Here is a 144,179-nt window from a genome sequence, read left to right as displayed (position 1 = left end):
GCGATCACTTCCACCATAATGAACTTTTTGAAGAGTTTCAGTCTGGCTTTAGAGCTCATCATAGCACTGAAACAGCTCTGGTGAAAGTCACTAATGATGTTCTCATGGCCTCAGATAATGGACTTGTATCTGTGCTCGTCCTAGTGGATCTCAGTGCTGCATTTGATCCAGTTGATCATAATATTCTTTTAGAAAGACTTGAATATTTTGTTGGAATTAAAGGAACAGCTCTAGACTGGTTTAAATCTTATCCATCTGATCGATTTCAGTTTGTTCACGTTAATGACAAAGTTTCCTCATGCTCAAAGGTTACCCGTGGAGTGCGATAGGGATCAGTGCTAGGACCAATTCTCTTTACTATATATATGCTCCCAATCAGTAGAGTTATTAGACAGCATGAGATTAATCTTCAGTTATGTTGATGATACCCAGCTATATATCTCTATAAATCCAGATGAAAACATATACATACATCTATGCACACACACACACACATCTAAGGAAATTGTATAGGTGCCAATTAATGTAACCGTCATGTTTTAGGATTATGAGAGGAAGCCGGAGTACCAGGAAACGATCCCAGAACCTTTTTGCAAAAAAGCAACAGTGCTACAAAATGTGTCACTGTGCAGCTCTAACACAAGAAGGATCATGATTTAAGAAAATAAAAAAATAAATAAAATGCATACCACTCTATTTAATAGTCTGAGTACCTTGAAGAGCCAAAATGTTGTTGTTCTGGGAGCATACTGAAACATCAACATTGAAGTCCACTCTGGATTTCTTTTAAAATAATTATTCACAGAGAGAATCCCCTCAGATTCATGGTAGCACTGGCTGAGAAAAGAGTTTAGGCTGCTATATTCCCCGAGCTGTTTCTGAACCAATGCCATCTGTTAATGTGTCATCTCTGGTCTCATGGTAATTACTGCTCCTACATCACATTAACACTGTTGGTATTTATTTATTTATCCTGACAGCTTTGGCAGCAGCCCTTAGAAAAAGAAAAGAAAAAAAAAATCACAAATCCTTCCCGATGGTCATATAGTGTAATCTTTGTTCTTTCCCAGCCGATTATCTAGGATAATAAAACAAAGCATTCTGTCTAGAAAATGAAGCTCATACGAAGCTCGTTATTTATACTCTTGGCACCTTTCCTTACCTTTATATCTGATAAGTGAAATTCATCTGGGCAGAAATTTGATACAGTTAGTAACATGCTAGTTTCTAGATGTTTCAGAGGTATTTCAGTACAGGCACCAAATTGTGGACAACATTGTTTGGTTGATTCATTTTGGTTGGATTGTAAGGTTGTTTTTCCTAAAAGAGAAACTGTAAATATCAGTTCAGAGGTCATTCAATTACCAATTTGACATCAAGGACATACTGGAAAATCTGTAAAGTAACTTCCTGAAAAAACAGTTATAAATGACATACACTATATTGCCAAAAGTATTTGCTCACCTGCCTTGACTCACATATGAGCTTAAGTGACATCCCGTTCCTAATCCATAGGGTTCAATATGACATCGGTCCACCCTTTGCAGCTAGAACAGCTTCAACTCTTCTGGGAAGGCTGTCCACAAGGTTTAGGAGTGTGTTTATGGGAATTTTTGACCATTCTTCCAGAAGCGCATTTGTGAGGTTGCACACTGATGTTGGACGAGAAGGCCTGGCTCTCAGTCTCCGCTCTAATTCATCCCAAAGGTGTTCTATCGGGTTGAGGTCAGGACTCTGTGCAGGCCAGTCAAGTTCATCCACACCAGACTCTGTCATCCATGTCTTTATGGACCTTGCTTTGTGCACTGGTGCACAGTCATGTTGGAAGAGGAAGGGGCCAGCTCCAAACTGTTCCCACAAAGTTGGGAGCATGGAATTGTCCAAAATGTCTTGGTATGCTGAAGCATTCAGAGTTCGTTTCACTGGAACTAAGGGGCCAAGCCCAGCTCCTGAAAAACAACCCCACACCATAATCCCCCCTCCACCAAACTTTACACTTGGCACAATGCAGTCAGACAAGTACCGTTCTCCTGGCAACCGCCAAACCCAGACCCGTCCATCAGATTGCCAGTTGGAGAAGCGCGATTCGTCACTCCAGAGAACGCGTCTCCACTGCTCTAGAGTCCAGTGGCGGCGTGCTTTACACCACCGCATCCGACGCTTTGCATTGCACTTGGTGATGTATGGCTTGGATGCAGCTGCTCGACCATGGAAACCCATTCCATGAAGCTCTCTGCGCACTGTTCTTGAGCTAATCTGAAGGCCACATGAAGTTTGGAGGTCTGTAGTGATTGACTCTGCAGAAAGTTGGCGACCTCTTCGCACTATGCGCGTCAGCATCCGCTGACCCCTGCTCCGTCAGTTTACGTGGCCTACCACTTCGTGGCTGAGTTGCTGTCGTTCCCAAACACTTCCATTTTCTTATAATACAGCTGACAGTTGACTGTGGAATATTTAGGAGCGAGGAAATTTCACGACTGGATTTGTTGCACAGGTGGCATCCTATCACAGTTCCACGCTGGAATTCACTGAGCTCCTGAGAGCGACCCATTCTTTCACAAATGTTTGTAAAAACAGTCTGCATGCCTAGGTGCTTGAATTTATACACCTGTGGCCATGGAAGTGATTGGAACACCTGATTCCAATAATTTGGATGGGTGAGCAAATACTTTTGGCAATATAGTGTATATAAAGAAATGCAAATGGGGCGTTTAAACCCCTCACCTTTATCCCTTTATTGACCACATATGTCAAATCTTGCAAATCATTGTCATCACATACTGTGAAAACACTTTTGAATTGAAATTTGGAAGATGTTGGTGGTTAAGGTAGTTTTTGACTCGGCAAATGTCCAAAGGTAACTCCTTGTTCCGACTCAGAGATAAATATTTGGTCTTATTACTTCTGGCCCTTTAAATGACCGTTTTTGGGTTGGTTCTTAATTTTATTCTAAAGAGAACTTAGTAATAAAAGAGGAAACACCATGAGAAGCTAAAGCTTATTGAGTACATTGCTTCAAGAAAGGTGCAAAAAAGCACAAAACTATTTTAAAAGTGAGATATTTTCTTCATCATCGTTATGCTCTCCCTGCTTTTCTCATAGTAGTTTCATCTGGTCTGTTCATGTTTGGCTTTGACTCCATCCTGGAGAGAAATTATATATATATATATATATATATATATAATAGGGGTGGAACGATTCACAAAATCCACAGTTCGGTTCGATTCACGGTTTCTGGTCACGGTTTTCGGTTCGATTCGATACATGTTGATTGTTACACCGAAATTCCATAAAAAATTATGAAATTAATGAAAAAATCCCCCCAAAAATAATGGATTGTAATTATTTTAAATGATCCGCGGAAACCCTGGATCATTTCTGTATGTTTTGCTGCTTTGAATTTAATCATCTGGCACATGCTCTCTAACCTGACAACAGCCAGATGCATGTCTCGCTCCGCCACATGCATCTGGCTGTTGTCAGGTTACATGCTCTCTACCATCTCCAAGGAACTCAGAGGGGAGTGGACGAAGCCACAGCGGGGGCTGTAGGCTTTGCTTTGAGCAGCCGGTCTGGAGCGCAGCGGGGCGGAGCGGGGGTTGCTGACGGAGTATGAGGGAATTCAGGGTTAGCATGACATGTTGCTTTTAGCATAAACAAAACGTGTTGCACAATGCTTGCACACTGTTGCACTTTTATCCACAACTTTCTTTGTGCTGTCATCGTAGGTCACTCTAAATGCAAAGCGCTCCCATACAGCAGACCTATAAAGTGCTGCTGGCGCGTCTTCCAACTCCAGTTCTTTCCCACTCGCCAGTCCGACACAATTCTCCACAACAACTGATTTTTTTCCCTGCTACACCCGGCTAAGCTGCTTCGCTTCTTCTTCTTCTTCTTTACTACTGGCGGTTGGCTTTGGTCGCAGTACCGCCACCTTCTGCTCTGGAGTGTAATCGCTTCCTCTATGAGAAAAAGGAGCAGTGCATGAACCGAACGAAACACACGCGAACCGAACCGAGACAGTCGAACCGAACGATTCTGACGGTTTTCATAAATCGTCCCATCCCTAATATATATATATATAATATGTTGGATATTGGCCTATTTTTCCAGTGTAGTCCTGTTTCTCTGACTGTGACTAACTGAATGTGCTCTCTTCATCCTCTGACATGGGAGCTGGCTCGGAGCTCGTCTGCCTGGCTGTGTGTTTCCTGGACGGGGCCGCCTGTGGAGCTGGTTGACAGTTGCCTTTTGTATCTATGCTTCTTTTTTTACGTTTGCTTCCGTCTCCTTAAACCCCATTCAGCCTCGGCAGATGGCCGCTCATACTGAGCCTGGTTCTGCTGGAGGTTTCTGTTAAAAGGGAGTTTTTTCTCTTCACTGTGGCTACAAGCATTCTTAGTATGACCCCTAGATTCCACATACTTGTCAGTCATGTTAATCAATGAGAGCCGTTCCACATCCACCACTACTCCTCCGCACGTCTTCGGCCATGTACATCATCTCCGTCCTTCACCGTCAAAATACGGAGCCGAGCTATTTTTTGCTCCGTTCCAGCCAGGTCAAGATCCGCTATTGCAATCACACCAAACAGAAAAAAGAAAATTGAGAAGATCGGGTTTGTCAAATTAAAATATAGTAACAACTGATTGGTATCTAGAAATTAGAGCAAAATTCTTATGTATTCCAAAAAAACTAAGAGCGGTTAATTAAATGATTAGATGCAAACTATTGGTACTTCAAGATACCAGGAAGCAGATTTCTCATCTCCATCAAAATATTTATTTTCTACTGAGGGGCTTAAAAGTTTAATCAAATCCAGTCAAAAGAAACTTCTTATGCAGGAATGGATGAAGAGATGCAGAGTTTGAAAGCAGAGAACAAACATAGTTCATACAAAACATGTATGATCCTGGTTATCCCTGTCACAAAAATCCATAACAAAAGAAAATATTTGGGCAGAAACTGAACATATGCTGATGGGGATTTTTTTAAATTAAATTAAGCGTTCACAGGGTTTATACAGGAATGAGTAACTCTAAATTATTGCTTTTTAATGCTCTTTTAATGCTATTAGAAATAATTTTAATGGCATCAACAAGCACCATATACACAAATTGTTAGTGTAAATGAAATACAGTGGGGGAAATAAGTATTTCACCCCTTGCTGAATTTGCAGGTTTGCCCACTTACAAAGAATGCAACAATCTATAATTTTAATCATATGTACATTCTAACAGTGAGAGACAGAATCCCAAAGAGAATTCCAGAAATTCACATCATATGAATTTATAAAAATTTATAACCATCTGATGAGGAAAAACAAGTATTTGACCCTCTACCAAACAGCAAGTATTCTGGCTCCTACAAGCCAGTTAGTCTTTCTTTAAGACACAGCCCCAATCCCAACCAATTATCTACATCAAATACACCTGCCTCACCTCGTTACCTGTATAAAAGACACCTGTCAACACCCAAACAACCAGTATCCAAGATCACCACCATGGGCAAGACCAAAGAGCTTTCTACGGACATCAGGGACAAGATTGTTGATCTGCACAAGGCTGGGATGGGCTACAAGAGAATTGGAAAGCAACTTGGAGAGAAAAGATCAACTGTCAGTGCAGTTATCAGGAAATGGAAGAAGCACCACACCACCGCCAACCTCCCTCGGTCTGGGCCTCCACACAAGATCTGGCCTGGTGGGGTGTCCCTGATCATGCGAACGGTGAGGAATCATCCCAAAACCACAAGGGTGGAACTGATGAATCAACTGAAGGCAGCTGGGACCACAGTTACAAAAGAAACGGTTGGTAACACACTACGCCGTCAGGGATTGAAATCCTGCAGCGCACGCAAGGTCCCCCTGCTCAAGAAGAAACATGTACAGGCCTGCATGAAGTTCGCCATTCACCACCTGGAAGACTCAGAAGAGGCCTGGAAGAAGGTGATCCATCCTCGATACTCATGCTCCTGTAATAACCCGGACTGTCACATTCACACGTTCCGCTCCTTGGTTCACCAAAGAGCTAAGGCAAAGGAACATTGCAGAAATTATGCAACAGCCCTCTCCAAGGCCAGGTCCAATTACTACTCCTCGCTCATCAACAATAACCCAGGTAATTCCAGAAAACTCTTTTCCACAATCAGCCATATTCTCAAACCACAGGTCTCCTCCTTCTACAACCACACAGATATCAACTGCAACCGGTTTCTGGATTTCTTCATATCAAAAATAGACAGCATCCGCTCTTCACTTTCACCTTCAAACAGCACCACTATTGATACCCCTGAGACATCTCCCACACAACTCCTATCACACTTCTTTCTGCCAACGCAGCAGGAGGTCGAGAACATCATCTGCAAATCTAAACCATCCACCTGCTCTTTAGATCCCCTCCCATCCCCTCTGCTCAAAACTCACCATCAATCCATTAGTCATCTCATAACCAAAATAATAACCAGTTCCCTGGAAACGGGTACCGTCCCATCTACCCTTAAAACTGCCCTCATTAAACCCCTCCTAAAAAAAAACACCTTGGACCCTGAAACTCTGTCAAACTACAGACCCATTTCAAACCTCCCATTCATCTCCAAACTCCTAGAAAAAGTTGTTTCCACCCAGTATGAAAAATTCCAATCTGGTTTTCGCCCCTTCCACAGCACAGAAACAGCTCTCATCAGAGTCACCAGCGATCTGCTGATGGCCTCTGATTCCGGTTTCACGTCCCTCCTCATTCTTCTCGACCTCTCTGCTGCGTTTGACACAGTAGATCACCACATCCTCCTCCACCGCCTCCAGCATTTTATTGGTCTCTCTGGCACTGCCCTCCACTGGTTTCACTCCTACCTCACTGACAGGACCGAGTACGTGGCCCTGGGGGAGGCAAAATCCAGACCTCACACTGTCACCTGTGGGGTCCCCCAGGGCTCCGTGCTTGGCCCTACCCTGTTCACCATCTACATGCCCCCCCTTAGTTGTGTCGTCTGCAGGCATGGGATCAACTTCCATTGCTATGCTGACGACACACAACTTTACATTAAAATGACTCCTCCCAGCTCCCCCGCCAACTCTGTCACCCGCCTTAGCTCCTGCCTGGAGGATATAGAGGCGTGGATGAGTCAAAACTTCCTGCAGCTTAATGCCTCAAAAACAGAGGCCATCCAAACTGGTACTCCTCATCAACTTCGTTCCTTTCCTCTCACCTCTGTTTTATTCTGTGGTCATACCATTCCCCTCTCTCCCTCTGTTACAAGCCTTGGGGTCAAGCTTGACCCCCACCTCTCCTTTGACAATCATGTCACCTCCATCTGCAAAACGTCTTTCTTTCACCTCCGTAATATTTCTAAACTCCGCCCCTCCCTATCCCTCCCTGCTGCAGAGAAGCTCGTCCACGCCTTCGTCTCCTCCAGGCTGGATTACTGCGACGCTCTCCTCGTCGGGATCTCTGGCAGGAGCCTTCAGAAGCTCCAGTATGTACAGAACAGCGCTGCCAGGGTCCTGATGAGGGTGAGTAAACACCAGCACATCACTCCCATCCTTCACACTTTACACTGGCTGCCCATTCACGCCCGTATAGAGTACAAGATTCTTCTGCACACCCATCACTGTGTGAACGGTGCGGCCCCCACGTATCTCACTGAGCTGCTCACACCACACACCTCTTCCCGGACCCGGTCAGGCCAACAGCACCGTCTGGCCCCACCCAGGACACGGCTAAAAACAATGGGCGATAGGGCCTTCGAAGCCGCAGCTCCCCGTCTGTGGAATGCCCTCCCAGACCACCTTAGGGCCCCACAGACAGTGGATTGTTTTAAGAAAGGACTAAAAACTTTCCTTTTTAGAAATGCCTACAATTGTTGATTTTGGATTTTTTTAATAGACTACGTATGCCCTTTAATGTATTGACTTTAATGACTGTCTTTTTACTCTGTTTTAATGTTATGGTCTTTTAAACTAGTTTTAATTTTCCCTTTTTTAATGTAGCACTTTGAGATTTGAAGTCAAATATAAAGTGCATTACAAATAAAATTCATTATTATTATTATTATTATGTGGTCAGATGAGACAAAAATAGAACTTTTTGGCCTCAACACAACTCGTCGTGTTTGGAGGGCAAAGAACACCGAGAACAACCCAAAGAACACCATCCCCACGTGCTTTTCAGCCAAGGGGACGGGACAACTTCATGGTATTGAGGGGAGGATGGACAGGGCCATGTATGGTGGAATTCTGGACCAACATCTCCTTCCCTCAGTGAAAGAGCTGAAGATGGGTGGAGGATGGGTGCTTCAGCACGGCAACGACCCTAAGCACACTGCCAAAGCACAAAAGAGTGGCTGAAGAAGAAGCACATCAAGGTTCTGGAGTGGCCTAGCCAGTCTCCAGACCTGAATCCAGTGGAAAATCTTTGGAGTGAGCTTAAAATTCCAGTTGCCAGGCGACAACCTGGGAACCTGATGATTTGGAGGCTGTTTGCAGGGAGGAGTGGGCCAACATCCCTGCTGAAATGTGCACAAACCTTGTCACAAACTATAAAAACCGTTTGACATCTGTGCTGGCCAATAATGGCTTTTCTACAAAATATTAACATGCTGTTTGGTAGGGGGTCAAATACTTGTTTTCCCTCATCAGATGGTTATCAATTTTTATACATTTATATGATGTAAATTTCTGAAATTTTCTTTGGGATTCTGTCTCTGTTAGAATGCACATATGATTAAAATTATAGATTGTTGCATTCTTTGTAAGTGGGCAAACCTGCAAAATCAGCAAGGGGTCAAATACTTATTTCTGTTGGGATCCTGAGGCTTGCCCACCAGAGGGCGCCGAGGATCCCTTCCTGGGGATTTTCTGTTACTGTTGGGATCTGGGGTTTTCTGTCTACCTTTCTCCACCAGAGGGCTACTGGATCTCCTGAGGCTGGAGCTGACTTCACCAGCTGTTCTTCATCTGCTCATCAGGAGACCAGTATTTAAGTGGGCTGAGGACCACACTCCGGCGCCAGAGTGTTAGTCAATCATGGTACACCAAACCCTGAGCCAGTCCTGTCTTCTGACCACAAGACCTGAACCTGATCCCTATGTTTTCTCTGCTTCTCAGGTTGAACCTGTCTGCAACCCAAAGCCCCAAAAGAGTTTTGCTGTTGAAGATCGATCTGTTTGATCTCAGCAGAACCCTGGAGAACCAAGCCGCAACCCTCAGCCTGCCGTCTGCCTCTGAACCCTCCTGGTTCCCTCCTTCAGCCTGCTCAGCTCAAACCTCAGCCCTTAGTGTGCCGTCTGCCTCTGAACCCTAGACCCGAAGATCACAAGCCCCAGCCAAGCCAAGACTCCTCCAAGTCCTCAGTCTGCTGCCAGCCTCAGAACCTTCCTTGGATTAATCCCCTCTGCTGCTCTGCTCAGTTCCAGGTCAGCAACCCAGCCGTGACCAGCCCTGAACCTGATGACATCCTGACCTGCTTGTTCTGTAATCAATAAACCTTTGAACTTTTTCCCTGCCTCCCGAGTGTATTCTGCATATGGGCTAGAATCCAATACCCATCATGACAATTTCCCCCACTGTATGAAGGAGCTGTAAGCACAGTTCCATGACTCTTGTATGTATGTATGTATGTATATAGATATATATATAGATATATATAGATATATATATATATAGATATATATATATATAAATATTTTCCTCGTTTTCCATCCACTTTTGTTGAAATTTGTACTTTCCCCATTCTCTTGCTTTTTCTCCACCTATGATCTACTGCAAGCAGTTCCGCGCAAATTAATCGCGATATAATATTTCTGACTAAATTGTTTTTATGAACATTTTTTTAAATAAAGCATTTAACATACTGTGCTAATCTCATTTAATTAGTGCCAATCAAGGCCTTAATTTAAAAATAATAATTTAATGATTTGTAATGATCCGCGGAAACCCTGGTTCATTTCTGCACGTTTTGCTCCTTTGAATTTAATAAAATCACGCAGGCTCTCAAACTCTGAGGAAGTCGGAGCAGATCAACACATGAGGAACAGCGGAGGATGTAGGCTTGCTTTGCTCAGGCGGTCTGGAGCGGGAGAGGGGGCAGTGACGGAGGATGTGGGATTTCGGGGTCAGGAATTGCATTCGAGTCAATGAGTCGATGCAATCAGCTGGTTTTCCTTAGATAGAAAACTTTGAATCAATCTGACTGGATGATCTGGTTGAACTGGAAAGTGACCTGAGATGACATGATGTGAATTGGAGCTATAGAAATACACTAAATTTAATTGAATTAGATTGATGTATAGCTAGATAGATTTCCAAAAGGTTCTCCACAAATAAATTTTCCTTACACTCCCTTCTTGTTTTTTCTGCTTAATATTTTTAGAACATTATAAAAACTTTGTGTTTTTTAAACTTATTTAAAATTAGACAAGGGAGAAAAAAGTTCTGTTCAGAGGATGTTTAATTATCCCTCCTTTCTTTCTGTGAGTCTTTAAAGTGGCCTGGATTAATTGCACTTCAGGTTTAGGTTCTTTCAAACTTCTCTTTAATTCAAGGCAATAAACTTTTTTTTAGAAAGAGCTTCAGTAATAAAAAGTTTACATAACGATTGGACAAGAAGAACTCATGATCCTGCTGAGCTGTTGTGATGTTTTATGCTTTTTTAAGCTCTGAAGAATTTTTGCCTCAATGTGTTTCTCATTTGGTGTTGTGTCAGGCAATTAAAGAAATCAACAACATATATTATTTAGCTAAATCAATAGAAAATACAAAATATTAAAACAGTTTGATAGACTAATTGGAGTTAATCACTGACAAAATGGTCGGTAAAGATATATATATATATATATATATATATATATATATATATATATATATATATATATATATATATATATATATATATAAAGGACTGAGAGATTGGAGGTGGACCAAAATGCTGACAGGAACTCAAGAATGACAGGGTGAGTTTATTAATGCAATAAGAGAAGTTGCAAAGGAACACTTGGAGAACATAATTTGGAGGAGAGAACCTGAGGCAAAGGGAACTGGAACCATTGAGCAGAATAATGGCAGAGGAAATAAAGGCAGGTTAAAAACAGCAGAGAATGAGGAGAAAAGATCTGGAGACACAGGTGGGAGAAATCAGAGTGATTTGTAGGCACAGGTGAGTAGAATAAGCTTGAGTGATATTCTTAGGTTGCAGTGCAGGCTGAAGCCAATCAGCGGCAGGTGGTCAGAGCGCGTCCCGCACTTCTATCCCAATTTCTAACACGGATTACTGGTTTTGTTGGGAGGAAGGACGTGGGAGGAACGTTGGTCGTTTGGTGCATGGCGCGTGTTTTGAAGCTGCTCTGCTTGTGGAGAAATGTCCTGGGCCGTGAGTAGTGAGGAAACAGGAAGCGATTCTTGTGGGATGGAAGAGGGAAATAGTGACAATGAAGGTTGGAAGATAGCAGCATCAAAAAATGAGAAAAAGCGGAAAAAACAGAGATCAGTTAAAGGGGAATCTAGTTCAGAACAATCCAGTGATGATCAATCCATACATTCCACAGCACAACAAAATGAATTCAAAGTCATATTCAAAGTCGTTAATCAGGCAGACTCTTTTACAAACTGGAATCCGGTTCACTTAACAAAAACCATCAATAAACTTGTTGGAGAAGTCAGAGGTGCCAGAATTCTGTACAGTGGAGACCTGCTAATTAACTGCAGAGACAGCGCCCAGCAAGGCAAAGCAATACGTATTAACAAAATTGACGGGATAAGAGTTCAGTGCAGCCTAATGGAGAACAAAAAGATCAGCAGGGGAGTCATTGGAGGAGTTCCTCTGAAAATTTCTGAAAAAGAGATTCTGGAAAACATAAGCGGTGCAAAAGTAAAAGAAGTAAAACGGTTAAAAACAACAAGAAACGGAGAAAGATCTGACAGTTTATCTGTACTAATTAAATTCGAGGAAGAGCAATTACCAAGCAAAGTATTCATCGGTTACATCAGTTACAATGTCAAAATCTACAATCCACCACCATTGAGATGTTTCAAATGTCAAAAATTCGGACACATTGCAGCAGTTTGTAAAGGGAAACAGAGGTGTGGAAGGTGTGCAGGAGAACATGAATATGGTAAATGTGGAAAAGAAGCTAAAATAAAATGCTGTAATTGTGGTGGAGAACATACTGCTGCTTATCGCGGCTGTGAAGCAAGCAAAAGGTCTGAAGAAATAAAAAAAATGAAATTTGAGCTTGGAATAACTTATGCTGAAGCTGCAAAAAGGATCCCATCTCAGTCAGAAAAACCCAAACCTTCAGTTCAACACACGGCAAATTTCAAACCTCTAGAGAAATCTCCAAAAATTGATGAAGACTCACTAATTGTTAAAAAGACAAATTTTGTTCTTTTCATGGTGGAAGTGATTAATTGTACTGCTCAGACGACAAAAAAAACAGAAAAAATCAAAATAATAGTGAAGGCTGCAGAAAAATATCTGGATGTTAAAGATATGAACTGGGAGATGGTTGGAAGCATGATGGAAAGACCAATGGGACCATCAGAAACTGGCAGAGGTACGATGACCTAGAGTAAATTAAAATTATACGGGCAAATGTAATTTAGTATAATTTAGTATTATGTGGGTTTAAGTTACACAGGTTATTTTATTGTATTTTTTTTTTTTTTTTTTTTTTTGGGGGGGGTGAATCGTTTCCTGTTTCCTTGCTTTACTCCATATCAGTTGGTGGCGGTAATGTACATTTCACAAGTTTGCCAACCGCCATAAAATCTCATAAGAAGAAGAAGAAGAAGGTTGCAGTGCAAAGAGAAAGCTGGGCAGCTGATGGAGAGATTGACCCTATGAGCACAATAGATTGTGGTCTCTAACTTCTGTTCCTAGTGGAACTACAACCCTCGAAAAAAGAACTACAACAAAAGAAATGCAACTTACACAAATGTAGTGAAGCCCTATATTATAAAACCCCAAACATGTGAAAGTGTGTACATTTGCCTGTCCCACAGAGTGCATTTGAAGAAGCAATGTATTTTTGTTGAACTCAGTTAGGTGGGTTGATCCTTTATGTTTGGTTACTTAAAGGACTGAGGGAATCTAAATAACCTTTAAGCACCGGACAGGAACGTTGGGAGGTCACTATGCAAAATGAACTATGATAGGAAGCATTCACCTTCCTTTTCTTACTTCCATCACTGGAGGTGAAATAAACTGACAAGGCAAAAAGCAAATGACAAAAATAGAACCTGCATTTTTGCATTTTTGCATTTTGTCTGTTTTGTTTAACGCAATAGCTTTCAAATCCTGTCTATCTGCTGCAGATGGTTTTCTTTGCTTCTTTCTGCAACTTATCCACCTCAATTTTAGACACACACTGCATAAATGGTCCTAAAATTAATTGAAAGAGTAGCCAAAAAACCCAATAGACTTTAGGCGAGTCCAGGAAACTACTAATGAAAACGACTAACGCTGCTTTATACTTGGGAAGCCAGATCATTATGACCAGCAGGACACAGGGTTTATCAAGCGTATGAGGACTGCAGGAGGATTGAAAAGATTGAAAGAAATTCTGTCTGCTTGCAAAGGAAATATGTAAAAAAAATAAGTCTGTGTAAAAACTTTGCACTGTGCTATAGTTTTACACTAAGAAGTTTATTTAAAGCATGTGGAAGTTTTTCTTGCTCCCTTTTTAAAATGAAAATCCCTCTTGAACTCTCCTGAGTCTAGCCCTATGATTGATTGCTGCACTCTACGGATAGCCAGAAAAGCTGAACATTTATATGGGAAGCATCTTATGAGAACAGTAAAGTGGAACCATAAAACAATTGTGCCTCTGTTCCATTCCTCCGCCCAGGGTCCCAGTCATGCCTTATATTATTCTCCTCAGTCTTGCGATGTGCAGCTGTAATTTCTCTGGTGAATTACCACCTCTTGACCTTTCATGGCATTAAGAAAGGGCACTTTCACACATAAACTGTGTGTGGAGACTTCATTCAGTCTCTTTATCAGAAGCAAAAGAAAGCAACTGCTGAAAGAATGATTTATTAATGTAGTTTGTACATGAAATATGAGCAGTTAACTACTGTTTTTGTCACAGGTATTCTTTGGGGGCACTGTCACAAACAGCAATTAAAAATACTTAAAGATTTCTATAAATTTTCAGAAAAGACATGAATACAAAGATGCTGAAGTTATGTTATAGAATTTATTTTTTTGTTCAAGTCAGCCTTTTATCATTTTCATACTCATTCCTGAGGATCAAGTAGCCGTCTGAAAAGTAACCCCAAATAATAATAATAGAATGAAAGAGACCACCAACCGAAGTAATTGTTTAAAAACCTTGTTAAAGCTACAGGGTGTAATTTTCAGTGGCCTCTAATGGCCAGACTGCAGCCCAATCATACGGAGGCTTCTGCAATGTCCACTTTACCTTTCCTGTCAAGTGATGACAAGGTTTGTTTACACTGTTATCTCAAGTACATTCACAGGTATAAAAATTAGGAGATGAGAAAAAATCATGAATTGACCAGTTTTAGTGAAGAAGGCAGAAAAAAACGTAACTTTTTAAAAATCAAAATGGATGCTGTTAAAATGCTGTTAAAGAAGTAACTTTTAAAAAAGTAGTTTTAATTTAGTCCTAGTCACCGTTCTCCCTCCAGCAAAGACACTGACCAGCTGCTACTCCTTCTGTTGCTCAGTCCATCTGCAGGCTTCTCTGATTTTTGTTGATGGAAAAAAATTGTCTTCTTTAACAAGAATTTGAGATCCGGTGTTTCTCCATTGAAGCCGGCATTTATTATACCTTCCAGTTGAAAACAGATACAGTCATTTCTATTGTTTCTGCCTGTTCTGGTCACACACGTTGGTCTACTTAAAAAGCACAGGGAGAGATTTTCACAGACAAAACAGACAGTTTCTCATAAACTGAAGCATTTGTTCAAATAACCTTGAGTCTAAAGGAATCTAGCCTCAGTTAAAAGTAAGGTAATAAATTCAGCACACAAAATTAACAGAAGGGATGTGATAGTAAATTGATTTTTCTGACGATATCCTCAGCCGTCCTTCCTCTTCCAGCGGTTAGCCTCTAGCCCCGACCTGCCTTCATCTGCTACTGCTTTGTCTCCCTGGGGGGCTTCTCCAATCACAGTAAGCTGTCTGCCACTCTCCGTCTGTCTGCCTGGTGGACCTATCAGATCTCCCACCTTTCTGCTTTGATCTTCCACTATTAGCCTTTATAGCCAGCCCCAGCCCGCTGTAGCCTCTCTCGGACCTTCAGAACTCTTTTCTCAACAGGCTTCTCCAACCTACCTCGGTGCTCCTCAGCTGTCCTCCTGAGCTAGCAGGCGTTAGCTTCCTCTTCTCCTGCAGTTGTTCCATTGCTCTATAGGGGGGCCATAGCTGGCTGCCTCGTACTGGTTTTGGAACTGTGTCAGTCGCTATTCTAACACAGGTGCTGCGTTCAAACCAAAAGCATATTGAGCATAAAAAAGGCTTAAACCGCATTTGGACGCTGCGTCAAATGCTGGTCAATCTGCTTTGAAGCTTCAACGCTCTGGTTGCTCGGCGCCAGGGCCGGCGATTGCTATAGGCGAGCTAGGCAATTGCCTAGGGCGACAAATGTGTTGGGGGCGCCCTCTAGCGTCGCCCTTAGGCTTATGTAACCTGCGCAAGAAACCCGTATTTCCACCCGTATTTTATTTTGGCGGGTCAAACTGACAGCACCCTTTAAGTTCTGGGTCACAGGTGACTTGGATATGAATCGCTGTTGCTGCTGTCTCTGTGGCTAGCTGCTCGTCTCGGCGTCTTCTAAACTTATAGAAGAATACGGCTGGATCGAGGCTTACTAAAACGGCCGAAGGATTAAATTGGGTGTTTTCTGCCGACCGCTCGACGGTGAGTCGTTTAATTTATGTATTTTGTTTTTCTTTAGAAATAGAAGTGCGGTGGCGACACGCCCACTTAGTCTGTGCATTAATGACTGAAAAGTTTATTTATTGATTTAAAAGGTCATTTTCTTTTGTTAATTTTGTGGCCGAATAGATTATATATTGTTAAAATATTAAATAGGCCTTTTGATTTTTGTAGATTCGTCCTTTTAGGACAGTTTTAGTTACTTTTTATTAATTTTTGCTAACGGCCTATGGAACTCTGGGCTTGGTCATTTTTTTGTGGAGTTGCGCAACGAAATAAGAGAAAAAAAAACAATTGTTTATTGAAATGATATGGAAGTCAATTAAGTTTAATTGACTGCGTCAATTAAACTTAGATATAATTTGAAAGTGCACTTTAATTTGATCTGTACTGGTAACTTTAATTTGGTCTGTACCGGTAACTTTAATAAGGTTAGTTAACTTAATTAGTTAGTTAACTTTAATAAGGCTAACCCTTTGATTTGAATCTGAATGTAACTTCAAATTTGATCGCGATCTTTAATTTGAAATTCATTTGAAAAATTCATGAGAAACACTTTATGGAATGTAGTTATTTATTTATTTTTTTGTAATTGTTGAATGTTTATTTATTTTGGATAACAGTTTAACAATGTTTAAACATGACAGCTAATTTGTTTTATTTTTATTTATGACCTTGTTTAGGTCAGGTTTTTTCTCCACCCCCTGTGTCACGTCAGGATGGCGAGCTACCGGATCACCGCAGCTTCGCGGTAGGATTTAAATGAACCAAGCTATTTTTTCATTCTGGACCTATTTGCCCTGGGTCATGGACAAACAAAACCCAAAACAATCAATCAGATATTGATTGATGGACTGTTGATCACCCTGGATTCATGAATGGACCAAAATAGAAACTCTTGGGTGACATCAGGGTTTATTGTTTTTGTTGCTGAGCTTTTTTTTTTTTTTTCCTTGTTGTGTTTTTGGTTATATTATAGAAAATCACTGTTATTATAAATATTATTAATATTGCATATCTTCCTATATATATATATATATATATATATATATATATATATATATATATATATATATATATATATACACTATATTGCCAAAAGTATTTGCTCACCTGCCTTGACTCACATATGAGCTTAAGTGACATCCCGTTCCTAATCCATAGGGTTCAATATGACGTCGGTCCACCCTTTGCAGCTAGAACAGCTTCAACTCTTCTGGGAAGGCTGTCCACAAGGTTTAGGAGTGTGTTTATGGGAATTTTTGACCATTCTTCCAGAAGCGCATTTGTGAGGTCGCACACTGATGTTGGACGAGAAGGCCTGGCTCTCAGTCTCCGCTCTAATTCATCCCAAAGGTGTTCTATCGGGTTGAGGTCAGGACTCTGTGCAGGCCAGTCAAGTTCATCCACACCAGACTCTGTCATCCATGTCTTTATGGACCTTGCTTTGTGCACTGGTGCACAGTCATGTTGGAAGAGGAAGGGGCCAGCTCCAAACTGTTCCCACAAAGTTGGGAGCATGGAATTGTCCAAAATGTCTTGGTATGCTGAAGCATTCAGAGTTCCTTTCACTGGAACTAAGGGGCCAAGCCCAGCTCCTGAAAAACAACCCCACACCATAATCCCCCCTCCACCAAACTTTACACTTGGCACAATGCAGTCAGACAAGTACCGTTCTCCTGGCAACCGCCAAACCCAGACCCGTCCATCAGATTGCCAGATGGAGAAGCGCGATTCGTCACTCCAGAGAACGCGTCTCCACTGCTCTAGAGTCCAGTGGCGGCGTGCTTTACACCACCGCATCCGACGCTTTGCATTGCACTTGGTGATGTATGGCTTGGATGCAGCTGCTCGACCATGGAAACCCATTCCATGAAGCTCTCTGCGCACTGTTCTTGAGCTAATCTGAAGGCCACATGAAGTTTGGAGGTCTGTAGTGATTGACTCTGCAGAAAGTTGGCGACCTCTTCGCACTATGCGCGTCAGCATCCGCTGACCCCGCTCCGTCAGTTTACGTGGCCTACCACTTCGTGGCTGAGTTGCTGTCGTTCCCAAACACTTCCATTTTCTTATAATACAGCTGACAGTTGACTGTGGAATATTTAGGAGCGAGGAAATTTCACGACTGGATTTGTTGCACAGGTGGCATCCTATCACAGTTCCACGCTGGAATTCACTGAGCTCCTGAGAGCGACCCATTCTTTCACAAATGTTTGTAAAAACAGTCTGCATGCCTAGGTGCTTGAATTTATACACCTGTGGCCATGGAAGTGATTGGAACACCTGATTCCAATAATTTGGATGGGTGAGCAAATACTTTTGGCAATATAGTGTATATAAAACTCAAACTTGAATACAATAATTTAAACATACTTTTGTCTAACGGTATTTTGTTCACACCCACGGGCTCCATAGACGAACCTATCTGAGTGCCTATTATATTTGGCTGTAGTCAGGCGCCTAGCCTTAATTAGCGTTACACTTACTTCCCATTAATCATAGAATTAGAAAAAAAGCGAATTAAACCGGTTATGAAGCGTCCGTCAGTTTCCTTACAGATGGTTAAAAGTGTTTTTGCACAGTCCTAACTTTGAGTGTGTAATAAATTATTTAAAATAATAAAAAAGAAAAGGTACTGAAACCTATTCTGGTATTTGTCTATGCATCACTCCAGAACAAACACTGCTTTGCACTCAATTGCAATTTTCTAACACACTTTGCACAACTGTAGGCACAATTCACCGCACAGCACTCTTTGTGGAACTTTAAACACAACTCAATGAAGCACTAAACGGATGCTGAAAACAGTACTGGTATTTCGCACGGCAAAAGTGGGGGGGGGGCGCAAAACTCAATCTCGCCTAGGGCAACCAAAGGGCTAGAACCGGCCCTGCTCGGCGCACTGGTTGTTTATCGGCTCTGTTCTGTAGTTCCAGCTGAGCTTGAGCAGCTTGGTTTTATTTACTTTATGAGTTGGAAAAATAGTTTCCGACACATTTTTAAGTAAGAAAGTCCACTTCCAAACATCTGTGCAGTCAGTTGGACCTCTCAACGCCGACCCCCATACACTTTTTATGTAAATTAGGCTCTTTGATGCTGAACTCGTGCCTAGTCTGTTCCTGCCTGAGCTCAGGGAGGTTATTTGACATAATCCCTGTTGTCCAGGTGATTCATCCCCATCTTGGGCTCTCTTACCAAAACAAACATGGACCGAGTGCAGGAGAAAAATGTCCACTTAAAAAAATTCATCAAAAACTTAACAATCTACACTTGAAATTGGTCATGTTCATAATGACCAGCCAGTTGCCTGTAGTGGCCATTCAGACTCTAGTTTACGTAGATATGTTTATAAATAGTAGTTTATTAGTCTATGTAGATTGTATATAGGCTGTGGGCACATTTTAATAGCAATCTCTATAGCTATTCTGAAAAGTGAACCCACTCCTATGTAATTGTTGGGAACTGGGTTTTGGTTTCTCCTTGTGGATTTTTTCCTGTTTGCCTGTTGCTTTAACCTTCAGCTACAAGATGGCGACTAGAGGCTGAATCTGGAGGGGCCCACCCGTTGGCTCTGTCTCTGCACCTGTTACTCATCACCAAACCATCCTGGAGCTTAAGAGGAAGCAGACTGCCAGCACCTTGTTGCCTGAGTGTTTGCCAGTTGTGGTAATCAGAGATACTCTCTGTGTTCTTATCCTGTTGACAAACTTTTAGTAATCGACTCTTATTGTCTGCCTTCTCTCAGGTGTTTCCTCATGACGCCGTGAACTGTCCTTGTGAGAACCTTTCTCTGGTATTCTGGATTTTCTCTCCTTGTGGATTGTTACCCACTGGTTGACGTGTCCCTCCATCATGTCCGCAGTTTGATCAAAAGCAGTTCCTGCATTCTCCAGCTGGCAGTCGGATTGCTCCTCTTTCCTCCTCCAAGCCTGAGTAAACCTGCCCCCCCTCCATCGCAGTCTCCACATTATTAACCTGAACTCTGTCACCTCTCTGCAACCTGGACGCCCACAAAGGAACCAATATCAAAACCCACTTCCCCCTCCCTTCTGGGTGAAGGAAGAATTCAAGCCAAGGAAGATCAGTTTGTTAAACTTCTCTCTAAGATCCTCCTGCTGTCCACCTTAAAACTCATCCTCTCCTTTCCTCTGCTCAGCCGTGTGCAGACAACTCTGTGAGCCCTCCCTCCAGGGACCCATACCACTCCCTGAACTATTTCTACTGTTAAAATAAACTTCATTTATCTGATGACCTGATCTCCTGTTGTTCTGCATGTTGGTTAAGAAACTGGAAACCAACATGACAGTAATAATAAATAGCAATTTCTAAGGCTGGTGAAGATTCTTAGGACCTCAGTCTTTCATTTCACATTTGATAATAAATAACATGCATATGGATGATATTTAATTTCTCAGTCTTTGATGCCTAAATACCTTTTGCTCATTTCCCCTCAACCTTCTGTTGTTTAGTAATATCTCATCAGGAGGTTCATATTGGTCCAGCTGCAGGAAAGCAAACTCTCTCTCCAGGAATTATCATTATTATTTATAACAAAGTACTTTTTAAACATTAGTTACATATTGTTATTGTAACTTCCCGGGGTAAAAAGTTTTTAAAAACAGACTGTTGTTATAATAGACTGTGGTTTAGGAGCATCTTTCTGAAGGACACCGCACTATCTGAAGAAAACAAAAAAAAACAGACTTTGATTTTATACATTTATTCAGAGATGGTCAAATGTAAATCAAATAAATACTTTGAACCACATTACAAGTTGGATCAAGAAATTATTGATTTGGTACATGTCAACATTAATTGTATGATCATTATTAAGTTCCTTTATTATTGTATTTGAACATGATTTCTATTTTTAACACTAATTTGACTAAAGTAGGACAACAGTTCAATTTAATAATACTTAAATTACTTTATTTAAATAGCTCCAATTCATAACAAGTCATCTCAAGGCACTTCTAAATGCACCTTTTTCCTCTTTGTTTGCACCTTCTTTAATTACTATGCCAATATGTGTGAATTCCTCCGCTGTGAGATCAATAAAGCTCATCTAATCTAATCTTACAGTTCGACCAGATCATACAGTCATAAGTGTCTTTCAGTTTAAGAGTCAGAGAGCTACAAGCTTATTATTGTTGTAAAATAGCTCCAGCCCCCTTAAAAGGGGACCATTGGGCTTAAGAGGTTAACCAATGAGCGCTTGATGTTCATATTTTGATGCTGTTACCCTGCAGGCACCAAATCAAACATTTCACAGTCAATGGATCCATGCTTTGTGTCACTCATTTACATTCATTCTGCTGCTCAGCAGACACATGTTCAATTTCCCGTATGTAATTTTCTCTCGTTTAACCAACTGGTGCTTCTTTATTGTTCCCTGTTTCAGCTGATCTGACGTCTTTAACCTCTGACACAACCTCTGACACAACAAACTGTAATTTCTGAACCAGTGGAGTGTCACACTAATCTATTCTAAACCCTTGACCCTGGTTGTCTTGCATGTTAAACTTAAGGGAAGAATGGGGAAGAGAATTTTCTGACCATTTAAAGATTAAAGTTGATCCAGCAATGTGTTTGTGTCTTTCATCCAGAGTTAGAACTATGTAACATCCAATTTATCTCTCTTTTCTTCAGGTGGCACCACATCTTAGAAAGACTATTTCTGTATTATTAATGGAAGAATTTGTTTTGGGAATTGAGGCTTCAAAATCCGTCCTCTTATGTCAAAGCATCAATCTGAGAGATGCTTACAAGGGGAGGAAAAAAAACAGCGAGGTAATTTGGAGAGCATCAAAGCTGAAGGAAATGCTAGTATCATTATCCTCCGATAGCAGAGCACTGATTGACTCCTCCTCGCTGAAAGCCATTAGCAGGGCTGATTCAGAGAGGAATGGGCCATGAATTTACTGATAAGCAATTACCGAGGTGTCATTCTGTCCCAATGAAGTAAGCCATGAAATCTGCTCCTGAAAGTTTTAATCAATGCTAAAAGGAAAGGAAACACAAATATAGCAAGCTGTACGAAAAAAGAATCGTAAAAGAAATGTTCACATAAGACAGATTTTTAGACTGAAACAGTCTCCAGATGTTCTTCTGTTCCAGCCATCCATTATCTGACACGCTTATCCCGAGTGGGGTGTCAAGGCGTGCTCATGTCTATCTCCAGTTGTCTACAGGTGAGAGGCGGGGTCCACCCTAGACAGGTCACAAGTCCATCACAGAGACAAACAACTGTTAATGCACAAACTCAGACCTAAGGACAATTTACAGAAGCCAATTAACCTAACAGTCCTGTTTTTGGACTGTGGGAGGAAACCGGAGTACCCAAAGGGAACCCACGCATGCTCAGGGAGAACATGGTAACTCCATGCAGAAAGACCCCAGGAAAGCCAGGAATCAAACCCAGAACCTTCTTACTGCAAAGCAGCAGTGCTACCCACTGCGCCACTTCGGTTCCAAATCCTAAAAATGCAGTAACAGTGCCGTGGACGTTCCTTTACACAATTTCATCTTACATCCAAAATCTTTCTGGTTCTCAGGGCATAATTTTGAAACTGAGAGAAAAGGGACAATGGGTTCTAATTAAACCACTTCATGAACCTCAGGCAGCTGGTTTGTTTCCTGTGTTACTCTACTGGATGAAGTAATTGAACCAGGTGTGCCTGAAGTCAGTGACAATGATGACAATGGCCAGTCACAGCTGGATTAATTAGTTCATCCAGTAGAGAAGCGGGAAACAAATAGGCTGCCTTTAGTTCAGGAAGTAATAATATTGTGCATAGAGCCCATTACTGTAGTTTAAAGATCTTTTTAAATAAAGATCTGAATGAAGTATCATGCAAATATTTCAAACTCCATTCCTTTGATAGCTGTGATGTAAGTCAAGTCAAACCAATTAGCTTTAGAAGTGACAATAGTATATTTGTAATTTTTTCTATATTAGTATAAATCCAGCTGAACAAACCATGAAGACAAAGGAAAACATCAGACACAGGATGAAGCTCTAAGGATGTTTAAATTCCATGCTTAGGAGAACTGAATCAATCATCTGGACATAGACTGAGAATGGCAGAACTATGTATCTATCAAGACATTGCCTTTCACCTAACATGGCTCACTGGGTCAAGGGGTTGATAAAAGATGGAGCCAAAAGGCCCCTGGTAATCTGGAAAGATAATCTGTTTAGGTTCGGGAATTTCTCCACAGTATTTGTCCACTCAGCATTAATGACAGAGTGAAAGAAGGCATTTTAGTTGAAAGGCACATGTCCTATGTTTCATGCTCTGGTCAGATGAGAGCAAAAACAAACTTCAAAAACGTCTATGTAAAATACTTTTGTGATGTGAAAAGTGAGCATCTCCTTTAATAAATCATATCCATGGGGAAATATAGCAAGTTCTATACCTGCTATATCTCCCCATGGATATGGTCATGCTCCAGAGCTGTTTTGTTTTATTTAATTTTTTTGCAGGGAGAGGGGAGCAGGACTGAGCTGATAGGAATATGGATTTAGCTTAATTTAAGGACAGGACAATGACAATAATCACAAAGCCAGAGCTGAGATCACAGGTAAGAATAGTCCAGTCAATGTTAGAGTTTTAATCCAGTTTAAAGACTGGGTTGAAAGTCTCGCTGTACTCTTCATGATGCTTTAGCTATATAAAAAAAATGCTAAATAAAAATGATGCTAACCAGATGTACAGCTATAATTGGACTAAATGTTTTTTCTATGACACAGCAGAAGGTTACTGAGAAGCTCCAAAGACTATAAACTGTGCCTCTACATCAGAGGTGACTAAAGCAAATATTGAAATGACTTTTAATCAAGGTATTTTGCACACATCAGATAAGAAAAGAAAAGTTTGAATGAAAAACTCTTTTTATTAAAAGAAATCTCTTCTATAAGGAAACCTTTCATTGGCCACTGGCTTCTAGCCAACTTTGCTAGGTTGACATTGATTTAACCCATGGCTAAAAGAGGAATAAAACATATCAAATACTTTACACTACTACCCGTTACCCTCAAACAGTCCTGAGTTTAAACAGCATCAGGCAACTGAAACCTCACAAGAAGGTTCTTCAAATGACGACGTCCTAAAAACTGTACTAGAACTATCTGGTCGCTTGCTTTAGAGCAAAAAAATATCTATGAACACAGCAGCCATCCCTACTGTCTGATCAGCTGAGCAGAGTGGAAATGGTTCTGCAAAAGACTGATGCAAAAAAGTATTGGTGCAGGTGATAAAAATCCAGCAAAGGAGTAACTGAGCCTGAAAAATACAGCAGATGCTGGAACCTAAGGCTGTATGGCAAAAACGGAGAAAACATCAGAGCAGAGATAACAAAGCTATTTGCTGGACATGCACCTAAGGATAAAGAACTGATGGGCCTGTTCATTGGGGTTGGTGTACCTGTCATCATCTGATTTACCATGCAATCCTTCAGAAACAAGATCTAGAAGATCTCCTGGGCCAACGAAATTCTCAAAGATCAGCAGCGGTTAAAAGTAGATCTGACACAGGCTGACCAAATGGAAAATAATCGGCTATGGCTGCTTTTGGGGGCTGAAAGGAAAGAAGGAAATGAGCTGGTTTGAAGCAAAAACAGATAAATCATTAGGATGTTAACATTGAGGGTTATAAATGGTTCCAGGTGATGCTGTTTCAGCCAGCTGGTTTTCCTTTGATGGAAAACTTTGAATTAATTTGCCTGGATGATCTATTTGAATTGTCTCTGTAAAGCAGGCATCCCCAAACTCGGTCCTCGAGGGCCGCTGTCCTGCAGGTTTTCAGGGTTTGCCTGCTTTAGCACAGCTGATTATCATGAATGCAGTAGAGCAGAAGCCTGTTAATCAGCTTTCAATTAAAATCAGCTGTGCTGAAGCAAGGAAATCTCTAAAACCTGAAGGACAGCGGGCCTCGAGGACCGAGTTTGGGGATGCCTGCTGTAAAGTGACCTGAGATGACGTGTTGTGAATCGGTGTTATATAAATAAACTGAGTTGCTCTTTTATTTTTAAAGCACTAAATGTATATTGTCTTAATGTCAAAGGGCATAAGAGAAAACAGAAGAAGAAAAGCAGAATTGTTATTACTAGAAGTTGTAATAAAGACATTTTTTGTCTACAAGAAATGTATTTTTGCAAAGGCGATTAAAGGTTTAGGAAATCCCAACCTGTGTCTCAATGTTTCTCTTCCAAACCATTCTGCTGCTGTAGCAATAATGCTAAATTAGTTTGATGGTGATATTTTGGAGTCTGTATAATCAAATAAGTGGTGTTGGATTGTGCTTGCTGTGAAACAAGAATATTTATATTTGATCATTGTTTATGGGTCAATTAATATAGATAAAGAAAAGATAATATTTGTACAATTTCTCTAATTCCTTGATGCTGAAATGCAGTGACTCTGTAATCATAATAGGTGGAGACTTTAAAAATGTGCTGAATTTTTTATTTAAAAGTACATTCTCACACAAATGGGTGGAGATATATGAGTCCAAATGTTTCACATTAAACATGGATTAATTGGAGCAGGAGCTTCCAGTCTTGATTAGACCTGTGGTTAATGTTACCACAGACATTCTAATATTTCATGGATGGTGCTCATTCTCATCAACAGATCATAAACTAATGAGGATTTAAGGAGCAACCAAGACTTAGAGGTTATTGGAAACTTAATAACAGAGTTTTGGAAGATTACAAATTTAAATAAAATGTTTCTCTACTGACATTGTTAACAAAAAGGAAAGTAATTAATAACAAAAGTAGAACAATGGGCTAAGATCCAGTTAATAATACTGATTACATTACCTCATTTAATACTTATATATATTCCCCAAACATTAGTTAAACAATCATTGACTTTTAGTTGGATCATATCAAAACTTATGCAGCAATAGTTTTAAAAATCGTTAAAATTTCACCTGTGATATGAACTTAATGAGGTGGTGCATTCACTGAGCTTAGTAAAGTCACCTGATAGCGACGGACTTATTATTGAATTATACTTTTTAGGAACTGATTAGAGATCATCTCCTGTTAATGATTAAGGAATTTATTAAAAAGTAGGAAATGAAAACATTTATAATTAAATACCTGAAGCAGACAAAGACGCTTTAAATTGGAAAATATCTTATTTCTAAGTATTGATTCTAAAATGATGGCTCTTGTTTATGCCAAATTATTGTAGAAAGATTTAGAAGAGTTCACGAGTGATTGGTAATTGCTTTTGAATCATATTGCAGTTGAATTATTTTATATCTCTTTATGTCTGCATGGTTTCCTGTTTTGAGACGTGTGCAAAGGTTGGCCTATTTCTCGGTTTCTATTTTTGATTAACAATGAACTTTTACTTCTAAATATGTTGCAAAACCCAAATATCCATGGTTTAACTATTGACATAAATGACAAACTTTCCCTACTTTGAAAACAACTCAGGAATTTTCAGATGGCCCAGGTCTTAGAATAAATTTTGTCAAAAGTGAAATCTTTAAAATGAATTGTATATACAGAGGTATACTGTAGATATGTTTGATCACTTTTTGATGAAAAGAGAATATGTATAACTATGCAGTCCTTTCCAGTAAAGTATAAAGACTTTTGTCAATATTGTAAAATTCCTCTTTGTATGGTTGAGTTTATGAAAACACATCTTTAGTATATTAGTATCAGTTTGTAGAAGCCCTTTTTAGAGAATTGGGGAATTGTCATAATGCGTAATAAATGCACAAATCAGCACATAAGAAAGCTAGAAGCCACCTCAAATTCTATATTATTGAAATTATATTTTTGGGGGAATTCACGGTTTATCAATACACATAAGAAAGAGGCATGGATGATTCATTTAATTATTGCAAACAGAGTAAGAGAGCTCAGAGTGAAGATTTTGCCCAATATTTATCACTGTACAAAAAAACTTTCTGTTTTTAAAGACTTGGATGTAAACTACACTTTTTGTCCAGCTGAGCCAGAGAGTGTAATAATTTAATTAATTTATTTTTTTGACTGTCTTCCTTCTTCTGTGTTTCCAGCAACATGGAGGAATTCCTCAAGGTCAACTATAAACTAACTTTTAAATTTAAACCCACGATGTATGAACTAAGCCATAAGTTTGAGTCTAAAGATCAGACCTATGGGTCTATGATAAAAGTATTGCTCATGTTAGGCAGATTTCTCATACATAAGGCAACATTTTCTGGGTCCCTCCAAAACTTTGAGATGCTGTTATTGGACTTTTAACCAAACAGTCAAATAACAGCATATCATAAAAAGGCTGCCTTATTTCTGTAGATTTTGTATTTGTTTGTAACAGATGTGAAGTCTTTGAAAAAAATCTCTCTCTCTCTCTCTCTCTCTCTCTCTCTCTCTCTCTCTCCATCTCTCTCTCTCTCTCTCTCTCTCTCCATCTCTCTCTCTCTCTCTATATATATATATATATATATATATATATATATATATATATATATATGCATGCTATATTTTGCAAATCACTGTAAAAATACAACAAAATATTCAAGAAGACACCCTCTTAATTTAAATACTCAATTTCTTATAGTTTCTCTTCTGGAAACGTGTAATTACGTAGGTGGTAATTCTAATATAAAACTATTTGAATATTGATCTACTTGATCTGAATGGTTATAATGCAGGTTTATATGTGGTCCATGAAATCATCCTGCTTGGTCTACTTTATTAAAAACAAAAAATTGTTGGAATAACACTTTCAAAATAAAGTAACAATCTAATAAGCAAAGCAAAGTAAATATTTACAGTAATGTCGAGCCAGGAAATAATGTAATGTTTTAAGAATTTCTTTTTCTAATCAATGGATAATATATGTAACAAAGAAATGTAATTAAATAAATCTCACATTACAGAATTCTTTTTTGATATTGTGCCGAGCAGAATGAAAAAGGTTTTTAACAATTCAAATAATTGTAGGGATTACATCAAATTTATCTAAAGGTCTGAATATAACAATCTCCTACCCTGAATGTTGTGGTCCAGAAGAAATGTGGCTGACACAATCCTAAAACCTTTATCTGCAAAGCAATGATTGCATATTTCTTTCACAGTACCCCCTGCTAACATGAGAGGAAAATTTAGATCCACCTTTTTATAAGTTAAAAGTCCTCTACTTTAACCAAGGGATTTTATTTTGTGCCTTTAACAGCCTCAACCATGCTACTGAAATTATGTTAGCTGGTAATATTGCACATAAATGCAGTTAAAAAAAATTTTGTAAGTAAACTTTTAAATGTAATAAAGGTCTTTTATGTTTATTGATCTACATCCACAGTAATCACTTTCAATGAGAATCATAATTCAGGTGAACCAACATCTCATCAACTGTAGTCAAATATTTGTGTAACAGTAAAGTGCCCCACCATTATAGCACAGGGTTGATGTAAGCGGAATAAAAGCTGTAGGGAAGGATGGAAGCAGATGATCCAGGGAACACAACTGAAAGGATGCATCTTTGTTTACCTACATATTTATTTTCTCTACACTGTATTTCTTAATGGTTCACAACTACCAAAAAGGGCCAGTCAACTCAATTTGTTTAGACAGGAGTAAGCCAGAGAGCTTCAGTATGCCCAGGGACAGGGGCGTACACAGATAGACACTAGGGGGTGCTAGAGCACCTGCCCTTTTCCCCTCTGGACAGAAACGTGCCCTTCTTAAATCAATTTTGTTTTTTCAGTCTTTGGTTCTAACTACCATTTGTGAATTTAAAAGCCTATCAAACCAAGGCTCTAGAATTTTGTATTTTTTCTCCACAAGACATCTAGCACTACCTCAATAGAGCCTTGCCCTGATGAAGGGCCAGCAAACAGTCCAGGCAGCTAAACAAGTGTATTTACCTCCTTCACCAACCAAAGCTAAAAAGTTACCTTTTGTCCATTAAACATTTCATTTCATTTAAAAGCAAACATAAGGTCAAACATAAGGTCAAATGATCACAATTCGTAAAAATAACTTCAATAAAGTTCTATTCAGTTAACATGGGACATGTAGATTAAGTTACATTTTGAATTCTTCTGTTTATTGACAGAAACATTGGATTGCAAAGAGAATGACAAAATATGTAGAATTTTCTGAAAAATAACTGCATTCACCCCTAAGCTGAGAAGAAAATATGATGATCTGACATTGGAATAAGATTTTCTTTTGGTTTTTACCTTAAACTAGGATTATTTCTTATTCTGCATTTGAAATAAGATAGAGTTGTTGTTTTTTTTCATAATTTTTCAAATCTTAGTTCTTCTGCATATTGGTATATATACACACTGAAATCATGAGAAAATAGACTTAAAGGATATTCTGGAATCCCGGGCTTTGCATTAAACTTCTCCTCTACTACTATGTACGATGGAAAACTGCATGAGGTACTTTAAACAAATGACATATTTATGGAAGGCATTTATGAGTGCAAGTAATTGTTGATCATATAAACTCAACCCAGAGACGGAGACATTGTCAGACATTTTATTACGTCTCCAGAAGAAGAAAAACTTGAAGAAATAGGATCATCACACATTTAAAGACTTATGATAGTAGTTACTTATAAACTAGAGGCAATTGTGTTTTACAGCGTAACCTGATAACTCAGAGCTGTAAGTTCATGTCAATCATGTTTCTTTCTATCTTTTTTGTGCTCTAGCTTTAAATTGTATTTTTTTACATAAATAAATAAAAAAAAAGCTTCATGTACTGTTTTGTTTTTTTAGATGTGTCTATGTATTAGTGGATTTTAAATAGTTATTTATTTAATTGACACCAATGAGGCATTTCTACCTATTTTTAGTTTATCTTCTACCAGAAGATCACTAAACATCAGCATCAGACAGTGTTTGCTGTTGGCGGCTCCATACGATGTATTAAATTGGCCTTTTTCCAACCTGAGCATCTCCCCCCAAAAATGTCTCTGCATGCCACTGCCCGGGGAGAACATGCAAACTCTAGTAGTAGTCCCAATCGTCATTGTTTACAGAACCTTATAAATCTTTTGGACATCTTTTCAGAGCAATTTGGGCTTAAACTTGACTATGATAAATGTAAAATATTAGGGATTGGAAGTTGAAAGAAAACATCCTTTCAAATGAAATGTAAAGTGCCTGTTGTGTGGACAGATGGACCAGTTAACATATTTGGCTTGGTGATCCCAGAGAATCTGGAAGACCTACGTTCAGTAAATCATGATAATCGACAAAGAGAGCTGGATAAAATTCTGTAATTATGGAAAGGGAAATATTTAACCTTGTATCGTAAAATATCTATTGTTAATTCTTAAATCACTTCTCAATTTGCTCATTTATTTCTGTCTTTACCATATCCATCACATTTTTTCTTTAAGTTTCATGAACAGAAAACCTTAGATTTTATCTGGGATGGCAAGCCAGAAAAGACAAAAAGAAAAGTTTTGTACAATGACTATAAACATAGGGGTTTGAAACTCCTCAATCTAGAGATATGTGTTTGTCTTTGAAATAAATTGTTCCAAACATGCACACAAACGCTATGTTTGAAAGAGGAGTTATCTTTGTTAATGACATTATTAATGAGAACAGTAAAATTATGGAGCATGAGGATTTTAGAAATATATATTGTGATGCTTGTTCAAACTTTTCTTTTAACCAACTCAAAAAATAGGAAGAAAATAATTACCAATGGAACTACTAAACTATATGTTTGTAAGCCTCCAATAAGAAAATCTAATTGGCAAAAGGGAATTAAAATAAATGGAAAATGGAAGGACTATGTCTGCCTGCTGCCATGGGATAAAATATTCAAATGAATCTATAAAACTACTGTTGATGTGCAAAATCGTTATTTTCAAAAATAAAATCCTACACAATTTCTTACTCACTGGAAAAATGTTAAACCTATGGAATATGACAGTCAGATGATTTAATCCACCCTGCATTAGTTTTGGTTTTGTCATATTGTGTCTCTATTTTGGGTGGAATTTGAAAAAATGTGTTTAAGGATTGGTCTGTCTAAGAATTCTGATGTGGTTCCTGTTTTACTGGGAGAGTTTATAAACAGTCACTTAGTTAATGTAATCATTGTACTCCGTAAAAGGTTTATCTTTAAAGCCAAAAATAGATTTTTACTTAATATTAATTTCTTTAAAACATTTATTTAGCATTATTTACCTTTAGAAAGTTATATGGTTGAAACTGATGATGAAGCCAGAAAATATAAAAACCTCTGAGAAGTTCTTAAATGGACGAATGAATGTGTGAATATATGTGAATGAGTGTGAGGGGGTGAGGGTGAGGGGAGGGAGGCTTTGGGGTTAGTATATTATCTCTGTAAATGTATCCTGCATTGTCATTTATGTTGATTTAATAAAAAAAGGAAAAGAAACTCTAGTAGTAAACTACATCGAAAAAGCAATAATCATAACATTATTATGAGTTTCTTTGCTTCAATTATAAACAATATACTCTGGGCGGGTGTATAAACAGCAACAACATTAAAAGGCAAATACTTTGTCTGGAATAAAATAAATTGTCCTTCATGGAATTCTAAAGTATTTATTTACCACATTTTTGTGTCAAACCCCATTTTTATCATTGTATTAAAATATGACGATACGTCGTTTATGGACTCTCCTGACATATTCTTGTCTTGAACACGTTTAGTATTTTATTTTGAAAGTCTTATTCGGATGTGACATCCAAACCAAAATGAACAGAGCTTTTAGAGCTCTGCTGTTGCTCAGTCAGTTGGAAGAAACTTGGTGGAAACGGAGCTCCGTCTGGACCCGGCGGCTTGTTCAGCTCCTCTTCCCTGACAAAGAGAGCGAGATGCGGCGGAAAGAGAAGAGGCTGCTGCAGGTCACCGGCCTGCTGATCGCCGCGGCTCTTTTCTTTCCAAACGTCGGCTTGTGGTCTTTATACCGGGACAGACTGCTGGACAGCGGCTCGGCGGGCTCCGCAGACGGACCGAGTCGGATCTCAGAGCTGCTTCCGGTAGGCAGTGATTTTCTGTTCAAATAATCAGGATGATATTCGGACCTGCAGCATCTCCATGTGTGCGACTATCAGCAAAGAGAAATCAGACCTGAAATCTTTGTTTCATCAGATTTTCACTTGGAAATTCCGCTAAAAAAATGGCGTTGGAAAGTTCTCAGCGCAGCTTCAGCACCAAGGACAGCGCAACGACTGAACCAAGCTTCAGGGAGGATTTGATTATAAATGTTAATATTTGACTATAAATGCTAATGCTTCAGATTAATCTGTTTACCTCTTTCCTTACATTTCAAAACAAACTGCTTTTATAAGAGTTAAAACAAAAAGATAGTGACGTTAAAAAATAAGGAATTACAGAAAATAGATAAGAACAATAAACTATACAAATAATATTGATCAAATGAGCAAGCAATGTAAAACGACATGAATAGAAAGATTCAAAACCATATAGATAAGTCCAGTTAAAAAAAAAACTCTAAGAATGACCTTTCATGACATTCTTAAACATTGATAAACTTTAAACAAAACCATTAAATACATAAAAATATAAAGTGCAATGAAAGTAAACAAAATATATAGATTATAAAATTAAAGATGACCTAGGCCTAGAGTCAAGTAAAATCTGTTTTTAAAAAATGAGACAGCCACTATATTTCAAGTATCAGTCTAAGAAGATATATTTGCTTTTGAAATCATCCAAACTCTCCAACAGTGAAGGTTGTAAAAAATTAATAATGCTTCTTTTCTCAGAGGAGCTGAGGGTGGAGCACTAGTTAAGTAAAAGCAAATCTATTAAAAAGGGTAGACTAAAACTATTAATATTTCAACATTCAATAAATTAGTTTTTAAATGATTCTAAAACAAATAGTTTGCCAGTGGATGTACAGAATATATTGTCAATGAATGTCAGTAGGTCCAGGAGCATAAATAACATTATAGACCTTACTCAGAAGTTAGATGGATTCTCTTCTTGGGCAAAACTCACTGTTAGAAATGCACTGAAGTACTAAAAAAAACACCAAAAAAAAAACCCCACTCATAGATTACAGCAATTACATCAATTCAGTTTCCATCACTGTACATGCAATAAATACATATACAGGCATTTATTTGATTGAAAATTACTAAACAGGAGCAAATTATTCTTGAGGATTTCAGTCAATATTTTGAGTAAAATGTAATATTCCAAACACGTCTTAATCGCTTTCTTTTCTTTCATTTTATTTAAAGTTAGAGACAAAGACTGATGACGGTGCTTGTGGTTGTGGTAGAGAGATAAAGCAGAAAAATTGCTGTCACTCTGCTTGAATTATGTTAGGGAAATGTGTTTTCAATCAGGGAAAACAAGACTTCCCATATCTGGTTTCAGTTTATCCGATTTTGGTTTCTTTTCACCATAGCAAGAAAATCACAAAGCAAATTAGAAGACAAATGAAAGGACAATAAGTGTATACATGTTAACGCACTCCTCCTGGACTCCCATTGCTTCACTGAAGTAGATAAAAATCAATACCCTAATCCCATTTGGGTTTTCCCACATAGATCTTGTTAAAGACATTCGGAGCTGGCATTCTCTTCCTCCCTTGTTGCCTCTGTAACTGATTTGAATAAAACACAAACAGGATGAGCTCATTTGCACGCTCACTGATGTGTTTGATAAAGCAGAATTAGAATAAGAGTCTCAGATGAATTTACACACAAAAATGCTTGAAAGGGTCAGAAAAGCTAACTACAGTTTGACACAGAAATATTTGATTTGGGTGAAATACAGCTGCACATCTCAACAAAATGCCTTAAAAATGCGTATTCCATTCATAAGATCTCAATTGATCCCACTAACAAACATTAATCCCTTTTCTTGTGTTTTTTACTTCAGTAAAAAAAAACCTCTAGATTTGTTGAGTATTATGGTCTGTAGTCACTGCTGCCACCATCTGGTTTAGTGGGAACTGCTTGTTCAGTCAAATATCCTGATCGCACAGAGTTAGACGATCCTTCTACAAATTCCTGAATCCAGATTATGATCTGGATTATCACCAAAATGTAATGGATTGTTTCTTAGCATGAGGGACACCTCCGATAAAAATGAAATTTGAATCTGTCCATCAACCCCTCAAGTTATCCAGTACACAGACAGACAAACACACAAACTCTCTAAAAACATAACCTCCTTGGCGGAGGTAACTATTAAGTATGGCACATCATCACATAGTGCTGTGGACATGTCTGATAATTAAAGAAATGTTTTGGTCTTGATATGTTTATTGAGAATAGCCAGCAACTCTTTCAGTCCAGTGGTTATAGGTGGCATTAATACGCTTAAAGATGGTTTGCCCCACATAGATGGGAACAGGATGAATGCCGGATAGTCCTACCATAATGGAATCAGGACGAGAGAGGATTTAAGCCTGTGAAAAACTTTAGAGCCAAACATGTATAGGTGTGTAATTAGAACAAAGAACAACAGAAATAAAATCACGTTTTTGTTAAGGAAAAAAATGTCCTGCCTTTGGTGCTGCTAAGAAATGGTGAAATCTTTCCAGCTTTAATTTTCAACAGCTAGGGACTGAATTCAGACTGTTTCAGGCTTGTTTTGGAATCAGTGTTGATCGACGTTAATCTGAATCACGTTCAGTTCAAATATGGTTTATTAATAAGTCATGGAGAGGAAACTTACTGCAGGTCCAGGTCCCCTTTATTTTTACAATCCATGCCAGAAGTGCACTGATCTTTTTTCATTAGATAAAGTTTTCATTCACATTCGACCTTGAGGCTTTATTAAATAAAAGACCCCTGATTGCTGTTTGCAGAGATGTTTGAACATTGTTCTTTGTTTACTTGATCCTCTATATTTTAGCTAACAAAATTCTGTCAAACCAGCATCAAATGGGAAACCAGCATCAGTGGATTCAACATCTAAACCTAACCCCTCTGAGCACTAACCCTAATCCTGACTTTGGTGGATGACAAACATAACCCTAAAGTTACTCGATTTAATATCACTCCTTAGCTTAATTCCGGTGTGTGCTTCCATTATAGAGGACAAAACTTCCGTATTTGTCAAATTGTGGGATAGTTTCCAGTCAGTTAGCATAACTGACATCTGGATTAGTCTATTTTTTTTGTGGCAGGTTTTAGCTGTTCTTTTCTTCCTTGATTTTTATCCCTTTTTGTTTTGTGGATTGAATGATCAATCAAGTTAGCATTCTGTGTGCTAGGGTGGCGCTCATTGAGGAATTCATGCATGGCCAATTGGAACCAGACAGTCATAAACCGGAAAGACCAGACAGCAAAAATAAGGAAAAGCTGATACTGTGTATGTGTCTGAATTCACCAAACTGTATGATTGAAATTTATGATTTGAGTCGCTGTTGAAATAGAGATGTTTCACATGCTGGAACTCCTCAACCTGCTCTCTGGATCCAGGAATTTCTGCATGAAGAGCTTCTTCTTCCTTTCTACACTTTGATGCGAACAACTGACAAAATGACTAGACCTCACAACCCAGCCAGCGCAGAGCTGACCAGCTACAGCTGAGCTGACCAGCTCTATTGGAGCTGACCAGCCAGCACAGAGCTGACCAGGCAGGATGGAGCTGACCAGCGACCTCTTTATTAAAAACTGACCTCTTTTAGCTCTTTGATGTTGCTGCTGTCCACTAGAGGGCAGCACCCTTCATTCTCAGACTGCCTCACTGCTCTCTGCTAGTGAAGTGATGCCAGTGTGGAGGCATGCTAGAGCAGAGGCATGAATCAGTCGAGAGTTGTTTGCGTGATTATTGACACTGCTTAATGGCGAAAATGATGCACAAGGAACTTTATGTGGTTCTGTTTCTGGATATAGATATAAACAATCTGTAAGTTATCAGCTAAATTGTGTTTATTTCGGTATGCTGATAAACCACAGCTGCGTCGCTTCTTTGCTATCCTTATAAGGTGAGGATGTGATGATAGAAAACCGTAGGGCGCTACTTAAAACCTTTTCAACATGATTCAATGCAGTTTATTTATATAAAAGCAATTCAAAACATATCATTCCAGACACACACACACCAGATCATTCAGTCAGATTGATTCAAAGTTTTCTAAGGAAAACCATCTGATTGCATCGACTCATGACCTCATTGGCTGTCCAGCAGTCCTTAACACCAAGCATGATGCACGATAGAAAAAGACATGCTGACAATCAATAGCTGGTTGATCTGCTTGGTGGAAGATTCTGCCCATTAGGCTGAATTTAACTGTAACTCCCCAGACATAACAGACTTAACAAAACATTTAAACAAAAAAGAAGTTATTCAGAAGACCTGCACAACTTTTCAGACAAGTCAGCTTGTCATGTGGGACCCCATCAGTCTTAATTTTCTCCATACCTAATAAAGGTGTAACAAATAAATAATTACTTTAGCCTACATGTACCTTTTGGACAGGTCAAATATAACACAGCCTTGGGAGTGCTTCTGTGATGCCGTGGTTAGCGCGCACCACCCATGTACAGAGGCCTTAGTCCTTGACACGGCCAACCCAGGTTCCAAGCTGACCTGTGGTCCTTGGCCACATGTGTCTCCCCCTCTCCATACCCCTTTCCTGTCAGCCTACTGTTGAAAAAACAAGCCACAAGTGACATGAAAACGCACCAAAAAAAAGAAGAAAATATAAAACAGCCTTAATAACTGGACATTTGCTCAGTGGTCCAAAAACATATCTTGAGATGAAGTTGAAGTTTGAATTTTGTAAATTTTGTTCCCAGAATGTGTAGAATCCAAGTTTCTTAGAATGATTTGGGGAAGCCTGATATTAGTTGGTATTAGTCTACTGTGTTTTCTGAGGTTTAGACTCAAAGCAGCAATCTAACTGGAATGTTTAGAGATAAAACATGCTTTACTTTTGCTGAGGAGACCTTTGAATTTGCAGCAATGTACAATGTGACCTCATTGTAACATTAAAAACATTTTCTTTGAATTTATGAACGAAGGAGTAGTCAATAAATTGTATATGTACCTTTTTATTGGAAATAGAACTGCTCTAAATGACGTTATCTTTAATTAGCAGTAAGCATTGGTATCATTCAGGGAAGCTACTTTCCACTGCCAGAAGAGATCCTACTAGTTTCAGCCTGAAGGATGTTCAAACCAGTGTGCTTTTGTCATCTTTATTGACAGTATGGTAAATAAATAAAATCTAATTCACCAAAATTATCCCAAATTATCATTTTAGGCTTTTAATTTATTTAGGAAGAGGCCCTTACTAGCTTGGCTGTTTCAGATATAAGTCCTCAAAACCTGTGAACATTTCCTGCTTTCAGTATGAAAAGAAAATGATTTTCTTACACATCCCTTTCTGATAGAGACAGAAGTCCAGCTTTCCACACATGGTGGCTCTCTGGCTCTCTGTCCAATCTGCAGCTCTGCAGGATTCTGCATAATGGCTCCACTTTGGAAATAATGGGCTGTAAAGCGGTGGTACTGCGTTGTTTCTTCTGTGGTGTCTTGACTCCTTCTCTGCAGGATCTTCTGCAGCCTGGAGCTAGACAAAGAAGAAAAACTGTAACTTTGCTGGATTTAAACACATGCCGTTACTGGTTTGTGCAGCTGTGAGCAGATTCTGTTCAGAAGCTCTTCAGGAAATGCTGAAGGTGTCATGGTGTTCTTATCATTGCCATAATACTACTTTAGTGAGGACAAGTAAACTTAAACTAGGAATTTATATTTCTACATATTCAGGGTTGGAAATAATGTAAAATCATTCTACAGAAATCTAAAATTGAGTTTGGTCTCAAGGTAAAATATTCAGAGACTTCTAAATGTTTCCTATACTGTAGCTTCTTTAAGGACCAGTGTTCTTTAGCTTAGAGTTTAATGTTTCTATCTTTAATGTTAAAGAAGCTCTATTATAGCTTAATATGATAGGATTTAGCATGCTACTGGTCTAAACAGTGAAACACACTGATTCATTCCAGAATTTCAAACCACACCTTTAGACACTTCTCTTCATGACTGCCCATTTCATCTGATGTCTATTGCTTTGTCTATTTTAGTTGTTCATTGTTAATTATTGTGTTTTATGGCACATTGTCCTTGAGTGCTGATGAAGGCACCTTTATTAATCATGTTAATATTATTGCTGTGATGAGCAGTATTTGATACTGGTTATTATAAATGTATTGATATATTCCCAGTTGTTCACATCTATAAATGCAATAAAAATTGCATTTATAGATGTCTCCCCTCATTTACCTGCTTTTTGGAACCATCAACAAAATTTCATAATGATTTTGGTGGCATACAGTATTAACCACTTGTTTTTACAAAATTGACAGAAATCATTTAAACAGGTTTAAAGCATATGGTGGAGTTTAAGGGTTTATTCACACCTGCAGCCTTTGATCCATGTTAAACTGAGCAGACTTTGTTTAACTTGGTCCAGAGACCAAACCTGTTAATAAAGACCAGCGAACCATGGTTCAGACCAAACAGGCAGACAGACTTTTTCAGGTAGTCTTGGTCCACCTTCCACATGCACTCTGTTGCAGTTTGCTTCAGTATTAGTCAGACCCAAATGCTTCTTTGAACATAGCATCATAGCTGATTGCCATTGCTGTGCACAGATTTTTTGAAGAGCAGGGGCGGAAATAAAAATATGGTAGTATGCCATTGCTACTGTAGAGAGCACTTTAACATTTGGCTCCCACGAGGACACTTTAGCACACATTCAACAACTGGGCCACAAGGGGGAATTAGGGGACGGGGGGGGGGGGGATCCTGCCCATGGCACTGTTTCGCTGTCATGTTGCTAAGCAACACTGCTGCCAGCAAGCGATGGCTCTTCCTCAGCTTGAATTCAAGGATACATTCTTTGAAACCATCACAAATGTAAAAGTCTGGAGATCTATTTTGCAGCAACTTAGACTAATAACAGCATAAATATGCGAAACAGAGGTGCTGTATGAATGAGTCCCATAGTACTTTTCATCCATTTCTACGTTGATGCCAACCGCTGCCTTTTTCACCCCTAAAGAGTACGGTTTGGGTACAAACTAGACTAAATGAAAAATATAAAGTCTAATTTTCTTTCAGAGTTGAAGTAAGGGTTAGTAACTGGGCCCAAATGCAGAGATGGAGGCAGAAAAGAGTTCTTGAAGATTTAATGTGATGATTGCAGCCAAAGTATAAATCCAAAAATAAACAGGCAAGAGGAGGAGCATAATCATGGGAGTCAACCGACAGGAACTAATGAAGACCTTAAATAATGACATAAAGACAAAGCAAACTGCAGAGGAGGGGTGTATATATATCTATAGACTGAGGAGAAAACTAACAGGACAACGGTTGGAGTAAAGATCAAAGTGGGAACAGGTGTGCAGAGAAATATCTAGAAGAAAACCAAGAGAAATGAAGGAGACAGTAGAGGGCAATGGAGAGAAACTGGGAAATACAATAGTGCTTAACGATAACTAGAAAAGAACTTAAATGAAGTTAAAGGGGAATAAAACTAATGACTATAAGATAAAGGATGACCAAAGAAAAAGCTAGAGGATAGGAGAAGGGATGTAGGAAACCTAAGATAATTATGATATAATGTGAAACAAATGCTAAATATAACAATGAATGGCAAAATAAAACTAGACCAAAGACTGAATAATGTTGAATAGCATTTAACTGTTAATATGTTAGTATGTCTGATTCTGATGATTCTGATTAACCACCAAACAGAACTAGTAAAACTAAGTATTAAAAAACCAAACAATTCTTAACAGTAAACTGAATAACATAAATTTAAGCCTAGCTGAAAACCTAAAGGTAAAACCAGAACAGAAGCAAAAACCCAGAGAAGCAGGACAGTTTTATACGCTGTAAAGCAAAAACAGGCTCCACTACCACAGATAAAGAAATAGCTCCTGTTCCACCAACATGTTCCTGTTCCCCAACTAGCAAAATTAAATAACCAGAAGGCAATTGAACTGATTTAGATAGTTAAGAAACATTAGAACCTTCATTATTAGTTAATGGTAACAACTCTGACTTGCAGCTTAAAGGAATAGTACACCCAAAACATGATTAGCCTTCATTTTCTACTCACCTCCATGCTGAACAACACTCTGGAGTACTTTTTTGATATCTCAAATGCATCTGGAGATCTGGGAGGCTTCTTGCTGTCTGCTGACATTCAAATAATGGAGGTCCATGGCGCCCGAGACAGAAAGGTCCATAAAAGTCCACAAAAACGTGTCAATATTCCTCCATACTGCTCGTCCAATGTAATCCAAGTGTCCTGAGTGGGTAGCATCCAGAATTTACTCGAAACGAAGTCATTTAGAATGTTTTTAGAGCATAAACAGTAGTGTATAGGATTTCCTAATAGCGCCCCCATGCGCGCTCACGATTCTACGGAAGCCGGCAGACCAAACCGGAAGGAAGTGCGCATTCAGCGTCTGGTCTGCCGATAATGCAAGCGTAGAAGAAGAAATGTGCTGTTTACCTGTGCAAAGAAAGAAACAACGAAAGAAAAATGTCTGAGGACTTCAGTGTTGAGGAAGAGCATGAGTTCTTTGCCGAGCTGAATGCGCTGGTTTGGTCTGCCGGCTTCCGTAGAATCGTGAGCGCGCATGGGGGCGCTATTAGGAAATCCTATACACTACTGTTTAGGCTCTAAAACGTTCTAAATGACTTCGTTTCGAGTAAATTCTGGATGCTACCCACTCAGGACACTTGGATTACATTGGACGAGCAGTATGGAGGAATATTGACAAGTTTTTGTGGACTTTTGTGGACCTTTCTGTCTCGGGCGCCATAGACCTCCATTATTTGAATGTCAGCAGACAGCAAGAAGTCTCCCAGATCTCCAGATGCATTTGAGATATCAAAAAAGTACTCCAGAGTGTTGTTCAGCATGGAGGTGAGTAGAAAATGAAGGCTAATCATGTTTTGGGTGTACTATTCCTTTAAGTAAGTGACAACATTTCATAATTTTAACAATTTCTTTTGTCGATAAAAAAAACATGTATTATCTTTTCTATTTGGCAGTGAATGTACGTAAACATGGAAACCATTGCTCACTCCTACATATATAGCTGCAACCATCAATTATTTCAGTAGTTGGTTGATTTATAGTTGTGTTTCATGATTGATAATCAATTATCAATAATGCTCAATCAATATCGATAATAATACATCTTTGCTCCATGTTTTTTCTCCCACACAGTTTACATTTGGTTACTGCTGCATTTTATGGAATGGAAATTTTAATTTACTGTCTGAAAGCTGGACTAAACTAAATTTCACTCTGTATATATAAAATGAAAATAAAACTTTTCTAAGTCTAATTCGTCTAAAAAGGGACAATTAATGAATTCACATTACTTAACTTTTTGAAGCTCAATTTTTTCAATTAACAGATTATTGATTATAGATTTCTACTAGTATGAGATGCTTAATAGCAGGTGTTTTTTTACAGACTGAAAGAGGTGAAGCTATAACTATGCTGTTTGAGTTATACATTGAGCATATTTACAAAGAGAGATTATTTATTTTAATCTCAATTAATCAGATTCATTGTTTTAGTCCTACTAAGAAAAGACTTTATGCATTCAATGAATCGATACAGGAATTTTTATGCACAGCAGACTTTTTTCAGAATTCCCCAACAAACCAAAAAGATGCTCTTGGTTTCCAGCACAAATTGACTTTTCTATGAAATGCTTGAAAGGAAGGATAAAAGGAGATGAAGGTGAGAGAAAAACAGGAAAAGCAGGTAATTGTCTCCCTGGGGTTTTGTGATCTAAGAAAAAAACAGGTTCTTCCCTAAGACCAACCTTTTCAGGTTTTTCATTTTAAACAGGAAAAAAAAAAGAAACAGACAAGGGAGGTGCTGATCCAACCTGGTCTGACCTATTGGTCTTTAGAGGACACTTCAATTCAATTTATTCCTCCAGCATCAATCCACAACATGCCATCTCAAAGCCCTTTAAAGTAAAAATCCATAAGCAGTCAATTGAATTCAATCATACAGAGAGATTCAAGTCAAGTATGTTAAATCTAGTTGTCAAACAAAGCTGGTAAATAAGCTTTATCATTCAAATTCATGAAAACCTTCTATTTCTTGGCTTGCAAAGTTTACTAGTGGAGGAACCTGTATTGAAAGTGAACAGTCAATTGCATTGTGTTGTAAACTTTGCAGCAGCCCTCAAATCGCGTATGGTTGGAGTGACGGGGGGAGAGAAACCTCCCTGTTTAACATGAACTAACCTTCACCAGATCAAGGTGTTGTGTGAATGGCCATCTGCAGAGACTAACTGCAATGTTTTGCTAGTTCATAAGAGCGAGTTCAAAGTTAAGTTCACACAGATGAAAATGAACAATTTCACGTTCATAGTTTATCTTTTCAAAATGAACTTAGTTCATAAACCTATAAATGAACTAGTTCATTTGGTAAATAAAGCCACAATCCTCCACAATAGAACCTCATATTTCACCCTTTAATTGTATGATCATAATAGGAAACACTGCATGCAGTCACGGTATACTGTATGTTCAGTGAAACCTTTATTTAGCCAAATTACACAGAACTTGATAAATATTCAGTTACATTCAGGTTTTGCTGAAAAGATTTCTTCCATTCCTTGTTGAGTAGCAGATATTTCCACAGATAGCTCAGATGCTTTAACTCCATGTGGGGCTTTAAATTTGAAGTGGACGTGGCTGAAGTATGGACTTGTTCTGTTAAGTCCCTGAGGGCCCAGTTCAATCTGAAAAACTCACACCAAGAGAAAAGACAATTAGAAGAAATTTATTGATGCAATTACTTTGTCTTTGGCGCTCAAACCTCGGCAGGAAACAGCGCTTAATTTTGATAGTAGGAATGACGCTTTGATGAAGCTTTGATGAAGCTTTAGCTGCGATGGTGGAGGAGGGGCTGGAGGGGGGTTGAAACGGTGTCATCTGAATAAAGTCACAGCGTATCCACCGCCTGCGCACTAGGGGCAGACAAGTTGAGGATCGGAGGCCTTTAAAGATTAACTTTGGATGCCAATTGGCTTTCGTGTGGTTCAAAGTTGATTGGCTATGTTGCAGGTGGATGTAGGAGAGCAATGTTTTCCTTTTTGTAGGTCTGAAAAGTAGGACATGCCCGGGAAAAAGAGGACATCTGGTCCCCCTACCTTATCAACAATTTGATATTTCAGTGAGTGAGTGCTTGTTGCTATGATGCGTCTTTGCTCAGCAGCTTTGCTCGTTGTAAAACAACCAATCAGAGCACAGCTCATCTAAATATTCATGATCATACCATAAAAGAAGAAAAACCTGTGGTTTCATTCTAGGGCTTTTAACCAGGCTGCATTAGTGCTCAGAGAACAGCTAATAGGCCATTTATAGCCCAACCAATGTTACACACCCTATTAGAGACCTGAAGGACCAGATACCCTATAGAATCATTATATCAGCCTATTAGAGACCTGAAGGACCAGATACCCTATAGAATCATTCTATCACCCTATTAGAGACCTGAAGGACCAGATACCCTATAGAATCATTCTATCACACTATTAGAGACCTGAAGGACCAGATACCCTATAGAATCATTCTATCACCCTATTAGAGACCTGAAGGACCAGATACCCTATAGAATCATTCTATCACCCTATTAGAGACCTGAAGGACCAGATACCCTATAGAATCATTCTATCACCCTATTAGAGACCTGAAGGACCAGATACCCTATAGAATCATTCTATCACCCTATTAGAGACCTGAAGGACCAGATACCCTATAGAATCATTCTATCACCCAATTAGAGACCTGAAGGACCAGATACCCTATAGAATCATTCTATCACCCTATTAGAGACCTGAAGGACCAGATACCCTATAGAATCATTCTATCGCCCTATTAGAGACCTGAAGGACCAGATACCCTATAGAATCATTCTATCGCCCTATTAGAGACCTGAAGGACCAGATACCCTATAGAATCATTCTATCGCCCTATTAGAGGCCTGAAGGACCAGATACCCCATAGAATCATTCTATCGCCCTATTAGAGACCTGAAGGACCAGATACCCTATAGAATCATTCTATCACCCTATTAGAGGCCTGAAGGACCAGATACCCTATAGAATCATTCTATCACCCTATTAGAGACCTGAAGGACCAGATACCCCATAGAATCATTCTATCACCCTATTAGAGACCTGAAGGACCAGATACCCTATAGAATCATTCTATCACCCTATTAGAGACCTGAAGGACCAGATACCCTATAGAATCATTCTATCACCCTATTAGAGACCTGAAGGACCAGATACCCTATCGAATCATTCTATCACCCTATTAGAGACCTGAAGGACCAGATACCCTATAGAATCATTCTATCACCCAATTAGAGACCTGAAGGACCAGATACCCTATAGAATCATTCTATCATCCTATTAGAGACCTGAAGGACCAGATACCCTATAGAATCATTCTATCACCCTATTAGAGGCCTGAAGGACCAGATACCCTATAGAATCATTCTATCACCCTATTAGAGACCTGAAGGACCAGATACCCTATAGAATCATTCTATCACCCAATTAGAGACCTGAAGGACCAGATACCCTATAGAATCATTCTATCATCCTATTAGAGACCTGAAGGACCAGATACCCTATAGAATCATTCTATCACCCTATTAGAGGCCTGAAGGACCAGATACCCTATAGAATCATTCTATCACCCTATTAGAGACCTGAAGGACCAGATACCCTATAGAATCATTCTATCACCCAATTAGAGACCTGAAGGACCAGATACCCTATAGAATCATTCTATCACCCAATTAGAGACCTGAAGGACCAGATAACCTATAGAATCATTCTATCATCCTATTAGAGACCTGAAGGACCAGATACCCTATAGAATCATTCTATCACCCTATTAGAGGCCTGAAGGACCAGATACCCTATAGAATCATTCTATCACCCTATTAGAGACCTGAAGGACCAGATACCCTATAGAATCATTCTATCACCCTATTAGAGACCTGAAGGACCAGATACCCTATAGAATCATTCTATCACCCTATTAGAGACCTGAAGGACCAGATACCCTATAGAATCATTCTATCACCCTATTAGAGACCTGAAGGACCAGATACCCTATAGAATCATTCTATCACCCTATTAGAGACCTGAAGGACCAGATACCCTATAGAATCATTCTATCACCCTATTAGAGACCTGAAGGACCAGATACCCTATAGAATCATTCTGTCACCCAATTAGAGACCTGAAGGACCAGATACCCTATAGAATCATTCTATCACCCTATTAGAGACCTGAAGGACCAGATACCCTATAGAATCATTCTATCACCCTATTAGAGACCTGAAGGACCAGATACCCTATAGAATCATTCTATCACCCTATTAGAGACCTGAAGGACCAGATACCCTATAGAATCATTCTATCACCCTATTAGAGACCTGAAGGACCAGATACCCTATAGAATCATTCTATCACCCAATTAGAGACCTGAAGGACCAGATACCCTATAGAATCATTCTATCATCCTATTAGAGACCTGAAGGACCAGATACCCCATAGAATCATTCTATCGCCCTATTAGAGACCCGGAGGACCAGATACCCTATAGAATCATTCTATCACCCTATTAGAGGCCTGAAGGACCAGATACCCTATAGAATCATTCTATCACCCTATTAGAGACCTGAAGGACCAGATACCCCATAGAATCATTCTATCACCCTATTAGAGACCTGAAGGACCACATACCCTATAGAATCATTCTATCACCCTATTAGAGACCTGAAGGACCAGATACCCTATAGAATCATTCTATCACCCTATTAGAGACCTGAAGGACCAGATACCCTATAGAATCATTCTATCACCCTATTAGAGACCTGAAGGACCAGATACCCTATAGAATCATTCTATCACCCAATTAGAGACCTGAAGGACCAGATACCCTATAGAATCATTCTATCATCCTATTAGAGACCTGAAGGACCAGATACCCTATAGAATCATTCTATCACCCTATTAGAGGCCTGAAGGACCAGATACCCTATAGAATCATTCTATCACCCTATTAGAGACCTGAAGGACCAGATACCCTATAGAATCATTCTATCACCCAATTAGAGACCTGAAGGACCAGATACCCTATAGAATCATTCTATCATCCTATTAGAGACCTGAAGGACCAGATACCCCATAGAATCATTCTATCACCCTATTAGAGACCTGAAAGACCAGATACCCTATAGAATCATTCTATCACCCTATTAGAGACCTGAAGGACCAGATACCCTATTGAATCATTCTATCACCCTATTAGAGACCTGAAGGACCAGATACCCTATAGAATCATTCTATCACCCTATTAGAGACCTGAAAGACCAGATACCCTATAGAATCATTCTATCACCCCTTTAAAAATTAAAAGTTTTTTAGTTATTACATCCAAATTCTTAAAAGTCACCATAGTTCAATAAGAGGACTTTTTCTTTTTTTCTTTTTTACCATTGCACTGTGATATTACAAGCTAAAAACGTAGAAGTTTGCTTTTTTGCAGTAGATTTAACCTACTGCAAAAAAAGCAAAAAAAAAAAAAAAATTAAAACAGTTCAGTTTGTAATTTTTTCAGCTGATGCAGCCGAACGTTGAGTAAGTAAATTTCTCACCTCAGAGGGTCACTTCCATTTTCCCCTGATCATGCTGCTTGTCACTGATCCTTGGAGAAAAGTTTCTGCTTTTAGCTGGAACAAGGAAAATTGAATTACAAAAAAAAGGTTAACACCTGAAAGCAAAATGGGGCAAATCTTAGCTGAAAAAGTGCTGTCTTCGATGTTAACGTGGCATTTTGCCTCATTGTACAGGGAGTTCTTATTATTTCTGGGCTCTGAGGACCTTTTCAAATCCGGTTCTGAGTGTCAGGCAGGCCTAGTTAAAGGAATGTGTTTTTTTTTTTCTCCTCTTTGGAAGTCTTAGGGGGCAGTCCCCCTGGATTGGCAGACTGGGGTGGTGGTCCCCCTATTCAAAAAGGGGGACCGGAGGGTGTGCTCCAATTACAGGGGAGTCACACTCTTAAGCCTCCCCGGCAAGGTCTATTCGGGGGTGCTGGAGAGGAGGGTCCGTCGGATAGTCGAACCTCGGATTCAGGAAGAGCAGTGTGGTTTCCGTCCTGGTCGTGGAACGCTGGACCAGCTCTACACCCTCAGCAGGGTCCTGGAGGGTGCATGGGAGTTCGCCCAACCAGTCTACATGTGCTTTGTGGACTTGGAGAAGGCGTTCGACCGTGTCCCTCGGGGGGCCCTGTGGGGGGTTCTCCGGGAGTACGGGGTGCCGGGCCCTTTGATACGGGCTGTCAGGTCCCTGTATGACCGGTGTCAGAGTCTGGTCCGCATTGCCGGCAGTAAGTCGGGCTCGTTTCCAGTGAGAGTTGGACTCTGCCAGGGCTGCCCTTTATCACTGATTCTACCTTCATGGACAGAATTTCTAGGCACAGCCAAGGTGTTGAGGGGATCCGTTTTGGTGGCCTTAGGATTGCGTCTCTGCTTTTTGCGGATGATGTGGTCCTGTTGGCTTCATCAAGTCGTGATCTGCAGCTCTCGCTGGATCGGTTCGAAGCCGAGTGTGAAGCGGCCGGGATGGGGATCAGTGCCTCCAAATCCGAGGCCATGGTCTTGAGCCGGAAAAGGGTAGAGTGCCTTCTCCGGGTCAGGGGGGGTGTCCTGCCCCAAGTGGAGGAGTTTAAGTATCTTGGGATCTTGTTCACGAATGAGGGAAGAAGGGAGCGGGAGATCGACAGGCGGATTGGTGCAGCGTCTGCCGTGAAGCGGGCACTGTACCGGTCCGTCGTGGTGAAGAGAGAGCTGAGTCAAAAAGCGAAGCTCTCGATTTAACGGTCGATCTACGTTCCTACCCTCATCTATGGTCATGAACTCTGGGTCATGACCGAAAGAACGAGATCGCGGATACAAGCGGCCGAAATGGGTTTCCTCCGTAGGGTGGCTGGGCTCTCCCTTAGAGATAGGGTGAGAAGCTCGGTCATCCGGGAGGGACTCGGAGTAGAGCCGCTGCTCCTCCACGTCGAGAGGAGCCAGTTGAGGTGGCTTTGGCATCTGTTTAGGATGCCTCCTGGACGCCTCCCTGGTGAGGTGTTCCGGGCACGTCCCACCGGGGGGAGGCCCCGGGGAAGACCCAGGACACGCTGGAGAGACTATGTTTCTCGGCTGGCCTGGGAACGCCTTGGGGTTCCTCCTGAAGAGCTGGAAGAAGTGGCTGGGGAGAGGGAAGTCTGGGCCTCCCTTCTTAAGCTGCTGCCCCCACGACCCGACCCCGGATAAGCGGAGGAAGATGGATGGATGGATGGATGGAAGTCTTAGATATTGTAAGGATTTAGAATTGCTGTTAAAAAAAATTACTAATTCTGTTCAGGATGAATGGAAGCCTCATTCCTAACTGAAACTCATTCTGTCAGGTATGGGAGAGTGGTGGTCTAGTGGTTAGGGCATAGAGCATGGAATCCTGAGATTCTGAGTTTGAGACCCACTCACACAGATTGCCACTCTGGGTTCCTCAGCAAGACCCTTAACCACACACTGCTCCCCTGGGGCCGCACAATAGCAGCCCACTGCTCCCCAAGAGGAGGGGTTAAATGGAGAGGTGAATTTCCGCAATGTGATATCAATAAAGTTTAATTATTGTTACATAAATTATTATGTGCTCAGTGTCGCAGTGGATAGCACTGCTGCCTTGCAGCAAGAAGGTCCTGGGTTCGATTCCCAGCCCGGGGTTTTTCTGCATGGAGTTTGCATGTTCTCCCTGAGCATGCGCGGGTTCTTTCCAGGTACTCCGGCTTCCTCCCACAGTCCAAAAACATGACTGTCAGATTATTCGGCTTCTCTAAATCCTCCTTAGGTGTGACTGTGTGAGTGAGTGGTTGTTCATCCTGTTTGTCTCTGTGTTGCCCTGCGATGGACTGGAGACCTGTCCAGGGTGGACCCCCGCCTCTCAGCTGGAGATAGGCACCAGCACCCCTCGCAACCCCACTAGGGATTAAGCGTGTTAGAAGATGGATGGAAATTATTATATGCACAGCAGTAAACATGCAGCTCAAGTGTGTGCACAGCCTTCCAGAGGAAACAAGGCTTCATTTCACATATTTAACATTCATATATAAAACTGTATTAAAGCAGAAAGTTTCACGTAGCTATGAACTAATAATAAAGCAGTTCAAAGTTGCCTGTCTAGCAGAACTACAACCAGTTTTTATTCCTAGTTTCTAATCCAAGAGAGCACAGCAATGTTTTTAATTTGGAGTATGATCGTAGAGGTCTCCCTTCATCTCCTGGTTTTTTGACAGTCATGCTGTTCTGTTTAAATGTAGACGGGCTAAAGGAATAGCTGCTCAGCAAAGGCTCTGCCCCTCGTTGGGCTGTTAGCAGATAAGGCCTTCCTGGTTGGCCAGTTCCTTCTTATTCATGCAAGAAAAAAGAATGTAGATTCATTGTGCATGCAATTAGTCACATTGTTATTGTCAAATTACATATTTTAACACATTATAAATTGTGCAAAGATATTTTTTCTTAAATAGACCAAAGTATAAATCAGTAAACGTAACATAAACATAAATCAGTTTCCTTTAAATGTGACGAAGAAAATCTTCTTTTTATTTATTAGATTCATGACAACCTAACCAAAGCTGGTTCACATGGCAAGAGTTTCAAATTGTCAGCTAAATGTTTTTAACAACTAATGATTCCTCAGACACTAAGATTGAAATGTATTGGTTGTAAAATGTTTTATCTCCAGTCACACAATGAGCACAGCAAACCCACACCAGCCGTATTTAATGCCCTCTAAATGCATCGAGCATCAAGGGTGTAAGCTACCGATTTACCGCACACTGGTTGCCTGTCTTTTGCTTTTCCAACCAAACCCCAAGAACCAGTCTTTTTCTCAAAGTTACAGATCTGACTTGCTGACTTAATGTCTGACTTACTATAATTTGGGCTGAATTTAAAGCAAAAAAAAGTTAAGATTACTACTACTAGTGTAGAACAGTTTTCGTTAAATCAACCTTTTTTGATGCTGACATTTTGCTCCATCTTAAATCTAAACTTACCAGAACAAGATTCAGTGGAACTAAAAATAAAATAATTAAAGTGAATGCCTTACAGTCTGTAGTAGGAAGAACTAAATGTTCCAACAGAAAGGTAGGTTAATTCAGTGTCCAGCTGCATTTCTTTCATATTAGTGTTGAGTTAATAAGAGCTGGGACTTAATTCCCCTGGACGGTTGTTCTCTGCAAGGTCCTCCAGATCTGCTGACTACTGGATTATGTAATTTTGTGAGGGAGGTGGGTTTATGTTGGGGCATGTGTAAAAAACAAATAAGTTTCATAAGTTTCAACATCTTCGTCCCCGCTTTCCTCCTCTAAATAAAAAATGGATGACGGAGGAGACTCATCCACGCCCTCTGACACTAAACTCTCCTCCTCTTGCATGTTTCCGCTGTCCATAGCGTTCCTTGACAGCGTCGTTTCTAAGTCACCAATTTAGTGCTACTTGGTCCCAATGGAATTTCCCATTGGGAACCTGCTAGCACTAAGTTGCTAACTGGTTAGCAAGATGCTTCCGACAAACCGGCCACAATCAAATAGCTTTCGAACCTTCTGCCACAACAATCCCGCCCCCTTGATAATCGACCAATGACATTCACTTTATTCACTCGTGTAAAGTCGGGCACCACTCGGGAGAATTCAGAAATGGAACAGCTGTTATCCTACGACTTTAACCCTTCAGAAGAGTCAAAAGTGATTTGACTGTAAAACTATTTTCTTATTAGCAATGTGACTATTGCTAATTATTACCTGCAGTCAGTGAGCTACTGATACAACTTTAGTATACTTCACCATTTAAAAATACTTCTGTCTCAGTGTTTTTGCATTAAATGTTTTTTTTCCAGATGAGTCTGTGGCAGAGCAGTGCTCCCATCATTTCTACAGTTTTCTTTCAAAAAAGAAAGGATCAGTTTTTCCTGCTGCTGCTGCTGCTTGTTCAGAATAACAAACTGCTGCAAAGTAAATGGCTTAGTGACTTTCAGATGGAAATCTGATAATATGATCTTCATTTAGAGTTTTTAAATTAAGCAAAACTATCTTTGAATTTATATTTAAATTAAAATGTCTAAAAAAAAATTAACCAGTTTGTGACAAAATCTGATCTATCAGATCAGACACCTATAGGTGGCGCAATAAACACAATTTCAGTCAAGCTGGTGCTTATCATTAGCAGGGGTTTTATCCTAGAGCATGGAAAGTGTTACTTAATTTAGGTTTGTTAAAAAAAATGAATAAAGTGTCATTTGATAGGAAGAGATCGAAAAAAGTTCTGATCTGCTGATTAATATTTTAGTAATACAAGGACTGCTCAGACGTAGGATCCATCTGCAGTAGAGATGTCGCTTGATGTGAAACATCTTCATGAATTCGGTTTAAAACACAGAATTCTTTACTTTTTCCGGAGAACCATGACATGATTTAAAGGATTCAGGAATGTCCATTAAAATAAGATAAGGATGAAATTGTTATTCTGTTTGTTCTCCAGAGAGATTAATATTGTTGGATTTTTGTTTTAAAACCTTTCCAAGGAATGTTATGAATGAGTCAACACCAGAAGGGGGATTGATTATATCAGCATTAAAGAGTCGAGCATGTTATTTGTATTGACATTTTATTTTCTCATATGTATTTAGGAGCCTTATTAGAGTTGTGTTATTCTATATACTTTTTTCTGCCATGAAAAAAGATCCAGATTTTAAATGTTGTAGTTTGCAGCTACTGAATACACAGTTTCACTGCCCTTCATTGTTTTTTTTTTCCTTTTTGTTACCCTCCTCAAAGGTATTTACTCTGTAGGTACAGATGCAATCACACCCAGCAGCTGCCAGTGTTGTATCTCTGAATTGGTGGAATTATCTAGTGCTCTGCTCAGGCTGAGCTAAATCTGCTGCTTGCTGTGTCCTTCTAAAAGCACCTTCTGAGATTTTCACCCTAAATGATCGAAATGATTCTGCAAACTGACACTTTAGCTGCAATTTTCTAAGCAACACTTCATTGCATGTGAGGCGGTTTAGCTGTAAATCTTTCACAGCTGTGTGTATTTTTATCTAACGGTTGGTAGATCAATAGGAAGTGAATGATTATAAATACTTGTTAACTAGATTGATTGAGGAATTTCAGCTGCACCCTTTCATAGCTAATGTTATGACTGAAGTTTTTTGTATTAATTAAGCATTAAATTAAATGGTACAGACAGTCCACAGCCTTCAGCGCAGGTCAAAGCAGTAGTTTAAAAATTAGATAAATACTGAGAAATATCATTTGCATTCTGGGCTCTCTGCATTCAATAAAAAGTATGCAACATCTACATGGAGTTATTTTTACAAGAATGAGCTTAAAGTCAATAAAAAAAGATGCACTGTATATTTATACAGATTGATTTTTATTCCAGTTGTCTCTGTGAAATAAAATAAGCAGCTTAGCTTGTTTAATTGGAAAAGATAGAAACTATATTTCATTTTATTTATTTTAAGCAATATATTCATACCCATTTTAATTCATCTTACTGTCATCATTGTGTTATTATATAGCATAGAAATGGTAAAACGTGAAAAGCACCAGTGAGTAAATGGTAAATGGCATGTACTTATATAGCGCCTTTATTCAAGTTAGGAGACTTGACCAAAGCGCTTTACACTACATTCATTCACCCATTCACACACACATTCACACACTGATGGTGGCAAGCTACATTGTAGCCACAGCTGCCCTGGGGCTCACTGACAGAAGCGAGGCTGCTGTACACTGGCGCCACCGGGCCCTCTGACCACCATCAGCCATCAGTAGACAATGCAGGTGAAGTGTCTTGCCCAAGGACACAACGACAATGGAAGTCGGAGTCGGGGCTTGAACCGTCAACCCTTCGATTACAGGGCAAACTCCTCCATCCAACGCCACTGTCATTGTTCCTCAGAGTGTCTACCACCTCCACTGATTGGCCTTTCTGCTGAAGTCATTGTGAAGCAGAACAGAAGCAAACAGAGAAAAATGGCAGAACAGCTGCTGCAGACACTTTACAGCGTCCCATGGCTCGTCTCTGCGGTTTGTTTGACTGTGCAGCGCTATCAGCCAGCAGCCCGGTTAACACTATTCCACACAGTCAGACGTGTTTCATGTATTAACAACGTTCCTCTAATTGTGTCCTCCCATGGAGCTAATTAATTTACCATTGTGCTGTGATCCTATAACATCTCCAGTCTCTGGAAGTCATTTTCTAAAGCAGGCGGGAGAGAATTTCATAAACGGCTGGTTGTGCATTTTAATGCACAGTGGAGAGTAATAGCTCATGGTGATGAGTGTATGTTCACCACTGAGATGAGACTGTCATTTTCTTGCATGTCAGACAACTAAAAAGAAGATTTCTTCCCCATGTCTTCGGTAAATTCCCAGCTGTCAGCAACAGAAAAAGAGAGTAGAGCATGGTTCGGGCGTCAGCCAAAACAGAAAGCTTATTTGGAATAAAAGTATTTCTGTGTCTGTAGATGTGCAGACATCTAAAATAATAATTTGGTCATCTTTATCTTGACCTGAAATACCACATAGATTTTAGTCTTTAAGTTAATGTTCAATGTTTTGGTGAATCCTAATGTTTTTATTGTCTCTACTCCCACAGGGGTTTAACTTGAAGGTGGTGCAGGTGGGAGCTGACGGTGTGCGACGAGTTGACTGGCATGACTATGAAGCAATAAGGAGAGATGCTGCTCGCATCGGTACGTTGCCACTTTGCTTCATCTGTTCTGGCCCCACAGAAATTCACTCTTCTATTTTTTTTTTCCTTCTTCGTCTCTTAATTCCCTCCAAGTAGATTTTCTCCCACAGAACCAGCACAAATCAATATGGCTCCTAGCGCCCTGAGTTCAGAATTAAACACACTTAATCATCTACAATAAGCATTGATTCTTCCCCCGGCGTTGAGTTGGAAACAAGTGTAAAGGATTTAATTGGCTTTTGTGTAGTTTTGGGAGAAACTTAGAGTGGAAAATGACCTGGGTTTGTGGAAGTCTGGGACTGAAAGTTTTTGCAGTGTTACTTCCAACAAATCAATACACTGGAATTTTTTATAAACTTTACACAGTGATGGACAGTTCTGGTCCTTGAGGGCAATTATTTTTTTTTTTTTTGAAGTGTGTCATCACCTCCAAAGCTAGGTGGATATCTGAAGAGATAATAAAAAAGCAGGGACACATACTTATAAATCTCAAAATATCCAGACATGTCTAGAAATGCGCTGCTTAAGGTGGCTGCATATTGGTGTATGTCTCCTAGCTTATGTCTAATAATTTGTTTTTTGAATTTGAATTCTTCCATTTTTGGATCAGATTTTCTTTTTCGGGTGTTTTTTGCCTCTGTCGATGAATGCTGAGAAACTGGAGGCATTTTCACTGACATTTTGTCCTATTTGGATACTTGTTATAATGCGTAACCAAGGCAACCGTAGGAAGTTGATTTTTTTTTTTTTTTACACCCGGGAGCAGCTCTTTAACATCTCTAAAGCTGAAATAATACTTCAACTTCTGCAATTACCAGCTGAGTGTAAAAGGAGGTGCCGGGGATGCTGAGTAGGAGCAAGGAGAAGAGCGAGGAAGAAGAAATTTAAACCATCTCTTCCATCATCATCATGGGCAATTTTCTTTAGGAAATTAGTTAGAACTTTAAGGCTGAGCAAGAACCCAGCTAAAATACCGGCAATGCAGCATTATGCGTTTTACAGAAACATGGCTGCAGGATCACATGTCAGACTCCAGCGTCTCTGCCAGGATCTCTGACCAGAAGAGCAGACTGAGATTTTAAAAAGACTGACACTTCAAAGGACTTGAGTTGGCAGTGTTAGCATCAACAGACGGTGTCATCCAGGACATGTTATTGTGGAGAATAATAAATGCAGCGCAGATATTGAACTGTTGTCTTGTTTTTTGTTTTTGTTTTTTTTTTCATATTATGCGCCCAGAGAGTTCAGCAGTCTTCCACCTTCTGCTATTGCTGACACTGCATGTTAGGTAATTAGTTCCGTTCTTTCTCAGCTACAGACAAAACAGCCAAATACAATTGTGGCAACAACTGGTGATTTTTGACGTCTCACTCTCTGCTACTCTGCCAATGTTCCAGCAGTTTTGTCAGCTGCTGCAAAAGCAAAACAAAAACAAAACTTTGGACTTGCTTTATGCAAATGTAAAGGACTCCTACATCTCTGAAGGAAGGTCTCCTCTTGGGAAAACAATTCACAATCTTATTTTTCTCTGCTAACAGTGTAAGCCACTTTATAAGAAACACCCTGCATTAAAAAGAACAGCAATAAGATGGTCACATAAAGCTGAATAAGCCCTGCCAGGTTGTTTTGAGGCCTCAGGCTGGATGCTAATGTCAGCCACATGGAGAGGACATCAGTGCAATGACTGAGTGTGAGACTGACTACTAACTCCTGTGTAGATAACAGCATCCCTACCAGAACAGTGAAAGGATTCCCAAATAATAAACCATGGATCACAGGTGATATAAAGAAAATGTTCAACAAGAAAAACCAACCTCTAAGAAGAGAAACAGGAAATTAGTGAGCAGTATGCAGAAGCAACTTAAGATCAAGATAAGTGAAAGCAAGGATGCCTACAGGAAAAGGCTGGAAAACAAGCTCCAGTAGAACAATATCAGAGATGAAGAAGATCCCAGGCTTGAAGCAGAAGGATGATCAGACAGATGGAAGTCTGGACAGAGCCAAAGAACTGAATCCATTCTTCATCAGGTTCAGCTCAGCATCTTCCTCTCCTGCCCACAGTCACATGGACATCCTGCCTTCCTCTGACATTCACTCTCCTGCTTCTATTATCAGCCAGACCAGCAGGTGATGGTGCTGCTCCCTCCACCTTCCACCTGTCTGTCTCTAGAAGTCAGTAAAGAGGCAACTGGAGAGACTGGATGGTGATCAGTCAGCAGGTCCTGATGGTGTCAGAGTCCTGAAGGTCTGAGCAGAGCAGCTCTGTGGGATTCTACAGCACCTCTTCCCCCTTAGTCTGACCCTGGAGACAGCTCCAGGGATGTTGAAGACCTCCTGCCTTGTTCCAGGACCAAAGGAGACTCAACCAGCAGTCCTCAGTGACTATAGACCTTCTGCCTTGATCCAGGACCAAAGAAGACTCAACCAGCAGTCCTCAGTGACTATAGACCTGTTGCCCTGACATCCCACATCATGAAGGTCCTAGAGATACTTCTGTTGATTCACCTCAGCAAACAAACCAGCGGGCTATCAGGACCCCCTGCAGTTTGCTTATCTCCATGGAGATGGAGTTGATGATGTCATCATCCACCTGCTTCAACAAACCCACTGTCATTTAGCCAAGGCAGGCAGCACTGTGAGGATCATGGTCTTTCTCCAGATTCTTAGAGAGAAACTCCAGCAGACTCAGGTGGAGGCATCAACAACCACCTGGATCAAAGACTACCTGACAGACCACAGGTTGTTAGACTGAAGGCTCAGCTGGCTGATCCAGCAGCACAGGAGCACCACAGAGGGCGGTACTCTCTCCTTTCCTTTTTATGCTGCTCACCTCTGACTTCCAGGACCAGACAGAGTCCTGTCATCTGCAGAAATCCTGGGATGAATCTGCAGACATTGGGAGCATCAAAGATGGAGCAGAAGCTGAGGACAGAGAGCTGGTGAAGCTCTTTGTGGCATGGTGTGGAAACAATCATCTGATCCTGAAGGTCAACAAAACAAGGAGATGATTGGAGATTTCAGAAGAAACAGAAACAAGTTGAATCCTGTTAACATCCTGGGAGAAGAAGAGGAGGAGTAGAAATCCCTTGGTGTTCACCTGGACAACAACCTGGACTGGAGACACAACTGTCTCTAAGAAGGGACAGAGCAAAGTGGAAATCTAGAGGAAGCTTAAGTTCTTCAGTGATAGAAGCAAGATGCTACATATCTTTTATAAATCTGCTGTGGAGATTTATTCTATGCTGGATAACAGTATTAGAGCTAATGACTTAAAAAGCTCAACATGATAATTTAGAAGGCCAGTTCTGTTCTAGGAACTCCTCTAGGACATCTGGAGATTATTTTATAAAGAAAAACAGTGAGCAACCTCTTCGGAAGATTTTTAAACACCAACAGATTGTCTTCAGTCAGAGGTTTCAAGAGATCTAGTGCAAGACAGACCATTACAGGAGATCCTTCTGTTATAGCTATCAGCACCTACAACACCTGTTTAAAAAATAAGATATGAGTTACTGCAAACTTTAATTTCCATTTGGGATTAATAAAGTATTTCTGAATTGAATTTGCATTAAATTAACCAAAGCAATCAATTATGTTTTTTATAATTAAATCACTGCCAAGTGCAAATCCTCTGTGGCAGAGACAACAGGTATCAAGGGGTGATGCTGACTAACCTGTTACTGGGTCTCAGAGTCGGTGGTTAGCTCCGTGATGGGTCTGGGGCGGAGGTCAGTTAGAGGACGGAGCTTGTGGGAGCAGGGGCCGTTGATCGGCAGATGGTTTGCAGAGGACTTAGAACGATGAGCTCCAGAGACAGTCTGGGTAAAGCATCCAGAGATAGGGTCCAAGCGACGGTACAAAGGGGGAATCCGAAAGGGAGGTCCAGGTCCGATACAGGGTCCGATAACTGGCAGGTTCAGAGAAGCAAAGGGGTTAGGCAGACTCGGTTACTCAGTCAGAGTGGGGGTCAGGCTCACGGGCAGGCGATCCTAGGCTGAACTGATGCAGGGGTCCAGAGGCAGATCAGGTCGGGTTTCCAGGCAGGCAGACAGAACCAGATAAGGGATCAGGCAGGATTGGTGAAAGAAGACTGAATCAGGTCAGGTTACAGATCGGCGGGCAAAAGGATTTGAAAGCTTGGAAAGTACTCAGTGTCTGAGACGATCTGGAACTGGGGACTGATCCAAACCAGGTATACATGGAGGTGGACACAGCTGGAAGCACTTAGTGTTAATAGCAGGCAGGGGGGAGTTGAGCAGGTGTGCCGAGTTGTGGATTAGGCCAGCACCAATGCTAAGATTGTCACAATTAATGATCTAAACTTAGGCAGAGAAATATAAAACTTCAGATAAGAATAATCCAAAGGGCAGCTCCAAACTCAGGCTGTGGTCAGAAAAGCCCAAATCCAAAAATAAAATTCCAAATAATATCCTCTGATCCTGAAATACTGAGAGAAGTCCAGATAAACTAGCAAAGAGGAGGGAATCCTGACTGCTTAAATACGGGACAAGATGGAAAGGTGTAAAACTCAGAAGAACAATATGAAAGACTGTAGAGAGGGCAACCAGATCAGTCATGACAGTCATTTGTTAGAACTATGAAATAGAGAATGGGTTTGAACTGAACAGTGAAAACATTCTGAAGTAGGATTGTGGAAAATGACCAGGTTAACAGGTTTAAAATTTATTTTAGTTCAACTCAGGTTCATGTATACCTACCTACATCTTGAAGGTTCATATATTAAAACAGCATAAATTAAATAAGTTAATGAAGACAACTAAAGAATACAAATTTAATCTATCTCCGATTTAGTGAAAATATTTCATTCATTAGGTGCTGTTCATTTGTCTTCTGCATATCTGCTCTCATTCTGATTATTAAATTCTAATTAAGCAAAAGGCATATGCAGAATCTAAAATGTGACGATGAGGAGAGAGTAAAATTAAAGATGCCAGGAAACTGCATCAAATGTTGTTTCTCCTTCAGAACCTGCTGCAGAAATTGATGTAAAAGTCACTGTAATGCGATCAGATTATTTATCACTGAAATATTGGTGACTCCAAAGGATTGTGTCTGTGGGGAGTGATGGGTTCAAGGTTTTCAAAGGAAAATCCAATAAAATATTACATTTTTATACTGATATTAGTCAACCAATATGAAGTCATGGCTAAATATTAAAATGCATCTTTAAATGGTTTTAGTAATTTGACAACTATCAAACAAGAAGCCAAAACTAAGCGGAAATAAATCTGACAATCTGAAAATATAACATGCAGAATCATCCTTGAATTTCTTAGAGTCTTATCTTTTTTCTGGTATAGTTTAGTAATTAATACTCTATATATCAAATTGTAAATCTGTTTATTCTGAACGAAACTGTATCCTTTGATCAGTTTAGTTTACATTTAACATTTTGTTCATTCATTAATGATATATTTATAATTAGTTGCTAAGGTTTCTTTTTAATACGGCATCTTTAAACAGCGCAGAGTTATATAAAGGTGCATGATTGGATATATACAATAAATACAGTGTGTCCACATATGACAGCTTTTTTTTTTTTTTTTTTTTAATAGTAGGATCATTATCCAGCAGGTTACTATATATATATATATATATATATATATATATATATATATATATATATATATATATTGCACTGGGTGAGAAATATAAAGAAACAGGTTATTGTTCAGGATATTAAATAGTAATTATTCTCCGCGGTTGTAGTGTGGTGTTGTAGTCTGGTTGCAGCAGGGATGAAGAATGACCTGCGCTGGCGCTCCTTTTTACAAACGGTGTAAAATGTAGAGTTGTGCTGCTATCTCATTAGGGTATTGTGTTATGAACAATATAGATATTCAATATTAATAAAATGAAGTATTATTATTATTTTTTTGTTTATTTGAAATGGCAAAATGCATTATACTGTAGGCCACCAGGCTATCAAAAAACAGTGATGACTGCGTAATGGCGTTTATAGCTACGGCTGATCAGCAACACCCTGTTTCAACAAGGGGGGTTGCTTAATGGACCCTAAAGCAGAGATGAGTTCCTGTAAATTTAATGCAAACTGAGGAAAACATCGAAAACACAAAAATACTGAGAACGAAAAACCAGAAAAACTCATATGGGGAGCCAGAGACCAGGAAGCAACTAAACAACCAACAAGCACTAATTTATAGTGTTTCTACTGACTTTTTAGGCAGGACAGCTTCACAGAACTTTGAAAGACAAATAGTGAAAAGTTAATATGATTGACTTGTTTTTCAACAATTGAACATCAGGCTGAAAAATATGTGAAGCAGCTCTGCTTCAACTTACTTCTGACAAATGAGAAGCACCAAGTACAGTAGAGATAATAAGTATAGAAGCTGCATTCATTTGCTGTGATGATGTAGAAAACCAGTTTGTTTTAACTGGATCATTTTAAAATGCAACCAAACATTTGAAATAGATCATACGTGCTTCTAATTAAGCAAAGATACCAGAAGAACATCGAACCAGAAGCAGTAGAAACCTTAGAGACCACAGCTCCTCTACTGTAGGGCTTTCAGGTTCTCCAGGTTTGGTGAAAAGTTATTATTTTTTTTTTAGAACTGGCAGCTTTTGCGCTTATTTTTAGATTTTATACCATAACAGCTTATTTTCAAGTGTTTGCTTAAAACTAGAATAAGATATTTAGCAGCTGAACAGAGGAAAACCTAAATCACACTTGAAATATATCATAAGGTTTAAAAGTCTTATTCTGACTAATTGGTTTATTTGCCACAGTCAGTCGGCTTAACTGTGAATTTCTCTCTGACTAATGAGGTACTTCATAAACTGATTAAAATGAAGTCAGAGTTTTAAGAAGAAATTAAAGAATTTGCTACAATATGAGACTGCAAGAGCTTCTAACTGCCTAAAATTAAAATGCAGGGGAAAAAATGGGCATAAAAAAAACATTTTTTGATGGAAAGAACAAGCTTACAACGAAAAAAAGAACTTTGAATATGGGCATAGAAAGTCAGTGGATGATATCTGTGTTTGTTTTCTAGGTCAGGGTGAACAGGGGAAGCCCTTTCCTCTGATAGAAAGTGACCGAGTCGACCAGGCCTACAGGGAAAACGGCTTTAACATTTACGTCAGCAACCGTATCTCCCTGAACCGCTCCCTGCCAGACATCCGCCATGAAAAGTAAGTCCCTCACAAGCACAGCAGGTTGAAAGTGCAAAAGTCAGTCTGCATCTTGCTAATTTGATCCTTTAAAGACCAGAAATGTTTACACTGGTTTTATCTTTTGATCTCATTTGGAATAATGTATAGCATTAAAAATCTTTATTTAAAACAAAGTCATGTTGTGCTTTATACTGAAAGCAGGGCATCTGCTGGATGTTTGGTATTGTGTTTATGTGTGGAAGAATAACTGAAATTGTTTCTCTCAGAAAGCTAGAATAATATTGACCCCGGGGGGGAACTTTTGTTCTTTCAGTAACGCCAATAATCCTTTTTTTTTCTGCCATGCCTTCTCTGTGACACCAAAACCTAAATCATCTTTTATATGAAAACAACTATAAAAGCTTCCATTCCACTGCTTTTCAAAATAAACATTTTATTATTTGTTGTGTTTATGGAAGGTGGGCTTCCTTGACCTTACGTCTCCCACAATAATATGACATTGCTGGAAGAGGAATAAAATAAATCAATGCAACACAACTCTCCAACAGATCCAGCTATGCAGGTGAATGGAAATGTGTTTTGGGGAAGTCTGTAGGCGATTAGAAACGTTGTTTTAAACATTATAAAATGGTTATTTATTGGTTTTGCAGCATCAAAAATAAGGATTGTATATTGCATAAATTACTAACAACACGAACCAGACAAAATGAACCTTTCTATGGCAGGTTGAAGCTGGAGATGCAGCAGGTTGGAAATTGTGCAGCTTACAGTCAGAAAAAATGCGCAGACTGCTTAAATTATTGTTTTTATTGCAATCTGATCAAATGACATTGTCAAGGAGGATCCCAAATCTGCCAAAGTTAGAGCTGTCAGAGAAATAGCTCTACACTTCACTCCTGAATAGAGACTAAAGGACCTAAAGTTATATCCTAGATAAAGCATTATATTTCTTCACGTGGCTGTAAAGGATGATGCTAACTAACTTTGCTGCTCCACATAATCCAGAGCTATAAATAAAGCTGTTTGCACATAAAGCAGCATGTGGCAATGTTTAAAACAAAGCTCTATGAGTGGTGGGTTGTGAGGGCCTTTAAAGGTCTGGTTATCGTCCCCCAGCAGTGTGTCGCAGTGAGTGTGTCGCAGATATTGTTGATTTCTGCCCAATATTGAAGCGTGGTCTGCGCTGTTATTCCACGCCACAACGGGCCAATCAGGAACTAGCTGTGGGTCTAGATATGGCCGAGGCGGTGAGGAAGTGGGGGCAAGTTGTGCGACAACGGAGGGACATGAGGGCCGAAAACAGGGTGCAGCTAGAGGGCCCGACCCTAAGTCAGTGTTTTCTGTCCTCTGATTGGTCAGTTAAAGCAAAATGGTTAAGTTAGGCTAGTAACAATCTGCATTTTAGATTCGCTTTTGTGAAAAGTTTTTCTGGCCTCAATGGTTCAATGGACTTCCTGAAGGGTGGGTTTAGTTTATAAATAATCAGCATCTCTGGTGAGTGGGATATAGTATATTTTCATGCTTTATTTTATCTGGTAATTAGATGCATATCGAATCTACTGATGATGTAAACATGGCGGAGCTGTGGTTTTAGAGCAGAGGATTGCGGTTGTCTTAACTGGACTACTTGCTTCTTTGTTCTCTGTATGAGAATTAACTTTGACTGATAGATTGCTGCAATCTGAATGGACTTTAAATCTGCTTTGAGAATTTTCAGCAGAAGTTTTTCACTTCACAATAAAAAAAGGACAAAAAACGTAATGAAAGTTTTCAGTTGACTTATACTGAATTAAATATTCTTCTCTGATTTTGACCTTTTATAAATAAACATGAAAGTGAATCACATTTAGCCTCATAGGACAATATTTACACATCAGAAAATGATGGAAGCATCCTTGGTTCATCTGTTTAGGTCATGGAAATGTGCATCGACTTTTATTCCTGAAGGAACACTTTCATTCTAACAGAGAAATATCAGCACATTCATTCCAAACAAGTAAGATGTGATGATTTATCAGGTGGACAAAATCTAAAATATAATAACAAATAGCTGGCTAACTGTGTGCATCATTGTGCAAGCCTTTGGGGTGGCTGCAGGGCATCGCCAGGTGAAGAATGTGGAGGGTTGGTGTTCAGACATCCTGCTGACCTGCTGGTAGAAGATGATGGATGGATTATCATCTGGATTAAATTGCCCAGCGTCACAGAGGGGCACTAAGAAACACAAGTCTTCCTTTCAAGATTTAACTATCCCTCGGTGCAGTGGGGTTTTCTTTGAGAAGGCAGTGATTAACAGCCACACTGAGCCGTTCCCATGAAAGCCTCATCCAGATGCTGCTTGGATATAAAATTATCTGAAACTTAAATACATACACATCAAATTACGACTCGAATTGGGAAGCCGATTTCCAAAGGAAATCAGATATAAATGCACTTATTTATGTTTGATCAAGTTCTTTTTGAGTTTATGTTTTTAAACCCTTATGGAGGTCCATGAACTCAGCTCACTTTAGAAACATTTATTCTGTCAACGGTATTAAATACCTAGTAAAGTTCTTAAACATTATTAAACTTAAACATATTCATAAGATCACACTAAACAGGAACCTGTTTGGTTGTTAGAAATGTTGTGCCAATTCACCAGAAGATTATGATTGTATTAAATAACTAGAACTGGAAGTTAGTTAATTAATAGGTCATTGAAATCAAGGGTAAAACTAGTTATGTATCATCAGTTGAATGATTATAACTGTAACTTTCTTACTGACCAGGGTTTTAGCCTCTTTCTCCTAAAAGGGTTAGACTCCTGAATCCAGCTGTTAAAAATCCAGTTGTCTTTCACTAATTTAATGATTTAGGCTGTGGCTCTTAGCAACGTTATTAATCATGAACCAAATAAATGTGTCTCTGTTCATTCAGATGCTACTGCAAGAAGAGTGAATCCAACCTGAGTGATAAATCCTTCACTGTGAAAAATGAACACAAAAGACCACGAGTTCAAATACATTGGTACCTTTATTTGCTGCAATCACACAGTATTATATCTAATAACTAACCCGAACAATAAACACTACTGAAAATACGCAGAATTGAAGAAATAAAAGGGGAGGAGGGGTTTAAGAGTCCGTTCAAAGTCTGTGATGTTCGAAGTTTAAGGCTTAATGTGTTTAAATGTGTCCTTCATAACAGCAGCAGATAAAATGTAAATAAACCCTGACAGATGTTACATGCAGTCAAAACAGGAAAGTTTCATTCAGTTTATGGTGAAAATGAATAATGAATAAGGAATGCATTAAACTAGAGATGAGGCTGAAAGACCCGTCGGTCTGTAGTGAGCATTGGCATTCAGTTAAACCTTAAAACCATCAGCAGCTGAATCAGAAAGCTTATTTCAAATAAAAACACCAACTCAGCTATCTGTCTACCTATAGTTCACCCAAGCAGAGCACTTATTACGCATCAGAAGGGGGGGGTTACTGTTTGGTACGTGGAGGGAAGGCCTTCAGCTCCGTCCAGTCCGTTCGTCAAACAGCTACTCAAAGAGATTTGGATCAATCAGATGCAACAATAAGAGGCGATTTGGAAGGGGCCTAATTTTATAACTCACGGTATCTTTATCGTCAGTTGATTGGTCGGTTGGTAAGGTAGGATAGCAGCTACTCTGCAATTAGCTCATTGTTGGCGATCAGACACCAACCTGCACATCTGCTGATGTTCACTGAAAGCACGTTCACTATCATCCGTCTCCCAGTTGAATGAGATGAGGTGTTTTAAATAAACCACCCAGTCAGATTTCCATCTCTGCAGCTTTTATATGTGAATAAACAACATGCTGGCTGATATTCAACACCTGCTTTCATCCACTGACACAGACCCCTAGTATCCACGAGGGAACATTCCTCACCTCCCATGATGAACATGCCTTCAGGCGATAAGCAACCTGCTGGGCTAATTTATAAGGAGGTTGCTGCAACACATGTTGGCCGCCATGACCTCTGCTAGTAATGAAATTAAAACCTTGTCCTGACATATTTGCAGCACCGCTGAGCTTTATTACTCAGAGAGTTTGTTATTCAGTGTCTTCTCACTGTAATTACTGAGTGCATTTCATTTCATTTTCTATGGATTGTTTACATGTTAGTAATGCTGCTAATAAACCCCTAACAGAAAATTGTTGCTGCCTAAAATTCAGTGTCACAAAAATTGTGTTTCAGTTTTATAAACTGAAACAGTTTTTAATATGTTAATTACAGTCAGTTCACCTTTAATAAGTTTCTCCTATATTACTGTGCTGGGTTAATATTAGTTATATATATATATATATATATATATATATATATATATATATATATATATATATATATATATATATATATATATAAAAACAGTTTTCTCCCCCCTGGTAGGGTGGTATGACTCATCCTGAAGCTGGGGTCCTCTACCAGAGGCCTGGGAGTTTGAGGGTTCTGCGGAGTATCTTAGCTGTTCCTAGGACTGCGCTCTTCTGGACAGAGACCTCTGATGTTTTACCTGGAATCTGCTGTAGCCACTCTCCCAGTTTGGGGGTCACAGCCCCCAGTGCTCCCATTACCACTGGCACCACTGCTGCTCTTACTTTCCACATCTTTTCTAGCTCCTCTTTCAGCCCTTGGTATTTCTCAAGCTTCTCGTGTTCTTTCTTCTTGATGTTGCTGTCGCTTGGGATTGCCACATCTATCACTACTGCCTTCTTCTGCTGTTTGTCCATCAACACGATGTCTGGTTGGTTAGCCATCACCTATATATATATATATATATATATATATATATATATATATATATATATATAGATAGATAGATAGATAGATAGATAGATAGATAGATAGATAGATAGATAGATAGATAGATAGATAGATATCGGTCATGTTCATAATTCCACCGCTAACAATCGAAAGTAATTTCTAAACTCGCATGTCAATTAGTTCTCATTTGTTTTTCATATTTTAGTTGAAATAAAGTTTAAATATTTAATAATGGGACATGAGGTAATTCTTTATGTATATTATATGTTTAATCCCTGAACATGTTAACTGGAACTCATTTGCATATATTTTTGTATCTTCACCTCTTTTGTATGTAAACTGCATAATATCACACCCAGCATTGGCTTTAAACATGTTTAAGCAATGTTATTTAAATATTGCTTTTGTCCTCAAATATTAAAAGAAGTCTAGAATTGTGTCTGAAAGGCGATCCATATAGGGAACATCAGTGAATATAGTGCTTTTAACCCTTTTATTATCATATACAGCATCATTTTATGTTTGTTTCACATCTTAAATTATGTTAACATCACATAAAAATGACTGACAAATAACTGAAAACTGACTTTGTGTTGAAAAAATATTGAATGCAGTGATTTGATAATTTTACTGATAAAGTAATCAGGAAAGTCTGGAAATCTGGAAATAAAGTTCCAACCCCAAAGTTTTTCAAATTTGATTTTTGGGAGATTTTGTGTTAAATTCAAATGCTGTTTTGTTGCTTATGAGAAAATGGCACCTCTGGAAAAAGCCAAGCTTTATATATGATTGCACGTTTTCTATATTACATAAAAAATAAGCTGTACAGAGTTAACATATCGCCTGTTAAATAAATACATTTAACAGAAGCCAGCACCAGATGAACCAAAACCTGAAGCTTGGTTTTTATTATTTAGAGCACAAGGAAAAATAAAACTCAGGTCACTCTATTGGTGCTTGTGCTCATGCTGCACTCACTGATATTCCTAAATGCAGATGATAATCATCATTAGACTTTGTAACCAGTTAGACCTACCTGCAATCTTTATGAAAAGAGAAAAAAAAAGGAAGTGAGAGAACAACAGAGAAGAGAAATTAAAACAAAATGATTAAAAAAGGGACCAAGAAAAAAAAAAAGACTTCATATTAGGGGGCAGGCACCCTGGAAATACCACCCACCTGCCTGTAAAGGCAACCGTTTATAACGTCCATCTCTGTACCGGTGTTAATTTCGTCAGCTTTTTTAAATTTAGTCTTAGTCTTAGTCACAATGACAAAAATCTTTTTTTAGTCTTTGTCATGTTTAGTCATTGCCTTCCCAATTTAATTTTAGTCTTAGTCTAAATTACGAAAATCAATTTTAGTCATATTTTGTCATTTTAGTCATTTTAGTCAACGCTGTAAATAATAGAACTTCTCCACACATTGCTTCTCTTTTTCTCTATTGTATTTATATAACACTGTGCAGAATAGAACTCCACACACTGATTCTCTTTTTAACATATATCCCTCTGCACACATTGAACCTTCTGTCGGCTTGTTTCATCATATCCACTAAGTCTTCATCCTCAATGGTCCCTGCAGTGAGTCCAGAATGCCCAATCCACTTTGCCATTGAGCTCTCCAGGACTTTCTGCTCTTTGGCGTCAGGGGTGGGGGTGCAACTCTGCGACAGACTTCCCTTCCTTCCCAAACCCCTGATCTGGCTGTGGTGTCACTGTGTCTGGAATCTAGTTGGGAGGAAGAAATTTAAACGATTAATATCCAGAGTATCAGTAGAACATCTTTCTTGTATGACAGAGACAGACAGAAAGAGGCACAGGAAGGCACACACACACACACACACACCCCTGTTCCCAGGGGTGTGTGTGTGCCTATGGCAGCGTGTCGGCACCTTAGATGTCGATTGAGATTCGCTGTGTTCATTCCTGCCATTTTCATGCCGCAGACTCTTTGGTGGCGTCCTTCCTCCGGTGTTTTACTTCGTGTTGTAAACAAAATGGCTCCATACATCCAGGCGTTGTTTAACAAACCGCACACCGGTATCTGCAATGACTGTGAAGTTGAGCTATGAGTATAAGCCCTCTGCTACTGACTGAGCGGCGCGAGACACTGTGGGACAGGCGCCGTTTAGGGACAAACAAGCAACAACGCGTAATCTTCTATGAAGCTTAAGAAACACTCATATTAAAAAGTACAAATTCATTATAAACAATTAAATTTTTTAATGTCCCTTCGTCCATGGATCGTAAATTATGTCTGTCTTAGTCTCGTTGACGAAAATCATTTTTTATTTTCGTCATATTGTTATTTTCTGGAAAAATCGTCATGGGAAAAAGGGGTGTTGACAAAATATTTTCGTCATCGTCCTTGTTGACGAAATTAACAATGCTCTGAACTTTCCCTTACCACAGTGATTCCCAACCAAAGGTATGTGTACCCCTAGTGGTCCGCAAGTGCATTGCAAGGGTTGCAGCCTTTAGTGAAAGACTTTTACACCCTGTCTATAAAAAGGAGTGCTACCAAAGGTCATTCATCCCTGCTGCAAGCAGACTCTACAATGCCACACTACAAATGCAATAACTACTGCAATGTATGAAAATTACTATGTAATACCCTGTGCAATAAACTGTTTCTTTATATCTGACACCCTGCGCAATAACTATGTAGATAAATATCCATCTATATAAATACCCATGTAAACATCCTGTGCAATAAACCCTGTATAATGATCCTGCTATACAACAAAGCAAAAGCTGTCATATGTGGACGCACTGTTTATACTATATATATCCCATGCACCTTTTTCTCCTTTGACTATTTCTGCTGACGGAACAAGTTCACTTCTCCACTGTGAGATCAATAAAGTAAAAAAATCAATCGTTCAATGTTTGAGTTCAGCTTTGACCCACATCCAACAGACTGGATGTAGAGAACAGACTGGATGTAGAGAACAGACTGGATGTAGAGAACAGACTGGATGTAGGGAACAGACTGGATGTAGAGAACAGACTAGATGTAGAGAACAATCTGGATGTAGGGAACAGTCTGGATATAGAGAACAGTTTGGATGTAGGGAACAGACTAGATGTAGAGAACAGACTGGATGTAGAGAACAGACTGGATGTAGAGAACAGTCTGGATGTAGAGAACAGACTGGATGTAGGGAACAGACTGGATGTAGAGAACAGACTAGATATAGAGAACAATCTGGATGTAGGGAACAGTCTGGATATAGAGAACAGTTTGGATGTAGGGAACAGACTAGATGTAGAGAACAGACTTGATGTAGAGAACAGTCTAGATATAGAGAACAGACTAGATGTAGAGAACAGTCTGGATGTAGGGAACAGACTGGATATAGAGAACAGTCTGGATGTAGAGAACAGCCTGGATGTAGAGAACAGTCTGGATGTAGAGAACAGTCTGGATGTAGAGAACAGACTGGATGTAGAGAACAGCCTGGATGTAGAGAACAGTCTGGATGTAGAGAACAGACTAGATGTAGAGAACAGCCTGGATGTAGAGAACAGTCTGGATGTAGAGAACAGACTGGATGTAGAGAACAGCCTGGATGTAGAGAACAGTCTGGATGTAGAGAACAGACTAGATGTAGAGAACAGCCTGGATGTAGAGAACAGTCTGGATGTAGAGAACAGACTGGATGTAGAGAACAGCCTGGATGTAGAGAACAGCCTGGATGTAGAGAACAGTCTGGATGTAGAGAACAGTCTGGATGTAGAGAACAGTCTGGATGTAGACAGACTGGATGTAGAGAACAGACTGGATGTAGGGAACAGACTGGATGCAGGGAACAGACTGGATGTAGAGAACAGTCTGGATGTAGGGAACAGACTGGATATAGAGAACAGTCTGGATGTAGAGAACAGCCTGGATGTAGAGAACAGTCTGGATGTAGAGAACAGTCTGGATGTAGAGAACAGACTGGATGTAGAGAACAGCCTGGATGTAGAGAACAGTCTGGATGTAGAGAACAGACTAGATGTAGAGAACAGCCTGGATGTAGAGAACAGTCTGGATGTAGAGAACAGACTGGATGTAGAGAACAGCCTGGATGTAGAGAACAGTCTGGATGTAGAGAACAGACTAGATGTAGAGAACAGCCTGGATGTAGAGAACAGTCTGGATGTAGAGAACAGACTGGATGTAGAGAACAGCCTGGATGTAGAGAACAGCCTGGATGTAGAGAACAGTCTGGATGTAGAGAACAGTCTGGATGTAGAGAACAGTCTGGATGTAGACAGACTGGATGTAGAGAACAGACTGGATGTAGGGAACAGACTGGATGCAGGGAACAGACTGGATGTAGAGAACAGTCTGGATGTAGAGAACAGACTGGATGAAGGGAACAGACTGGATATAGAAAACAGACTGGATGTAGGGAACAGACTGGATGTAGAGAACAGACTAGATGTAGAGAACAGACTAGATGTAGAGAACAGTCTGAATGTAGAGAACAGTCTTGATGTAGAGAACAGACTGGATGTAGAGAACAGACTGGATGTAGAGAACAGACTGGATGTAGAGAACAGTCTGGATGTAGAGAACAGACTGGATGTAGGGAACAGACTGGATGTAGAGAACAGACTGGATGTAGAGAACAGACTAGATGTAGAGAACAATCTGGATGTAGGGAACAGTCTGGATATAGAGAACAGTTTGGATGTAGGGAACAGACTAGATGTAGAGAACAGACTTGATGTAGAGAACAGTCTAGATATAGAGAACAGACTAGATGTAGAGAACAGTCTGGATGTAGGGAACAGACTGGATGTAGAGAACAGTCTGGATGTAGAGAACAGACTGGATGTAGAGAACAGCCTGGATGTAGAGAACAGTCTGGATGTAGAGAACAGTCTGGATGTAGAGAACAGCCTGGATGTAGAGAACAGTCTGGATGTAGAGAACAGTCTGGATGTAGAGAACAGTCTGGATGTAGAGAACAGACTGGATGTAGAGAACAGCCTGGATGTAGAGAACAGTCTGGATGTAGAGAACAGACTAGATGTAGAGAACAGCCTGGATGTAGAGAACAGTCTGGATGTAGAGAACAGACTGGATGTAGAGAACAGCCTGGATGTAGAGAACAGTCTGGATGTAGAGAACAGACTAGATGTAGAGAACAGCCTGGATGTAGAGAACAGTCTGGATGTAGAGAACAGACTGGATGTAGAGAACAGCCTGGATGTAGAGAACAGCCTGGATGTAGAGAACAGTCTGGATGTAGAGAACAGTCTGGATGTAGACAGACTGGATGTAGAGAACAGACTGGATGTAGGGAACAGACTGGATGCAGGGAACAGACTGGATGTAGAGAACAGTCTGGATGTAGAGAACAGACTGGATGTAGGGAACAGACTGGATGTAGAGAACAGACTAGATGTAGAGAACAGACTAGATGTAGAGAACAGTCTGAATGTTGAGAACAGTCTTGATGTAGAGAACAGACTGGATGTAGAGAACAGACTGGATGTAGAGAACAGACTTGATGTAGAGAACAGTCTTGATGTAGAGAACAGACTGGATGTAGAGAACAGACTGGATGTAGAGAACAGTCTGAATGTAGAGAACAGTCTTGATGTAGAGAACAGACTGGATGTAGAGAACAGACTGGATGTAGAGAACAGACTGGATGTAGAGAACAGTCTGAATGTAGAGAACAGTCTTGATGTAGAGAACAGACTGGATGTAGAGAACAGACTGGATGTAGAGAACAGACTGGATGTAGAGAACAGTCTGGATGTAGAGAACAGACTGGATGTAGGGAACAGACTGGATGTAGAGAACAGTCTGGATGTAGAGAACAGACTGGATGTAGGGAACAGACTAGATGTAGAGAACAATCTGGATGTAGGGAACAGTCTGGATATAGAGAACAGTTTGGATGTAGGGAACAGACTAGATGTAGAGAACAGACTTGATGTAGAGAACAGTCTAGATATAGAGAACAGACTAGATGTAGAGAACAGTCTGGATGTAGGGAACAGACTGGATATAGAGAACAGTCTGGATGTAGAGAACAGCCTGGATGTAGAGAACAGTCTGGATGTAGAGAACAGACTAGATGTAGAGAACAGCCTGGATATAGAGAACAGTCTGGATGTAGAGAACAGACTGGATGTAGAGAACAGCCTGGATGTAGAGAACAGCCTGGATGTAGAGAACAGTCTGGATGTAGAGAACAGACTGGATGTAGGGAACAGACTGGATGCAGGGAACAGACTGGATGTAGAGAACAGTCTGGATGTAGAGAACAGACTGGATGAAGGGAACAGACTGGATATAGAAAACAGACTGGATGTAGGGAACAGACTGGATGTAGAGAACAGACTAGATGTAGAGAACAGACTAGATGTAGAGAACAGTCTAAATGTAGAGAACAGTCTTGATGTAGAGAACAGACTGGATGTAGAGAACAGACTGGATGTAGAGAACAGTCTAAATGTAGAGAACAGTCTTGATGTAGAGAACAGACTGGATGTAGAGAACAGACTGGATGTAGAGAACAGACTGGATGTAGAGAACAGTCTTGATGTAGAGAACAGTCTGAATGTAGAGAACAGTCTTGATGTAGAGAACAGTCTGAATGTAGAGAACAGTCTTGATGTAGAGAACAGACTGGATGTAGAGAACAGTCTGGATGTAGAGAACAGACTGGATGTAGAGAACAGCCTGGATGTAGAGAACAGTCTGGATGTAGACTGTTATGTAGTCTGATATCATCAGTTTTTCACACTGAGCTATCAGAGCTCGTCAAAGCAGCTCAAGTAAAACCAATAAAGTCATTCTGATTATAATTTTGATTCTGTGTTTTGTTCCAGTTTAAATGTGATTATAAGGCAGTCACTCAGAGGAGCTGCAGTTTTATAAATAAAGGGTTATAATAGGATTTTATTTTGGATTTATTTCGATTCTTTAGCAACTTCGAGGCAAAAAATGAATGTGGTTTTTTGTTGTTTTTTAGCTGGAAAACATAAAATGCTTAAGAATTAAATGCTCACATTAAAACATTCAGTAAAATAGTTTTTATTTTATACAATGCTTATCACCCTGCGTAAAAATAAAATAAAAAAACATAAAGAAAAGAAAAATGTTATGTGGAATACTCTGTGGAAAACACTATTGTCTCTTATTTCTAAAAACTGGTTGAAAATTATTGTTATACAAAGATTGCTCCTGGAATCAAGCCCAGTTTGCAGAGCTGCTGTGAACAAGGCGAGTAAATGGGTTCAAACTCTGACCCAGGATCTGACAAAGAGCCTGCTAAGCGTCCATCGCTTCACGGCTGTTGCATATGGGAAGGAACTGTTGTGCCCCTTTGCAGAAACCAAAATACTGTAATAATGATGTTTTTTTGTTTGTGTTTGCAGCTGCAAACTGAAGCTGTACTCAGAGAAGCTTCCAAACACCAGCATCATCATCCCGTTTCATAATGAGGGCTGGTCGTCGCTGCTGAGGACGGTTCACAGCGTGATCAACCGCTCTCCTCCAGAGCTCATCGCAGAAATCATCCTGGTCGACGACTTCAGTGATAAAGGTACAATCATCTGCAGTTGTTGAACACAAATACTAAAACCATAACAATATTTTATAAGTTGGAGCAGATTTTTACGTGGTTTAATTAGCTGAACACAAACTAATGAATAATCAATATTTACAGTTTCAATCTGAAACTGTTGTTACTAATTATTGGTGTGTTCACTACAATTAATAAACTAACATCAGAGTCTATAGTGACTGAAGATTTTGGCTGAATGCCATATATGTTCTTCTATATAGAAATAATATATTTCTGGTATAAAATTTATTTTTAACTCTTTAGTGACTTTTAAACATTTTGTTCCATCTTGCTTTGTTCTTGGCCAAAGATTTTTATGTATATTTTTTGCTCCTTTACCATCTCTGGTTTTTCTAGATCATTAAATAATATTGTACTGGTTATATCAACTTTTAATACTTTTTAGGAAAAGCATTGCAAAAGTTTAAAGTCATGGTTGATTCATTTGCCTCAGTAGTTGCGAGTAATTGGAGAGCAATAGCTCCGATGCGGGTGCCCCTACCTCCAGTGCATTGCCGAGATTTCACCACGAGTGTGCAACACTGTTCTATTTGTGCACTGCTTTCTGGCCGCCGCCCTGGCTCATGGACGGCTGCACTGCTGAAGGTGCCTCTGTACTGATTTTTTCTTGACGCAAAGCAAAATGTGTTTTGACCGGTGGAGCGGAGACATACCTCCCCTGTGTGCCTCCTCCTGATTGGCCTGCGCTGACATGATTACAGCGCTACTTCCTGAGGAATATTTTTTGGGGAAGAATTGCTGGGAATTCCTATTAACCAATCTGCCAAATGTTGCCTCCTCCACTGTCCCACTTGCAGCCACCATCTTCACTTATAAGATAAAGCAGCCAGCAAAAGTCTTCCTGACACTACTTCCTGTCTGTCAAGTGGGGGAGGAGGTTTGACAGGACCCAAATGCAGACACAAAAGCTGAAGTGTTTCTGGAAGATTTAATCAACCAAAAGTTCAACAGAAGTTAAAATCCAAAACATAAATCCACAAAATCCACAAAAACTGAGAAACAGGAGTACTCACAAGAAGGAACAAACCAGCAAAGAGTGACTGAACATGGGGAGAATATATGGGAGAGAGATACTAAGACCAGGTGGCTAATTAGCAGATTGGGAGCAGGTGTGAACAGAGGAGGCTATAAGGGAGCTAGGGAAAAGAAGACTGATACAAGATGGCAAACAAGAAATATCTAAGAACTTAAATACAATCAAAATAGCTAGAACACAAGAATGGAAATAAGACCAATGAAAACAAAGAGATAAAACTTGAACAGAACCAAAACCATGACATTGTGTGATTATCTCTGCCCAGGCAAATCAGGAGGAGGCTCACAGAGGAGGGACAGTATATCTTCGCCCTCATCTGTCAAAACATATTTTGCTTCCGCGATTCAGGAGGGCTGCACAGAAACTCGTGCACGAGTACAACGGTGTCACTAGCGCGTGGTGAGATCCCAAAGTAAAAATTCCACCATAATGTTCAGATGACTGAAAAGGCTGAAGCTTGTCAGACCATGAGGACCGTCTGATGTAGACCTGTTTGATGCTGCCCTTCCCTATGTGTCTTGAAGCCTGTGTATAAAGTCACAAATGAACGATTACCTTTCTTACTCCATGTTTTAGCTAATGTGCGTTCAGAATGCTGTGTCTGAAAGGCAGGCTCTGATGACCATTCCCCCAGGTTTGGATACTGACATTAAACCACCTCCTGGCTAGCTGAGCCAGCCGTCTAACAGAATCCCATAGCAGGCCCCATCTTTCTGCTCACCGACATCCAAACAGACATGGCATCTCCAAATGTTCCTGTACAAACGGCAAATACACGCTCTCATTATTCATTTATTTATAATATTGGTCCTTTGAAGTGATTGTTGCAATATGGTTCCTCTTAAAGTTAAATCCTGTGTCAGATAATTGAATCAGAGGCTTTTCTCAGTTATTATTCCTTACACCTCTAAAAGTGTTTTACATCTTGTTAATTGCTGCTTACCGTCGCCGTCCTTTCCTACAGGATATGTTTACGGCCCGTCCTGTCGCCTGTAATGAGATGTTCTGCTGCCTCAGGCTCATTAAGAGGTTAACACACATCAAGAGCTTGAGACTAAACCATCCCCACTCACAAGTGGAGCAGGAACTAAATTAATGGTGAACAGTGTGTGTGCAAATTAGTGGGATGAATAAGGATAAAATTATACTTTTGAAAATAAAAAATAGTTTTACTTTTTAGTTTAGTTTGGTTCAAAATGTCTTTTTATGAACAAGTTTTTCAAATGTATTAGACTTTACTGTAGATATCTGAATTCTTTCTCCTGGACGGCGCTGGCTTCAGCAGATACTAGTCACCTTTTAACTGTCTCCTAATCAAGGTATAGTGGAGTTCTAAATTTTTTTAAATAGCTTAATGGGGCAGCCAAGGGGGGCGACATTCTTTTCATTAATTATTAAGGATGGCTGAGCCTTTAAAAAAGAAAGAAAAGAAGGTAAAAGTGGTTTAAAAAGATCTATCATACCATTGTGAAAAGATTGGGAAAATGATGCCCCTCACAGTTGCAGGCATCCCTGCTTGCTGTAAGCAAAGGCAGACACACTGCACAGCAAGGCTTTGTTTGCACAGACTGTTTTTTTATGTTTGGCTCTATTTCATATAAACGCTAATCTTTGTAGGACAAAATTCATTTTAAATCACTAAGCTGAACAGGTTAAAGTGATTTCAGAATGGAGGAAAAGTGAGAAGAAGCTGAGATTGATTTAGTTTGCAGAAATTAGTTTGTACCGTAGGGTCCTCCAGCTCCTCCATGGTAACCTGACCCTAAACGTGTGTCCAGTTATGCTCTGCAGAGCTCTGACATGCAGTGGACCCCTCCTGTTTTAGTAACCTGACCCTAAACGTGTGTCCAGTTATGCTCTGCAGAGCTCTGACATGCAGTGGACCCCTCCTGTTTTAGTAACCTGACCCTAAACGTGTGTCCAGCTGTGCTCTGCAGAGCTCTGAAATGCAGTGGACCCCTCCTGTTTTAGTAACCTGACCCTAAACGTGTGTCCAGCTGGGCTCTGCAGAGCTCTGAAATGCAGTGGACCCCTCCTGTTTTAGTAACCTGACCCTAAACGTGTGTCCAGCTGGGCTCTGCAGAGCTCTGAAATGCAGTGGACCCCTCCTGTTTTAGTAACCTGACCCTAAACGTGTGTCCAGTTATGCTCTGCAGAGCTCTGAAATGCAGTGGACCCCTCCTGTTTTAGTAACCTGACCCTAAACGTGTGTCCAGCTGTGCTCTGCAGAGCTCTGAAATGCAGTGGACCCCTCCTGTTTTAGTAACCTGACCCTAAACGTGTGTCCAGTTATGCTCTGCAGAGCTCTGAAATGCAGTGGACCCCTCCTGTTTTAGTAACCTGACCCTAAACGTGTGTCCAGCTGTGCTCTGCAGAGCTCTGAAATGCAGTGGACCCCTCCTGTTTTAGTAACCTGACCCTAAACGTGTGTCCAGTTATGCTCTGCAGAGCTCTGAAATGCAGTGGACCCCTCCTGTTTTAGTAACCTGACCCTAAACGTGTGTCCAGCTGGGCTCTGCAGAGCTCTGAAATGCAGTGGACCCCTCCTGTTTTAGTAACCTGACCCTAAACGTGTGTCCAGCTGTGCTCTGCAGAGCTCTGAAATGCGGTGGACCCCTCCTGTTTTAGTAACCTGACCCTAAACGTGTGTCCAGTTATGCTCTGCAGAGCTCTGAAATGCAGTGGACCCCTCCTGTTTTAGTAACCTGACCCTAAACGTGTGTCCAGCTGGGCTCTGCAGAGCTCTGAAATGCAGTGGACCCCTCCTGTTTTAGTAACCTGACCCTAAACGTGTGTCCAGCTGTGCTCTGCAGAGCTCTGAAATGCGGTGGACCCCTCCTGTTTTAGTAACCTGACCCTAAACGTGTGTCCAGCTGGGCTCTGCAGAGCTCTGAAATGCAGTGGACCCCTCCTGTTTTAGTAACCTGACCCTAAACGTGTGTCCAGTTATGCTCTGCAGAGCTCTGAAATGCAGTGGACCCCTCCTGTTTTAGTAACCTGACCCTAAACGTGTGTCCAGTTATGCTCTGCAGAGCTCTGAAATGCAGTGGACCCCTCCTGTTTTAGTAACCTGACCCTAAACGTGTGTCCAGTTATGCTCTGCAGAGCTCTGAAATGCAGTGGACCCCTCCTGTTTTAGTAACCTGACCCTAAACGTGTGTCCAGCTGTGCTCTGCAGAGCTCTGAAATGCAGTGGACCCCTCCTGTTTTAGTAACCTGACCCTAAACTTGTGTCCAGCTGTGCTCTGCAGAGCTCTGACATGCAGTGGACCCCTCCTGTTTTAGTAACCTGACCCTAAACGTGTGTCCAGCTGTGCTCTGCAGAGCTCTGAAATGCAGTGGACCCCTCCTGTTTTAGTAACCTGACCCTAAACGTGTGTCCAGTTATGCTCTGCAGAGCTCTGACATGCAGTGGACCCCTCCTGTTTTAGTAACCTGACCCTAAACTTGTGTCCAGCTGTGCTCTGCAGAGCTCTGACATGCAGTGGACCCCTCCTGTTTTAGTAACCTGACCCTAAACGTGTGTCCAGCTGGGCTCTGCAGAGCTCTGAAATGCAGTGGACCCCTCCTGTTTTAGTAACCTGACCCTAAACGTGTGTCCAGTTATGCTCTGCAGAGCTCTGAAATGCAGTGGACCCCTCCTGTTTTAGTAACCTGACCCTAAACGTGTGTCCAGCTGTGCTCTGCAGAGCTCTGAAATGCAGTGGACCCCTCCTGTTTTAGTAACCTGACCCTAAACGTGTGTCCAGTTATGCTCTGCAGAGCTCTGAAATGCAGTGGACCCCTCCTGTTTTAGTAACCTGACCCTAAACGTGTGTCCAGCTGTGCTCTGCAGAGCTCTGAAATGCAGTGGACCCCTCCTGTTTTAGTAACCTGACCCTAAACGTGTGTCCAGTTATGCTCTGCAGAGCTCTGAAATGCAGTGGACCCCTCCTGTTTTAGTAACCTGACCCTAAACGTGTGTCCAGCTGGGCTCTGCAGAGCTCTGAAATGCAGTGGACCCCTCCTGTTTTAGTAACCTGACCCTAAACGTGTGTCCAGCTGTGCTCTGCAGAGCTCTGAAATGCGGTGGACCCCTCCTGTTTTAGTAACCTGACCCTAAACGTGTGTCCAGTTATGCTCTGCAGAGCTCTGAAATGCAGTGGACCCCTCCTGTTTTAGTAACCTGACCCTAAACGTGTGTCCAGCTGGGCTCTGCAGAGCTCTGAAATGCAGTGGACCCCTCCTGTTTTAGTAACCTGACCCTAAACGTGTGTCCAGCTGTGCTCTGCAGAGCTCTGAAATGCGGTGGACCCCTCCTGTTTTAGTAACCTGACCCTAAACGTGTGTCCAGCTGGGCTCTGCAGAGCTCTGAAATGCAGTGGACCCCTCCTGTTTTAGTAACCTGACCCTAAACGTGTGTCCAGTTATGCTCTGCAGAGCTCTGAAATGCAGTGGACCCCTCCTGTTTTAGTAACCTGACCCTAAACGTGTGTCCAGTTATGCTCTGCAGAGCTCTGAAATGCAGTGGACCCCTCCTGTTTTAGTAACCTGACCCTAAACGTGTGTCCAGTTATGCTCTGCAGAGCTCTGAAATGCAGTGGACCCCTCCTGTTTTAGTAACCTGACCCTAAACGTGTGTCCAGCTGTGCTCTGCAGAGCTCTGAAATGCAGTGGACCCCTCCTGTTTTAGTAACCTGACCCTAAACTTGTGTCCAGCTGTGCTCTGCAGAGCTCTGACATGCAGTGGACCCCTCCTGTTTTAGTAACCTGACCCTAAACGTGTGTCCAGTTATGCTCTGCAGAGCTCTGAAATGCAGTGGACCCCTCCTGTTTTAGTAACCTGACCCTAAACGTGTGTCCAGCTGTGCTCTGCAGAGCTCTGAAATGCAGTGGACCCCTCCTGTTTTAGTAACCTGACCCTAAACTTGTGTCCAGCTGTGCTCTGCAGAGCTCTGACATGCAGTGGACCCCTCCTGTTTTAGTAACCTGACCCTAAACGTGTGTCCAGTTATGCTCTGCAGAGCTCTGAAATGCAGTGGACCCCTCCTGTTTTAGTAACCTGACCCTAAACGTGTGTCCAGCTGGGCTCTGCAGAGCTCTGAAATGCAGTGGACCCCTCCTGTTTTAGTAACCTGACCCTAAACGTGTGTCCAGTTATGCTCTGCAGAGCTCTGAAATGCAGTGGACCCCTCCTGTTTTAGTAACCTGACCCTAAACGTGTGTCCAGTTATGCTCTGCAGAGCTCTGAAATGCAGTGGACCCCTCCTGTTTTATGTTGCCTCTTTTCCACTCTGCTGCTGTCCTGTTGCTGTTTCAGTCCTTCGCCTCCACTATACATGACAGTAGGAGCAGAAAACTAGAGGATGAGGTAACAAGTAACAAGGCGATCATGCCCTTTGAGTAGCTCCGTCTTTTTCTGAAGAACAACTTGCATCAGGCTTGTATCTTTGATTGACCTCACTGGGGCTTGAAGCTGGCCAACCCTCCACTCATAACTGCCCTGTTGTTATGAAAGAAACAATCTCTCTATATGGACACTAAATAAAAGGATCCAATCATGACCTATGTATACATGTACCAAGCTTTCCATCAGCTGAAATCATTTGAGCATGCCCAGAACTGATTAGTTTTTATGAAACGCTTTAGCAATAGAAGAAGCTGCCTGTTCTGCAGTCAAGAACAAATCTGTACCTGTCTGCTCATCTTCAACTTTAGCCCCGCCCTTTTCTGTTTCTCCCGTTCTTCAGTCATGTTTGTTAATGTGGTGTTTTTCCAGATGTGGACCTTTGTCTCAACATACTGTTTTTTAGGCGGTCATTTTAGTTAAAGTTGTAGGGAAAATATATATAAATATCAAATCATTATGGCTTAAACATGTATATAAATGTATTCTACCCAAATTGTAGAAATTTTTGATTTAAGAAAAAAATCCTGTCTTAAAATCTGTGTTTTTTCTGTTATCTTCTGCAGGCCAGTTAGTTCTACGTCAACCTGAACACCTAAATTCGGCCAATCATATATCAACGCTCATCTGTCAATCAAATGTTTTCAGTCATAGCATCTTGATTCATATGTCGCAGCTAATATACGCAACGGTTGAAACCAGAATCCTTTCCTTTCCCATTGAGTTGCGTCCCAGTGTTCACGGGGATGGACGTCTGTGTCTTCGGCAGGCGTAGAGCTAACAGAACTGGCCGCGTTGCGAGGCAAGGGCTCAAACATGTACGGCTGGAAGCCTTCTACACCAAACCAAGCTTCTGCCGCCCTGGCGTCCTCTTCCACAACATCTTCGTCCCCGCTTTCCTCCTCTAAATAAAAAATGGATGACGGAGGAGACTCATCCACGACCTCCGACACTAAACTCTCCTCCTCTTGCATGTTTCCGCTGTCCATAGCGTTCCTTGACAGCGTCGTTTCTAAGTCACCAATTTAGTGCTACTTGGTCCCAATGGAATTTCCCATTGTGCTGATGAAGGTTCTCAGTCATCCAGGTCATAGTCATTCCGTAAAAATTCAAAAAATATCCACTGGACTTGGTTTCCAAGATTTGAAGACGTTTCTCCACCTCTCCAGGAAGCTTTCTCAATTCAAATGGAATTCACATTTGAATTGAGAAAGCTTCCTGGAGAGGTGGAGAAACGTCTTCAAATCTTGGAAACCAAGTCCAGTGGATGTTTTTTTTAATTTTTACGGAATTTCCCATTGGGAACCTACTAGCACTAAGTTGCTAACTGGTTAGCTAGATGCTTCTGACAAACTGGCTACAACCAAACTGCTTGCGAACCTTCCGCACAACAACCCCGCCCCCTTGATAATCGACCAATCACATTCACTTTATTCACTAGTGGAAAGTTGTGGACCACTCGGGAGAATTCTGAAATTTAACGGTTGGAACGGCCGCTTCCCTATGACTTTAAGGGCTGAGCAGTACCTATGCTAATGCTCTATTACCGGGGTAGACCTGCTACCAGGAGGTATCTATTCCTATATCTGACAGGTGGATTTAACATGACTTCTATCAAAAGAAAATGGTAAATTAAGAAATTTATAAGAATTGCTTGGGGAAATTATTTTGCATTTCAAAACACATCCATGTCAAATATTTTATCTTACATATCAGAATGGCTGCCTCCATCTTTTTTAATTTTACTTTAGTGTGCTTCTGTAGTTTAGAATCAGAGAACTTTTAGCTTAAACTGAAAACCGTTTTATCTTTTTCAGCTGTTCACACATTTGAGATGTCTGTTTGGATTTAAGGTTTTTGTCTTGCGGGTTGGCAGCAACCTTCATACATCATGACATGATCTCTGCAAACACAGAATTTCTATGAAATCATGTCCTCCAGTCTGAAAGGGACTTTTAAAAAATGTTCCGACCCTCTGGAAAAGTTTTATCTATAATCCATACGCCTCCCTTCATATCCCATCATTACAAACATTTTATATTTCTTCTTTTTTATATTTACATTTAATATTTTCCTCATTTATGTTGTTTTTTTGTTTTTCAATCAAACAAATTGTTTACAAGAAAATGTTAAAATATAAACTGCAGCATAGCGCTGGGCGACACACATACAGATGATAGAGTCTATTGTGCTAATTCTATTCTATCATTTCTAATAGCATTTTATCTCCTAATTAATCAAATATTTTCTGAAGTAGATTAGTGTAGTTAAACAGCCTACTGTAATGATGAGGTTTTCATTACTGGGGCTATTTTTTTATGTACGTAGATAACTAGCACTTTTAAGGGACCCTTAACCTTTATTAAAAAGCAGCTTGGTTAGCACTAGGGTACTTTATTTAGTGCATCAATTTAAGCATAGATTTGCACTTTAAGAACAATTTGCACACAAGGTTTTGAAAATATGTATGAGTATCTATTGTGTATTTTAATGTTTGGTATGTGGCCTTTTGTTCCAGGCTCTGCTGCTCCCCATTAATATTGGGATGGTTGTCTGTGGAAAATAGAGTTGATGTTTAGAGCAAGCAAAGGTTATTGTTTGGAAATGTTAGTGTAGAATCTGTTGGAAGTGAGTGCAGAAGTGTTGTGGTTCTGGGAAAATGACTTATCCGTTTTTTCTGCGTTCTCTCCAGGGTGTTTGGACAAATGCTTCCCCAGGGGTTCAGACACCATTTATAGCTTCTGGGAGAGTCCATGGGAAATACTGGGGGAGTTGTGCGCGTAGTTTGTGGGATTTCTATGGTGTTTGCGTGTGAGTTTAAAACACAAAATGTACATAAAAAAGTAAAGTGTAAATGGGTGTGTGTATATTTGATTTAAATGTGTGTTGTAGATGGAAGTGAGGAATTGGTCAATTTCAGGTAAATGGTTTAGTTCATCAGCTGTGCCTATTTAAGGCAGAGATTATGGCCCTGTTCGAATTCATGCGTCCTCAGAAGGCCAGATTCGACGGGTCAGATGGATCCTTGCTATCCTTGGTTTACCCAGGATTCATTGCGAGACCAAGCAAGCCAGCTTCCCGTGATTAGAGGAAAGGCTACTTGGCGCCGAACAGTGGTGAATATTGCAAGTGCAGTTTAATATAATACATAATAATAAAATAGTTGTTTTAATGGTTATAGAGTCAGATATGTGGCGGTAATGTTTGGTTTATCTAAAGGTTTTTATCTGTTACTGTATAAATGGGTTTGGCTGGAATTTAAGGACAGATTGTAATATATCTGCTGGGTGGGGACTATAAATCTGATAGTTTTATTTTTTTATTGCTGTTTTTCATAATTTTTTTAACTATGTATTTTTTGTTGTTGAATATTAGAGATTTTGCAGATATATTTTTTATACATACATTGTTTAGATTTACTTATATATTTCTAACCCTTTTATAGAATAGAAAATCCCTCTATTGTCCCACAATGGGCAGATTTACAGCAGCAGAAAGACTTTTGAAAATGGTCACACAGATGAGGACCTTAGAAAAATGTATAAGAATAACATAATAGGGAAGAGTTAAAATATAAACAATACAATCCTGTAAAGTGTTTTAACAATATAAAACTAGAGAATAAATAACCAATATGCAGCTATGGACATTTTTACAGTAATGGATATTTGAAAATAGCAGCAACATCAGAGATGTGAAGAATGACAGCAGCAGGTTATTTAACTGACTAAGGTTTCTATCATTACATTTGAATTTATCTGTTCCTGCTGCCGCTGGTTGGAACCTTTATTCCACTCTGGATTCTCATCAGTCTTTGTTCACTTTACAGTAAAAAATAAATAAATAAAAACAAATAGTTTTGAAAACCTCGGTATTCATTCTTTTCCTGCTTTGTGTGTCAACTGTCACGGTTGCTAAGCAACAGAGCATACGGCGGTAAAACCCACCGAAGGGTAGACCTGGTTTTGGATTCACAGCCAAAACTCTTCCGGTCTCCTTATTTTCAAGGACTTGGAAGGATCCAGTCTAGGTAGACCGCGTCCTTGGAGGATGCAGCCCAGGATTTTGAACACAGCCGATGTGTTTCATGAAGGGCTGTGAAGCTGAATAAATCTGCTGATACTTCCCCTTCATTTTGCCTGACAAGTTCATTTCTCACTTGAAATCCAGCTGAGAGGTCAGCTGGTTAACACCTACACACAGCTTAGATAAATAATAAAAAAGATGTATTTTTTTAATCCAAGGCTAGCATGAGGTGAGGAGGAGCTTTAAAGCCTAACCGCCGCCATCGTGAGGAGCAGACAGTAGCTGAGCTGAAAGCTCTGGTTGTAGAACAGTAGAAGTCCTCCCTGGAAGATTTTAGACTTGGATTTGGACTAAGATATATAAACACGACCCTTAGTTCAGTTAAGATCAAACCATTTACTCTTAATGTTTTTACTGAACACATTAGAGGATCATCACTTGTCTACAGTCAGACTGAATTACACAGAGCATAATTCAGACGGGTAAAGACCGCTGTTAACCAATGCCAACCAATCACAGCACAGGAGGTGGGACTTTACAATGCCTGTCTCTAAGCATCAGAATTACCCATAATGCAGCAGAGCTTGTGTGGGGGCATAACAACAGGTGACCACAGCAGAGCAATGTTACAATGAAAATTAAAAATGTAATTTCCCATTTCTTTAGGCAAAAGCAGCAGATTTGGTTCATTTGAGAGTTTCTTTGAAGATTTGAAAATGTTTCACTGACTGCAAAATTATTATCACTGCTGTCTGCATATTACCCCATAGACTGGGGTTGAACTTCACAGGTTATTAAAAAAGCCATGAGAATGGATTATTTCCTGGATCACACAGTAAATCTATTTTTTATTGAACTGTAGCCAAAACAATAGGTGTACGCGAGTACGTACTTGCGTTCTCGTCAAGTCCGTTCTTGGCGAGAACGCAGGAAGATCGGACTTGACGAGAACGCGAGATGCAAGCATGTATGTGTATTGGAACAGAAGCTTACTCGTGACGTCATCACATGCAACGTTCTTTAGCATTTCTTTAACAGTCAAAACTATTTATTCCTTACATAAAACATTTTGAAAACAATATTTTTAATTTCTAAAGCTTAAAAAAACATTAAAAAAAATTACCGAACCGCAAAAAACCGCCATCAGAACGAGCGGTAGTTCACACATAACTAGACCGAGAGAAGTGCACTACAGACGGGGTAAATTTAGCCCTGGCTGCGGTAACCCTCGGAGGTCTGCTGGTCACTCTGGTCCGCTCAACGTCGGACTTTTTTTTTAAATTTCGCACTAACTCTGTAAACAGGCCACACAGGGAGGCTTCAATGTATAATGTTATCGCCTCAAACGATTTCAAAACGTACTTTTGAAGAACAACAGCAGCAGAAAAGGGAATGTTTAACTTAACACTGTGAGCGCTGTCTGGAATCAAGCTGCGGCCGCGGGGCATTCTGGGGAAGCGGTCAGTCTGAAGAACGCACAAGTCTGCTCTGATGCATGCTCGATAAAGAGGGTGGGGTGAGAACAACATCCGGGGATTTGATGCGTTCTCGATCTGGCGTTCTCGAGAATTGGAACGGTACCCGGGCTGAGGCTGATGACGTGTCACGAGTACACGAGCACACGAGAACGCTCAAGAACGCATATTGAGAAACGCCCGTTGATACCTAAATGAACTAAAAATGTTAAAACCTGCTTGTGAATAATATTCTCGTGCCACTAAGAACTTTATATTTTAGTGGGACTCACAGCAAAGATAATGTTTTGAGGATGACTTTCTTTCTTAAAAATGTGTTTAAACTATTTTTCCAACTCATTAAAGTAAATAAAGCCAAAGTTGCTCTCCAGCTTGAAGCTACAGAACAGAACAGATCAACAACCAGAGAGCCGAGCATCCAGGCTGTTGATGCATCAAAACACCTTGACCATTGTTTCACCCAACATAGAAATCTCAGCCCAAAAGGAAACCTTGATATGCCGCGTATAAGCTTGTGTACACAGCGTATACGCCAGGGGTCACCAACATGGTGCCCGCGGGCACCAAGGGGCCCTCAAGTCTGAAAATAGTCTTCTGAAAATAGAACGACTCAACAGTGAGCTACGTTTGAAATTTCATTGTATTCTGTTGCTCTTCTTTTTTAATCAGTTATAGAACATTTCATCATTTAATTATATATGGCATTTAAGCATTTATAGAGATTTCAAAATGAAAATGTCTAAATTAAAAGAAACCATAAAGATATGTTTATAATGTATAAAGTTTAGGTGAACGTTGACCCTTGCAATTCATAGGTCTGTATTGGTAGCCCTTCCTGTGACTCAGTACCCCTGAATTAGCCCTCAACTGTAAAAAGGTTGGTGACCGCTGGTATACGCTATGTATACGCTGTGTATACGCTTGTGTACACAGCGTATATGCTATGTATACGCTGTGTATACGCTGTGTATACGCTTGTGTACGCAGCGTATATGCTATGTATACGCTGTGTATACGCTGTGTATACGCTTGTGTACACAGCGTATACGCTATGTAGACGCTGTGTACACACTGTATACATCTGGCTAGCCAGGCTAGTGCATGCCCATTGAATGACGGTTCCCTCCAGACCAACATTTGCTATTGATCACTTTGGGATTGTAGCTGTGAGGCCTGGAGAGGGAGTACAGGAAAAGGTCTCTGGTTCCCAGTATGGCAGTACGAACACTGTGGCAGCTCTACAGAATCTATAGTTAGTAATCTACAGTTACACTCAGGGCTGACCGGGGGCATGAAGTTAACTTGTAGGCGGGCCCCCTGACTAAAGCTCCTCTGGGGCCCCAAAACGGCCACTAGTGGTCAGAAAGTTTGGGGCTCCTAGTTTAGCATGATTTAAATTTTTTGCTTACATTGTTGCTAATGTTTTCTTTTTAGATTATGAACTTTTACTTGGAAAACACTTTAAAAGACAAGGTAATGTAGTTTTTAACCGTAATTCTAATAGAAAATTATTAGTGAGGTGGAAGAAAACAGTAAATATATTCCTATTCTATCATTTATTGTGTAGAAAGGAAGAAGTAACTTAATCTGTTCGTTATTATCAGCTTTTGAGAATGAGCAACTTATTATCTATGTGGAGCTTAGTCATTTGATGGATTTCTAGCCAGGCTGGATTATTAAAATATGTTATAACTGGCAGAAGGGAAAAAAGACCAGATGATTTAATTTTCTCTGCATTTGCATCTATTGAAGTTAAATATAAGCAGACCACATTGAAAAGAAAAGTGATTTTTGTTATACTAAAAACTTAGCGTGACATCTCTGGAACAATCAATAACTTGCTTGTTTTGACAAGCATTCACATTAATTTCCTGTATAATCATCTGTCAAACCTCTGTCCGTTTATCCATCCTAAATCACAGACATGAGGTTCCAGACTGGTACCCAAAGTCTCTCTCCCCATCAGGCCTTCCCAGGAAGGAAAGAATAATTGGCAGCTATACATTTCTGGTTCTGCAACAGTTAGTCACAGTCAGAGAAACAGGACTACACTGGAAAACAGGCCAAGCTCCAACATCTAGAAACAAAGGTGTTGATGGCAGCAGCACAGCTGATATTTCTCTCCAGGATGGAGTCACAGCCAAACAGGAACAGACCAGATGAAGCTACTATGAGAAAAAGCAGAGAGAGCAGAACGTTAGAGATTGAACTAACAGATTCTGCAGAGTGGGAGAATAGTTCTAAAGTACCTAATGCCCGGACCTTTCCGGGCTTCTGGAGGCCAGAACCAGGTCCAGAACCAGACATGGAGAACAAGCTTTGAGGCAGAACTGCTCTTTCCAAACTGCATTCAGCCACCTTCTCTGTGAGGAATGCTTCTCCTGCTGTGGCCGGAAATATTCAGAAATAATATTCCTCATTCCTTCTCTCGTTGAGGAACTTTATTTTCCTTAGAGAATAAAAATATTACTGTTTTTATTTTTGATTGCCACTTTATAATAGCCAATAATACTGTTAATAAGTGGATAATTATTAATTAATTAAATAGTTGAGGGTATAGTTTTATTTATATATATATATATATATATATATATATATATATATATATATAAATATATATATATATATAATTAATCACTTCCTGAAGGTGTTCACCTAAAGCAGGTATGCAACCACTACAGTGTATTTGTTTAAACAAGTTAAGATTCTGCATAATCTGTCTGTTAAGGAATCTAAAATCTACTCTAACTGACAGATAAAATAGATTTTCTTCATCAGTCTTAGATAACTTTGCCATATATTTAAAAAAAGCTGCTTTGTCCCCTTTGGGACGAGGATGTTTTTGTTTGTCCACAGCTTGACAGCAGAAGTTATTTCCCTGTTAATTATTATTATTTGGCTCATGTAAATACCTCCGTTACATTTATACATCACATGAATATTTATCCAGTGGAAAAAAAAGATGTCATGTAATCAGAGCCAGAAACACAGTCCGTATTTATTTAGCAGGATGGCAATGAACTGCTGTACTATCGGCACCGATGTGATGGGATCCTGCCATCTGCAGATTGATTGTCCAATTACTTTCTCACTTTCTGTTTCCCGGTGGGATCGGTTGAGAAATAGCTGCAATACTTCATTTCAAATAAGTGTAGGACTGATGTATGCAAAGGAACTTCTGATATATTCCCAGTCTGGTTGTAAAGGCAGGTTAGTGGGGACACAGAATGGCTCCCAGCAGAAAGTATTGGCTCCAGTCTTTAAGCGCTGTCCAGAGTAGCGAAGGAGGTCTGCTACTGACTGAGCAGAAATATATCAGGTCCAGAGTTGATGGCACTGTGGAGGAAAATAACTGACTTCTCTCGCTGCAGGTGTATGGTCAATGAATGCAGCAGTGAAGAATTAACCGCTCCCCCTCCATATTTTATTTTCAAGCTTAAATTGAATAAGCAGAATGACCGCTGGTGGAAAGATCAAATCAAGAGGAGAAAAACTTTTCTTCTTATTCCACAATCTGCAACAGAAATGACACTGCTGGAGTCTGACCTCTCACAGGTTTGTGGATAAATCAACATTAAGACTTTTGTACTTTTGCAGATTTATATCCATCCATCCATCTATCCTCTGCTTATCCAGGGTCAGGTCGCGGGGGCAGCAGCTTAAAAGGGGAGGACCAGACGTCCCTCTCCCCAGCCACTTCTTCTAGCCCCTCAGGAGGAACCCCAAGGCGTTCCCAGGCCAGCCGAGAAACATAGTCCCTCCAGCCTGTCCTGGGTCTCCCCCTGGGCCTCCCCCCATAGGGACGTGCCTGGAACACCTCACCAGGGAGGCGTCCAGGAGGCATCCTAACCAGATGCCTGAGCCACCTCAACTGGCTCCTCTGGACGTGGAGGAGCAGCGGCTCTACTCCGAGTCCCTCCCGGATCACCGAGCTTCTCACCCTATCTCTAAGGGAGAGCCCAGCCACCCTACGGAGGAAACCCATTTCGGCCGCTTGTATCCGGATCTCGTTCTTTCAGTCATGATCCAAAGCTCATGACCATAGATGAGGGTAGGAACGTAGATCGACCGGTAAATCGAGAGCTTCGCTTTTTGACTCAGCTCTGCTGCAGATTTATGCTTAAGTGAAAATGCATTTTGCTGGGACATAGTGTTAGTATCCTAAAACTATATGTCAGAGTGAAACATGAATGACTAAAGACAGAAATCAAAGACATATCAAGTCTAAGTTAACATCAGATATAGGAAAACACCTGCCCCTGAGCTTAATACACTGTTTGTTTAATGTTATGTGTTCATATTAGGTGCTAATATTTTTGTCATGGTTTCCTTGAAAACTTTGAGGCCTGTGGAAATTCCAACCTGCTCCAAACTGACCTGTTGAATTTAGAAACTCTTTCTTTGGATGGTCATTGAATGCATTTTTATCTTTGTGCCACTGAAGAGCTAATGTGTTTTTTATTGGTCATCGGCTCAATAACTTATTGGGGGAGAAAAACGTGAACATTTTGTTAAAATTGGCTCTTTTGAAGATCTAAGAAAGTTTTACAAATTCCCATTGTGATGGCAGGAAGATCTGATCAGGTTACCCCCAAGATGGCTGCCGTTTGTGGTGCGTTTGGTGTCTGCAGCATCCAGTAACTTTGAGACGTGGTGCATTAAGCAGCAGAGGTAACTGGCGATAAGTTTAATGTCATCTGGTGAAAAACTTTTTGGTTAGCCAAATTTGTTTGTCCCCCTTAAATGGAGAACATGGAACCATTCCCTTTGATCCTTGGTGTTGAGGTGAATATGACTGATGCCCTTCCAAGCATTGTTGATAAATATACCTTTTAATAAAAACACTGTAATGCCAAAGGAATCCACGAGAATCTGTTACGACACAGAAAAGTGACGCTTTACTGCCGGTGAAGCCGATATTCAGTTAGAGTTACGTTTAAAGGGTTTATTGAAGGGGTGAATAATAATAAGCAGGCAAACAGATACAGTCTTAGCAGAATAATCCTGGTTAAAAGTGCTGGGATGAGCAGAGAACCAGGAGATGTAGGCAGCGATGGAACCAATACGCCACCAGAACGGGCCAGCAAGCAGCTGAGACTCACAGAGGAACTGGTGGCGCTGCAGCACGGAGAGGAACTGGTGGCGCTGCAGCACGGAGAGGAACTGGTGGCGCTGCAGCACGGAGAGGAACTGGTGGCGCTGCAGCACGGAGAGGAACTGGTAGAGCTGCAGCACGGAGAGGAACTAGTAGCGCTGCAGCACGGAGAGGAACTGGTAGCGCTGCAGCATGGAGTGGAACTGGTAGAGCTGCAGCATGGAGAGGAACTGGTAGCGCTGGAACTGGTAGCGCTGCAGCATGGAGAGGAACTGGTAGCGCTGCAGCATGGAGTGGAACTGGTAGAGCTGCAGCACGGAGAGGAACTGGTAGCGCTGCAGCATGGAGAGGAACTGGTAGCGCTGGAACTGGTAGCGCTGCAGCATGGAGAGGAACTGGTAGCGCTGCAGCATGGAGAGGAACTGGTAGCGCTGCAGCATGGAGTGGAACTGGTAGAGCTGCAGCACGGAGTGGAACTGGTAGAGCTGCAGCACGGAGAGGAACTGGTAGCGCTGCAGCATGGAGAGGAACTGGTAGCGCTGGAACTGGTAGCGCTGCAGCATGGAGAGGAACTGGTAGCGCTGGAACTGGTAGCGCTGCAGCACGGAGAGGAACTGGTAGCGCTGCAGCATGGAGAGGAACTGGTAGCGCTGGAACTGGTAGCGCTGCAGCATGGAGAGGAACTGGTAGCGCTGGAACTGGTAGCGCTGCAGCATGGAGAGGAACTGGTAGCGCTGCAGCATGGAGAGGAACTGGTAGCGCTGCAGCATGGAGAGGAACTGGTAGCGCTGCAGCATGGAGAGGAACTGGTAGCGCTGCAGCATGGAGAGGAACTGGTGGTGCTGGAACTGGTAGCGCTGCAGCATGGAGAGGAACTGGTAGCGCTGGAACTGGTAGCGCTGCAGCATGGAGAGGAACTGGTAGCGCTGCAGCATGGAGAGGAACTGGTAGTGCTGCAGCATGGAGAGGAACTGGTGGTGCTGCAGCATGGAGAGGAACTGGTAGCGCTGCAGCATGGAGAGGAACTGGTAGCGCTGCAGCATGGAGAGGAACTGGTAGCGCTGCAGCATGGAGAGGAACTGGTAGCGCTGCAGGATGGAGACTAATGTACCTCAACTAGGAGAGGAATTCAGCTGGCAGGGCAAACAGGATCCAGTAGAGAGAAACAGGCTGAACTGCAGCATGCAGACACAGGAGAAAGGGAGGTATAAGTAGGCTGGTGAACAGGTGAGCTGAGCACTAATTAGTGGGAACAGGTGGAGATAATCTAGAGTGAGCTGCTGGCAGACTGATCTGCTAGGATCACTGCTGGTGGCTGAATAGTGACCCAGTGAACAGAAAAGTCCTCATGAGTCCAAAACAAAACTAAACACAATCAGAACTAAGACAAGAAATAGTTCAAGAAATGTCTGATATTTGATTCAAACCTTCAATCTACTGAAATTGAATATTTGATGAAGCTATACTTTAAGAACCAGATTCCAAAGCACACCTTTAGTTGAGTGTTTTCCATTTCTTGATGGATCTGAGTTGTTTTTGCAGCAAAAGGAAACCAGCAAACTTCAGTCCAGTGGCTCGTTCATTTTTCCCCTAAAAAAAATTATTCTAAAGAGAAAAAAAAATTTTGAATTGATGAATTTTGACCAGATCAGCTCCTATACTTCCATTGAGTGAACACAGTTTATAAGTTTCAAGACTTTTTTCTAAATAATTTAGCTCCTCTGGCTGCCTGAGAGGCTACTGTCAGCTCTGCAGAGCTACTTTGAAGCTTCTTATCAACACATGCAGCCTCACCATCAGAATGATGGAGCTGCGGGGAAAGGAAGCCGTGGCGATGGGGGAGATATGGGATGATTTGTGAGACAGGCGAAGGGAAAGGGAGGGAGCGAGTGAGGCAGCAGTGCAGAAACACTGAACAAAGTTCGACATGTTTATTCATTCTGGTTGGTGTGTGTGTTTCTGCTCCTGACTGGGTTTGAAGGGAGATAATGAGGTAATGGTGCTCGGCGAAGTGTGACAGAGAGATGGCGGATATGAAGCGCGAGACAAACCATGGAGGACAAAAGCAGCTAATTGAGAGTTGCCATTTAGAAATGTGGGAAGGTGAGTGTCTGTGTGTCTATGATGAATTCAGAGCAGAAACAGCTTCTACTTTAGCCCCCTCGATAGATTCACTGACCAAAGTAGATTTAAGTATCATTTAAAGAGTATTTAGTTCATTCATGATGGTTTGTATGATGGTGCTCTCGCCATCAGGACGCCGTCTCCAGAAGGCAATAATAACTTTGATTATTCCAGTTTCTCTTTGGCATCAATAAAGTATTTTTGAGTAGAATTAGATACATTTATTTTAACACTATGATGCTAAATCAAAAACAACCAGTTTTTGATTCAGGTAGATTTTAGCAGCTTAAATAATATATATTATATAATAATTATATAATAATTAAGAAGAAACAAAAAATAGTTAAACCGAAGAAACAAAAAGATTTTTTATGAATTTGAGAAATAACCAAACAGAAGAAAGAAGAAGAAAAATAAATGAAAATAATTAAACAACTACGTGTAAATCCTGGGAAAATGTTTGCTATCAAAATCCTGGTCCTTCCTGAATTAAATGAACGTTTTGGGTAAAACATCCTCCAAGGTGCTCATAAGCTTCGACATTATGGTATCAACATTTTTATGACCATCTTTCCTCCACTTTACAAACCAAAATAACTGCAAAATAGATTTTAACTATTATAAATATTTGAGCATTTATGTCTGAACCTGGAATGAGAACAATCCATCAGTGTAAACTGTCTAGAAATTGAACAACAGGATGGAGGGACGAGCATATCTCTCACATTTTCAATTTATCAGCTCATAAATTAAAGCAGCTGCTTTGAAAATAAACATATCACTGCATCTCTGAAAGTCTGCAGGGAATATCTGAAAATGCAAAGGTTCAGATCTTTCTTCAGGACTTTTATCCAGAATAACCAGGATGATGTGATAAAAAAAGAGAGCTTTACTTTTTCAACTACAGGAAGAGTAAAGAAATAAAACCTTAGGAGTACCTGTTTGATGGAACCTGTTTCCTACAATTAAATGTTTTTAAAAGATTTATGTTATCCAGTCCTCTATGGTGGACGTGGGGGAGCGGTCCTCCACATTGGAGAACGGGTTCCAGCAGATAACTAGAGGAAAATCAGACATGGGTCCAGTTCTAAGGACAGATAAGATACTGCCAACAACCCTCAGGCTCCCAGGGGTCGGGTTGAGAGCCCAACTATGAGACGAACAAACCAGCCACCCGGCCCAGGAGTACAGGGTGTTTGAGAGAACAGTTTTAATGGAGTTAAAGACACGATATAGAAAAAACTAAAAGAAAGAAAAAAGAAATCAACATGAAACTTGTATTATTTACTAGTTTTCTTAAATGTAACCTCTCCAAAGTTCATCTCCCACACTTAAAACTTCCAGAAGTAGATTTCAGACTCTTCCTTCCTTTTTGTAAACTAAACGTTTAATTATCTACCCCAACAGGTCTTACCTACTGAACTAAAATGTGGAAAAATGCTTTTAGACCGAAAACACCAACTTTAAGCTTGTTCATACAAAATCCTTCATAGAGGACTAGGGATGGGAATCCAAAACCGGTTCCTGCTTAGAACCGGTTCTGAGTGTTCCAGTTCCATGGCACCGTTTGGCAGCTCGCTTCACGTTTCTCTTAACGGTTTCATGCAGCACCAGAGCCTAGCGGTGGGCAGCACCACTTACATCACGTTTTTTTACGCAAGTTATGCACAAGGCATTCAGTAAGTACGACGTGACTGTGATTAGTGAAAAGTGAACATGTGAGTGAAAGGTGTACTACTACTGCACAAAAATTGCCCATACTGGGACGAATAAAAGCTACTGAACTAAAGTGAACTGAACCAGGCGTAAGTCTAGGAAAGCAAAACAAAAAAATGGCATCCCATCGGGTAAAGCTGGGCATACACTGTGCGATTATTTCAGTGGTTGCACGCATCTACTGCCTTGCGGTTTAGTCCAGTGTGAGCTCACAGCTCACGATTTATGTTCGGCCCGACGCTCTCATGCGATCTACCTGCTCACACTCTGCGACTAAAAACCACTCAGTTCCTCAGCGAGATGGAGCTGCTCTGACTCGTCTATTCGGAAGACAGACGAATAGACGGGGAATTTAAAGCTCACTAGAGTGAAACGCGCTGCCTTGGATATTTGGGCAATTTAGTGCTGAAAGCCCTAAAAAGAAAAGGAGACGACGTATTTAGACAAAGATATGGCTGAGCTAACGCGGCTACTACGGCCTGTCAGTTTTACAGACAGAACAGCATTTCACTCATTGCCCCCCCGCCATGCTGCTGGGTTTACAGAAGAATCCTTGTTGGTGCATACGCACTTAGTGATTTGACCACATGTTTGATTTTTTCCCGTTCTCCCGATTCCGGATCAGGAGGTGGTCGTTAGAGGCTGATCGCCCCTCGTTACTCCCTGTACACTACAAGACTCAGGATGCACGATCAGGCTGAAAGTCGGGCTGATTGAAAGGTTCTCGCACAACTGGAAAATCGCCCAAAAAATCGCACAGTGTACGTCCGGCTCAAAGCGATTGACAGTTTGGATGTAAAGTTTCAATAACATCCGCGGGAGGAAATACATCCAACATGCAGAAACACCTGCGCACACAACATGGCATGTATTTTAACGAATGCCGTGTTTTTGATGCTTCCGGACAAAAGCTAAAGTTACGACCAGCATGGAAGGAAACTCTGGTGGCTAGTAGCTAGTTTTATATCACTGACTGAGCTTAATTAGCTTCCTAGTAAATCAGATGCCTTTTCTGGAAATTAACCAATTTCCTATCTGGGGTTATTAAACATGCTACCAAGTGGCTCCGCAGTTCAGGGAGCGAGAGAAAGCTGACGCTCATTTATTTAAATCAGGATGAGGTTAGTTTGTTTCCCCAAATTGTACAGTAATGCTTTTTCATTAAACGGATGCCTTCTCCATTAGATTTAGATGACTTTGAGGAGACGGGTAGCCTAAATGGATCAGAGGCTGCAGCTCCCGTTTACTGCCTTCTGTTTTCACAGAGGCAGGCAGAGATAGAATGTCCCAGGAGAAGGTAGACGAACATCACCATAAATTTACCAAGTTCATTGTTTCACAGAATCAATAAGAGAATCGATAAAAGAATCGATAAGGGATCAAAACGTTTTGCAGAATCGATAAGGGAATCAGAATTGTGAAAATCTTATAAATTCCCATCCCATTGCAAAAGACAAAGCATTCTCTGTCATGACAGATATGAAAAAAAAGGCGTTTTGTTTCTTGTTTGGAAGATTTTTTATCAGAAATGACTGAATTGCTACAATGGTAAAATTTGTCATTGTTCATAATAGAGTTCAGAAGAGCTCACTGTGATTCTCAAAGCTTCGGTTAAACTTTGGTCGGTTCAATAGAGACCATGTCTCTGAAGCAGGATGCTGGAGGTGAACAAAATCCAGCAGACGCTCTGCTGCACTTCTTCCAGATGGTAGCTGACCGCAGACAGCGCCGCAGACAGGAGGCCGGCTTGTTTTGTTTGTATGACCGTGATTGCGGAAAACAACTCGTGAAGTTGGACCAGCTAGCAGAGCAAGGTGTGCGAGAACGCTGGGACCCTTTTTCCACCTGGATCCCCGCTCTTTTTGGCCCTCATCTCCCTTCATTGTCAGACAAACTTGCCCCCACTTCCTCACCGCCTCGGCCGTATCTAGACCCACAGCGTGCAGCGCAGATCACGCTCAATTTGGGCATAAACCAAAAATGTCTGCGTCAAGCTCTCTGCGACACACTGCTGCGGGAGGATAACCAGCCCTTAAGGCCTTGGTATACGGGTTGTGCGGCTAACCACTACGCATCAAGGATTTTTTAGTGACATATTGTTAACTACCAGTAAGGGAGGTCCCGTAAGAAACCAAACAAACATGGATGCTAGAAACTGGCTGGATAACAGGGAGTCCAGATCTCTATCAAAATATGATGCCTTTGGAGTGAAAGTCCTTAAAGCTCTATAGTGACCTTAGTATCCTCAGCGCTCTTCCTTTCTCTCCTGCACATTTTAATAAAGACTAATGTGTTTGCCGACATCGGCTCACTCTAATTACTTTGATTAATGGCCTCCTTGCCTTTGGTAAACAGTATGAGCTGTGTTCCAATTTATTCAGGGAAATTAACCAATCAGAATTAAATGCTCTGATCATATTCCCTCACCTCTCAATGAACACAAGGGCCAAATGTGCTCTGATTCATTTTTCCTGGTTTTCTGTCACTGCCGGGATAATAGAAGCCTTTCTTTGTCAGACATAGTGCACATAAAGACACAGCCGTCCATTTAATGGCTCATTTTTAATGAGTGTGGGGGAGAACTCAGAGGACAGGTTCTCTTAGAGAACTTGTCCTTGCTGAAATGTGAAGTAGTGTTTTGCTGGTCAGATGAAGAAAATGGTACTCTCAGTAAACAGAACTGACCTTCAGCAGGTTTAGATGGAATCTACAGAAATGGAGAATAAAAGATGTTTCTAGAAATGATTCAAAGGAGCCTAAAAAGATTGGATTTGTTATCAGCTTTTCATGGGTTTTGACATTTTTTCACACAAAAAGGGAGTTCTGACTTAAAAACTGGGTACGCTCTGATTGTAACGATTAGGTCAAAGAAAGTAGCAAAATTAATCTGACTTCACACTATGAGGTATCCAAGCAGTTTGGTGAGAAGGACTCTGGTGGGACCTGATAGTGATTTGCTTAATCAGCCAATTAAGATTTAGAGATTTGTAAAAATAAGATAAATCAATCTGTACAAAATTAAATCTACGCCATGTAGCGTTGACATGTGTGTTTCCACCATTTCACTATTTTGACCATTTCACTATTGCCATTCAGACTGGAAAAGTTAACAAAGAAGTCCATCCATCCTTCATCCATCCATCCATCCATCCTTCATCCATCCATCCATCCATCCATCCATCCATCCATCCATCCATCCATCCATCCATCCATCCATCCATCCATCCACACCCTTCCTAACAGTCTGTGGTTATTACAGGTTTACTTAAGCTAAACCACTTTAAAAGTAACCTCAGTGTTTGTTACTTTATTTTCACCCACATAAAAACCTAAAATGAAGAAAACAGCTTAAGATTTTCTTTTCTTTTTCTACCGACCAGAGCATGCTTCTGATGCACGTTATGTAGTGCAGAAAAGGCAACCTAGAGAGCTCTGCACTTAGCAGGACAGAAAATCCAAGTTTCTGAAAGATAAATTGAAAAGGTCAACATTTCAGCTTTTCTCAGGCTGTTAGACAGGCAGCATTGTGGCTGTTTGTAAAGAAGCTGTCAAAGTCATATGTCATGTTTTGACTTCTTTGAGAGCTTCCTTTGCCAGCTTTCTTATCATCCCTCAACATTCAGTCCAAGTAAGTCAAATAAAAAAGGAAAATATATAAACTGAAACATCTTTTTTCTTCAGAAATAAACATTAAAATAGACGATTGAGTTAAAATGCATATAATTATAAACACCTAATGTTTTGCCTTATGACTAAATAAAACTAATGATTTTGTCAGAACAATAATATTTAAAGCTCAACTGAATAGGGACAATGGAACTTTTTCTCCTATGAAAGTGAGTTTTTAGGTCCGTCATGAATAAAAACTCCAGCTAGTAACAAATACTTCATGTACAGTATGCATATTGTAAAGCACTGACTTAAAGTAGAAACATAGAGAGAAGTAGTGTGTACCATCAAATCCCTGTCTGTTCTTCTGTTCAGAGCACCTGAAGGTGGCTTTGGAGGAATACATGACTAGAATACCAAAGGTTCGCATCCTGAGGACTAAAAAGAGGGAAGGTCTGATCAGGACTCGGCTGCTAGGAGCAACAGCGGCTAAAGGAGAAGTTATCACCTTCCTGGACTCTCATTGTGAGGCCAACATCAACTGGCTGCCTCCTCTGCTGGGTGAGCAACACAAACAGGCATTCAGTACCAATTGTTTGTGCCCCTTTTTTTAAACAATTATGCGCACTTTGCTTATGAGAGATATCAGAAAACATGTTATTAAACTTCTCATGTGCATCAGCATCCAGTGGAAAATGGGAGATGAATACGTCTTTTAGACCGTGATTTATCACGATCTTCTCTGCATCTGACAGCGGGAGCAGCGGGACATCAGGGCTGAGCGGCACTAGATTAGAGCAAGATGCTATACAGATAGAGCACCTCAGCTAATCAAAGGCGATGAGTGGGTGGGGCCAGCTCTGAAATTATAAGAGGAGGAAGTATGATAAATGATTAAAATGGCTTTTTTACAACAAAGCCACAAACTTCCAAAAAGCATTGCCTTACTCTCGTGAGAATGTTTTTTAGATTTTGAAACTCCAACGACCGTCGCTGCATATCCATGGCAGGTGATGCGTTGCTGTGGCATCATGGAAATTTGCCAGTTTGCATGGCAGCCCTCCTGAACACGCCTCTACATACAGATCACATATAAATGCCTTCTGGTGTGTCATGATTTAATTAAAGATCTGACCCAAAATGCAGAACACCAAACAGAGAGACCAGGGAAAAGTTTAACAGGTTTATTTAGTATGATGAGATGAATCCAGTGCTGCTCTGAACACTGTCAAACCCGAACTGGAAAGAAAAGGGGGAAGACACTGCGGTTAGTTCAGGCTCAGTGGGAAATTAGATTCTTTGACTTGAAGAGTAGGAATAGGTTGCAGACTCACGTTTCCAGAAAAAAGGTGTCTTAATTGAATCCAATCTGTGTGGGATGTTCAGTGATTGTCTTGTTTGATAGTGGGCGGACAAGGTTTACTCAGACTGCGGTTGTTCCTTGGTGAACGGAGAAGCTGACTGCCACTTAGATTTCCTGCGGTACTTGAATGGGTTATTGTGGAGATGAATCCCCTACTCAGAGAGAAGCCCCAGACAATCCTTGGCGAAAAGGTTGATCCAAACTATAAACTTGAATCCTTAGCTCAGTTTGGCTCTCAGAAGATCCTTCCAGAGGAGAGAAGGTCAGAAACATCCAGTTTGCAGGATGACTTCCTGCTGAAAGGCAAAGACAAAAGCGCCAAGATTAAAACTCAGGTAAACAAGAAACTCAGTTTGACTCAGCAAACTCAGCTTGGCTAAAGTACCCAAAAACTGGCAAAACAAAGACTTAGGTTAGACTCTGCTAAACTAAGCATGGCTAGAGTACCCAAAAACTGGCAAAACAAAGACTCAGGTTAGACTCTGCTAAACTAAGCATGGCTAGAGTACCCAAAAACTGGCAAAACAAAGACTTAGGTTAGACTCTGCTAAACTAAGCATGGCTAGAGTACCCAAAAACTGGCAAAACAAAGACTTAGGTTAGACTCTGCTAAACTAAGCATGGCTAGAGTACCCAAAAACTGGCAAAACAAAGACTCAGGTTAGACTCTGCTAAACTAAGCATGGCTAGAGTACTCCAAGCTGTCAAACACTCTGGCGTCGAGGTAGTGGCAGTCAGCAGCTTAAGAACACTCCACAGGTAATGAGGCAATGAGCTGCAGGGTGCAGGGAGGCCCAATGAGGACGGGGGGCCACCAGGTGGAGGAGGAAAGGAAACACAAACTGGATTCCTGACATGGTGTCAATATATCAATAGTATATGACACCATAAGTTTACAATATTTTTTTCCCAGTCTATTCTAACTTTTATGATAGCTTTTTTTTATCCTCCGAAATACCAGAAATACATACTTTATATATTTAACTCTCTATATATTTAATATAGTATATTGTTTTTTCTTTCTAAAATAAGTGACAATTTGAACTTTTCCAAGATATTTTTTTAAGCTGCACCAATTCAATAACTGAATATTAATTGAATTAATGATTTAACCGATTAAATATTGAAGGCTCAAGTGCAACATCTTACCCAGATTGTTTAAGTGTTAGGTGGCTTTTCTTCTTTGCAAGTTAAACTGAATGAGATGTAGAATTATAAAGCAAAATGCAAAGTGCTTTAAATGTTTATTGAGTTATTCCTAATTACACTTTTTAATTCTCTCTTTAATAGTGTTTGTTTCTTTTACTATTGTTCCCAACTCTGTGAGGCCAAAGAAATGCAAGACATAAATATTACCACAGGAAATACACTTGCTGCAAAGAAGATTTCTAGAGTCAGCAGCCCGATTTTACAGGTCGAAAGTTTGATAGGATCATTAAAAACTCCATAGATTTAAAAGATTGTTTGCATTTTGTAAAATCTTTGCCCCCGCTGTCTTAATTATTCCGTAAAACTCCTTTCTTTACTGAACCAAGAGGTTTCTCACTAAATAAAACAGATGCATTTACTGGCACATCGCCCCTACTGAGAAGTTAAGTGCCTCTTCTCCAGCTTTAGATTTGCTAACAAACATGCCCCCACTTTCTCAAACAACCTTTTTGCCATTAAGGTTGATCTCTGCTTCTCAGCATGTTTCTGAGCCACTGAATAAAACTGAACTTTGGTCACTCCCCATTAAACTATCTACAATTCAAGTAATCAGATTAGAGACGTGATGTAGATTGTTATCAGTTTAGATATTCTAGACACTGCAGCTATTTTAATAGCATTTTAGTTATAAAAGTAAAAATTTGCATGGAAACTACTGATTTGCAGTTATAAAGATGCTATTTTATTATTAAATTATTTGGTCATTATTAGTCAGATTTTTTTCTTTTAAACATCTGAATGTAAAGTGAACATTTATTCTAATTTCCCCTGAATTAAATGTTACATAACTAAAATGGCCTATTGGATATAAATAGTTTAAATATGTTCAGTTCATCATGCTATTGGAATGCAGTTCTCGCTAATGTAATCGATCATTAAATGACAAACAGGGAATTATCTAACAAATCCCAGCTGATGGCAGCGAAATCAGTGACTTTGCATCAACGCTGCAATCTTAGCAACTACTTTGCTCTAACAGGAGAACAACAGAATAGAAGCAGGATTTACTTGAGCTCTGATCTGTTGCAGCTAGTTGGAGACAGAGAAGGAAAAAACACAGATTAACACAGAAGCACTTTTCCAAAATAACATTCAATGTTAAAGGAAAATTTAAAATCATAAATATGCTGCTATAACTCAAAGATAAATCATTCATATGAAACAATCATATTCATAAATGGCCCATAAGAGCAAGATCATTAAACATCACTTTATTTTGAGAATAAAGATTAGTTGATTTTATGCTATAGTCTATCATGGGCTTTTCTGCATGGAGTTTGGTCCATATGAGGAGCAGCTACTGAAACTGATTCTGCCTCCAATGATCAGCATCTTGGCCTCATGCTGAGCAATCGCTAACACAGTCTTCTTTTTCTAATCCCACTTCTTAATCATCTACGATGGAAGTAAAGCTACATGGAGCATGCTAATACCATAGCTTTGAAGACATGATTGAATATGTTCCTCTGTGCTTTTTAGACCGGATTGCACAGAACCGGAAGACCATTGTGTGTCCGATGATAGATGTCATCGACCATGACCACTTTGGGTACGACAAGCAGGCAGGAGACGCCATGCGTGGAGCGTTTGATTGGGAGATGTACTACAAACGGATCCCCATTCCTCCAGAGATGAAAAGAAAGGACCCTACTCAGACTTTTGAGTGAGTAAAATCCAAAATTAGTCATGAGAATGGATTTCAACTATCAACATCAAGGTTTCTCCTCCAGCCTTGAATTGAGAAAAACTTTCTGATTAGATTTCACTTCAATTGTTACCGTTTTGCAGTTGATTGTCTTGCTGAGTCTAGAAATGTGCTGCATGTTGGGGAAACTCTGCTGGCTCCATTTCTGCATTGTTCTGACATGAAACAAAACTCAACCCTTCAGTAAATAAACCTGTTGCCCTGACATCCACATAATGCAGGTGCTAGAGAGACCGCCCTGCTGGCCCAGCTGAGCAAGCAAACAAGCAACTATCATGACAGATTAAAGATGGAAAGTTATTTAGACAAGGCAGAGAACACTGTGAGGAGAAACCTGTTTGATTTCTTCAAAATTAGCCTAATTTTCTTCATCAAAAAATCCAGAAGATTCGCATGGTGGCTTCACCAATCGACTGGATCAAGGATTCCCTGACCAACAGATTCATTTGTAAAACTCCAAAGTCACGTGTCTAGACAGGCAGCATAGGAGCACCTCTAGCTCCCAGTACATGACAGACCCCCGTCATCAACAATCTGAAGTTATTGATGTATCGAAGATGGACCAGAAGCTGAGTACAGAGAGCTGGTCAACCGCTTTGTGGTTCACCAGCCTGATCATGTCTGATCCTGAAGGTGAACCACAGAAGGGAGATGATTATAGAAACATGAACCTGTCAAACAAAATGAGGAAGAAACCTCCAGTAGAACCAGGCTCAGTGTGAGCGGCCATCTGCTGAGGCCCACTGGGGTTCAAGGAGACAGAAGCAGACATAGAAAAAGAAGCATAGATACAAAAGGCAACTGTCAACCAGCTCCACAGGCGGCCCCGTCCAGGAAACACACAGCCAGGCAGACGAGCTCCGAGCCAGCTCCCATGTCAGAGGATGAAGAGAGCACATCCAGTTAGTCACAGTGAGAGAAACAGGACTACACTGGAAAACAGGCCAAGCTTCAACATCTAGAAACAAAGGTGTTGATGGCAGCAGCACAGCTGATATTTCTCTCCAGGATGGAGTCACAGCCAAACAGGAACAGACCAGATGAAGCTACTATGAGAAAAAGCAGAGAGAGCAGAACGTTAGAGATTGAACTAACAGATTCTGCAGAATAGGAGAATAGAGAGAAAATGATGCAGAATGATGAAATGGGGGTCCCTATGTCCTCCAGAAGTCTAAGCCTATAGCAGCATAACTATAGAGATAGATCAGGATAACCTGAGCCACTCTAACTAGAAGCTTTATCAAAAAGGAAAGTTTTAAGCCTAGCCTTTAAAGTAGACAGGGTGTCTGCCTCACGGACTAAAACTGGTAGTTGGTTCCACAGGAGAGGAGCCTGAGAACTAAAAGATCTGCCTCCCATTCTACTTTTAGAAATTCTAGGAACCACTAGTAAACCTGCAGATTGAGAGCGAAGTGCTCTGTTAGGAACATAAGGAACAATCAGATCTCTGATATCAGATGGAGCTTGGCCATTTAAGGCTTTATATGTGAGAAGGAGGATTTTAAATTCTATTCTGGATTTAACAGGAAGCCAATGAAGAGAAGCCAGGATAGGAGAGATATGATCTCTCTTTTTCATTTTCATCAGAACTCTGGCTGCAGCATTTTGGATCAGCTGAAGGCTTTTAACTACAGTTTGTGGACTTCCTGATAGTAAAGAATTACAATAGTCCAGCCTTGAAGTAACAAATGCATGGACTAGTTTCTCAGCATCACCCCTGGACAGGAGATTGCTCATTTCTGCAATATTCCTCAGCCTATTAAAAGCCTTTGGTACATATCCCTGTAACAGAGATAGATTAATCACATCTAAAATGGTGGAGGAGATCAAAGGGAATACCTCCTTAAATAACCTGGTTGGAACTGGATCTAACATCCAAGTTGAAGGCTTAGATGAAGACAATAGTTTTGCTAACTCTGAGAGTTCAACTGGATCAAAGCAGTCTAAACCCGGTTCAGATTTGATGGCTACCTCAGATGCTGCCCCACCTTCCAATCGCGGATAGAATTTCTTTAAAATGTATAACTGCACTATCTGATAATGATCTGCTAAAATTGAACCTTCTTTTGGGGGAGGAGAACTCTGTTAAAGTAATCTTGAAGGTTATTAGAAAGTGGTCAGAGAGGACAGGGTTGTGAGGAAATACTGTTTTTTCTTCACATTCTATGCCGTATGTCAGCACAAGATCCAAAGTATGAAGATGAGAATGCGTGGGACTATTCACATTTTGAACAAAGCCAATAGTGTCTAAGATAGCATTAAAGGCTGCTCTTAAGCTATCGCCTTCAATGTCAGCATGGATGTTAAAATCTCCCACTATGATGACCCTGTCAGTATTTAATACCAAATCAGAGAGGAACTCTGAAAACTCATCTAAAAATTCAGAGTAAGGACCTGGTGGACGATACAAAGTTACAAAAAGAAGAGGTTTTCTTGCCTTGAAATTTGGATCAGGGAAATTAAGGGTTAAATGTTCAAAGAGTTGTAGGTATTAACTGTTTTGGGAGTAATCAGTAAGTCAGACTGGAAGATTGTTGCTACTCCTCCTCCTCGCCCAGAACTTCTGGGTATGTGAAAATTTAAATAGCTTGAAGGAGTTGCCTCATTTATGCTCACATAATCCTCTTGCTGCAGCCAGGTTTCTGTAAGGCAAAACAAATCAATGTGATTATCACAAATCAACTCATTAACTAGCAGACTTTTAAAGGAAAGAGATCTTATGTTAAACAGACCACATTTAATCATATAAACTTTTTTCACCAATTGGAGTTATTTTGATTTTAATTAGATTATCATGATTTACTCCTTTGGGAATATTTGCGAATTTATTAGATTTTGGTCGTGGGCAAGACACTGTCTGGACAATATAAATATTGTCAGTGTGGGAATAATTGGGTGTTATATGTACTTCATATATTGTTGGATAAACATCCAAATTCAGGATGTTATGACCAATAAAAAAAATTGTGTCACAAGATTAGAGGGGGTCTTTAAATGTGATAATATATAGATCATTGTGATCAAAAAGGAAAACAAATGCTGTCTGGTCAACATGTGTGAACTTTGCCATCCGACTGAGGACAAAAAGAGCTGATAAGCTGAATAGGAGAGAACATGTTATGATGCCAATGTAACAACATGGTAAATAGCCTGGACTGATGTCTACAAAGCCTTTATTCATTAACTCATTCACACACAGATGGTGGTAAACTACACGGTAGCCATAGCTGCTCTGGGACACACTGAAAGGAGCCATACTGTCAAACACCATTGGATCCTCTGTGGGTCATGTGTTGTGTTCAAGGACACAAAGACTGAGACGGATGGGGCAGGGACTTAAACCAGAAACCCTTTAGTTACAGAATAAACTCCTACGTCACCATAATATTTCTAGCCTTTTTAGGCTGATCAAAGCCTATGACGGTGCTGCAGAAGAGAGTGGGAAAATATTCTCTCTTTTTCAATAAATTCAATTCAATTCAGTTTATTTATATAGCGCCAATTCACAGCACAAGTCATTTAAAGGCACTTTACAGTTCAACCAGATCATGCAAACATAATAGCAATATCTTTGTATAAACACAATAAACAATTATAAATATCTTAATTTTTTAATGGAATACACATACACTGTATTCCAAAACAATTTTAGGACTCAACATATGAAGTGATTTTTAATCTGAAACATCTGAAATTCCACAATCCTACTTTTCTTTTTTGGTTCCTAGTTACCTCTTACCTTCAGGTAAGAGGTAACTGTGTCTTTCTTATATTGTCTTCCAGGTCTCCAGTGATGGCTGGTGGGTTGTTTGCTGTGGACAGAAAATGGTTCTGGGAACTGGGAGGGTACGACACAGGACTGGAAATATGGGGAGGAGAACAGTATGAGATCTCATTCAAGGTAAAAAAAAAAAACAAATAGTTTTCCCCACAAACCTTTCAAAATAGTTTTCCTTCTCAGTTCTGCCTTCACATTTTCTCAGAGGAAGTAGAGATATAAACAGAACATTAACTTTCTTTTCCATAAAAGTTATTGGATCTAATTTCTGGTATGTTTGGGTTCTTTTTCAGTCTGGAAGAACATTCTGAGTCTGAACCTTAACTTAGTGGCTGTAGATTTACAGTATTGCTTCTGTTCGAACAAACTGCTTATATCAATCAGGCCTTTTTTATTTATTGTTGCCTATGGAAGTAAATCTGTGCCGCTGGAATATAAATTAAAAATGTCACTGAAATATAAATGTTGTATGTGTCATGATGGGTATCTGAATTAAGCCCAAAATGCAGAACACACACGGAAACTGGGTAAAAGTTCAACAGAGTTTATTTGCACAAGCACAAGGAATGAAACACTGGAACTGATTCAGGGCTGGTTCACTAAAGTCTTGACTGGGACTGGAGACTGTTGGTTAGCAGAGTTCATGGGAAGCTAAGCAACTAGCTTCAGGCTTAGCATGGCAGACCTTGATCTGAGCTTCCAGCTCACTGCAGAGAACAACAGGGAAAATCCACATAGGATTCTTCAGGGTGATTCCACATAGGAACCTTCAGGTTGGCTCACCAGCGCAGATTAGCTGGTTAAGCTTTCCTTGAGCTTCAGGCTTGAGACTGGTTTCCTGTGATGCAGCTCTCCCAGAGCTTCAGGCCAGAGATAGGGTTCCAGTGAGGCAGCTCTTCCTGAGCTTCAGACCAGAGACAGGTTTCCTGTGAGGCACAGACAAAGGAGAGATTAGAATCTGATCTCACACTAGAGATGACCAAGATTCAATCTGTAACAGAGGCTCAGGAAGCTAACCAACTAAGATCAACACTGCGGCATGGAAGCAAGGTCTGGCAGGAGCTTATAAAGAGGAGGTCTCCTGATGAGAGGATTAACAACAGGTGTGCAGGAAGACTCCAGCCCAAGGAGACCCACGGCGCACTCTGCTGGAGACAGAGGGTAATCTCCAGATCCCAGCAGTAACTCCAGTCCTAATGGAAAGAAACAAAGAACAAAAGAGGATCCTCGGCGCCCTCTGGTGGGCAAGCCTGAGGATCCTAACAGTATGTTTGTCACTATGTTTATACAGTTGAAATTGTATTTGTTATTTTCACTTCAAGCTAAAAATTAACATGACTATTTCACAGTTAATACATTTTCAATGCCTGTTTTTCAGTTTGACCTTTCAAAATTCTGCCTTTCAAAATTCAAACTCAATATTTTCAGCTACTGAGATTCAACTGGCTGAATTTCACTGTTAAATTCAGCGTCTGATCTCTGTTTTCCCGTGATCTCTGAGTGGTTTCTCTGCATGTGGCTCAGATTCGTAAAACCGATCATGACACCACCTGGATTCAACCCTTTTTGGGCTGGTCCCCTTGAATTGGGACATACCCTATTTATTGAATTTCATGCGCAAAGAAAAGCAATTCCACAGAAAAATGAAAGGAATAAACTCACTGATGCGTTAGCTTGCATGACCGCCGCCTCCTTGATGCTGGTTTTCCTTCGGTATGAGAGCCACAAACTTCCCGTCACGTGACTAAGAAACTGTAACGGGATCGGCTGGGTGTTGCTAATGCTAATTGCTAATGTCTGTGACCTGAAGTAACCTTTTTACATTAAATTTAGACGCTGAATTTAACAGTGAAATTCAGCCAGTTGAATCTCAGTAGCTGAAAATATTGATATTTTAACACAGAAAGAGTAAATACAAAATACAACATTTATATTTCAGTGACCAGCGGCGTAGGAAGCGGGGGGGACGGGGGGGACATGTCCCCCCCAATATAAAAGCCAGGTGGATATGTCCCCCCCAAAAATTGTACCGCAAAATATTAGATTTTGACATTTTTTAACTAGCGTGCTTTTATTTTGAAGGCGCAGCATAGCGTTACGTCACTGTACTCCCCCTCCCCTCTCTGAACTGCTGAGTGTTTGAGCACTCAGTCAGCATGGAGGGAAACAGCGACACAGAAATCAGAAACTTGTGAAAGAGGTAAAATAGTCTGTCGGGATGCTGCTATAAATATTGCCCATTTATAACGTTTTGTTTTTAGTTCATTTTCATATATAGAAACTGAATCTTTTTGGTTTAGTCATCTTAGTCTTGTACGGAAGAGGATTAGGGCCACTGGAAAAAAAAGTTAACTGATTTTTACATTTTTTTTTTAGTTTAACATGGGGAAAAAAGTCAGAATTCTGACTTTTCTCAGAATTCTGACTTTTTTCTTCTGACTTTTTTCTCAGAATTCTGACTTTAATCTCAGAATTCTGACTTTTTTCTTCTGACTTTTTTCTCAGAATTCTGACTTTAATCTCAGAATTCTGACTTTTTTCTCAGAAATCTGACAGATGATTAATATTTCTAATCAATTTACAGTGTTTTTTTTTTTTTTTTCGGGGGGTACTTATACAGATACATAAAAACAAGTAGGTCTAACTAAAAAATAACCAGAATATATGTTTAGAGTAAAGATTGACTAGTGTTTACACAAGCACACAATTTCAAATCTGCTGAGCTTGCTGTGCAAGAAAATGTAAAATATACGTATAAAGAAATATAACAGGAAGTACTGCTAAAACATAAACTAAATGTTAAATAATGTAGATATTGGTTTAAAAAATTCTTCAGATTTGGAAATTTGGAAGAATACATAATTTTGAAATTAATCAACAAATCTGGTAAAAAAAACAACAAAAAGAAATAAAAAATAAAAGTTGCACTTTTTTACTTGAGGAATTTGTTGAATAACTTCATAATTATGAGTTTAACTAGTTGGAGGTAATGCTACACTTCTCTGCTTCCTGTCCTGCTCATAAAAGGTAAACATTATAAACCCACCATCCATTTTCTACATTATTTGGAAAACACAACACAAATGTAATATAACAAAAGTATGTTTAAAAACAAACATGTTAGCATCAAGCCATAGCCATGTCTGTTTTAGAGACTAGCTCTCTTCTGCTCCTCCATTAATGAGGGGACCCCACGGACATGTAAAAAGTTGCCTAATTCCGTCATTTTCCACCAATGTGTCACTGGCCCCCTCAAACAACTCACATCTTTGTCAGTGAAGCTGAGTGCTCCACATCTCTTCCTTCATGGTGCCCATCTACATTAAGATCCAAAATTCTGAGATTAAAGTCAGAATTCTGAGAAAAAAAGTCAGAATTCTGACCTTTTTCCCGTATTAAACTGAAATGAAATTTAAAAATCACTTAACTTTTTTTTTTTTTTTATCAGTGGCCCTAATCCTCTTCCGTGGTCTTGGGATGATCACTCATCCAATATTTAACTGCTAACTTTCTGTAGACGTTTGCCACTCTAGCCAAAATGTTTTTTTTTTTATATATCTCGTTTCAGTACAATGCCACCACCAACTAAAAGGCTGAAACAGCAGTAGGACTTACTCAGATTTTTTTAAAAAGAGAAACGTCAGTGTGAGTTACAGTCACCTTACACAACTTGTGTTGAAATTAGCCCGATCTGGGCGTGCGTTTAACGAGGATTTTTTTATTTTTTGCGTGGTTTTGATTCGCCGAAATTGACAGATGTTATACCTGCCGCGCTCCTGATCGTTAGTTAAAACCACAGGGAGAATTAATTTTAATTCTTAGCAGCGGCGGTCGCATTGGTTGTGCAGCAGTCCACTGCACAACCACAAATTAACCAACTAATTAACTTCTGCACCTTTATTTCCTCAAATAAACTGCTGGCTCCTCTTTTTAGACGATAAACAGATTAACACAACATTGACAACTCTGTAGTTTTCTCTGTTCTGTAGTGCAAACTGGAATTAAAGGCGCCATTTCTACCAAAGGTCTGGACAGACTGGCCACCTGTCTAGGGTGTACCCCGCACCAGCACCTCCCGACCCCACTAAGGGACAGGGTGTACAGAAAATGGAAGGATGGATGGATTTCTACCAAAGGTTGATAATGCGTTTTTGAACCAGATGCTTCAAAGCGCCCTGTCCATAATTCTTCAACACACTGTCAGCTCCCTCTGTCAGTCAACCTATATAAATTAATTTTTGACCATTATTGCAAGTTTGAAAAAATAAAACATATCAAACTTTGCACTTCTGTGGCCTACTGAATTGTTTTTAATCAAACTGAAATATTTGATTTTCTAGTGTGATGCAGACACTAAATATGCTAAGGGTTGAAGCCCTTGAAAGACACCTCCCTTTGCTTAATAAAAGACTCCAATCATTTTGTTTGGTGATATGCTCACATCTTATGAACAAATGCATTATGTAAATTTTAAATGCATTATTTTTGCAAGACACATTTATAAAGGAATAAAGTAAAAGATTAAATAGCCTTTTTTTTAAGTAGCGTACTTAAGATATGTTTCTGTTGAATACGAATCTCAGATTTCCGACATGTGTCCCCCCCAATAGTAAACATATTCCTACGCCCTTGTCAGTGACATTTTTAATTTAAATCCCAGTGGCACAGATTTACTTCCATAGTTGCCTTAGATGAACTTATTTGCAGTCTATTAACCTACATCTTTGTCTCTACTTCCTGACATAGTTTAAATGCATGTAAACCTCATAGTCTGAATTAGTACTTTCAGTGAACTTTCATTTTTTTTCTGTTATGCATCCTTTGAAGCATGCACAAAAATAATCTTAGATTTTCGGGTCCAGAGAGCCACGCCCCCTTTTACTCGACCATACAAATAGTTTGGACCTTCCTAATCTAAACCTCTAATACTCTAATAATCTAATAATCCTTAAAGGAGGAAATTAGATTAGATTAATAAACTGAAAGGTTTGGAAATCATTAAATGGACTCAGGTTATAGTGATTGTTGGCTGTTATTTCACCAAGAAATGTGAAATATAGTTTAATAGTCACAAATACAAATTTGTGTTTTGAGTAAATAATTTAAATTTAACAATTAATTAACTTAGTTGAACCTAGTCTTCCTTCTAAGTAACCTGAGTGTAAAACATAAACCTTTTCTCCGCTGTGACAGTGATAAAGCTCAGTGTTGGACGATGTTTTTAACTCTGGTCTGAAGCTTTTCATCTTAGTGAAGTAATTAGTGAGATAATATCCTTCACCAAGGTTATTATTTCAGCCAGGATTACCGTGGTTAGAGATGATGCTATCACCACACGCCTTGCTCTGCCTCCTAGGTCTGCTCTATGGGCTCAGAAATTCAATTTGGTTTCCTCTTTATTAAGATCCCCATTAGCTGATAGAGCGCAGACAGCCAGTCTCCTGAGGTGAGGAGATTAACAAGCTCTCATGCTAATCCCTACAAGCAAACTGCTGCTCCCAAAGACAAACCAGACCCTGGAACACAATCATTTTGTTCACTGCTAGAGCTAATCTGCAGCTTCGCACTGGTGACACTGGTGTGGGAACAACAAATCTTTCCAGCACACACAGGCAGCTGATGTTTGATCACCCAAAGGCACGGCCTCACACGCATAGTGAGGCTAAAACATTTGAGAAATAAACAGATTTACACAGACTACCACTACTCTTCTACAGTTTGCCTCCCTGCAGACTGGCTACCATGTTTAATGATAATATATGCCATAACATCATTGGGGAATTTGTTGTTTTTTATGTTTTTTTCATGAGAACAAACTTTGCATGCCAATGTGACATGATGTTGGTTTCCACAGAAAAATAGCCAAAGATGTTGAAAAGATTTTAAACTCCTGACTGCGTTCTTTAGAAGCACGCCGCTGTCTCTCTCTAATCCTTCACTCTCTCTTTCAGACAAAAGATTCAGATTCACTGATAGATTCAAGTTTTCTCTGCCATCCTTTTTTGCTTTTTAAGGTTTATGTTGATCCTTTAAAAGCTGACTAGAGAGGGAGGGTTCTTCACTATAAAGAAGAATTACAGTTGGAAATTCTAATTTTATATCATATAATGAGAAGCAACATTGAATCAAAACAATTAATAAAATGACAACTTGTTAATTTTTAATGAGAACGTCTACTCCTTTGTAAATGATTAGTTTAGCTTTTCTTTAAGGTATCATTCCACCTTAATTCAAACACTGGGAACATTAGATCCTATTTTGTTGCCTTGCAGTTACGTTTTGTCAGCAGAGAAAATCACGGCTTTTAGATGTAGCTTCTGCATCTTTCCAGCTTTCTGAAGCTGCAGGCCAAACAGTGACATGTGATCTTCTGCAGGTGTGGATGTGTGGTGGTCGGATGGAGGACATTCCTTGCTCCAGGGTGGGGCATATCTACAGAAAATATGTTCCCTACAAGATTCCTGGAGGGATCAGCCTGGCAAAGGTGATGCTGCAATCTACCTGGTTTTATGATTAAATGTTTTTTCTGTTTTCTGAGAATGAAAATGAACATTAAGGAAGTTTAACTGTTGTACTGTGAAGCTTTAACTACATGTTTTAAATATTATGTTTTAAAAAGATCAGCTGACAGCTAATTGTCAGTTTTCTATCAGAGGCTTATGATATAAGCTCCATTCTCATCCACAGCGGTCATCACACCAACGCTCATTATACCCAGATTAGCCCTGATGGTTTATTCTGGATTGTTTGATGGTGAAAAACTCAGTCTTAGTCTAATCTATAAATAACAGTTTATCGATCTTCAGAGATCCGGGGGATAGAGCTGACGTCTCTGTTAGACACTGGCTGTTGAACAATGAAGTGTTTTTAAGACAATAGTGCTGATATATATTCAGGTAAACCTGCGAGTTATTAGTAACATCAGGAGACATGGAGAAAATCACTCAGGTCTTTCATGTTTGCTTCATTTGCATAAATAATAACTATTCAGATAAAACATAATATTCACTAGTTTATCTTTAATAGCCACACCTCAGACTTTTTCCACTCAATTGATAACAGATGAAGTATTCAGCATATTTTATTAATTAACATTAATTAATTTCCTTGACTTCAGCATAATAATAATAATTCTGAAACACATTTCTTTAGTTTTTGTTCCATCAGAAACACAATTTGATGTAAAACTTTTATTTCTGTTTTTCTCTCCTATGAATGTCATTCTCAGATGTAAATCCAAAGGAATCGTGCTAAAGGTGCAACGGTCCTACTGTTGAACACATATGAGTAAATATTGGAGTCACTGAAAAAAAAATGGAGGGGAGATTTAAGTTAACAAAATTTCAGAGGAATTGTGGTAAAACATTATTTAATCTATTTTATTATTGTCTGTGATGTTCAGTAGTCCAGTTTATAACAGCCTCTACTGGACAAAACAAATGATCTGTAATATGAATAAACAGAACAACCAATTAACTAGATCCTTCCAGCTTTTGTACATAAATAATTATTTTATACAAGAAACTGATTTTTGATCATTTATCACAAATATGTAATAGAAACAATGTGAACATCTATTATGCAAAAAGATTCTTTATTTTTGATGAAGGCTTTTTGATGAGAGGTAAAAATACCTTAAAGAAAGGAGAATAAATCCAAAGTCCTTCTATTGGCCACTTCCAGTTACAATAACAATATCATGTAATTGTGTGTGATAGAAGTAAAAGGTCAGCCTGTTGGAAAACTGTTTATACTTTTATTATGGGAAAATATGTAAACCTTTTAATAAACAGCCCTCAGTTAAAATATAGATGCAGAATAGCTCATGGCTTTGAGCTGATCTGAGATGTAGCACCATTGATGAAGCGTTAAGCTTCCCACGGCCATCAGGATGCAGCTCAGGGTTTAACGCTTCTGCTCCGGTCTAACCTCCAGACTTTAACATGTTTTAACTGAACAATGAAGGCTTTGAATTTATTCTGCTGGATCAGAGTTTCACAGAGAAATAACTGTTTGTTCTGCAGAAAACCTCATTTCACAGAGCAGTAAAAAATTTTTATATAAAAGGCAGACTTGGAGATAAATTTTGTAGATTCCACTGATTTCATGAGACTCAGAAGAGTAAAACCTGCCAACTGAATGTTAGTTAATTAATTAACTTTTTTCTTTTTGTAATCTGAAGTCAGATTTTTTTTGTAGTGTTACTGAATATAAATTTTTTGACATAGCTAAAACTTCAGGAGGCTCTTTAATTGTTTACAGAATCTGAAAAGGGTGGCAGAGGTGTGGATGGATGAGTATGCTGAATACGTCTACCAGCATCGGCCTGAGTACCGACACCTTTCAGCAGGAGACATGACGGCGCAGAAGGAGCTGCGAAGTCAACTGGGCTGCAAAAACTTCAGATGGTTCATGAGCGAGGTGGCCTGGGATCTGCCCAGACATTACCCACCAGTGGAGCCCCCTGCTGCTGCCTGGGGGGAGGTAAGAGCTGCACTGGTTCAACTGGGAGAAACTGGTTTTTAAGCTACATCAGAGCAAAACGTCCATAGCCAGTTAGTGCAATGAATTAAAAAGTAATTAAGTTAATGACACAAATCTTAAATGATGGAATATATATAATTTCTGAAATGCTAAAAAAAAACATAAATATATATAAGAATAAAAAAACTGGAGGGAGAGATCTGCTGTATATATAGATATATAGCTTCCAGAGTAGCACCTTCTGTTTCCCCGGCTACACTACTTCAACCCTCAGCAGTTAGCCTATAGCAGACATCCCCAGTTCTAAAAACTGATTTATCCTCCAGATTATCATCCAGCTCTGTCTTCTGGTGATCTTTCACTAGTTTCCACAGCTTCTATGTGAGCTCAGAATGCTGCATCCCCTTCCCTCTGTGGTCTGGATGATCTGTTCACCTATTTTGGACATTTGGACCAAAACACTTATGTACCAAGCGCAGGAGAAAGAAGCTTCACCGTTAGAAGTAAAACTTCAACTCAATGACTGAACAAATCGCTGTGCTTCATAATGAAAGGACATTTGCCGGTTGTGGATGATCACATGAGAATCTCTGATTACAGAGCACTGCTGATTGACCGCTGCAAGTCTAGCTAATAAAATAACAAAACAAGCTTTAAAAAAAGTGAAAATGCAAACAGGACTAAAGGTTTAACAAAGTTACTCAACCATCACAGAGCCTAAAGCCAATACACCTCATTTCACTCCTCTGATTCTCAGCTGTCTGTGAGTGGCACATTAGGTGGGTATTAAAGAGGATTTTTCTCAGAAATTAAGTGTCCAAATTCATCTAAAGTGACTAAATTCATGGATGGCATTCTTGCACCATGCCCCCTCCCCCCAAAAATTATTAAAATCCATGAACTCTGGCTGTATGCTTTGGCTACTGCCGAAAGGGGATTGGCTACTTGTATGTCAATCAAACATTTTGTGTACGTGCCGCCATCGCATTTTTACGTAGGCTCCAAGAGTAACTCACTACTTTTTTCAGTTATTTGTTGACTCTTTTGTTTAACTTGAGCATCAACGGCAGAAAGGAACCCTGGCAAACCAGACATATTTGTGGAAGCTAGTCTAATTTTCTGATTGTAAAGAACAAATTTTACGGATCAATTTTAAGAATATGCTGGATTACTTTTTATCCGTAGACCCTTACGAGCAAATGGATTATAAACACTCTAAGATTGGTGATATGACCTCAAATCAATGTCATAATAAATTTTGCCTTTTTACCTTGAGAAAAAATAAATGCATAATAAATGCTCCGGCTTTTAGCAATAAAGGCATGTGCAGGAAATGCAACTGATCTATTTATAATTTATGTATTCAATAAATCACATTACATATTAATTTCAATTAAATATTAAAGTCTTGCACCCATTCAGGTTTAAACATTCAATAATGGCTCATTGAACAGGAGAAAAACCTTTTTTTCCCAAAGCTAATGGAGCTTTTTGCACATTTTTGACCTCCACAGCGTGGCTGTGCTGCAGGTGGAGGAGGTTGGATGTGTTACTCTGGGTCTTTGGGTGCCTCCTGGCACTTTGAGGCCTCTCTGGGTTAAATACTAAACTACAGGCGAAGCCGTTTCCAGCATACAGAGCTTTTGCGAAGGAGGGGGCCTATGATGCCGCATGCGCACAATTCAAAAATACACAAACATTCGTTAGAAATATCTTCCAGCACAGAATCATCATGGCTTTAATGTTCTTCCATACAAATCATCAACATCTGCCTCCTTTACAGAGGAAGATGTTCAATGGCAGCAGAGTAGATATAAAGTTGGCAAAGCCATGGTACAGGATTGCATCGCTGCTAATGGGTTTAAACGCGTTGCCACAGCACGCCCTGCCAGATAGTTTTCCATAAAAATTGCAATTTGCTTCATTTTGGCCTAAACCCTGGAGAACATCAACAATCTTCCGTCTGCCAAATAAACCACGCCCCTCAGAACTGAACCACCTGTTGCACTAACACCAATAGTGAGCAAAAGTTATGAAAAGCAGATTTTGTGTAATTTTTCCCAGAGTGTCAGAAAGAAGAAAGATATTTTCATACCTGCTCCAGATTAATGATGTACTGGTACCTGGATGGTGTCTTGGTTGAATTCATGGTGACATATCAGAGATGACATTTGTTTAAATAATCTGTAACTGACTTCTAACCCCCAAGCGTTGGTTCCCACCATCGGCATTGAGGGGGACACACGGTATTCAAAGAAACATCTGCCTCCTCATGTGAAATGCGTTAAAAAATCAAAGCTGAACAAGGAGAACTTATACTGTATGATAAAATCACTCAGTGCAAAGAATTGTTGAATTTGTGTATCTATATGTCTTTAGATAAGAAATGTTGGAAGCGGGATGTGCATGGAGATTAAACACTTTGTCTCTGGAAGCCCGATCCGCCTGGAGAACTGTGTGAAAAGTCGAGGAGAAGTCAGCTGGAGCCATGGACAGGTACCTGTCAGTTTTTGTAATCAATTGCATGCGTATGTTTTTACCTCATTCACCTGTGATTGGGCAATAATCTAGCCCCTCCCACTTCTCACTTCCTCTTGGACTCCAAACTGGGCTTGCAGACTTTGAACCTGCTGATTATAACCCTATTTTAGATTTATCTTTAAGTCCTCATGTTTGGGCTAACAGAATCCACTTTTAATCGTCTCCTTCCCAGAGCCACACCCTTTTTTTCAACAAATGTGTCGTAGTTTAACAGACCTCTCTGCAGCTTCTCTACTGTTACCCACTTTACTCCATCCAGACAGTGTCTTGCCCACAACCTAAATCTAATTAATTAGCAAAGATTCCCAAAGGAGTAAACCATGATAATATAATTAAAATTAAAATAGCTGCAATTGGGGAAAAAGTTTAAACAATTAAATGCGGTCTGTTTAACATAAGATCTCTTTCCTCTAAAAGTCTACTAGTTAATGACTTGATTTGTGATAATCACGTTGACTTGTTTTGCCTTACAGAAACCTGGCTGCAGCAAGAGGATTATTTGAACATAAATGAGGCAACTCCTTCAAGCTATTTAAATTTTCACATCCCCAGAAGTTCTGGGCGAGGAGGAGGAGTAGCAACAATCTTCGAGTCTGACTTACTGATTACTCCCAAAACAATTAATACCTACAACTCTTTGAACATTTAACCATTAATTTCCCTGATCCAAATTTCAAAGCAGGAAAACCTCTTCTTTTTGTAACTTTGTATCGTCCACCAGGTCCTTACTCTGAATGTTTAGATGAGTTTTCAGAGTTCCTTTCTGAATTGGTATTAAATACTGACAGGGTCATCATAGTGGGAGATTTTAACATCCATGCTGACATTGAAGGCGATAGCTTAAGAGCAGCCTTTAATGCTATCTTAGACACTATTGGCTTTGTTCAAAATGTGAATAGTCCCACACATTCTCATCTTCATACTTTGGATCTTGTGCTGACATACGGCATAGAATGTGAAGAAATAACAGTATTTCCTCACAACCCTGTCCTCTCTGACCACTTTCTAATAACCTTCAGGATTACTTTAAAAAGAAGGTTCCCCAAAAGACGGTTCTGTTTCTCTCTCCTCTGTGTCGCTGAGCAGTGCTGCAGAGTGCAAAAGCATAGCTTATTCCCCTTCACAGGTTGATGATTTTGTTGATGGGGTTGCTAGTTCTCTGCGTATTGCCTTAGACAATGCAGCTCCTTTGAAAATGAAAACCGTTAAAAATAGAAAGCTTGCTCCTTGGTTTAATGCAGAGCTGCGTACTTTGAAGCAAAATGCTAGGAAACTGAAGAGAAAATATCGCTCCACAGGCCTGCGGGAGTCCTTCCTAGTCTGGAAAAATAGTTTACTGCTGTATAAGAGGACCCTTTGTAAAGCAAGACCAGCATACTTCACCTCATTAATAGAGGAGAATAAGAATAATCCTAGATTTATTTTTAATACAGTTGCCAAAGTCACCCAGAGCCATAGCTCTGTTGAACCGTCCATTCCACCTGCTCTTAGCAGCAATGATTTTATGGGATTCTTTATAAGTAAGATCGATCTTATTAAAAATAAGATAATTAGCACTCCTCTATCCGCGATTGGTTTGTCTGATTCCCTGCAGGATGGTGTTTGTAGACCAGACGTAGCTTCTTCCCATAACAAACCAGATTCTTTCTCAAGGTTTATTCATAACATGTTACTGTTTAACCAAAGTGTCTGTAATTTGTTTTGACTCTGAATACTTTTCCATTGTTGTAACTAAGGAGGAACGAACGCTGCTCATGCAGAACAGGGCAGAATGCTGCCATAAAGGCTGTATGATGACTGTTCTCTCTTTGCAAAGATATTAATAAATGTGCCGACTGAGTGAAATCCATCGATCTCTGTTTATTTAACTAGGATGAATAGTTGAGTACTTTTTTCCCACTACAACCTGCATTAAACAGGTACAGTTAATAAGAAGAGACTAGGTTCCTTTGTAAATGAAGTAAAACAAATTCACTTATGATCCCAAACAGAAAAACAAAAAAATCCAATTTGATCTGATCATATGTGGTTATGTCCCTTACAGCTCATTGAATAATTATTCAGTTCCATTCAGTTTATTTCTATAGAGCCAATTCACAGCACATCTCATCTAAAAGCACTTTACAGAGACAAAAAGAATGGGGAGGGTCAGACCCCTGGTTCATTTTGGTGGGACCTGCATAGCGATTTAGACGTTGTGGCAAAGTAAAACACATTGACTTTGGGGAAAGTATAAAGTAAAATCTTTGAGTAAACCAGCCAGGTTTGGAAACACAGTGGATATAGCAAAATGGGAAACAATCAGTAAAACACTTTAATTAACAGTGTTTTAGACCCATGGTAAGCGCTCACGATTACAGAAAGATAAAGTGAAATAACCATCGACATCGAGCTTCAAAATAAAATACGGAAAAACAAGGATGCTAAGGCTATATGATGGACAATATGAAAAATGCAGTGCTTAGCTCCCCTCTTTATGAAATAAAAAAAACACTTTGGCAAACTTTACAAAAAGCCGTGTGAAAATCCATTTTACTGACCTAACCCAGTTCAAAATACGAAAGTCTTTGTTTTAGATGCCTTTTATTTTCTTCAACTGTAGTTTCCATCACATATTTGTACATTTTGAAACATTTTACTTACTAGGTGCTTAGTTATTTTGACTGACGGCCCCCGTAAAGGATTGGAACATTTGCTCACCTTATGCATAGTAGGGAGCCTCTCTACATGAAATACATCTCATTTTATCCTGGACATCTATGGACCATTTAGGTCATTTTGACAGAATTTCAAGGAGAAAAGCGTAATTGTTTCAGATTAAGTTATTCTTTTGTTTTCTGCAGGTGTTGACGTTTGGTTGGAGAGAAGACATCCGTGTGGGTGAGCCCAATCATACCAGGAAGGTCTGCTTTGACGCCGTGTCCCACAGCAGCCCAGTTACTCTATACGACTGTCATGGGATGAAAGGGAATCAGCTTTGGCGTTATAGAAAGGTACAGAGTCCTAAGTCCTTAGAAAAGGACTTTGTTTTGGTAGTGAGTGCTACAGATAACCATGGAAATGTAAAATAAGAAAATGAAAGCTGGATAGAAATGTTATGAGAACAGAAAAAATAACGGAAGTTTTTACAAAGGGTGATTATTATGGCAAAAAAAAAATAAAAAGAACAAAAAGGATTGTCTTAAAATCCAACTTTACTGCTTTGACCTTGGCTGAGTCAACCTTTGTTTGAAGAGTTAAAGTGATTAATTAAAAACTGGGGAAGAATTAGGAGCAGAAACAGTAAAGATCCTCTAATAGCGTGGCTGTTTTATGTCCTCCAGGACAAGAGTCTGTACCATCCAGTCAGTAACAGCTGCATCGACAGCAGAACCAGTGAACGTCGAGTCTTCATGAACATGTGTGACCCAACGGCTTTGAGTCAGCAGTGGCTGTTTGAGCGAACCAATGCTACTGTGCTGGAGCACTTCAACCGGGGCACCGACTGAGGGTCATGGAGCAGTGAGATGTGGCATCTTCTAAGGAAAGGATCACCAACAATGATCCCTAGTGAGTGACAAAAGAATTTTAAAAAATTTACTCAGAAATCCTATTTGGACATCTCAGGGTTTGTGGGAAAGTTTATCAATTTATATTGATGTCTTTGTAAACTTTGAGCATTTTTAACTCAAGTCAAATTCATTGCTTGGATGCATGAACTACTTTAAAGCATTTGTTTGGCATTACGTTTATTTTAAATCCTGCTTTAGTCTTTAACTTGTCTGGGAGTAAAGCAAACTAAAAGGTGTTTTCAGCACTTTCCCCTTTTCTAATTCAGCAAGAATATGCATGGGGGGGGGGCAGAAAAAGAAAATTAGAAGTTAAAATGTTAACTAAGTCTGAACACGGGATACACACCTAAAGGACAAAAGAGTCACAGTTTAATAAATAAAAAAGGCCAATAACCTTTAAATAAAATTGGAAATGATTCCAGTAGATGAACTGGATCTAAGATTTTCTAAATATTTACAACACAAGCAAAATTTGGAAACGCTAACATGTCTAGTAAGTCAGTTCTATTGTTCAGTTTTATGCATTGTCACTGTAAATTAGAAGTCTCGGAGAAAATCAAATAAGTTTTTTACATCAAGATTTTTTCATCAAATTTTTCACAATTACAAAAATAAGTTACACCTTTTAAAATTGTTCAGTAAAAGTCCAGGAGATCATAAAAATGCTGACATTCTCGGTTTTGCTCCAAATGATCCAAAACTGTTGTTTCAAAACAATTTTTTTTTTCAATTCCAACTTTGAAGTTTTGATGTTGTAGATTTTTTTCAGGTGTGTCTCAGAGCACCTGGAAGAGGCGTACGTGCTTTAGTAGAAAACAGAAAGAAAATAGACAGAAATATAAATCGAATGTTACGATGCAAAAATGTTTCTGCAACGTTTTTGGATAAATTGGACCAAAACTGAGAATATAAGCATTTTTTGATTTGTGAGGAATTGTGTACTTTTACCAGATTGGATTCAAAATTACTATCAGAAAAAAATAAAAGTAAATTGTTACTATATAAGTAAGCTGCTGGCCAGCTGTCTAGTCTAGCAGTTTTAGTTCTGCATAAAGACTGCATCCAACATTAGATTTGACTTCAATAATATAATGAATTTAGTTGATAATATGAATATTATTGTGATATTTTTCAATCAGTCCATATTATTGTCCAATAGGAACCAACAGAAGAGGATCTTTAATTGTTTCTCAGTTTACAGGCGTTTTTCTACCCTTTAGGATTTTAGGTTTTATGGTCAGACTTATTGTAAGATTATTATAAACACAGATCATAGTAAAAATTATTATTATCTCTAAGTAAAATAGTTATAAAAAGTTTGTTAATAAAAAGGAAAACCTGAGCTTTCCTTCTTCCCTGTTTCTAGGATAATGAAGTTGGGAGTCAGAAATGTGCTACTTCCCGATTATTTCCCGTGGTGCAGCAGAGATGCAGCGCCCCGGCTGACAGCGGCAGCCTTGTTCAGACCAAACACCTCCACACCCAGAATCCAATCATTCAGCTCAGGGTTGTGATGTGGAAGGAGGTAAAAGAGAGACACGCTTCCATGAACACAGCTTCTCTTCACTCAGTCAATCTTCTGAAATTCACTTGCCAAGAAATCCAGATAAAAACGGATTTAATAGAAAATGTCTGAAATGTATTCTGTTCTTCTCCAGGGTGGGAGGACCACAGTGAGATCTGTCTGACCTGCGGGAAACCTCAACAGCTGTCAGAGACTTTCAGAGACAGCAAACATTTGCTGAGAGGCGTTCCTTTCATTGCCAGAGGAGAACTGAAGCGCCTGGTGAACCGGAGGACTGATTTCTGCTTTTGCTTTCTTGTATTTTTCTATTGTTGGCATGTTTGTCATTCATCATGCTAGAACAGCTTTTAAAAGCAGAAACTAAAAGATCGATTCATTGCTGCCATTTTTTAAAGAAAAAACATCCTGTTTATATCATCTTTACAGAAGAAATTTATTTTGTTTTCTATGATGTAATAAAGAAACCAAAGTACTGAAGTTGAACTGACCGTGTTTGTTTGTGTCCAACAGTTTGCTTTTAGACAGCTTGGCAGAAAGGAGCAAATATCAGGTATAACATTGCAGAAATGGTTTAAAGTCGAATTAGCTTTTAGTTCCATTAGGTTATAATGTTCTGCAAAGATGTTTTTCAGGCAGCTAATTCCGACAGCTTCAGCTAATTAAACTGCAATGGGTCTATTTGACTGAACTTGGAGTTTTGTCTCTAAATATGATTTTTGTTTGTCTAGTAACTCACATTGGATTCATGTTTATTATCAATTAGTGCTACACAAAATATATATTTGATAAATCAAACAGCTAAATGTGTGGAAGGTTGTGATCAGGACCAGGCTGGACTATAATCCCAACATGTAACACGCAGCGTAAATGAAAGTTTGATGTTTTAAAGACACATATTTCAGCCAGTTGGGTTATTTTAGATAGATTAGGAGCCCATTGAATAAAAACTTAAATAAAGGCATTTGGACAGGGCAATTTTCACAGAAAAAAAAAATATCAAGAAGAACATCTTGCTTAAGGTTTCATTTAAAAATTATTAGTATTTGAAGAAAAGTGCTTATATTTAAAATCCCGCAAACACACAATCTACTGGACTTCACAGGAGTCATAAAGGTGAACCGATGGAGGCCCATGGATTTTAGAAACTGCTTAACATTTAAGCAACCGTGTTTGGAGATAAACATGTGGGCTGAAGGCAGGAGCTCTGCCAACTTTCCTTCTCTAAGGCATTAAGTCACTGCTGACCTTAAAAACTAAATTCAGTTTATGCCATGAAATATAAGCACATTCATCCAAATATATACTATACTGAAGGCAAAACATGTAATGATAAAATGCCGTAAAAGCAACATCTAAAATTTAATTATCGTGTCAAATCTTATGTTAAACTGACCAACAAAGAGAAACTATAGGAGCCGTAGCCTCAACATGAGGTCTCATGTAAAATAGTGGCTCTTCATAGATTCCTCTTTTTTTAAATCAGATTTGCTTGTTTCAAAATATTTAACAAACTAATTCTCAGACAAAGTTACCTTAAATATACAAACAAAACAATCCAATCCAGTCCGACCCAACAAAAAAAAAAAAAAATTGCCTCATAGCAGCAACTGAACAAAAAATCAGTCCTGCCTGATTTAGCTTGCAGTAGCATCGACACGCTGGTCCATAAGCAAAGCTCCACTGCTTGGAAAACCTCAAACTAACTCAAATCAGTTTTATTCATGATAAAGGATGATCGCAACCTCTGGGAAGAAATTGCTTCTCAATCGTATCAGATTGAAAGGAAAAGCTCTTTCATCCGTTTTCTGTCACACTTGATCCCTGCTGGGGTGGTGAGGGGTGCTGGTGTCTATGGGTGATGATTCTAGACTGTGGGAGGAAGCCAGAGTACCCGGAGAGAACCCACGCATGCTCAGGGAGAACATGCTAACTCCATGCAGAATACAGCAGGCAGGGAACCGGGAACTTTCTACCCACTGCGCCACTGAGCAGCTCCAACTGCATTCATACAAGCAAACTAAATATAATGTAAAGAACCATTTCTCACAAAACGTGGATAATTCCTCGAAATTCACTATTTTAGACACAATCATATTTTCTGTTTGCTACTTATTTCATTAATTGAAGCCTTTTAATTGTAAAAAAAAAAGAAAGAGAAAAAAAGTTTCACTGAGCTTCATAGAATAATAACGACTTACAATGTCATTATCGACTTTATTTAAAAACAAGGTCAATCAAATAGCTTCCCCAAAACAAAAAGCTAAATCCTAAAACAAATCAAATAACTAAATAAAGTTGGAATTGAATAGAATGAAACAGCTTTAAATAAGGAGACCAAATCATTGAAATGGATTCAGCATTAAGGCTGTTAACTTCAGGGTTTTAGACAATTAACAACTATGGGCTAAGAAACTATATAAAAAAGGTTTTTTTTTATTAATTTCATGCTTTCAGAAAAGCTGAATAGTGTCTCATGATGCAGAGAATAATCTTTCTATTACCTCCTTCCTCTGTTGGAGCTTTATGTTTTATATTTAAAAGTTTATTTTTAATTCTGCTAAACAGAAACTTTAAAGGTTTGGCCTGAAATACATTTAGAAGAGCAATTCCATTATTTAGGGAGGAGCTCCTGACAGAACCACAGCAATCCCAGTAATCAGGCGTCATTCAGATATTGCTGTTTGAGCTCTCAGCTCACTGCGATTCTCACTAAAAACAGATAAAACAGGTCAAATAAACTCATCCTCACAGCCAGCTAACATTTTCCCAAAAACAGGAAATCAGATACAAAGTTGTTTCCCCCCCGATGACTCACTCTGCCTTTTATATCGGCAGAGTGAGTTTTAAATTCAATACCTGAGAAGTTATTGGCTGTATAACAACAACAAACACAAACAGAGGTTCCTCTGCAAAACATGCTTCCTGCCCCAGATTTGAGGCTTTTATGCAATAAAAATAATGGATTTGACCAAAGTGCCCTCAGAGTCAGAAATCTTATATATAGGAGTCTTATCTTCTGAGATCAACAGTGTTGGATAGAAAACATCATCCAAGCTCTTGGTTCTCCAGTAAACTGCCCTAAAATAAAATGATTACCCAGGAGGTTTGATGTTTGTTTTTTTATGCATGAAAATCCCAGAGAGAAGAAATACTCCTTTAAAAGAAAGGAAACCATGTTTGTTTAAGGAAAAGCATCACTGGCATTTTAGCAAACTAATTATTACTCAAATGACCTGAGACACAAAAGAATAACCCAACACCTAAAGCGAAAGACGAGTTGATCATTAATTAGCATCTGACTTGGAATAAACTGACCGTAATGAAAATGAAAAAAGATTTTCTGCTTCGACCAATGAACAACTTTAGAAATTGAATTATCCTAAACTTTAATATGGAACATTAATAAAACCTTTATGAAGTGTTGGATTTATACTGATTAAAATATACATTTTTTCTTATATACAAATAAATAAATTATATTGTTGCGCCTGACATGTTTAATCTCTCTTCACTTGACAGTGAAGACATAGATATTTAACAAATGTTTTAAATATATCTTTAGTCCCAGTTGTGTGATGTGTTACAGTCTCAGCCTTATATAGAGATAACAGCCTGATCCTGAAGGTGGAGAAGACCAAGGAGATGATGGTGGACATCAGGAAGAACCGTCCTAACCACGCTCCACTGCTCAGCTGTAGAGGTGGTCATTCATCACAGACACCCTCACCTGGACTGGAAACACCACCTCACTGGTCCAAAGGGCCCAGAAGCGCTTGGACTTCCTGCCCCCCCATCCTCCCCACCTTCTCCAGAAGCACCATAGAGAGCGTTCTGAGCAGCTGTCTCACTGTGTGGTGTGGAGGCTGCAGCGCCTCAGACTGGAAGAAGGTGAGAACAGCAGAGAGGACGGAGAAAACTCTAAATCATGTCACAGACTCTGCATCAGACATGCATCATTATTTTGCACCACTAACGTGCTGAACTTTTATAATCCTTTTAAATAGGATGCAGTTCAAATGTTCGACGGCATTTTGAACAATATTTATTTATTTATTTTGCCCTGAAATTTTCCATATCAGTGCCTTTTGCACCACGACTTCTCTGCGTCTGGCTGCAAACCTTCTCGCCATTTCATTTTTTTATTTCATTCCATAGCTTTTTCACTCTCCCTGCTGATTGCATCTTATGTATAATTTATGGTTTATGAAAATGTTCAAGTTCTGCATTTTGCTCTAGCCTGCATAGTTAACTGTGTCATCACAAACGATATGTGGACTTCTGAATTTAAATAATGATTCAAAAATATTCTGTCATGTCCTGGCTTTAAGCAAAAGGGAGAAATTTGATCGTCCTAAAAATGCAAGAAATTAATCTGATCTAAATTTTTGGTTTTCAGTTTAAATAACATCATTTGAAGGTCAAAATAATCACTATGAAAGAAAAATAATGTGCAATTTAATTTAGTTATTCACTAAATTCAACTCTAAATTTTAGTCAATTAAAAAATTAAATGTACTAACATCTTTTATATGATGTATTAATATTAATGCAAAGTTGAAAGTTGGATACAAAACATTAGCCTTTACCTTAGCTTCACCTTTTACATTTTATATGCTCAAGAAAAAACATCAAAGTGAAAAGAATTGTAATCTTTTTTTGTTAATTAGGCTATAGGATGTATTAGTTCCATGCATGAGAAAAAGCCAAAAGAGTCAGAGAGCAGCGTGTAATTCCCTTTACTAAAAGGCTGGTTTTTCTTTCTGAAATGCTTCTTTTTAGTGTGACTAATGTCCAGACTTTGATTTATGGAGACCAGGGAGCCAGAAGAAATGTGAAAGACCTGCTTGACTCGCAGCTGAATAATTACACCTTGCCTATATCCTCACAGGACCATTCTGCTATGAATGGCTCCCCAGCCCCTGTAGGATGGAAGATCATGCCTGCTGCACGATGCGGCGCCATGTTCAGGTCATCTCACAGGGGATTAAACCCCTAAAGACACCTGTCTTTAAGAGGAAATTATCCAAACTATTCTTAATCAGATTATGTAGCACACTGTCTTACTATCAAATTAAATAGAAATGGAAAATATCTCATTGAAAGGTTTATATATGGTTGTTTGTCATGATTTTCTTTATTCTGTTTGGCTTTGATTACTTTTCTTCTTTTTTTGTCAAGCTTAAGAATAATGCTTTCTTATTTAAAGCAAAAGTGCATTATCTGCATTTATTAGAAGAATCAGTGTATTTCATTTTAATGTAATGATCTCTGGTCAAAAACCTTTGATATACCTAAAAGTATCACTATGAATGAAACTTGATTTATTTGACAGGGATATTAAATTGCTTAGCATTGCTGCAAAGGAACCACAATAAGACTATTTTTAGCCTTTGTCCCTAAACAGATCTTAAACTTTTCTACCTAAAGTAAGCAACAATAAGAAGATTACGGTCATATAATTAATGTATAAAACTCTTTAAATCCTTTTGATAAAGACAGTGTTTACTGTTTGACTGACATGATAGAGACAAGTGATGTGGCATCATGTTTGGGTTGAGAAAAGATAAATGTTTTTATTCACATGGTCAGTTGTGTAGATGTTTTCTAAGCATGGTGGAATATCTCATGTTCTGAGGGACAGAGCTCCTCTCCTGTGATGCTGCACCTGAAATGCTTTTTAACTGCTTTTTTCTGCAGAGGAACAAATGCTTATTTCTAGATTTAAAAATCTTAAATCAGTGAAATATTGTCAAGTAAAATGAACTTGCTGCAAGTTCAGATATTTTTGTAGCTTTGGAGGCAAGGGTGTCAGAGTTAGAATCCAGGCTTCAGGCTGTTGAACATCCAGGAGTTAAAGTAGGCCCCCCACGTAGCTGTCCTCCAAAAGTGCCTGAGCAGCCAGGCGATTGGGTAACTGTACGCAGAAAGCGTAGTCGTGGATCTCTGCCCACTGGTCACCACCAACCCGTTCACGTTTCTAACCGGTTTTCCCCACTCAGTGACACACCCACTGAGAAGCCCACTCTGGTGATTGGCAGCTCCATAGTCAGAAACGTGGCATTAGAGACACCAGGGACCATAGTCACATGTTTGCCGGGGGCCAGAACGGGCGACATCAAATCCTACCTGAAACTGCTGGCTAAGGATAAGGTTAAATACAGTAAGATTGTTATTCACGCTGGTGGTAATGACACCCGGTTACGCCGATCGGAGGTCACTAAAATTAATAAGTAAGTAAATAAGATCATAAGCACTCCTCTATCTGGGATTGTACCTGAGGTAGTCATGGAATCTGAACCGGGTTTAGACTGCTTTGATCCAGTTGAACTTTCTGAATTAGCAAAATTATTGTCTTCATCTAAGCCTTCAACTTGTATGTTAGATCCAGTTCCAACCAGGTTATTTAAGGAGGTATTCCCTTTGATCTCCTCCTCCATTTTAGATGTGATTAATCTATCTCTGTTACAGGGATATGTACCTAAAGCTTTTAATGTCGCTGTAATTAAACCTCTGCTTAAGAAACCGTCTCTTGACCCAGATGACTTGGTCAATTATAGACCTATATCCAATCTTCCTTTCTGATCTAAAATCCTTGAGAAAGTAGTTGCCAAACAAGTGTGCGATCACTTACACCATAATGAACTTTTTGAAGAGTTTCAGTCTGGCTTTAGAGCTCATCATAGCACTGAAACAGCAATGGTGAAAGTCACTAATGATATTCTCATGGCCTCAGATAATGGACTTGTATCTGTGCTCGTCCTGTTGGATCTCAGTGCTGCATTTGATCCAGTTGATCAGAATATTCTTTTAGAAAGACTTGAATATTTTGTTGGAATTAAAGGAACAGCTCTAGACTGGTTTAAATCTGATCTATCTGATCGAATTCAGTTTGTTCATGTTAATGATAGATCTTCAACACGCTCAAAGGTTACCTGTGGAGTACCACAGGGATCAGTGCTAGGACCAATTCTCTTTACTTTATACATGCTCCCAATTTGTAGAGTTATTAGACAGCATGGGATTAATTTCCACTGTTATGCTGATGATACCCAGCTATATCTGTCTATAATCCAGATGAAGCTAACCCATTACATAGATTACAGGCATGTCTGAAGACATAAAAACCTGGATGACTCTTAACTTTCTGCTTCTGAATGCAGACAAAACAGAAGTTTTAGTCTTTAGACCAGAGTCTCTGAAAAAGAAGCTGATTAGTCAGTCACTTCATTTGGATGGGATTAAACTGATTTCAGATAATAAAGTAAAAAATCTTGGTGTTATTTTTGATCAGGACCTGTCATTTAAATCCCAGATCAAAGAGGTTTCTAGAATTTCCTTCTTTCATCTGAGGAATATTGCTAAAATGAGCAATCTCCTGTCCAGGGGTGATGCTGAGAAACTAGTCCATGCATTTGTTACTTCAAGGCTGGACTTTAGTAATTCTTTACTATCAGGAAGTCCACAAACTGTAGTTAAAAGCCTTCAGCTGATCCAAAATGCTGCAGCCAGAGTTCTGATGAAAATGAAAAAGAGAGATCATATCTTTCCTATCCTGGCTTCTCTTCATTGGCTTCCTGTTAAATCTAGAATAGAATTTAAAATCCTCCTTCTCACATATAAAGCCTTAAATGGCCAAGCTCCATCTGATATCAGAGATCTGATTGTTCCTTATGTTCCTAACAGAGCACTTCGCTCTCAATCTGCAGGTTTACTAGTGGTTCCTAGAATTTCTAAAAGTAGAATGGGAGGCAGATCTTTTAGTTCTCAGGCTCCTCTCCTGTGGAACCAACTACCAGTTTTAGTCCGTGAGGCAGACACCCTGTCTACTTTTAAGGCTAGGCTTAAAACTTTCATTTTTGATAAAGCTTCTAGTTAGAGTGGCTCAGGTTATCCTGATCTATCTCTATAGTTCTGCTGCTATAGGCTTAGACTGCTGGAGGACATAGGGACCCCTTTTTCATCATTCTGCTTCATTCTATCTCTATTCTCCCACTCTGCAGAATCTGTTAGTTCAATCTCTAACGTTCTGCTCTCTCTGCTTTTTCTCATAGTAGCTTCATCTGGTCTGTTCCTGTTTGGCTGTGACTCCATCCTGGAGAGAAATATCAGCTGTGCTGCTGCCATCAACACCTTTGTTTCTAGATGTCGGAGCTTGGCCTGTTTTCCAGTGTAGTCCTGTTTCTCTGACTGTGACTAACTGGATGTGCTCTCTTCATCCTCTGACATGGAAGCTGGCACGGAGCTCGTCTGCCTGGCTGTGTGTTTCCTGGACAGGGCCGCCTGTGGAGCTGGTTGACAGTTGCCTTTTGTATCTATGCTTCTTTTTCTATGTCTGCTTCTGTCTCCTTGAACCCCAGTGGGCCTCAGCAGATGGCCGCTCACACTGAGCCTGGTTCTGCTGGAGGTTTCTTCCTGTTCAAAGGCAGTTTTTCCTCTCCACTGTCGCTACAAGCATGCTTAGTGTGAGGGATTGCTGAAGAGTCAATGAGTCGATCAGCTGGTTTTCCTTAGATAGAAAACTTTGAACCAATCTGACTGGATGATCTGGTTGACTTGTCTCTATAAAGTGACCTGAGATGACATGATGTGAATTGGAGCTATAGAAATAACCTGAATAGAATAGAATTGAATTTTTACCTGATCCTCTGAGATTTTTAGGTTCTTCTGGAGGAGCCCAAGGCTTTTTAAAAAAAACGGTGGATTTGCAGTAGCTGCAAAGACCTCTAAGGCAGGAACCTCTGGTTTTAAAGTTCAGTCTGTGACTAGTGGAAGGGTTGAATTCCATCTGAACGGCCATCAACGCCACATGGCAAATGCTGCCCAGAGAAATCTAGACGCTGAAGCCTTTAAGACTGCAGAAATGAAAGCAGATCAGATCCAAGAAGACGAAGGAAGGGAGGACTATTCAGAAGAAAGTCAAAGCAGGCGCTGATGACTGGGAGCAGGCAGGTTAATTTGAGACTGTAGCAGGCGACACAGATGAACAGTGATGTGAAACTGGGCAGAGCTAGACAGGTGAATGGAATGAACCATTAAAGGTGCCGTAGGAGATCTTTTCTGACAAATATTTTTTACAATGTGGCTTAAAGATCTCCCCACAGCTGCGTAGCAAGCAGTGAAATAGAAGGTCTGGAAGTTAAACGGAAAGAATAAAAAAAAAATGGTCCTGCTACAGTGTGAAATCAATGAATAACGCCCACCAATCACATAACACGGTCCGTGGTCCACTATTGGTTCCTGACACGTCAATCAGGGACGTCTGCTCCTTCCTCCCCCTTGTGTGCGAGGACCAGTGACGTCACATGAACTCAGTCACGTTACCTAGATCAAAGCCATGTATGTCATGCATTCAAACATTTTGACAGATTAGCTCTATACTGTACAAACTGTGATTCCTGTGTGTTTTTTGTGTGATTGTCCAGCAACTACCCAGCTCAACACCTATAAAGCAAGGACTTTTTAAGCCCCCACCACCCTCACCCCTTTCCGCTATTCTGGCTTCCCTCTCCAGCTCTGATAAGTAAAGCCCATGCTGTCAATGTAAGGCTTTAGCCACTGTTATGTTGTTGTCAGCTCGTGTCACGAGCACTCAGTCTTAGCTTGTTTCGTTCTCGATCTCCTAAACATCCGAACACCTCGACAGACAGCGTTCTCGTTCATGTGTTTTGAAGGCGTGGTTTCGAGGGGTGGTCTGAAAGGAGAGGCATGCTTGTGTATGTTCAAAAATATAGTTTGCTGGAACCATTTTTTTTCAAGATCTCCTACTGCAGCTTTAAGCACCAAGATCGTGACAAGTCAGCATATTCTGTTCAACAGGCTGTTTGCCTTTGCAACGGTTACTCAGTCAACCCAGTGAGGTGAAAATGATCCTCCAATTTTTCTAAACTTGACTTTCCATCAGATGAGATCATGATCACAGATCTGTTGACCAAAGTGACATATTAGAATTAAATTAGGCACGTGTGTCTGGATACTGCTGATCATCATAGGAAGGAACATTACCTCTGAAATACATTCACTCTAACACGGTATCTCTTTGGAGATCAGAAATGTAAAGAACAATCACAAAGTTTGTATTTCTATCCATATTAAGGCTTTAGATTAAGTTATTTTCATCTTATTTACTGCCCTGACATTTATCCTAACCATTATTAGAATATTCCTAATTGTAACCTTAACCTAAAGTTAATTCCCCTCATACCTCTATACTGACTCTAAGGTCAAAATGTTGGGGCCATTTTAAGACCAGGCTTTGGTCCCCAGAAGGCCTGTTGGTCCTCAGCTGCGTAAATATTCTAAAAATGCTCCTAAATAAGTAACATAGACAAGTACACAGTCTTGCTTTATGTGGAAATGGGAGAATGACTCAATGTAAAGTGCTTTAGAGTCCCCTCATGTGAAAGGTGCCATTTACCATTTAATGATGTCCTTCATCTGGAACGTTAATGTATTACTATCTAGGCAATGTATAAAACCCAGTTGTAAGAATCCAAAATATCAGTTGTAGACATAAAGTTTTAGCTACAGTGACATGCTGACCTGAAGCTGGAGATAAAAGCAGCAATCTACCCAATCGCTGAAAATACTGTAGATTTCCAAAGTTACATCTCAATATCTGAAAGTACAGAATTCCCAAAGAGGATAAACCGATTCGTTTTCTGATGTGCTGATGATGTGGAAATGAGAGAAAATATCTCACTTCCATAATCCCCTTTTTGAAATCCAAGAAGCATGATAATTTAAATATAATCATAATTCTATTGTCTAGAATAAAACCAGGAATGCATGTTTTTTATATTTTAAAATTATGAATTGCAAAGAAAAAGGAGCACACTCCTTTGTGGTGTTTTCTTTTTAATATCAGAACAATTTTAAGGTAAACAGGAAAAAAACAGCTGCCACTTTAAGATTTTCACTGCAGCAGGTTGGAGCTCAGACTGTGTTTCTAAATAAAATCTGAATTAAAAGCGCGATTGCTTAAAAGAAAACACTTTTTCCTCCCGCACTCCTGAGATGGCATATCATTTTAATTTAATTTCATCTTGTTTAAAGCCTCGTCTCTTGGCATGCAGCGTTCTCGCTCTCAGATTTCAATCATTTACCTAAAGCTTCGGGGGGTTCTGTGAAAGAATGATGAAAAGTAAAGAAAAACGTCTCCACTTCAACCTTAAATATATCTTCTCTTCATGACATTCCCTGTTCTTCAGCAGGTATCATGATGAAGAGGAGCAATTTGCTCACAATCAGAACAAAATCCTTACCTCACTTCAGCCAAAGCATGAAATTCTTTACCGTCTTCAGACAGCTCCTAAAAACTTAAATATATGATTGAGAGGAAACATTTCCTGATTTTGTGTTGTCCTTAACAAATTAAAAATATACTTTTTGTGTGGTGGAGTTATAATAATAATAATGATAATAATAATAAATTTAATTTATACTGCACTTTTCATCAAAAAGACCTCAAAGTACGATAAAAAAAGAAAAGCATTAAAAAAGAAATACATTAAAAATAAAAATAATAATTATTATTATTATTATAAAAGCTGTTTTAAAAGAGAAAAAAACATCTAAAAGGGACCAAAAGTTTTGGTAAAAAGAAATATTTTGAGGCCTTTTTTTTTAAAAACACTCGGTGGATTGAGGAGCCCTCAAGGTGTTGGGGAGGCCATTCCACAGATGTGGGGCAGCAGCATAAAATGCTCTATCTCCCATTTTCCTGAGTCTCGTTCTGGGAATGTGGAGCAGGTTTGAGTGAGGGGGGTGAAGAGAAAGGGGAGAAAGGGTTGTGTTCATTGAGTTAGGGAAAATACATGAACTAACACTATTAAAGCCCTAGAAAATCCTTTTCAAATAGCCCTCGGGAAAATAATCTGGATTTCAAGTACATGATTTTTTGGAATTTACCTGATTTGGCAGAATAGGGTATTTGTCCTCGTTTTTAAAGAGGTTTACCAGAGAATGCATTGCAATTTTGAAGAATCAGGTTCTTATACTTCTAGGAATACCGATTGGACAAAACTAGATTAATAAGGAACAAGGCTGTTGTTTTGGTTATTGGAATGGTGGCCCAGGCTTATCTCCTACAGTAGCAAGAATGCACTGGGGTTTGTGAACCGTGTTTCTGTTTTGATGAACTGCAGAAGGCTCCTGCATAGCCCCATATTCCACCATGGGGCTATGCAGGTGTAACTGACAAGGTTCATGTGGAGGTTTTTGAGGACCTAAATGCAGAGATGAGTTTTGCTGTCTCACAGGTAACTGAGGCGGATTTACAAAAATACAGAAAAATAAAAAAGGCAGGAAATGCCAGAGAGAACACACATGGGGTGCAAAGAGAGAAGGAAGCAACAAAACAACAAAAAACCAGCAATGAGGAACTGCAGAGGTGGTGCATATATGGGAACAGGACAAAGAATGGGCTAATGAGCTGATATGGAGCAGGTGTGAATAGAACTAACTAGAAGGGAGCCAAGGGAAAGGAGCAGACACACTGGGGCAGCAGAGAGTAACTAAATAATATAAAACTGACAGAGTAAAACTGAAATATAAAACTGACAGAAAAGAACTACAAAGACACAGTATAACAAAGAAACTAAAGTTAAACTTAAACAGAGTGCAGAACTCTGACAGTAACAGTTTTCAGGCTCCTTATAAGGACTCATCTATTATGTTTTTATCTGACACTGGGTTACAAAGCTAATATATTAAAAATTAAATTCTAGACATCACTTTCCCCCCAAAAAGGTATCTAAAATGAAGAACATGAATAATAAATGCTCACTCTACAGTTTAGTTTGGGGAAAGTACTTCATTGTTTCAGGGGAATTATGCCGTGATGGTTGGCCAATAGAGGGCGCCACCCCACCCACCATATGACACTGATTAAGACATAAAAGAAAAAAAAAACATTTCATTGTTTTTTATAATTTGATTTTAAATTCAAATGTAAAATATTTTGAAATATATTATTAAATAAATTTTTAGATATGCAAGAAACATTTAAACTTTAACGCTCATGGTCCTTCATGTTCGTTACAGGACATTGAAACCTCTCATGGTCCCTCATGTTCGTTACAGGACATTGAAACCTCTCATGGTCCCTCATGTTCGTTTCAGGACATTGAAACCTCTCAAAGACAGAAAATAACAAACGCTCAGTTCAGGGGTTTGAGAAAATATGGGAATCAGGAAATTGTCTATAAACCAAACTAAACGATTCCTGTTTTCTAAAACACTTTAGATTTTAAAAAGGAAAATTTTTCTTTTTTTAATGTATTTTTTATTTTAAAATTCAATGTATAACATGCATGCATAAACTCCTTATTTTATTTCAGTATGAAATTCTGTTTAAAGTAACACATTTAAATTAAAAATGTCTCCTGACCTTTACTGGTTGATCTTCGTTATTTGGACCCTAATGATTTTTAATTGGTTACCCCTGTTTTAGAGTGAACATTCCATCACCTCAATGAGGAGTACAGCTACACCCCAGGGTCCACCAACCTGAAGGACAAAGCTGAGCTCAAGCATTTTGTTTGTCTTCATCATAAAGCGGGGGGGGGTCGAAGGGAAGAGGATATTTACAGACAGATTAAAGGAGAATCTTTCTATCGTTATTAGGATCGAACCTAAACATGTGAAGCTTTAAATTCATATAGAATGTAATACATATAATCAGTGCTTTCAATATTTACGTATTATTATTATTAATACTATATTATTACGTATTAGGCATTAATATAACGCATTCCAAACTAAATTTCAGTAATATTATTATAGTTACTAAGGTGGGTAATGTGTTACAATCTGAGTTGTTTTATATCAGAAGACTACTTTCAAAATACAGAAGAAGACGGTTTTAAAATAACAGAAGAAGAAGAAGTTGGTTTTAAAAAAACTATTTTCAATGCATCACAGAAACAGATAAGAACATCACAGTAAGATGTTCTTTATTTTCTGGCGGGCAGCGAAGTAGCTATTGACAGCTAAAAACAGCACAAGTAACCTCAGTAAACACCTGGAGAGAGTCTACAGCAGGCATCCCAAAAACTGGGTCCTCTAGTCAAAGTCAAAAAGTCAAAAAGCCTTTATTGTCATTATATTCTGTGACAGATACAATGAGATTTGGGACTTCCATAACAGCTACCGTGAAATAAAAATAAAAATAAAAAATATATAAAAAAATATATAGATATATTAAAAGGAAAAGGAAATGTAAACAGTTACAAAAAATATATATAAATATATTAAAAGGAAATGTAAACAGTGAAAGGAAATGTAAACAGTGAAAAGGAAATGTAAACAGTACTGGCACAGATTGTGGGGGGGGGGGATAGTGCAAAACAGGTGTAAAGTGACTGACAGTGCAGGTCGGAGTTGAGGGGGGGCAATGGCTTGGGGAATAATGCAAACCAGGTGTAAAGTGTCCGTCAGTGCAGGTCGGAGTTAAGGGCGGCAATGGCTCTGGGGAAGAAACTGTTCTTGAGTCTGTTTGTCCTGATCCTCATTTGCCTGTAGCGCCTTCCAGAGGGCAACAGGTCAAACAGGGTGGAGCCAGGGTGGGAGCTGTCCTTGGAGATGGCCCTGGCTCTGCTGAGGCACCGGGTGGAGTAAATGTCTGCCAGGGAGGGGAGAGGGCGACCGATAATCCTCTGCGCTGCCTTTATCACCCTCTGCAGCCTCTCCCTGTCGGCAGCGGTGGAGCTGCCGAACCATACTATGATGCAGTAGGTCAGCAAGCTCTCGATGGAGGAGCGGTAGAAGGCCAGCAGCAGATCAGAGTTGAGGTTATACCTTCTGAGGATTCTCAGGAAGTGTAACCTTTGCCGGGCCTTCTTGATGATGGTGGTGATGTTCTCTGACCAGGTGATGCGGTCAGAGATGTGGACGCCGAGGTATTTGACGCTGTGAACCCTCTCCACCTGCTCGCCGTTGATGAAGAGGGGAGCTGGCTCAGGGCTGTGCCTCCTGAAGTCTATGATGAGCTCGTTGGTTTTCTTGGTGTTCAGAGTCAGATTGTTCTCTGAGCACCAATCAGCCAGCTTCAGGACCTCCTCTCTGTAGGCGGCCTCGTCGCCCCTGGAGATGAGACCGACCACAGCGGTATCGTCGGCGTACTTGATGATCCGGTTGTGGTTGTGGATCGGTCTGCAATCGTGGGTGTAGAGGCAGAAGAGGAGGGGGCTCAGCACACAGCCCTGTGGGGAGCCGATGCTCAGCGTGCGGGTGGAGGAGAGGTGGGGGCCAACTCTCACAGCCTGGGGTCGGTCGGTCAGGAAGTTGTTAATCCAGGCACATGTGAGAGGGGGGAGTCCAAGGGAGCCCAGTTTGATGATGAGTCTGTCCGGGAGGATGGTGTTAAAGGCCGAGCTGTAATCCACAAAGAGCATCCGGACGTAGCTCTGCTGCTGCTCCAGGTGGTTCACAGCAGAGTGGAGAGCCACGGCAACGGCGTCCTCTGTGGAACGGTTGGCCCGGTATGCAAACTGCTGGGGGTCCAGGTGTGGGGGGAGACAGTCCTTGATGTGCTGAAGAACCAGCTTCTCAAAGCACTTCATGATTACCGGAGTGAGGGCCACTGGGCGGTAATCATTCAGGCTGGTGATGGCAGACTTCTTCGGCACCGGGATGATGGTGGAGGTTTTCAGGCGGGACGGAACGGTGGCTTGGGCCAAGGACAGGTTGAAGAGCCTGGTGAAGGTGGGGGCGAGCTCGCCCGCGCATGCTTTTAGCACCTTGCCAGGGACTCCGTTTGGGCCTGCGGCCTTCCTGGGGTTCACTGCAAGGAGCACCTTCCTGACGTTGTGCTCCTGGACAGTGAGTGGGGGGGTGTCAGCGCTGGGTGGGGGAGGGGACAGGGCTGGGACAGGGGAGGGCCGCTGGGATTCTCCAAACCGAGCAAAGAAGCTGTTTAGCTCCTCTGACAGCTGTGCGCCCTGTTGTTCAGTTTGAACGACACTGCCCCTGAAGTTGGTGATCTCCTGGATGCCCTGCCACACAGGCCCCCTGTCCTGCAGGTTTTAGAGGTTTCCTTGCTCCAGCACAGCTGATTTTAATTGAAAGCTGATTTACAGGCTTTTGCTCTACTGCAATCATTATAACCAGCTGTGCTGAAGCAGAGAAACCTCTAAAACCTGCAGGACAGCGGGCTTTGAGGACCCAGTTTGGGGATGCCTGGTCTACAGCAACCAGATGCTGCTCGACTGTTACAAGCAAGAAGTTCGACAATGATGACACGAGCAAATCTAAATAACAAAAGTTGGATTTTTCCAGAGTGGAAGTGAAGACGTTTGACCTGCAGGATTCGCTTCCTCTCTCTACAGCTGAGTCCCCCGGCGTTTCAAAAGTTTGTCCGTGTTGGACCAAGAGCCGAGGTCCAAACCAACCTTTAATGATGTAGTTCTAAGGTATAAACTAGGGCTGTCAGTTTTAAAGTGTTATTAACACATTAACTATTGTAGACCATAATGCCAACACTTTTTTAACGCACATTTATCGCACGTCAAAACACACTTTTTATTTTACCCTCAGCTCTTTCCGTAGTTCCAGGAATGGTAGTGTGCAGAAGAGACCGCAGCATAATAGATTGAATGGGCAAAAATGGCCAGCAGACAAGGTATCCTGAATGACAAGTTTCTTTTTAAAGTTATGCCAGATGGCTCTTCTGACAAAACCCAAGTTGTCTGCACGTTCTGTAGTCGCGGAATGAGTTACCACCGGAGTACATCAAGTCTGAAATACCGCTAGTTAGCCAAACACAACGCGGAGAATTCAAGCCAAAAAGTATAGAAGGAATTGTACTGCAACTCCTCAAAGAACAACGCTAGATAATATGCACCAAAAACCTATGAACAGTGCAACAAACAAAAACCTGGCAACAGCAATAGCTAAATGGATAGCTAGCTCCTGCAAACCGATTAATGTTGTTGAGGATGAAAGTCTGCTTGAAATCATTCGCATTGCAAGCAATGATCCATTGTATGAACTTCCCTCGACAGCATCACCTGTGAACAAGATTAATAGCTTGTATGAGGATTATAAGGCTATTCTGTTAGAACTTCTAAGGCAGACAAACGCTGTAGCGCTCACTGGTGACTACTGGACTTCTCTCTGCAACCACAACTACCTTGGCCTGACGGCCCATTATTTCACTTCTGAGTGGAAACTGACTTAGCTACATTTTAGGAGAAGTAATTAGTAACTAAAACTAATTACATCTTTGAAGTAATGTTGGCAACTCTGCCTATAACACAGATATATATAGAGTTGCTATTAGGATAACAGTGCTGAGCTTAGGTATTAAAAATATGTTTAGAGAAAAGTTATTGTTTTCAACTTAAAAATAATTAAATTGCAGCTATTTTATTATAATACTTTCCAATGAAGCTCTTTTAGGGGTCTGTTGATGTAAAAAGGAAGGAAGGAAGGAAGGAAGGAAGGAAGGAAGGAAGGAAGGAAGGAAGGAAGGAAGGAAGGAAGGAAGGAAGGAAGGAAGGAAGGAAGGAAGGAAGGAAGGAAGGAAGGAAGGAAGGAAGGAAGGAAGGAAGTTTCGATACTAACAAAGGGTTTTAATTGTATTTTTTTAAATAAATGGCTGGTTAACAATCTGCAGAATGGGATAAACTTGTCCCTCAAAGGAGGTAGAAATGGATTATGTTTGAAAATCCAGCAACAAATTGGGAAAATATTTGGAAACCAGGACTTTTGTTTGATACTAAACTTTCAACAAACAGAAAGAGGAAATTGTTTCCCAACAGCTGAATCCCATTCCTAGTAAATCTGAAAGCTATTTCAAATTTCAGTTTTTTATTCCTGCTGATCGGCACAAATTGTGTTTCATTCACCCCTTTCATTACTCTAAAGTGCCTTTTACAGTAATGCATTTTTGTGGCGAAGGTTTCTTCAGGGCTGTACCACTTAGTGTATCCTTTTTGTAGACTAAATGTGATTTGCCTTCACATAAACTTCAAAAATAAAACATCTAACATGGATGGCATGTTGTGAAAGGTTTTTGTGGAAGGCCAGGCTGTTTCCTCATTTTTACCAAGTGAATTTCCTTATATTGACTATACCAACAAGCAAATAACTTCAAATATGTAGATCTACATAAATAGGTGTATAACAGTCACTGGTTAATCTAGGTGGGGGGGTAGATAAACAGTCATAGAGCTGATAAATACAGACCTCTCAGCTAAAATCAAACGATTCTCTGGGAATCAACTGGAGATCCACTTTAATGCATTTTGTGTAGATATAGAGTGAGCTGTGTTTCTATTCAACTGAAAAAGCTGCCTTTAAATGTTTAAAAAAATAAATGTGAAATTAGCTGAATTAGCTCTTTTAGGTACATTAAGGTGTTGATCTGTGGTATGAGTTGCTCTGTAATTTCTTTGGCTGAGGGATCTGAAGCAGAGGAAATGTTTGAACTGAGGATTTGAGATCCTTTTTTATTATACAAATATATACCTATATATATATATATATGTCGTGATTTTTGTCCATCTAGCGGTAATTTTGATGTCGTTACCAAAACGACAAACAAGCTGAAAAGCGCTATCATATGGCAGTCTTCTGTACAGTGATGCAGGTCATACATTAAAAAATGTTTGTTCATTTTTTTTCTCTTAGACATTGGAGAGGTGCATTTAGATGTTATAGAGCTAAACATGTTAGATTGGTGACCTGTTATGTTATTATTATTGTCTTGTTGCTGCATTTATTTTGTCAGGGAAAACTAATCCTGAGTCAGTTAAAAGTCAGGGAATTCTGAAATGATGTCAGACTGTGGAAACCCTGAATAAAATAACTGTAATGATTCTCTAGAAAAGTCACATTATATTAATAGTATTGTCTTGTATCAACATACCGTGACTCTAAAATAGAAGTTATTCATTTGTGACATTGACTTCTGTCTTGTGATTTATCTTAAGTTTTTAACCTGTCAAGTTTTTTTTTAGATTTTTAACATTACAATTTATATTTTTCCAAGCACACAACAGTTTAAAGCAAAGTTTAGTTTGTAAAGAATGTCCAGGAAGGATTGAAAAGCATGTTAACAGGGTAATGTAGGCTTGAGTTCATTATCTGATCCATGCATATACACACCAGGAACCTGGAAACTTACTGAATTACAAAAAAACATTTAAAAAACAAACATGTTTCATTGATATACATACAAAAATGAATATTAGGAACTATATCTATCAAACATTATACTGGGCAAGTAAAAATTGTTTCTGGGCAACTGAAATGTGAAAGTCACTTGTCCAAAGGGCAAGTGGTAAAAATCCTTAGCGTGAAACCCTGATATATATGTGTATATATATGTGTATATATATATATATATATATATATATATATATATATATATATATATATATATATATATATATATATATATATATATATATGTGTAAATGTTTGTATCTGGAGCATGTAACAAAACTAATTTCCCTCTGGGGTTAGTAAAGTATTTCTGATTCTTATTTTGGACAGGCCCCATGAATAGTTATGGTTCACTAATGTGAGTACTACAGTATTGGGTATTTAAAACGATGTCTTACTACAAATAATATTTTGGATAAAGTGAAATTGAGTTACTGATAGGACCAAGTGGCTTTGTTTCTCCATCTCATCCTCAGTGTTGCCCGTTTCTTTTTTCTCCCAAAACGTGCATGTGCCTGGGTCAGAGCTGCTGTAGGGAACGGCTGTTTGTTTTTAGAGTATACAACATACTTACTGTATTACTGTATTATTTACTGTAATGCAATTGGCCTGTACAGTATTAACATATGATAGAGCCTTACAAAGGTCATGATGCCCAAAATGCTTTAGACTACAATCAGTCAACGTTCACATGCTGATGGTCTAAGACGATGTTGCTACAGCTGTAATAGGTAAGAGGCCAGAGGCCAGGCTGCCGTACCTGAGCACGCCCTCTGACCACCAGCAGCAGGTAAAGCAGGTAGAGTGTCTTGTCTAAGGATGGAGACGGACAGAGTGGGGGACCCCACATTTTACAGGATAAGCTAAAACTTCTGTCACACCATGCTAATTTGAGAAATTTCTGAAGTTCAGACATGTTCTTTCCACTGCTTGAGTCACGTATCCAAAACATTTGTGTGGCAAGTTTTTACATCTGCATCTAGTTTGCCAGGAAGAATATAATTTGCATGTGTCCGCTTTTACTTTCATTTTACACACAGTACAGATTTTAGAGTAACCCTAACCCACCTGCCTTGAAGATCCTATAAGTTTACACATTTTTAATACAAGCAAACCTTTAAAGATCATGACCCACAGTGCTATTAATGTACCTTTTGTTTTGATTTATCTGTGTTAAAGATGATATGAGTTGTCACTGAGCTCTGAATCATTGATCACCGATATCATTCAGTACGCCTTTCAGACATGGGTGGTTTGTCAAATATACAGAAGCAAAACTGAAGCTAACAACAATGGAAATTTGCAGAGCAGAAAGTGTCACAGGGATTGAACCAATGAGTAAAAAAGCCTCTTAAATGTTCCTACTTCCTCTTTTTAGTGCCCAACAAACCATTTGACTTGCCAGAGCAATCCCCCTCACTTTGAATTAGCTGCTTCTAATAAAAAATTTATATGATTATTAGAAGTACAGAAATGTCTGAAGTACTACCCTCAGCCTGGCCAGGCCTATGAACATTTATCCACCAGATGCACTCAAGCTTCTTCTGAATTATTTTTCATTTGGTAGGAAATGGTTTTCTTTATTAGAGCAGCATTGAATGGGACTTTTCCTTTCTACCCTCTGGCATCCCTTTAGGTCGACTCCTGACTGTTCTGGTAGCTTCTGTGATGGAAGGAGTGGAAGATTGTGAAGGAGGAGATAGTTGCTGGAGTTAATGTGTAGGTTTATATGAGGGTGTATGGCAGGCCATTTTTACATTTATTAGAAGCACTCCTCTCTGTTGTTCCATCACTAAAATAAGATTCTTCCTGATAAAATTCACACTCCTAGACTGAAATTTTCTATATTACATTTTTTCAGCAGAAACTGGATTTCACAAAATGAAAAAAAACAAAATTGCACTTGTAAGAATTAAGTTTGTTATACCTAGAAATTTTTTTACACTTTTGAAGTGGTAGTTATCAGCTTGACTGAATATTTTTGATATCTGAAATATATTTCTTCATAGTGAAAATAATACAAATACTGACCACAAACAATAGAAATATGGAGATCTGAAATTAATTTCAATACATCAAGAATATTTATTCTAGATGTGAAGACTGTCATTTTATTTGAAATGCTCATTTTGACGAGGATTTTATTTTTTTATTTTTTCAGATATCAGGAATATATGTTAAGTAAAAGTTAACTGAAAGCCGTTCCACACCAGGGGGAGGAGGCACTAAACCTGGAAGTAGCTGAAGGGAGGAAAACTCTGAGGAGAGTCAACCCAAGGAAGGCCCCAGGGCCTGATAATATACCTGGGCAGGTCGATAAGGAGTGGTCAGATCAGCTGGCTGGTGACCTCACAGACGTCTTTAACACCTGGCTGGACCAATCCATAGTGCCAGCATGCTTCCAGTCTGCCTCCATTATTCCAGTCCCAAAGAAGCCTCAGGTCGCGTCCCTCCATGATTAGCGGCCTGTCGCTCTGACTCCCATCATGATGAAGTGCTTCCAAAGGCTGGTTAAAGAACACATCGTCTCCAGTCTGCCGCCAACATTCCACCCGTTCCAGTTCGCCTACCGACGGAACCGCTCCACTGAGGACGCCATCTCTGCTGCTCTCCACCTGAGCCTGGCACACCTGGAGGAGAAGAACACCCACGATGGATGCTGTTCCTGGACTTCAGCTCAGCTTTCAGCACCATCATCCCACAGCATCTGATGGGCAAACTGGAACAGCTGGGCTTCAATACACCCCTCTGCTATTGGCTGCTAGACTTCCTCACCAACAGACCTCAGTCAGTCCGGGTCAGATGATGTCATCAGTCTAAGCCCCTCCCCTCAGGGCTGCGTCCTGAGCCCCCTGCCGTTCACCCTGATGACGCACGACTGCGTCCCCAGGTTCACCACCGATCACATGGTGAAGTTTGCAGACGACACCACGGTGGTGGGCCTCATCAGAGACGACAACGACCTGGACTACAGAGAGGAGGTGGAGCAGCTGGTGGAGCAGAGATAACAGCCTGATCCTGAAGGTGGAGAAGACCAAGGAGATCATGGTGGACTTCAGGAAGAAGCGGCCTAACCACGCTCCACTGCTCATCAACAGCTCAGCTGTAGAGGTGGTCAGCAGC

The 144,179-nt window shown here is 39.9% G+C and overlaps 1 protein-coding gene across 1 annotated transcript; it reads left to right on the top strand.

Moving 5' to 3' along the window:
- The first annotated feature begins 31,627 nt into the window (after positions 1-31,627).
- Positions 31,628-122,366, top strand: LOC119773153 (polypeptide N-acetylgalactosaminyltransferase 10-like). Its single transcript, XM_038269992.1, has 14 exons — positions 31,628-31,891; positions 53,629-53,725; positions 60,765-60,903; positions 73,058-73,224; positions 98,109-98,294; positions 101,785-101,968; positions 105,794-105,911; positions 112,165-112,272; positions 114,051-114,272; positions 116,652-116,768; positions 119,657-119,806; positions 120,137-120,362; positions 121,731-121,889; positions 122,023-122,366. Exons 1-12 carry the CDS (start codon positions 31,727-31,729, stop codon positions 120,299-120,301), a joined length of 1,818 nt encoding a protein of 605 aa, XP_038125920.1. The 5' UTR covers positions 31,628-31,726; the 3' UTR covers positions 120,302-120,362; positions 121,731-121,889; positions 122,023-122,366.
- Positions 122,367-144,179: the final 21,813 nt, after the last annotated feature.

The sequence above is a fragment of the Cyprinodon tularosa genome, unplaced genomic scaffold (genome assembly GCF_016077235.1).
Source record: "Cyprinodon tularosa strain WSP-4 unplaced genomic scaffold, ASM1607723v1 ctg748, whole genome shotgun sequence".
Classification (NCBI taxonomy): domain Eukaryota; kingdom Metazoa; phylum Chordata; class Actinopteri; order Cyprinodontiformes; family Cyprinodontidae; genus Cyprinodon; species Cyprinodon tularosa.
This window is presented reverse-complemented; position numbering and strand designations above follow the sequence as displayed.

Bases quoted from the DNA above. Each gene is read 5' to 3' on its own strand.
- LOC119773153 (XM_038269992.1), top strand. From the start codon at position 31,727: ATGCGGCGGAAAGAGAAGAGGCTGCTGCAGGTCACCGGCCTGCTGATC. The intron at 101,969-105,793 runs GTGAGTAAAATC...ATTGTCTTCCAG, and splicing joins GACCCTACTCAGACTTTTGA to GTCTCCAGTGATGGCTGGTG. The intron at 119,807-120,136 runs GTACAGAGTCCT...TATGTCCTCCAG, and splicing joins AGCTTTGGCGTTATAGAAAG to GACAAGAGTCTGTACCATCC.